We start from the raw sequence: 121,419 nt of genomic DNA, 5'->3' as shown, positions 1-121,419 counted from the left end.
TTTGATTTCTTTTGGTACTGAGGATTGAACACCCAGGGGCACTTTATCACTGAGCTACACACCAGCCCTTTAATTGTTTCAGGTAGGGTCTTGCTAGTTTGCCTAGGGCCTCATGAAGTTGCCAAGGCTGGATTTAAACATGACTTCCTCCTTCCTCAGCCTCCAAAATTGCTGGCCTTGGAGGCATGAGTCATGGCGACCCACTACAAAGTTTCTTTTAAAAGAAGCCTGCAGGGCTGGGGTTGTAGCTCAGCGGCAGAGCACTTGCCTAGTATATGTGAGGCACTGGGTTTGATCCTCAGCACCACATAAAATAAATAAATAAAATAAAGGTATGTGTCCAACTACAACTAAAAAAAAAAAGAATCTAAAAAATAAATAAATAAAAAAGGCATTTTGTCCATCTACAACAAATAAATAAATAAAGCAAGCCTGAAGATTGGTGTGGTGGCCCAGACCTGTCATCTTAGGAACTCAACAGGTTGAGGCAAGAGGATCACAAGGAAGGCCAGCCTCAGCTATTTAGCAAGACCCTAATTCAAAGAAAAACTAAAAATAACCGGGGTATATGTAGCTCCGTGGAAAATTGGGTTCCACCCCCAGTATCATAAAAAATACAAATAAAAAAATAAATTAAAAAAAAAAGGCTGAGACTCCAAAAGCAGTTCTTGGTCTCTAGCACCTGCACATCCTTTCCCCTTGAGTTTGCACCTGCTCTACAGTTTGTTTTCCTGAATAAAACTCCTTGCTTTCCTTAATAAGCCTCTGCTTGTACCTCTTCCCACGGGTCCTGAAATTCCTCTCTGTGGTGTAAGTCAGAATCTGGCAGAGCCCAGTGGAGGTCCGCTTTCGGAGGCTCTGTGGCCAGCGAGAAGCGCGATTTCAGACGCAAATGCGATCCGCAGGCTCAGCTCCCCTGCTTATTGAAACGCTTCCTGGGCTCCAACTGCCCCCAGTGCAAACTCTTAACTGAGACTTGAAGGGTCCTCTATGATTAGGCCTTGAAAGGTCTTCCTGTGTCGCTGCCTCCCGGGGAAGGCTCAGGGCTGGGGACCTGACCTCGCATCCCAGCTGCTGTGCGGTGGGGCTCCAGATCTCGCCCAGAGCTGCGCAGGCACGGAGCCCCTCCGACACCTTCCAAGTCCCAGCGTTCTTGCCAACGTACTCTTTTCCTCGGCACCTTGTTTATATATATATATATATGACATCGATGGACCTTTATTCTATTCTTTTACTTATATGCGGTGCTGAGAATCGAACCCAGGGCCTCACACATGCTAGGCGAGCGCTCCACCACTGAGCCGCCACCCCAGCCCCACCTTATTTATTTACTCCTTTGTTTTCATTTTGTCCCGAGTGAAATTTGGGGGCATTTTCCTCTCTTTTCTGTTTGCACAGCTTTGATGAGTTTTCCTCCAATCCTTGAGGTCAGGAATCAGTCGTCAATCACTCTGCCCAGGCCCCATGCCAAGAGCAAAATCCTAGAATGATCATTGGAGGGTTTGGGATTAGGGAGGGTTAGGGTAGGGGTCTGATTGGATGCAAATTTATAAGTAGATTCTCAAGTAGAGCAGACACACCAATTTAGGAGGTCTTGAGTGCGCAGAGGAGACATCGATCACCCTTCCAGAGGCTGCGATGGCAGGTAAGGGGGGGTGAAGTTGCCGTTGGTTATGGATAAACCAAGATGAGAGGTGTGGGGCTTCATGATGGCGCTTGGTTTTGGCAAAACCAGGTAGACAGTTGTGAGAGTCAGCGCATTGTACCTGGGCACGGTGGCGCATGCGTAATACCAGCCGGTGCAGGGACAGAGTTAGGAGGATTATGAACGAATCCAAAGCCAGACTCGGCCCAAGCGAGATGCTTAAGCAACTCGGTGAGACCCTGTCTCTAAAGACAATACAGAAAAGGGCTGGGGATGGAGCTCAGTGGTTGAGTTCAGTCCCTGGTACTATGTACCTATCTATTTATCTATATAGTAGGTACCACGTATATATGTGTATATGGTACCAAGCGTAATAATCCCAGCAACTCGGGAGGCTGAGGCAGGCAGATTGCAAGTTGGAGGCCAGCTTCAGCAATTTAGCAAGGCCCTAGACAATTTAGTGAGATCCTTTCTCAAAACGAAAAATAAAAAAGGGCCAAGCGCCCCTGGAGTGTTAAATAGCAGTGTAATATCTGATCCCGTCATGCATAGAGTTCTTCTTTCTTTTGTGGTGCTGGGGATAAACCCAGAACCACCAGTAGCTCTACCTCTGAGCTACTCCTCAGCCCTCTGTCATGCATTGAAATCTCTATAAAATGGGTATAAAATGGTACGTGATCTAATTTCCTTTTTAAAATTATTTATATATTTTTCTGTGATAGGGACTGAGTTCAGGACCTTTTGACTGCTAATCTTTGTGCCCCGGACTAACACCAAGGCCTTTCCTTATGTTTTCTGTGGGAGGTAGTAGCAGTACCCAGGGTTGCCCCTAGGGGCGCTTCACCACTGAGACACATCTCTAGTCCTTTATATTGATTTTTAATTTTGAGACTTGCCTAGGGCCTTGCTTAGTTGCCGAGGCTAGCTTCAAACCTGCAATCCTCCTGCCTCAGCCTCTAGAGCCACTGGGATGTCAGGCAGGCGTCTCTGAACAGTTCCATTTCTTTCTTAACCAAAGCATTTGAGCCTCTTATTTGATTTTTCATTCACTCTATTTTAAAGGTTATCATTTTAAAAGTTGTTTCCCCTTCCCCAGAGCATTAGTAGAATGTTTTTGTTTTTGTGGTGCTGGGGATTGAACCCAGGGCCTTGTGCATGGGAGGCAAGCACTCTACCAACTGAGCTATATCCCCAGCCCCCAATAGAATGTTTTTTTAAAAAATCTTTTTAGTTGTAGATGAACACAATACCAGTATTTCAGTTTTATGTGGTGCTGAGGATCCAACCCACTGCTTCACATGTGCTAGGCAAGAGCTCTACCACTGAGCTACAACCCCAGCCTCAGTAGAATGTTGGTTTTGTTTTGTTTTAATTAGTTACACATGACAGTACAATGATCTTGACATATCATGCATTTGAATCAGATGGGGTATAATTTCTCATTTTTCTGAGTGTACAGGTTGCAGAATCACATTGGTCATGCAGTCACGTATCTACCCACAGCAATAATAAAGTCTATGTTATTCTGCTGTTCTTCATTACCCCCTTCCCCTCCCCTCCCCTCCCATCACTTCTCTCTACCCAATCTAATGTGACCCACTTCTTTTTCTTTTTTCCTCACATCATCATACATGTATTCTGTATAACGATGAGGATCTCCGTGCAATTCCCATTCTCCCTCCTTTTCCCTCCCACCTCTTTCCTATTTAGGGATAATCTTCTTCTCATGCTCTTCCTCCCTACCCCATTTTGAGTCACTCTCTTTATATCAGAGAAGACATTCGGCCTTTGTTTTTTAGGGATTGGCTAACTTCACTTAGCATAATCTGCTCTAATGCCATCCATTTCCCTGCAAATGCCATGATCTTGTTATTTTTTAGTGCTGAGTAATATTCTATTGCGTATATATGCCACATTTTTTTCATCCATTCATCCATTGAAGGGCATCTAGGTTGGCTCCTCAGTCTAGCTATTGTGAATTGTGCTGCTATAAACATTGATGTGGGGCTGGGGATGTGGCTCAAACGGTAGTGCACTCGCCTGGCATGCGTGCGGCCCGGGTTCAATCCTTAGCACCACATACAAATCAAGATGTTGTGTCCGCCAAAAAAATAACAATAATAATAATAAAAAAAAACATTGATGTGGCTGTGTCCCTGTAGTATGCTGTTTTTAAATCCTTTGTGTATACACCGAGGAGAGGGATAGCTGGGTCAAATGGTGGTTCTATTCCCAGCTTTACAAGGAATCTCCATACTGCTTTCCAAATTGGCTGCAAGTAGAATGTTTTTGATGTCTTCTAGACACTAAAAATTTTTCTTTTACATTTGTTGAACTCTGTGGCTTATGTTTTTAAATTTACTTATGAGTTATATTTTAAATGTTGATGCTGTCATACTTATTAGTATTCTTTTATGACTGTATTTGTAAAACTGAATTTAGAACTGTATTTCTTGTCTGGAGAGATAAATATTTTACTTTTCTCTGAAAAATTTTAAAATGACTTTCATTGTAGAAAATTAGTGTATTATCATGCTCACATACAAAAAGAGGTATCTAGCTCTTCTGATACAAGTTTTATTTAAAAAGCGTTTTTTAATTGGTTTTATTTCTATCTAGAATTCGTCTATTCCTCCCGTGCTCCCTCTCTCTACCCAACTATGAGTCAGTCACCTTATATCAGAGAAAACATTCACCATGTTTTTGGGGGGCAGGGGATTGGCTAACTTCACTTAGCATTATCTTCTCCAACTGCATCCATTTACCTGCAAATGCCATGATTTTATTCTCTTTTATTGCTGAGTAATATTCCATTGTGTATAAATGCCACATTTAAAAAAAATCCATTCATTTACTGAAGGGCATCTAGGTTGGTTCCACAGTTTAGCTATTGTGAATTGTGCTGCTATGAACATTGATGGGACTGTGTCCTGTAATATGCTGATTTTAAGTCCTTTGTGTATAGACTGAGGAGAGGGATAGCTGGGTCAAATGGTGGTTCCATTCCTATAATGGCTGCACCAATTTGCAGTCCCACCAGCAATGTATGAGTGTGCCTTTTTTCCCACATCCTCACCAACACTTATTGTTGTTTGTCTTTATAATAGCTGCCATGCTGACTGGAGTGAGATGGTATCTTAGAGTAGTTTTGATTTGCATTTCTCTAATTACTAGAGATGATGAACCTTTTTTTTCCATATATTTGTTGATTGGTTGAATATCCTCTTCTGAGAAGTGTCTGTTCATGTCCTTGGCCCATTTATTGATTGGGTTATTTATTTTTTTGGTGTTTAGTTTTTTGAGTTCTTTATATACCCTAGAGATTAGTGCTCTATCTGATGTTTGAGGGGTAAAGATTGCCCCCAAGATGCAGGCTCTCTACTCACCTCACAAATTGTTTCTTTTGCTGAGAAGAAACTTTTTAGTTTGATTCCATCCCATGTATTGATTCTTGGTTTTAATTCTTGCACTGTAGGAGTCTTATTAAGAAAGTCGGGGCCTAATCCCACATGATGGAGATTAGGGCCTACTTTTTCTTCTATTGGATGCAGGGTCTCTGGTTGTATTCCTAAGTCCTTGATCCATTTTGAGTTCAGTTTTGTGCACAGTGAGAGATAGGGGTTTAATTTCATTTTATTGCATATGGATTTCCAGTTTTCCCAGCACCATTTGTTGAAGAGGCTATCTTTTCTCCAATGCATGTTTTTGGCGCCTTTGTCTAATATAAGATAATTGTAATTTTGTGGTTAGTCTCTGTGTCCTCTATTCTGTACCATTGGTCTACCAGTCTATTTTGGTGCCAATACCATGCTGTTTTGTTACTACTGCTCTGTAGTATACTTTAAGGTCTGGTATAGTGATGCCACTTGCTTCACTCTTCCTGCTAAGGACGGCTTTAGCTATTCTGCGTGTCTTATTTTTCCAGATGAATTTCATGATTGCTTTTTCTATGTCTATGAGGAATGCCATTGGGATTTTGATCAGAATTGCACTAAATCTGTATACTGCTTTTGGTAGAATAATATTAATGGATAATATTAATTCTGCCTATCCAAGAGCAAGGTCAATCTTTCCATCTTCCAAGGTCTTCTTTGATTTCTTTCTTTAGGGTTCTGTAGTTTTTATTGTGTAGATCCTTCACCTCTTTCATTAAGTTGATTCCCAAGTATTTTTTTTTTTTGAGGCTATTGTAAATGGGGTAGTTTTCCTAATTTCCATCTCAGAGGATTTGTCATTGATATACAGAAATGCCTTTGATTTTGAGATGGTCTCACTGTTTCCCAGGCTGGCCTCCAACCCCTGGACTCAAGCAATCCTCTAGCCTCAGCCTCCCCTAGTAGCTGGGACTACAAGGATGTGTCACCAGGCCATGCAACTTAGGAAAATGATTTTTTTTAAAAAGCCACTTGTGGCTTGAAAATACACCCTGCTCAGAAGACATTGGTACTGGTTTCCTGGGGGTGCAGAAGAGTTCCAGCAAGATGGTAAGGAGGGGGGGGTTCTGTGAGTTAAGGTTTGAGACCAAGCTCCCGATCCTCAGGGCAGCTTCAGGCAAGAAGATCACATGAGGATGGTTTTCAATGGAAGCCTTTTGATGTTCTCTGGCAGAGAACTTCCAGCACGTTCGCCGGCACCGCACGACCTTCACAGCAGAGCAACTGGAAGTACTGAAAAGTGTTTTCCAGAAGACCCAGATACCCAGCTTCGAAACCGTAGCAGAACTGGCTTCCACCCTCAATCTTGATGAGGCTGTAGTCAAGGTTTGTCCCTGAGTGTGTCTGTCTCTAGGTAGCACACCTGACCCAGGGCTCCCTTCACACCTTCAACCACCATGATAGAAACTCCTCTATTTGTAATTTTGTGGGTTAGTCTCTGTGTCCTCTCTTCTGTACCATTGGTCTACCAGTCTGTTTTGGTGCTAATACCATCCCAGGTATTGATTCTTGGTTTTAATTCTTGAGCTATAGGAGTATTGACCACTGACTCGTGCAAGCACAGAGGTGAAACATGTTATAGTTTAGTCTCAAGAACACCACAGCTCACCCAGAAGAATTGCCTTCCAGGGGCTGGGGTTGTGGCTCAGCGGTAGAGCGCTTGCCTCACACATGCAAGACCCTGGGTTCGATCCTCACACCACATAAAAAAATAAATAAGTGAAATAAAGGTATTGCACCGACTACAACTAAAAAATAAATATTAAAAAAAAAAAAAGAATTTCCATCCAAGGATTAGTAGCACAACAGCCTGATTGGGACCCAGGCCTTTCTGATTCCAGGCCCACAATGCTACATAGGCCCCTCTCGGGCTGGATCTCAGATACTACCATTTAAATGGGTTTGTCCCGTGTTGTCTTAGCCCATTGTGTGTTGCTAAAACAAAATACCTGATTTCAGGTGATTTAGAAAGAAAAGAGGTTCATCTTGGTTCATGGTTTTGGATACTGTCAAGCCCAGACGTGGGTGGCCATGTCTTGTGAGGGCCTTGTGCTACCTCACTGTGTGGCAGATGGCACTCATCCCTTGTGGTCAAAGTGTAGATGAGACAAGTGAGAAGGTAAACAGGTGACCCCTACTTTTCAACAGCCGGTTCCTGAGGGTCATCTTGTTGTAGGGACAGACGAGGCAGGGCACCGAAGACAGCAGGACACAGTTTTATTTGGCTGCAGCCAGGTTCAGGGGGCACAGCTTTTGCTGTCATCAATCAATCCCCTGAACCCCGAGTTCAGGGAGTTTCAGAGTTTTACACCCAGCATATAAGGGGAGGGGCTTAGAAGTTCCCAGTCTGCAGAAGTTCACATAAAAGCAGCTTTTTCTCTCACTGTTCTGGGCAAGTTAACCCTTCAAGGACAGCACCTGAGAACGGGGGAGCTTCTCCTCCCCTCTCCTTCCTCCCCTGCCAGCGGTTACCATGGAGCCCAGGTGGTAACTTCTCTCCTCTAAGGAATGTAGACATCTCTGTGAAGCCCAGCCCAAGGCCAGAGGCCTTGTCTGCACATTTCTACAAACTACTCTACTGGATACATGTTTGTGAAAAACTAGTGACAGGGTGTCCAGCACCTGGAGTGTCTTAGGTCACCAGGCATGGCCCTCAGAAGAGATGAAGGCCCTTTCTGTATCTGGTATCTTCCCGGCCAGTGGCCAAGTAAAACAGGGTGACACGAAAATAGGAAGTTTATCTACACTGAACTCTTTTGCAGAGACTCTTTTGCTGACAGTCCTAAAATCAGCCATGGTGGGGATGTCTGGAGAAACCCAGTTAAGGTTTTCTTTTGTGTGTGTGGAGAAGAGGGTGCCACTAAAATCCAGTGCTGGAAGTCCTGACCCCCTTCCTGAGAAAGGGCCTTCATCTCTTCCGAGGGCCATGCCCTGTGACCTAATTACCTCCCATCAGGCCCCCCTCATAGAGGGGTCTACACCTCTCAATGCCATGACACCGGGAACTAAGCTTCTGGCACTCAAATCTGTACCCAAGTGACAGCTTACAGATTTCTAGCTCTGCTGAGTTGGTCGTTCATAACTATGCCGTGCAACTAACTGCCTTGCCAATGAGTCCCTCCAGAGTGTTGAGGGCAGGACTCCCCCATGAGGGCATCCTGAGCTCCACCCCACCCCACACTCTTGGACTTCAAAACGCTTCCTCTGAGAAATAAAACCGGAGCCATCACTAACAGGACCCTCCTTTACTTAAGGCCTCCTCCCCTAGGGGTGAGTGCTGTAACTCAGCCACACTGAGTTACCACGCCCTCCAGCCCTGATGCGCTAGGAGATCTAAGGTCCCTGTAGTCTGGCATGGTAGTGACTCGGTCTTTTCCCACTCGGATAGCAAGGCCAGCCTTCTGAGTAGCCATACCCCTGGGGTTGAGCGACACTCACCTATTCTTTTGTAATCCTACCCCTTTGCCCTGTTTGGGATAGAATGTTCCATGGAAACGCCCTCTGTGTGTCCCCTTCTCCTGCTCTGACTTTGGGTGTGGCCTTCCTAGATGTCAGTCAACCTGCTGACAGCAGACGTCAGGAAGCTAGACTCAACCCCCGAAACCCGACCCCTTGCCTCATTTGAATGGCTTCTCCCCTATAAAAGGGTTCATCTCTCTTTCTACCCACCTCTAAGTTCAGAAGAGCCATCCCAGGACCCAAAGGAAAAGGTATCTCTGTCTCTGTGTGATGATTTCGTGCAGCCCAGTTCACCTGGAGTGACCCTGAGTACTCTAGCTGTGAAACGAGACACTGGGCCCTCTTCTTCCCATTGCTAGTGTAACCCCTCGGCACCCTCCGGGCCGCAGGACAGAGGACAGGTAGAAAGAACTTCCCTTTTCAGATAACCAGCAACAGAGGCAACGTGGGCAAAAATCTCACTGAGGAACATGAGGGCGCCCCTTTGCGCTCAACCACATTTTCTTTCTTTTTAAAAACTCATTCTTTTTAGTTATCCAGGACAGTAGAATGTATTTGGACATGTCCCACCTACATGGAGTCTAACTTCCCATTCTTGTGGGGTTGCACTGGTCGCGTATTCACATATGAACCCAGGAAAGCCATGTCCAACTCATTCCACTGCCTGTCCCACTCCAATCCCTCCTCCTTTCCCCCACTCCACCCTGTCCAGTCCAGCCAACCTCCACTACCTCTGTCCTGGGCCTGTTGTGAGTCACCACCCACACATCAGAGAACATTCGGCCATTTGTTTGGGGGGATTGGCTTATTTCACTTAGCACGATCGACTCCAGTGCCTGCCATCCATTGACCAGCATGTGCCACGATTTCATTCTTCTTTATGGCTGACTCAGATCTTTTTTCACCCTTTCCTCTCTGCTCTCAGACGTGGTTTAAAAACCAACGAGTAAAGTGGAAAAAGCAGCAGCAAGAAATGGAGCCAGGGGTGTTGCCAGGACCCTCTACCCAGAATACCGAAGAGGATGAGGTGGTGTCCCCCTCACCTGTCACCGCAGAGAACCGTGTCCCATGGAATTCTGCCACTACCCATCACCAGGACGACGATGTACCCAGGTCTTCTGGGCTTGGGCAGCCTGTGTTGGATTCAGGGAGGGACTGTCTGCCTCCTGACTTAAAGGATATATGTCTGAGGGTTTCCGATAGTCCTTGGGCCAACACGACCCTGGACATGGACCAATTCATCAAAATGTACCACATATCTGGGGAGGAGGATCCCAGAAGCCTGGACAGATATCTCTTGCCATTAGCTTGATGGACTGAAGAGATGTAGGTAGCTAATCTCTTGATAGTCACCGTGGACCAACATTCACAGCCCCCTGCACAGGTCTGTGACCCAAATGGAAAGATCCCGAAAAACAACCCCCAGAGGGAAAAGGAGAATCACGGTCCCAGGGACAGAAGGAAAACAATGGACGCTGAGCTTTTGAAGCTAGGGGACAAAAAGACAGTTGAGATAGATAATCAGTGATTGGGTCCCATCAGGTAGGTGGGGCGATGGGCAAGAAGATCAAGCCCTGCTTTTTCCCAAACCCTCCCCCCCTGCTCCTGCTCCAACCTGTTTCTCCCTGCAGGGGAGTCGTTACCTTGTTCATTAACACCTCCTGGCTTTACTTCACTGCCAGATCACTCCACCATCTGCCCCCCACTATTTGGCCCAGCTACTGGCCTCTGGTCACTTAATGCACTAGCGGGAGAGCTAAGGGGAGAAGAGGGCAGGAGAACAAAGGAAATCTAAGAGGTGTGAAAGGGGCAGGAAGCTCCCACTTCCTGGACACCAGCTCTGGGTCCCCTTCTCTGGGGAGAAGTGTGGGTTCCTATTCTTTTTAAAAAATTTTTATTTATTTTATTTTTTTTAGAGAATTTTTTAATTTTTTTTTTTTTTTTTTTTTTTTTTTTTAGTTTTGGGCATACACAACAACTTCATTTTATGTGGGGCTGAGGATTGAACCCAGCACCCCGCACTTGAGCCACATCCCCAGCCCCGTGGGTTCCTATGCTTGAAATAAAACTTGCTCTCTACTCTTGCCTCCGCCTCACTTTCTGGGGAAACGGAGCTCATCCTCACCCGTGACTGGCGGTATTATTTTCACAGCTGTTGCCCCTGATCGCCCCCCACCACCACCACCACCACCATGTTCTGCTATGGTTCAAGCAGAATCCCCTGAACCCTGTAAAACTCAGACCCTGACTCTGACCAATGGCCATTATCTTTCTGGGAAATGTGACACTCTGCTGCTTAATAAGGAAAGCCTCATAGATCCGATCCTGTGAGGGCTGCTTCGGTCTCCCTTTCTTTTACTTTCTATTTTTCACACGCTGAAAGGGACACAAGGCAGCCTCACCCACACGGGTGCCCTGGGCAGCTCCCCTCTCCAGGGCCAGTGGCGATTGACCTTCCTAACCACCTCCACTACTCCTGCCCACTTTAGAAACTGGTGACCCCGCAGTCCATTAATGGGGTTAGAAAAGATGCACCACGTAAGGGGAGCCACAGGGTGGTGACAAAGAATGACCGGGGCTGGGCAAGGTGGCTCGTGTCTGATTTCAGCAGCTACCAGGCTGAGGCAGGAGGATCCTCAGTGTGAGGCCAACCTTGGCAACTTAGTGAGACCCTCTCTCAAAGTAAAACATAAAAAGTGCTCAGTTATAAAATAGAGAAAAAATAAAAACACTAAGCCATCCTCCTGCCTCAGCCTCTCAAGGTGCTGGGATCACAGGTGCGCACCATGCACCCAGCTAGCTCCGGACCTTTTGGATCCATGGGGGAGAACATTCCTTCTCTCTGGATGGCCAGTGGAGCTGGTCTACCTCTTGTTTCTCTGACCAGGAGAGGCTAAGTTGATGTGAAGCAGAGAGGGGACTCTAAGCCACCTCTCTGTAGAATTCAAGAACCTTTGTTCCAGCACTTTGCAGTGACCCTAGCCCTGCACAAGAGGAAACCTGGTCACTCGCGCCCCCTGCTGGCAGCCACCGGAGTCTCCCATCAGCAGAGTCCACACTTGGCAGCTTCACACAGGAGACCTCCTGGGGAATGTACTTGAGGCTGCTCTCCTCAGGAACCCAAGGGCATCTTAACACTATGGAGTCCCGCAGCCCCATCCTGTGACCTGCTGGACCATTAAAGACCCGAGGGCCCCTGGAAGAGCCCCAGGAAGCTAACTGGTTGGTTCCTTAGTCACTCATGGACACAGGTGAATTCAAGGCCTGAACTACTCCTGTTTCTAATTCTCATTCATTCCCCAAATTGCTGCTTCATGAATATTTCTGTTATTTTGGCACATAATCATAACTACTATGCCCTTTCTATGAATTAGACCCTGTGATTTTATGAAGAGTACTTTCTCCCCTCACTTAATGCTTTTGAACCTGAACATCACTCTTTCTGATATGAAAAAGATACCATGATTTATTTTTATTTTCTTGTACCTGTGTATCATTTCCTATCTTTCTATTTTCAGCATTTACAATACACTTAACTTTGCTGTTTCTCTATGTAGCACGCAGTTGAGCAGATTTATTTTTTAATCCTATCTAGAAAATATTCTAATTGAGTAAATCTTTAATGGGGCATTACAACTGGGCCTCAGGGTGGAACCATCGGGCCACATTCTTACAAACCCACAATTTATCGGTCACTCCCCAGGGCTTGCCCTTTCCTTCCCTGGATCTAATTTCTGTATTTCATATAAATTTTCTTTGTAAAGAAAAGCAGGTTTTTTTTTGCCAGATACTTAACAAAATTGTATATTTTCAAGGTGTACAATGTGATATTTTAATATACAGAGATATTATGAAAATAATTGTATGCAAACCAATTAACATATCCACCCCTCATTATCATCCTTTTCTCCTTCCCTCCTTCTTTTTCATTCTGTTCATTTAGTATGTGTGGTGAGAACATTAGAAGTCTCCTGTGTGCACTCCTTACCTAAGTAGTCTGAATCCTTCGAATCGTTTATTTGCATTGGACTTTTCTGATGTTGTGTTCTCCTGGAAGCCTTCAGGATATTTTTTCATAATCCCTGTGACCTTTCATGACTACAGACAGTACCTGCTCATCTCTGTCCCTTGTGGTGATGATGAACCTGGCCTCTGATCCCTTCTTCTCTTCCCTCCTGGCCCAACATTCAACTCTGTGTGTGATCTCAATATTTATATTTGTATCATCCCTAAAGAAAAGGGGGACAGTAAAACCCCATATCCCTGAATGTCCTCTTTCTGTTCCTGAAAACCTGGCCAGGTTCAACAAACCGTGACAGTGAGCCTGGGCTGGGGTGTCCAGATGCACTTTATCCTGAAGGACACCGACTCTCGCTCATGCTCATGGGAACCAGGGCACATCAGTGCTCGCTGTGGAAAGCAACTTTCTTGCATGTTCATGGGGACAACTGGTCCTTGGGATGCTGGTCGGATCAGCAAACTTGGCAAGCGAGTGCTATGACGTCACTGCTTCTGCACCCTCACCTACAAAAGCCCTCTCTCAGTGGGGACTAGCACAGAACGGAGGGCACTGTGGAAAGGATACCTGTCACTTGTCCAGCTGGTGGCTATGAGGGGGAGGAAGCACACCTTGGCAGAGTCCTTTAGGGACAGAGGTGCTAGCTTTCAGCCTGTGGCTGCGGATCTCTTTTTGGAGCAGTCTCTCATGTCTCTGATCTCCTTCCTCAAGAAATTCAAGTCTCCTTCGCCGTCTCCACACACTTTCTTTGGCCTTCCCACAACCAGCCCCACTGCCCAGGCACAACTGGGCTCTGGAGAAGACACCTTTGTTCTCATCAATAAGCTTTTATTTGTTCTATTTCAGCACAAATAACCATAAGTGATACCGATGGCTCCCAATAGTTAATATAAGTAATTGACAAGTTTGTTCTACTGTCATTTTCTTTCCTCTCCACTCCCACCCAAATCACAAATGCACCATTGGATCCAGCTGTTGAAACTCCGCCCTTCTTTGGGCTTCAAATTAGTAGGTTCATTGCTCATGGCCCCTTCACCGTCCACTTCCTAGTTGCGAACTTTATCCTTTGGTAGTTCCCACCGCAAGAAACATAACATCTAGAGTATTCCAAAAGCCACTTCAAGGGCAAAACTATTGGCCCATGGCTTTTGCACTTGAAGTAAAACTCTGTTGGATGTAAAATCTTTGGTTTGCCCAAATCCTTTGTCTGATACATGCAGGATTCAAGAGGGTCCCTGACCACCTTTATTCCACCAAAGGTTGAGTGAAATATCCCTAGAAAACACAAGGAGCAAACTAGATGCAAGGAGTCATGGAATTCTGTCTCCATTTCTTCTGGAGTGAATGCCCTTAGGTTCTGTAAAGTTCTCAAATGTCTACAACAGAAGTATAAGTTTTCATTATGTTAATTATAGGGATGCTTTCACATGTGTCGTATGTAAGAATTCACCAAAGTTTACACTTTAGCTGTATGATGTATGATTTCATTTATATGAAATATGCTGAAGAGGCAAATCCACAGAGACTGATTAGTGGTTTCTAGAAGCTGACTGGAGGGGGTGCGGGGAGTGGCTGCTGGGTATGAGGTTTCTTTTGAAGAGCAGACAATGTTCTGGAATTTTTGCTGATGGTTGCACAACTCTGGGAATACATAAAAAGCTATGGAATCGGACATTTTATTTTTTCAAGTGGAAAACATTTATTAACATTAAAATTCCTTTCATACAAGGCCATATGAAACTTCTTAGCATTTTGATTATACTCAAGTCTATGTTTTCTGTATAGTTATGGTGATGCCTAATACGATTTACCTCTTCATGATACATTGTTTCAATACATCAGTTCTGTTAAGCAGAAGCATTTATTTTCAAATCTAATACTTGAAGAATTTCCTCTATATATAGTTTGGCAGGGCTAATTAGCTGAAGATGCTCTTTATTAAGAGGTACTGATCTGAGTATTAATCATTGCTGGAATTTGTTATTTTTATACAGCATTTTATTTTTGCTTTGATCACAACACAAAACCTTTAAGGACACTAAAATCCAGTAAGAAAAGCCCAGAGACATTCCTTTAACTGTCGATTCAAATTCCTACTTAACCCTGTAGTATTAAAACCTTTTAAAAAAACTTAAAATCAGCACTTGTTACAGACTTTTGTACACTTTTAAGGGTGAACTTTATGGTAGGTGAATTATATCTCAATAAGCAGCCTAAAATTTGATGCTCATTTGCTCTGTAGGAAATTCTCAGCTAAAAAGTATTATATTTTAAACATGTGCAGTTTACAGTGTGTTATTTATGTTGATAAATATATACAGATATTTTTATTACAGAAAAATAAGAATAATTAAAAATTCTTTTAGTTGTAGATGGACACAATACCTTTATTCTATTTATTTTTATGTGGTGCTGAGGATTAAACTCAGTGCCTCCCACATGCTAGGCAAGCGCTCTGCCACTGTGTCACAGCCCCAGCCCAAGGGGAATTTTTAAATGCCAAATAAATAGTTCTGAGAAAAATTCAGTAGTTCCAAACCTAATATGAAAGCCTAAAGTTTGTCAACTTTCGGGGACAAATTCTGATCAAAGTGCCCACAGGTAGTGAAGCAGGTCCATTTCTACGAAGATTCTATTCCTGGGATTTCCAGGAAGGGTGTTATCAGTCTCTGAGTGAGAAAGGAGTCTGTTTATTAATTTATTCATGTCTCTAGTGTAGAATTCAGTGGACCAGAACATTTGTCCTAGGTTAGCCTAAATTTTGATGCTCATCTGCTCCGTGGGAAATTCTCAGCACTCATTGGATGTTGCCAGGACTCCCGTCATAAAGGCAGTTTCCACAGAACCCAGGCCATCTCCTGGGAGACGGCTCAGGAACAGTGTCACCCCTGGGGCTGGGGAAATCCTTTCACTAATGAGAGCCTGAGTCTGGCTCTGAGGAACCTAGCTGACATGTGGAATTGGGCCCAGGGTCCATGAGAAAGTTGCCGGTTTTTATATTTTTCCTCGGGACACTGGATCATTTACTCTGACGTGGAAATATGGGGGGATGAGGAGACAGGGAAAGAAAGGCCCAAGAGGAGAATGAGGGCAACATCAAGTGCACTTGTTCCCAAGCCTTCTGAGGCTGGAGGCAATCCAGCACTTCCAAAGGTGCTCCATCCCTGGGGCAGGTGTGCCTGACCAAAGACCTGCCCCCGCCTGGTTTTTGGAAAGAAAAAAACCCTGAAGGATTCTTAAAAGCACTTTTTGAAATAGGGACACTACTGCCAGGCTGTTGCCCAGTTGCCCAACTCCAGGGTCACGATCCCCTTTTGGGCTCCAGGGGGCGCCACTCGCATACGACATGAGTGGGTTCTCGACTGCGGTCCTCGGAGCCCTCTCCTGCCGAGGGGCAGCACTCCTCCTCGGTGAGCACGGGGACCCCGCTTCCCAGGTCCCCAAACGGGTCGGTAGAAGACGAATCAACCGGCAGTCGCCCAGTAGCCCAGGCCCACTTTCCGAGAAGCTGTCGTGTCCAAATTCCCTGAAGTTTCCCGCAAGTCACTCAGAGCCCAAGACCCGCCCCTTACCCTTGATGTCCAATCAGGAGCGAGGCTGGATTCCTGGGCCACCAGCCGGGAACAAGATTTAAAAACGAAAACAACAAAAAAAGATTGTATACCAAAATAAATAAGTAAGTAAGTAAGTAAGTAAATAAATAAGGGAATTCTGCATGCAAGTATTAATATCAATAATGGACATATGAACAAGCAGGAAATTCGGCTAGACTAGTAAGCGAGGAAGAAATTGCAAAGGGAGTTAAAGATCTAAGAAAGGCACTCAATGATCCTAAGGGCCACTTCTTCCATACGTTCAGTTAAATTCGAATTGTGTGACTTTTGATTGTTATGTATCTTCTTAAATTTCCCGTAAGTCTAAACAATTCTAAAATTAAAAGTTTACTTTGGGAAAAAAAGTATCCCCCCAAAGAGCCTTAGAAATGTTACTAGCTGAAACAATTCCTCAATGCCTCTGTTTACCGTAGACATTTTTGTCCGTTTTAAGACAGAGTATTTATTGAAAAAAAAAAAAAAAAGAGTTTTCTTGCACTCTCCAAATGCAACGTGTCCCTGTTTTCCGGGCTGTTCCCTTTGTGTGTTCAGACGGGACTACACCATGGGCGGATTGTGCGTAACAACCTGGTCTCCTGCCTTTTCAGACTCCACTGTTGGCTTCAGGAACCGTGTTCCTTTTAAGTTGAGCACGTGCCTGATGGACGGGAAACCCGGGCGCTTTGCTGTCAGTGGACAGCGAAGTCCTAGGGTGGAGCCCTCCACCGGCCATCTGATTTTTTTTTTCTTTTTTTGTAGTTGTAGATGAACTGAATGCCTTTATTTTATTTGTCTTATTTTTATGTGGTGCTGAAGATCGAACCCAGTGCCTTACACCTGCGAGGCAAGTGCTCTGTCACTGAGCCCCAGCCCCAGCCGCATCTGACCTTTACAGTATGTGCCCTTTGACAGTTTTCAGCCCCAGGGTTAAAGGGGGAGGCAGATCTGGAGCCGGCAGTGCTTGGGGAAGGGAATGACAAGCTCTGGTGCTCTCTGCTCCAGGCCTCAGGGGAAGTGTCAGGAAGGGCTTCCCCCTGCTCCCTGGACGACTCCTCTCTTTCCTCTGTCACCATGGTGGCTGAGGGTGAGGGCCATGGCCCGTGAGCCTGGGTAACAGTCTTGTCTTGGCAACTAACTTCCTTTCCCTCCTCCTCTCTCTTCTTCCTTCCCTCCCCGTCTCTTTCTCTTCTCCTTCCTTCCTCTTCTTGTCTTTCCCTCCCTTCTTCCTTCCTTCCTTTTCATTCATTCTTCTTTCTGATTGAGATCCAGGGGTACACCTGTAAGCAGCTCAGGAGGCTGAGACAGGAGGATCTGAGTTCAAAGCCAGCCTCAGCAACTCAGCGAGACCCAGTCTCTAAATAAAATACAAAATAGGGCTGGGGATGTGGCTCAGTGGTTGAGTGCCCCTGAGTTCAATCCTCAGTTCGCAGCCCCCTAGCCCCCTGCAAAAACAGAAAAGAAATCTAGGGGTACTTTACCACTGAGCTATTGCCCCAGTCCCTTTTCATTTTATTTTGAGATGGGATTTCTCTAGGTCCCACGGGCTGACCTTGAATTTGCAATCCTCCTTTCTCAGCCTCCAGTAGCTGGGATTATAGGTGACCCAGCTCTTGCCTCTGCAACTTCTAACGAGCTGACCTCGAGCAACTGATTCACCCCTAAGGAAATGAGGACCTCAGTTTCTTCACCCATGAAATGGAAATAATGATACCTATTATCTACTGCAGAGAGATGTGAGAACTACAATGAATTAAAATATATGTTTACTGTGCTTTGAACAGTGCCTGGCAGATGTTAAGCGCTGTGTGTTTTTATTTATATTATTTTGAGGAATACATGATATTCTGTGCATATCATATCATGTTTTTTTTTTCTCATGTGAGGCAAACTGAGATGAGGTTAGAAAGTATTTTGTTTTTAATTTTATATTCCTCAGGACTTAAAACACTTTGCTATTTTAATGTTTCACTTTCTTGGGGATTTTTTCTTTTTAATCTTGGCTAGTTCTTTTCCTGGACATTAGAAATATCCAACCCTCTTAATCAGATTTCCTGTCTTTTGTAAAGCCACTGGAAAGACTCCTTAGTCACAGAAATGTGAAGCCAGTTTCCTTAGCAATCAGGAAAGGAAAATCTGCATGAGAATCTGAGGTTCCCCGAGGGAAGGTATTGATATCCAGACACCTTGAGATCAGAAGTTTTGGGACATTTCTGTTACAGTGGAATGACAAGATTACGGTCACCTGTCATGGGAGGATGGAGGGATTTTTATAGGAAAACTCATTGTAAATGACAGAGGCATGAACATTAGGTTTATTTTGGATTCTAGAATCAGGTCATAAAACTGAACAAATATTCACAATTGTATGTCTTTTAAAGAGCCCCAGGGAGGAAAGGAGAGCATGTGTACATTTATGACTTTCTCGCTATATTAACTTTCTTATCATTTCTGATTCTCTTCACTTGCTATTGTTCATTTCTAGTTACCATTTAGGGTCCTTTCCTTAGCCCAATTCAGCTTTGCTGGAGGGTATGTCTTTGTGTTATTATTGGCAATTATATATAGACCCAACAGTTACTATGAAGATCCAGCCACGGTACATGTATAGTTAGAGACCCAGCAATACCACAGGTAGACAATCACATGATGTTGTGTTAATGCTGCACTGCAGCTTGCTATCAATCCATCTATCTATCCATCCCTCATTGATCTACATTTTAGATGACTCGAGCCGAGCACAGTGGTGTATGACTGTAATCCCAGTGACTCGAGAGGCTGAGGCAGGAGGATCAGAAGTTCAAAGCCAGCCTCAGCAACTTAATGAGGCCATAGGTAACTTAGCAAGGCCTTTCTCTAAATAAAAATTTTAAAAAGTCTGGGGATGTGGCTCAGTGGTTAAGCACCCCTGGTTTCAATTCCTGGTACAAAAAAAAATGCATAATTATCTTTAGCAGTGCCCTTTGTTTTCTCAGGTGTATTCAAATTACCTTCTGGGGTCACTTGATTTCACTTGAGGAATTTCCTTTTGTAATTTCTGTAAGAGGGACCTGGAAGCAACAATTGTCTCGGTTTTTTATTATCTGAGAGAGTCTTTTTACAATTTTTATTCATTACTATTAATTAATTAATTAATTAATTGGTAATGGGGATCGAACCCGTAGATGCTTTACGACTGAGGCTACATCCCCAGACTTTTATTTTTTAATTTTTTTTAAGAAAAAAAATTTCTTTTAGACAGAGTCTCAGCTAAGTCGCTTTGCCCCTTGCTAGGTTGCTGAGGCTGGCTTCTAACTTACAATCCTCCTGCCTCAGCAAATCACTGGGTTTACGGGTGTGTACCACTACTCCCAACATATTATTTTATCTTATTTCTTTATTCATTTACTTATTGGTACCAGGGATTGAACCCAGGAGCACTTAACTACTGAGCCACACCCCCAGCCCTTTTTATATTTTACCTCGAGACAAGGTCTCACTAAGTTGCTTGGGGCCTAAATTGCTGAAGCTGGCTTTCAACTCACGATTCTCCTGCCTCAGACTTCTGAGTTTCTGGGATTATAGGTATGCACCCCTACACCTGGCATTATTTTGTCTTTATTTTTGAAAACTTTCCTGGATGGAGGCTTCTTGCTTGACTTTTTGAGTATTTTGAAGATATTATCCCATTGCCCAGTGACCTCCACTGTTTGAGCTCTGGTGTCAGCTGTGAGTCTTTATAGGGTCTCCGTTAAGTGATAATTTTTTTTCAAGTTTTTCTCCTTGATTCTGGTGTTCAACATTTTTACTATGTATCTGTTTGTGGGTCTTTTTTTAATCCTACATGGAGTATTGAACTCCCTGGATAGGCATTTGTTTTTCAGTAAGTTTGGGAAGTTTTCAGCCATTATTTCTCAAAACATTTTTTTTTTCTGCTTATTTTTCTCTCTCCTCTCCTTGTACTCCCTTTGCAGGTATTTATTTTGCATAATGGTTTCCTGCATTCCTGTTCGTTTTTCACCTCCTTTTACTCTTTGTTCTTTGGGTTGCATAATCACTTGAGTTTGCTCATTTTTTCTGTCATTTCAAATTTTACTCTTAAGCTCCTTCCGTGAATTTTTCATTCCATTGTAGTTTTCAGCTCCAGATCTCCATTCGGTTCTGTTTTGCAATGTTTGTTTCTTGATACTTTGGATTTGATTATACTTTTACTTTTTAAAGGTAAAACTGAGCGCCCTGTGGTTGCTTGAACATCGTCATAATGGCTACTTTGAAGTCTTTCTAATAAACTGACATTTGGTCCCAATTTTGATCACCTGCATTCTAGCCAGCTTGTGAGTCACAATTGAAGTTTTGAGAGGAAACTCCATTCTCTGAAGCTATTGGCAGGTGAAAGCAGAGTTTTTCTGATTTTGCTGGCGGATGGGGATGGGGTCTGCCTGAGGTCGTTGGCAGAAAAGTGTTGCAGCCCTTAACGGTGGGCTGTGCCCTCCAGTGCTGCAGTAGACCCCAACTACCAGCTCACCATCAATTCCTTTTTCTGAGTTCTTGTGAAGTTGAAGAATGGAATCCACAGACCACGATGAGCGAGTGCAAGAGCAGGACTTCCTGAAGAACAGGAACCAAGCTCTTGCAGTAAGAGATACCCCGTGTGCTAGCCTAGGGGTTTATATACCACTTGGTTCACTGCTATTGGTCCAAATTTATGCTAATTAAGGAAACACACTCATGCTATTGGTCAATTCTTGAGGTCTTTCAGGTCTGCTTCACTTTCATTTTCTGGTCGCAGGTGTGAAAGGCTGAGGTTTTGGGATGCAGTGCAGCCTTCTGCAGCAGGCATCCTTACTGTCCCCAAGCTCTGGTGGCCGACAGGTCATCCTGCCTTGGCTTGCCTGAGCTTGCTGCCCTTTGCAGCTGGTGCTCCAATTCACTGGGCCACGGCCTTTCCACTGTCCACTGCTCTGCTGCCGCTTCTCGGTAGGGACCAGTGGGCTGGCTGCATGGCTTGGTGGCCGGGGAGCCATGCCATTCTCTTTCCTAACCAGCATTGCCCGGCAGAACACAAAGCAGCAATAAAGATGTCCTTTGGGGCTGGGGCTCAGTGGCAGAGCACTTGCCTGGCATGTGTGAGGCCCTGGGTTCGATCCTCAGCACCACACATAATACAAAATAAAGGTACATCAATAACTAAAATACATTTTTTTAAAAAAAGATGTTCTTTATCTGCACTGTCTGTTTAGTCCCTAGCCAAATGTGGCTACTGAACACCCAAAATGTGGCTAAAGTAACTAGGAAGCTGAATTTTTCATTTTATTTCATTTTGGTTGATTTAAATAACCAGATGTGACTCACAGCTACCTTCTTGGACAGCACCCCACGACTTCATACGATGAGTACCCAATATCCTACCCAAATGTTCCCGGATGTGCTTTCAGCACCTGGGTGGGCCTCTTTCCAGTTCCCCTTCCTCTCAGCCTCCAGGGAAGGTCACACTGATGTGTTCACCCCTAGACCCAAGGAGTGGGCAAGAGGTGATCTGGGGAAGATGAACCAGGCTCCATTGTACAGATTGGGGTGTCCACGTACAGATGTAGATAACCCCTTAAGGGTGCAGGACAGACAGGGGAAAAGAAGGGTGTGAGCTGTAGATTGGGAGCCTCCATTTGTGCTCTTGCCCTGGGACCACAATATTAGAGATGGCTTTGAGTGGCAGTGTTCCCTCTCTTATTTCTGATGGTTGCATGTGTATGAACTGTATTTTTTTACTATATATATATATATATATATATATATATGAATTTGTATTTATAAACATATACACACATATCTATATCTCACAGTTTAAATTCTTCTTAATTTGACCACTATGAGGATAAGTAGAAGCTCTGCTCATGACAGAGACTTGTGCAGTCCTTCATCTCCCGGTCTCTCTGACCTGAGCTCCTGTCTCCTGGACTTACTGTCAGCTCCAGTCACACTGGCCCTCCTGCTCCAGCTGGCAGGGCCACCTTACAGAGGCCTTTGCTGGAAGAGGCTTAATTGGCCCTGCCGTGAAACCCATTTGTACCAGCAAATCAAAGAAATGAGTGGGACGGGGTCAAGTGAGGACGGCAGCCGAGGTGTGCCAGGCATAATGTTGGTTGGGAAGAAAGGTGTCTGCTTATGTAAGAAAGCTGGGGACAGTTCTGAAGGCGGCCAAAAAAGGAATGATTGCGGTTGAAGGAGCCGTCAATCAGGTGGCCTCAACAGGTGGGGACCCGGCCACTCTCAGCGGAAAGCTGGGCCGGGGCTCAGGTTACCAGCTACGGGGAATCCAAACGATCAGAGCTGATGCCAAAAGGGAGGGAGAGGAGGAGACGGAGCCCTGAGTCAGTGGAAAGAGCAAATTCAGAGCACCTGAGGTGACCGAGGAAGACCAGAGATGGAGCTGGAGAGCAGGGGCTACGCCACCCACTCAGCCGTTCTCCAAGCGGGGTCCCCGGACAAGAAGCATCACCTTGACCAGAGAAGGAATGCTCACTCCCAGGCTCCCCTTAGAGAACGTCAGCAGCTCTGAGGGAAATGGAGGGTCCACACATCAATGTTTGAAAAGCTCTACAGGGTGAATCTAATGTCCAGTAAAGTCTGAGAACCACGACTCTGCACCAGGCACTCAGGGATCCACATCCCAGCAGTATAAAATAGAAGGTGTCCCATTTTACAGATGAGAACAGGGAGGCAGGATAATTTACGTACCTTCTATCTGAGAGCCAGCTGGAGCTGGAGACACAACCTGACCCTGGAGAGCAGCTCAGACTTCATACAGCCCCCGGGGGACTTTGAAAGCTCGATTACTGAAACCTCATCTCAGCCCTTTTAACTCTTTATTTTATTTAGAGACAGGTCTCCCTAAATTGCTTAGGGCCTCGCTAAGTTGCTGAAGCTGGCTTTGAACTTGTGACCCTCCTGCCTCAGCCTCCTGAGCTGCTGGGTCACTCGGGGTCTTGTGAATGGTCATAGTCAGATGGCGGCAGGAGCTGGGGTCACCTTGGAGGCTCACATGCCCAGCAGCTACTGCTGCCTGTTGGCCAGAATATTCACATATTTCCTCTCCCTGTGGCCTGAGCTTCCTCACAGCCCGTCAGGGGTCTTCCAAGAAACGAAGCAGGCAGAAGCTGTGTTGTCCTCTGTGACCTGGCCTTAGAAATCACAGTGTCACTTCCCCCATATTTCTTGGTTGTCTCGGTCATAAGTGTCTCTCCGGGATCAAGAGGAGTCATGACAGCCACCTCTCAGTGCGGGAATGGTTCACTGTCAGAAGAGTGTGTCAACAGGGGACGTCGCTGTAGTCGTTTTTTGCAAAATATACAAATGCTCCTTAACCCCCTGTGGGGTCATGACCCCACATACCCATGGTAGGTTGAATCATGAGTCCAAAATCACATAACTCCCCCAACCTACCGATCGTACCTGAGCAACACAGCACGTCACAGAGTGTCCATTGTCCCTGCTTGTGATTTTGTGGTAGCTCCATTACAAGCTGCTGCTGCCCAGCGTGGAGACTAGTACCAAATATTGCTATTCCAGGATAAGATCAAACTCCCAAAATTCCAAATAGTTTCTACCGAGTGCGTGTCACTTTCACATCATCATAGACCTGAAAAATCCTAAGTCAAACCATCTTTTTAAAAATATATTTTTTTTAGTTGTAGTTGGACACAATACCTTTGTTTTATTTATTTATTTGTTTTTATGTGGTGCTGAGGATCGAACCCAGGGCCTTGCACATGTTAGGCGAGCGCTCTACCGCTGAGCCACAACCCCAGCCCCCCTCCCATTTAGAACACACCACCAGTGAGGTAACAATGGGGGATTCTGGGGGACGCGCTATTAAATTTAAAGCCAGTTACATAATTTTTGAACTCCACCATGATGTCATTTCCGGGGTCTTGGCACATGCAGTCCCCGACTGCTGCTTATCCCCCAACTGCTGGCTTCAGTGTCCTCTCCTCACGAGGGGGAAACGACAGTCCACACTCTGTCCCCAGCCCTAGCTCTCTCAGCCGCATGGGGCTGGTGAAACTTCTCTTATGGTGCACACCACCTTACCTTAAATTGTCCTCTTTGTGTGTCCCCACCACTCTGGACCAGAGCCCTCATAGACTTTTGTCCCCAGGAGATGCATCCCCAGTACCTGTGTGTGTATACGTATTTGTGTGATTTACAAGTGGCACTGTATTGACATGCACAACATAAAGCATGTATTAAAACAGGAATGTTTGAAGGATGAGATAAAAGTGGTTATAAATAGACTTTCTTATATTCTCCAACACTTAAAAGGCTTGTCTTGAGGAAAAACTCCTAGAGAACTAGAACCTTCTTCAGGGATGATTACTGTGACCATGAATCCACAAGGGCAGGTGTTAGCCTGTCTTGCTCCCTTCAGTATCCCAACCACTGAATAGGGTGTGAAACTTTATTCAACTGTCCACTAAGCTTGTGATTTGTGCATTTTACAGGATGCATTATTCTCCAGTAAAAGAGTTTACTTAACAATAAGTCAGGCTCTGTGGCACAAGCCTGTAATTCCAGCAACTTGGGAGGCTGAGGCAGGAGGATTGCAAGTTTGAGGCTAGCCTCAGCAACTTAGCAAGGACCTAAGGAACTCAGTGAGACCCTGTCTCAAAACAAAAAGGGCTGGGATGTGGCTCAGAGGTTAAGTTCCCCTGGGTTCAATCCCTGGTACCAAAGAATAAAATAATAATAATAAAAAAGGTTTAAAATTTTCAAGGCTGCATGACATTGAAGTCAGGATATAGAGAAGGTGCATAAAATCCAGGCCACCTCTGGCCCAACAGGCCTGATGCCAGATGAGAGTTCTAGCCAAGAGCCTATGAGAGAGAGGGAGAGAGGAGAGAGGAGAGAGGAGGGAGCAAGAAGTGAAGGGCTGGATGCTCAGTTGTTCTTGGTGATGAGTCATAACTGACTGCAGAAAGTTAATGTGCCGATACCTGGTGTGGCATTCGAATTCTATTTATTTACACACACACACACACACACACACACACACACAGGGTGACTGAACCCAGGGACACTTTACCACTGAGCTAGACCCCAGTCCTTTTTATTTTTTATTTTGAGACAGGGTCTTACTAAGTTGCCGAGGCTGGCCTTGAACTTGCGATCCTCCTGCCACAGCCTCTCAAGTTGCTGGGATTACAGGTGTGCGCCACTGTGCCTGGCTACATCCAAACGTTTAAAAAACTTCAGTTATACTTCAAAGAAAGCTTTATTAAAAAATATGTAGGGGCTGGGGTTGTGGCTCAGTGGTAGAGCACTCGCCCAGCATGCACGAGGCACTGGGTTCGATCCTCAGCACCACATAAATGTAAAAATAAAGATATTGTGTCCACCTAAAACTAAAAAATAAATATTAAAAAAAATGTGAGTTCCAAGGCTGTGGGTTTAGCTCAGTGGTAGAACACTGGCCCAGCATGCCCAAGGCCCCAGGATCTATCTTTATATAGCACAAAAATGAATAAATGAACTTTATACATATCCAACTATGTGCCAGTTAATGAGCTGGAGAGACAGCAGAGAAGAAAACAAGATCCTTCCGGTGGCTTCATGAGTCATCAAGGACCCGGATCTTTCTTTTCTGCCCTGCCACCCTCAGCATGACAGATGCATCACTTAATTGCGATTTCTGCCCGAGACTCGCCTCCTTACATGGCACATACAGGGACAGCACAGGGAATTCATTCTCTTTCTCTTTCTAACTCACCTTCATTGAGGTATTACTTATATGCAATCAAATATACACTGTTAAGTGCAGTAGGAACCCCAATGCTATTCATCTCTTGCTATTTTTGTTTTATCACCTATTTTTGTCTAAACAATATTTGCTTTTGCTTGCTTCGAGCTTTATAATAGTAACATCCTCTATAGTCTTCTGAATTTTGCTTTATTCACAGTATGCTTCTGAGACTCATCTTTTTCTTGTGCATCTTCATTTTCACTAGCATATAATATTCCATCATATGGATATACCACAGTGTATTTATCCATACCCCTTTTAATGGGAAGCAAGTTTGTTTCCAACTTTTTGTATCAGTGATGATACTATGAAGTCCATTTCTCACTAGGTGCACAAGGTCAAGTGCTGCTTCTTAGCTAAGAACCTAGGAATGGAGATGCTGGACATAAAGGACTTCAGTTCGGTTAGATTTTTCGAAATAACATCACATCATTTTCCAAAGGGTTGGATTAATTTGCAGTCTCACCAGCAACCTAGATGTCCAGCTCATCCCAGTCATTACCTACAGTCATCTTAAATTTTTATCAGCTTGAAGGTGGGAAGGCGTAAGTTTTGGTGTGGCCTTTTCCTTTAGATGTTCATATAATTAAGGGCTGGCTTTAGTCAGATGGTTGGGACCAAAAGTTTGAGGAAAAGGATTTGGAGAATGATGGTGATGATGGCTGTGAATGGGTGGGAATGGTGGGCAGGGAGCGATGGAAAAAGAGGTCAGGGGAAGCACGCAGCGTGGCCTAGGGGGGCGCTGCAGGCAGGCGACTGCAGAGGGTCACTGCACAGCAGGAATGAGGGAGCCGAAGACAGTTTCCTCAGCTGAAGTGGGAGCACCTTTCCATATCAAATTAACTATTGAAATAACATGAATCTCAAAGGAAAAGACCAACAGACTGGTTTTTAATGACGATTTAAAGCAATGCTTCTATGCAATTAAGAAGGGAAATTTCTGAGTGTGTGGGGGGGAACAAAAACAAAAAAACTCTTATCAAAATCCAAGTTGTGGGGCTGGAGATATGGCTCAGTTGGTAGAGGGCTGGCCTCGCATGCACAAGGCCCTGGGTTCAGTCCCCAGCACCACACCAAAAAAAAAATAATAATAAAATATATATAAAATATAATTTATTTATTTAGCCAGAAGCTGATATAACCACACAAAAAAATCACGTCCCCATTTGGAAATGTGCCATTGGCAGAGGACAAGTCCTGAGGGAGGTGCTACTGGAAGGCCATGACAGCTCTATGAGGCAGATGGGTGGCGTGGCACCTGTGTCCCCCAGCAGAGTGGAGAGCAGGTGAAGACGCCGTCTGGTGACAGAATGTCAAGAGGAGACACCTGAGGCTGCTTCAGTCCAGGAGTGAAGTGTGCGTGACCCGCGGCTTCCTAGTCACTTATTAATTCAGTGAAACACTTGCATTCTCTGCTGGGTTCTGGTGCTAATGTGACCAGGATGGACTTTGTTCCCATCCTCACAGCTTTATCAGTCTAAAGTGGGACCAGACCCCTGGATGCTGACGTCACAGGCGGGCAGGGCTGGGATCCCAAGGAGCTGTGGAAGCCCATGGGGGACCGAGGGGGACTTTTTGGAGGACAGTAATCTTAACTGAGACCTGAGAGGCACCTGGAATTCGCTGTGGGAAGGGGAAAGAGGGATGTCCCCCAAACAGGGAAAAGCACATACAAATGTGTGGAGGCAACAGGGCGTCTGGAGTGTTCAGAGCTGCACAATCCAATAAAAACTTAATGTGTGAGCTGCAAATGTAATATCTACTTTTCTTTCTCTTTTTCGGGGAGGGGGTGTACCGGGGACTGACCTCAGGGGCACTCGGCCACTGAGCCACACACATCCCAGGCCCTGTTTTGTATTTTATTTAGAGACAGGGCCTCCTGAATTGCTTAGCACCTTGCTTTTGCTGAGGCTGGCTTTGAACTCACAATCCTCCTGCCTCAGCCTCTAGAGCCATGGGGATCACAGACGTGTGCCACTGTACCTGGTGTAATGTTTAATATTCTAGTAGTCACATTAAAAAAAGAGAGAGAGAGAAACAGGTGAACTTTAATAATATATTTTATTTAACCTGAGATATCCAAAATACTACCATATCAACATGTGATCAATATAAAATTTTTTTGTACCAAATCTGTCCTATCTGGTGGGTATTTTACACTTAAAACACATCTCCATTTGCACTGGCCACATTTCACATGCTTAGTAGCCCGGGTCGCCGGCTGCCATACTGGACGGCACCCTTGCTGTCTGAAGCACTGGCATCACTCGAGAGCTTGTTTGAAATGCAGAACCTCAGGCCCCTTCTCAGACTCATAACCCTTTCAACAAGATCCCAGGGGATTTATACGAGGATTCAATACTGAGAAAACCAGGTCTAGTTCTGCCTAAAATGCTTCTGTGGCCTCCGACTACCCTCGTGGCAAATGCTCAGCTATGGAGCGTCGCAATCACTCACTCCTTCATCCGCTCATTCACTCATTCAGCGTATGGTTTACCTGAGCGCCTACTGCATGCCAGGCCCTGTGCTGGGTCATGCTGGGGACATAGCAGGAGCAGACAGACCTGATTCCTGCCCTCGTGAAGCTCCCGGCAGGCAAGTGTAATGAGGACCCAAATCAGCGTTCCGTCTCGGCCACCATGAACACTGTGCTTAACGAAGTTGCATGTGCGAGGCGTGTCAAGGGGCCTGACCTGGCTTGAGTGGAGACGGATCCAGAAAATAATCCAAATAAGGAAAGAGACTGCAACCATGGCAAAGAGCCACCAGCAGATTAAATGTCCTACTGCAGGGGACAGACTGCCAAGCAACCCCAGGCTGTCTACAGTCACTAAGAGGGATCGCTTTCAGGCCTCCGAGCAGCGAGGAGAAGCGCCTGGAATATAAGGTTACAGGACGCGAGCCAGGGGACCGCGCACCATGAACAGACTTGCCTGTATTTGGAAAACTAGGAGAAAGGGGATGGAGAACCAGGAAGGCCAACCGGCCAGGAGGGGCATGGCTGGGTCAGGGAACTGGAGGTTCTGGAGGTTATCTCTTCTTAAAAAAAAAAAAAAAATCCTTTAAAAAATATAGATCTGAATTTGCTTTAAACTAACTGAGCAGGGGAGAAGAGAGGGCAGGATATGGATGAACCAAGAACAGCCACGTGCTGACAACTGTTGAAGCCACATGATGACGGGGACCTGGGGGTTCATGAGATTTTCTTTCTGGTTTCATGTGTAGTTGAAATTTGCCCTAAAATGAAGTTAAAAGTGTTAACCCAAAATATCCAAAACATAACCATACCAATATGGAATCTCTCTATATATATATTTGTATCAAATTTTTCATATCTAGTGAGAAGAAACCCCCAAATCAGAAATAAGGCCTTCCCCTTTAAGAATGGAGTCAAGAACGTGGCTTCAGACTCACGGGATGGGACCAGGACTCCTGGGGCTGAGTCCTGCGATGGCCACTTACTAGCTGTGAGCCTGAAGCAATTGATATAAACTCTAAATGTCTCACTGAAAACAGAAAATAACAGCAGCTCCCTCTTAGAGGGTGTGTCAAGGTGCTGAGTTAGGGCTGGGGTCGCTCAGTGGCAAAGCATGTACTTACCACCCACCAGGCCCCAGGTTCAATCCCAGCACCCACCACCAATGAGATAGAGAGATCAGGGAGTTCACGCACACAAGGACCTTGGCACAGTGCCGGGCACAAAGAAGGCACCAGGCAGCAATGGCAGTCATTTTTAAAGCACGTGCCCCCCAGCTTAAGACAGCGGTGTCCTGAAGCAGATGCATCGCAAGTTCCTTAACAGACGTCACTGTCCTGACAGCCACTGGCACCGAGTAGACGAGAAGACCCCGCTAACCTTTAACCTTCTTTCAAGCAACTTGGTTGTTCCAAATGCTTGTGAGACACTGTGGAGACTCCTTACATAGGTCAGGTTGACAATGACTATAAAAATTAACGGCAGAAAATTCCTTCAGTCTATATGGCGACTGAGGGTACCTGCTATTTTATTTATTTTTTGTGGCACTGGGGTTGGAACCTGGGCCTTGCCCGTGCAGGACAAGTGCTCTGCGCTGACCACACCTCCGCCTGCCAAGGACACGCACAGTGCTCCTCTGCTCCTGTTCTGTTACGGAGCACAGAGAAACAGGCTTCCGTTCTCTTCCTGCAGTTGTGCAATTCTTTAAGTAATAAAAGTGATTCCTGAAAAGTATTTCTTCCTCTTAAGCTAAAACACAATGCAATTAATTTTCTTATTTAGTTAACTAGTGCCCACCCACAACGGGGTTAACTGGGAAGAAAAGTGACTGGGAGCCAGGAGCACGCGGAGGAGGCCAGAGGCAGGCAGGAGAGGATGGGGCTGGGTCAAGGCCAAGAAGTCGATGGGAGGAGGGAGGGAGAGTGTCCAGGAATCCTAGCGGACAGGCCACAGAGGCTGATGGGCCAGGATGGGGCTGGGGCTGGGGACTGGGAGGGAGGTGTCCAGGATGAGGCCCAGGCTTCTTCTGGGAGCCTGGAGAATGGAGGGGCCACCCTGAGACAGGGCTGAGAAGAGCAGCAGGTGAGAACTTAGGACGCGGTGCGCGTGGGGGTCCAAGGACCTCCAGGTTGCAGCGAGGTGGGCATCCACAAGGCCTCAAGATCCCCCAGTGTGGGGCTCAGAGAAGGTCAGGGCTAAGGACAGAGAGTGGGCGACATCACCACAGAGACAGGGAACAGAGCACAGAGGGAAAATGGCACAAAGGGGAGAGAGAACAGAGTCCCCACATACAAGAAATGGGCGAAAACGAAGAACTTTCAAAGATGCATAACACAGAAGCATCAGGCGACGAGAGTCACAGCCCACGGGGACAAGCCTTCAGAAGGCGGGCAGCGCCAACACTGCCAAGTTTTGCCAAGCTGACCAATAAGATGAGCACTCACAAGGGCCCAGCGAGCCAGGGCCAGGTTTCTCCTGTCGGGGGAAGTTACAGAGAAAGCGGGGTGGGGAGGGGTGGGGTGGAGCCCACGGCTGGACTGGAGCAGGATGAAGGCGACACCCCAGGGGCAACAAGCACACCCCACCTAGACCTCAGCTCCTGACGTCATTGTCCAAAAATGGAACCAGCGCCCCCCGGGCAAGGAGCTGAGTCTAGGGCTGGGACAGGGAAATCCAGCATGAGCCTGGGACACCTTGGAGGGCCAGAAAGTGAGGTGCTCAAGGGGGGGCTGGAGGAGGAGCAAAGAACACAGAAGCCAGCCTGAGAGGGCCCCGGTGACCAAAGTTAGAACAACTCAAATCAAAAAAAGCAATTGTAACAGTGCTGGGTTTTATCCAAGGAATAAAGGAAATATCCGTGAGTCCACACTATAAGTAAAACAGAGAAGGGCAGGTCTTCCACACAGGATTCCGAATGATCACTGGAAAAGAAAGAGGGAAATCCGAAACTGTTGTTAAGATGCCACCATAATACCGGCAGCTGGCAAGCTCCACCATGAGAGGCCAGAGGTGAAGGAGAAACAGGACACTGCACGGCTTCAAAGCATCTTCCCTGGATTTATCGGTTACTCTGTGCTGGGGTTTAGACAAGGTTTGAAGGTTCCTCTCAAAGGTTCACGTGCTGGAAGCTTGGTGACGTGGTGACGCGAGAGGCAGGGGAACACTGGCGAGGTGGAGCCTAGTGGGAGCTGGTTAGGTCACTGGGGCAACACCCTCAAAGTGATTAATGCAGTTCCCATGGGACCCTAGTTAGTTCCCATGGGACTGAGCCGGGCTTGGTGGTGCCTGCCTGTAATCCCAGCGGCTTGGGTGGCTGAGACTGGAGGATGGCGAGTTCAAAGCCAGGCTCAGCAAGGGTGAGATGCTAAGCCACTCAGTGAGACCCTGTCTCTAAATAAAATACAAAATAGGGCTGGGGATGTGGCTCAGTGGTTGAGGGACCCCAAGTTCAATCCCTGTATACCCCTGCCCCCGGCAAAAAAAAAAAAAAACCAAGACTGGCCCCTCCCCACTCTTTAGCTTCTTGTCTCACCATGTGATTTCCCTCATATAGGCTCCTGCCATGATGTCATTTACCATGAGGACCTTCCTAGAGGCTGAACAAATGGGGCCACACAAACCTGAACTTTCAGTCTCCAAAACTTGAACTAAACAAACCTGTTTTCTTCATACATTATCCAGCCTCAGGTATTTTGTTATAGCAGAGAAAAACAGACTAATATGTCATAGTAGTTTCAACATATGAAGACAAATTCTTTTGGTATTTTTCTCTCCAGGATAGGGGGCTTAATATTCCTTCCTTTGAGTGAGGCCTAGATTTAGTGACTTGCTTCTAACCAACAGAGGAAGCAAAAAAGAAAATAATAACGCTACAAATGAAAAACCTACAGATGCCATCTTAATGAAAGGATCAAGGTTAATGTCACCCTGGTGAGGAGTCATTCCAAAGCCTATAATCCCAACCTAAGGAATATATCACACAAACCCAGACGGAGGGATACTCAACAAAATACCTGACCAGTATTCCTCAAAACTGTCAAGATCATGAAAAACAAGGGAAGTCTGAGACACTGTCACAGACTGGAGGAGACCCAGGAGACACGACGAACAAATACAACCTGGCATTCTGATTGGATCCTGGAACAGAAAAAGAGCATTAGTGGAAAAGGGGGGACACGTGGATAAAGTCTGGAGTGTAAGAGAACACCGATCAAAGTCGACTTTTTAGCTTTGACAAATGGTACCACGATTATGTGAGCTGCTAACATTTGGAGAAGCTGCACGGGAAGTCTCTGCATTGGTTCTGCAACTTCTGTACAAATCTAAAATTATTAAATAAAAAAAAAGTTCAAAAAGTTTTAAGTCCACTAACTTGGCTACGAGTACATGTTAGTAGTGATGAGCAGAGTTCTAACTACCCTCTGAGTCCTGCAGACCCCACCTCGTGTGCACCCTGTTCCAGGAAGTCCTTCCTGACCTCAGGCTGGGTCAGGTGCTGCCTCTGGTCAGATGCACGCCCATCCTGGCCATGACCATCAGCTGGTGGGCTCATTTCTCCCACTGGACTGTGCTCGGTGAGGGCAGAGGCTGGCTCAGTCATCGCTGTGTCTTGCTCAAGTTCAAAGTTAAGGCGTGTCTCCTTGGCTACACTGGGAACCTCACAAATAGGCAGAGGCTATGCCTGGATTCTTCCAACCTGACACTTAACCCTTCTCAGCCCAGAGCCTGCCAGAGCCCACCTTTCCAGTATCCCCTCCATTTACTTAATCCAGACACACCTGAGGCCACACAAACGGCCCTTCCTGCCCACCTACCAAAACAGAGTCAAACCATGCCCCCTCTGCCACATACACTCAGGTGTCCATCAAAACGACATCTGTCAGAAACACACTGTAAGCAAACATCTGGGTGGCCTGCGCAGCCCAAAGCCCTCTAAGGCAGACAGCGCTGCAGCAGCCCTCCAACCAGGATGAACACCCTGACCCCCAGCAGCCAGCAGTCCAGTTCTGTCTGGGGACAGAAGAGGGAAGTAAGGGGCGCTGAGAAGGAAGGGTGCACAGAGTCAGGGCAAAAGCTCCCCCAGTCCAAGCCGCCTGCAATGGAGGAAGGCGCAGGAAGCAGCAGAGCAAGGAAAAGCAGAGGGCGCAGCGAGCAGCGGGCCTTCTGCACCCACTCGGGTCTTGAGGGCCTTGTCTGTCTGTCTGTCTGTTCGTCTGTCGTCGTCCACGACCCACCCACTGTGCACCCAACGTTCAAAACACACCCGGCCTCTGATGATGACTTGATGGGCCTGGGCCTGTCCACACCACTGTCCCCTCTCACTGAGATGCTGCAGCCACCTCCCCCGAAGCCTCCCAGCTCTCACACCTCATTTCCATCCGTGCCCCCGCCCTTAGTGATCCTGGCCTGGGCTTTCAGGCCACCAATATGGCAGCATTCCCAAATTTACATCCCCACCCTGACCTCACTCCTGAAGGCCAGCCTCTCGCCCCCTGCCTGTGCGCCATCTGTCTTCCTCAGACAGCTCACAGCACACCTCCTTCCTCTGCGCAGGCTGCTCCGACTCCCCCTTTTTAGCCCTACACCCACACCCCACATCTTGTTGATTTTCCCTACAAATTATACAAAAAAATCTGACCACCTCTTTTGCTCTCACCCTTGCCAAGTCCCCAGCATCTCTGGGCTGGATCCAGTGGCCTTCCCTGTGGAGTCTGGTGCCCACAGGACTAGATTCCAGACCTCAGGAATCCTTGCAGAACTTTAGACTGGATCATTTTAGCTGGAAGGGCTCCGACGGCCACTCAGCACCGAGGTGACGTCCTTACTGCCGCCATCAGGGCCTGGATGACCTCCACCCACCTTGCTCCTTCTGCTTCAACAACAACCACAACCACCACCACACCCGTGCCTTGGGGCCTTTGACCTGGACTGTCCCTTTTCCTCCTTGGTCAGGACCTGCACTCACATTTTACTCACAGACACCTTCAACACGGCCACCTATAACCCCCACACACACCCCCCGTCCCTCTCCCTCCAATCCTCGGCTTCCACAGCTCTTAGCAGCAGGATTTACTCATCACTCATCTTTCCAACAGGGTACAGGCTCAGAGGAGGCAGCCTTGCTACGAACACCAACGCGCAGAACAGCGCATGCGCCCGAGAGCTGGGGCGTGATCATGGGAGTGTGGCCCTGGGGGTCAGGCAGGACAGGTGGGCTCCACTTCAAACAGGCCTGATGATTAACCATCTACTGCATCCCTAAGGAGAAAGACCAGGAGGAGCCTCATGCCAACTGAGGTCGGATCTGGTACTCCGAGGAGATCAGCAAGTACTTCTGCCATTCTGCCTCTCTACCAGTCCTTCAAAAAACAAAACAAGACCCCCAGCCCAACAAGCTTGTCTTTATCTAACTGAATACCACTTTTATTTGGGGGAGAGGAGTACTGAGTATTTAATCCAGGGGTATTTTACCACATCCCCAGTCCTCTGTTTGAGATTTTGAGTCAGGGTCTTGTTAAGTTGCTTATACTAAGTTGCTGAGTCTGGTCTCAAATTTGAGATCCTCCTGTCTCAGCCTCCCGAGTCCCTGGGATTACAGGCATGTGCCACCATGCCTGGCTTGAATATCATTTATTTTTAATAACTGTGAAAATTTTAGTGCTGATGAACATGATGCTGATATTAGCTATCACATATGCAGGGCTTACTGTGGGAGAGATACTATGCTACTGCTTTATTAACTTTTCTATGTCTTCACTATTTCATCTATACAATGGGAATAATAATTAGCACCACTTAAGGTGACTGCAAGGATTCAGTCATAATAGTAAGATCTTGAAAAATATTAGTTTGTTTTAGTTAGCTACTGCTGTGTAACAAAGCCTCCTAAAACACAGTCATAAAATACCAACCATTTATTTGCTCATAATTCTGCAATTTAGGCAAGGGTCAGAGGGTGAGAGGACTCAGGATGGTTTGTCTCTAATGCAGATGGGGTCAGCTGGCAGCAGTTAAAAATCCAAGGCAGCATCACTCTCATTAGCTAAAATAGCCAGAGCAGCTAGAGGCTGCTGGACCTCTATAAAGATACAATCAGAGATATGGGAAAATGTGCTCTATATGTGTAAAGCGAATTGTAATGCATTCTGCTGTCATATATAACAAATCAGAATTAAAAAACAAAACAAAAAAAAGGCAGACAGCGCTGCAGGAGACCTCCAACCAGGGCTCTGAGAGTAAAAGCAGAAGGTACCAGGCCTCTTAAGGTTCAGGCCCCACATTTGGTAAGTGCCACTTTTCACTGCATTCTATTGATTCAAACAAATCATAAACCTGTCCAGATTCAAGGGAAGGAAGGAGACTCTGCTACTTCACAGGAGAAACAGCAAAGAATATGTGGTTGCATGCCAGGTACAGTGGCACATGCTGGGCACGGTGTCATACGCCTGTAATCTCAGCAGCTTGGGAGGCTAAGGCAGGAGGATCACAGTTCAAAGCCAGCCTCAGCAATGGTGAGGCACTAAGCAACTCTGTCTCTAAATAAAACACAAAATAGGGCTGGGGATGTGGCTCAGTGGAGTGCCCCTGACTTCAATCCCCAGTACCAAAAACAAAAACAAAAACAACCCAAACATAGCCTCTAGGTCCAAACATCACACACACTGTCCATGGAGTTAGTCAAACTCCTGCATAGCCTCAAACCTCTTCCTAGGATCCAGACCAGATTTTCTATCAGGGGCTCACAGCATTTCCTCTCCCTTTCTTTGTGAGATTACCATTTGAATCCTCATCCCTGAGACTGGGTTCTTTGGGGAAACTACTTTGTCCTCTGCTGTGTTCCCAATACTGAGCATAAAGCAGAGGCAAGATAAATGTCTGCTAAAAGTGTTGAGTCCTCAGAAAAGTTTAAGGCGAACCCTTTGAGTTGTGCAGGGATGGCCTCCAGATATTCTGATCCAGATCTACGCTCTGAAAATGGCTCAATCTGAGAAGTAGTTAGTGAGTCCTGCTGTGCCAAGTCACTCCTCTTGGGTTTGGAGATAAAGCATGAAAGAGATAATCAAAGCCTTGCCCTCATGAAGCTGATGGTATGGGGGGGGGTGTCAGTAAACAAGATAAATTGTACAGTGTGATAAACAGTGATATGATTAACATAAGGAAAAATGGATGTCAGTGGTATAATTTTTGAAGGATGGTCATGGAAGATCTCAAGAAGAAAGTATTATCTGAGTAAAAAACGAAAGGAGGTGAAGGAATGAGTATGGGAAATCTGGGACATGAGTCTTCCAGGCAAAGGGAACAGCAAGTGCAAAGATCCTGAGGCCAGTGTGGCTGGAGCAGAGTGAGTGATGATAGTCCACCATGTCAGAGAGATGATGAAGGTAGACTGTGCAGGGCCTTACAGGCCATGGAGAGGACTCTGGCTTTTACCATGGGTGAGATGGAGCCATGGAAGGGTTCTGAGTAGGGGAGGGACAGGACCAATGCAGATGTTCAGAGTCCCTTTGGACGTGTAAAAAACAGACTGAATAGGAGCAGGAAGACCATCAAGGTGCTACCACAGGAGTTCAATTTGATAAAGATGACTTTGGAGATACCTCCAGAAAAACAAGGAGGTATGAGGTAGGCAGTTGGTCAAGAGCTCAGGGGAGTGGTTCTGGGCTGGAAACAGAAATGTGAGACATACATTTCTGTGCCTGTCTCAAATTCTTCATGGATCTACATGATCTGGCCCCCTCTGATATCCCTAGGTTCATCTGGCACCTTAAAGTCAAGGGTTCTCTCTCTCACTCTCTCTCTCTCACACACACACACACACACACACACACACACTCACACACAACCTGACTCACTTCCTAGCTCTGTGATCTTGGACAAATTACTTAACTACCTCTATTTTCTGCACCTTTATTTGCAAAGGGGAGATGACAATAGCACCTGTCTCCAAATACTGTTAATTCCAAATATTTTTACTAAGTGAGTTGAGTATAGTTCAGTGGTAAAGCATTCCATTCCCAGTACTGGAGAGAGGAAAAATTAAGGAAAAATTTCATTGGGAATCTACAATCTGTTTCACGTGCTGGAGATACCCCTTCCCCAGCCCCTCTACCTCTTCCACAAACCTGCCAACTCAACCTTCTGGATTTCTCTCTACCTTTCTCCATCCTTCCCTCCCTATCATTGCCCCTGCTCTGATCCATCCAGGATCTCTCTTGCCTAGGAACCTGTTACAGAGACTGCCAGACCCCAGCCTCTTTCCTATCAATCTATTCCCAGATCGCAACAAAACTGAAGCATAATCCCTGCCCTCTAAAAATCCTGTAGTGACTTCTCCTTGTTCTCAGGACAAAGGCCAGCTCTCTAGATGGTCAAGAAAATGTCCCACGAGTTAATTCATTCAGAACTTTCAAAACGATCTCCACCAAAAACAGGTTCTTTCCAGGACTACCTTTGCGCATGCCATTCCAGGGGACTGCCCCCCAACACATCCTTCTGTCTGCAGGTCTTAGCTCCTACTCTCCCTGGAAGCGCCCCCTACCCTGCCTCCTCCCGGTTCTCACCGCGTTCCAGGCTGACTCCGTTACTGAACAGGCACAGGTCCGCAAGGATGTCCTGGCCTGTCTTCCGACAGGAGCATCCCGCAAGCCGCCTAGTCACAATAACCAGTGATGGCTCTCGTGACAGGGCCGCTTTAGGCCTCAGCGCCTACCTACTGTTCCAGAACCGCGAGCACATAACCTGCACGATGCGAAAAGGGACCCACCTTCCGCATGCCCGCCAGCCGCACACCTACGCAGTGAACTGCCCAAACGCCCCAATCACGGCTTCCTCCACCTCTACTGCCTGCCTCTACCAGGCGCCCGAACAACCCCGACTGCTGATTGGCTGCTTCAAGACCCGCCCCCACGCGGGAGCGGAGAATTCTGGTCTTCGTAGTTTCCCAACGAAAAATGGATAAAGAAACTACGTCCTAGAACTTCATTTCCCAGGAAACGCCACGCCCCAGTTGTACGAGAACGTACCCTTTGTGAACCAGGAAGTTCCTGATTGGCCAGTTGAGACAGTTTCCAAATTGCCAGGGAACAAGACCACTTACCTGGAACCCAGGGAATATCTTTTTGCCTGAGACTCTCAAAAATGCTTTGTTCGCAATGATTCCAAAGGGGGAAACCAGACATGGACGGGATGAAGTCTGTACCTATTGCCTGCCTGTACCTCAGGTGGCACTAACAGGGCCTGCTAAGTGCACCCAGCATGTACCGATGGCTGCCCAGCATAAGGAGACCCGCCTGTATATTCTGTGGCTTATGAGAGCATAACATGGTATTTTCCAGACAGAAGAGAAGGGGGCCTTTACCTTTCAGGGCCTTAGTTTGCCCTGGAAAAGGCAAATGTGGGATAGGATCCTATCCAGATTTGTCTAGGATTCCAAAGCCCCAGAACTTCTGCAGCCCCAAGACTGAACCAACATCCCTAATGTCTCCAGAAGGGATGTATCCACACCACAAAGCTCTTCTGGCACCCCCCCTCCCAAAACTCCCTTCCCCACCATGCCTCTAAGGGCCAGATGAGGGGAACCAAGGCCCTGCAAACGCTCAGGCAGGCATGTGAGAAAGCTCTTTACTGGGGGGTACAGCAAGGAGGAGCAAGGCCATCTCCCCCTACCTGCCCCCACCCCCTCCTAGGGCCCTGGGATGAGGGGGGGGTCTCCCCTCCACCGGACCACCACTGTCTTTGGTACAATAAATAGAAAACAAGGGGGGATAGGGGGTCAAGGGTCCAGTCCTCAGTGGGGAGAGTGTGGCCAACCCCCTCTCCTTGACCCCCTGCCCCAGGCCCCAATCAGTGCAGGCCTCACCCACCCCAGCTGGGTAGCAGCAATTCCAGTCAAGGGGAGAGATGAGGATGGGAGCCCAGGGCCCCCAGATGGGGGGAGGGTATGGCTTCAGGAGGGGCCCCAGGGAGAGGGCAGGGTCATGAGCTGGCTGCTGTACTCTGGGGTACACCACGAAGGCCTAGGCGAGGCCCCAGAGTGGCAGGGTCATCAGGGGGTGGGAGAGGTGGACGACCTCCTGTCATCCGAGTCCGGAGGGCTGAGGCAGCCGGGTGCTGGGGGGCAGGCGCTGGGTGAGGTGGGGAGCAGTCTGGAGGGCCGCCCACCAGGCTCACATCCATCAGCTCCGGGGGTGGTGGCGAAGTTGGTGATGGGGGACGGCCAAGGCATCGGGGTTGAGGGGGTAACTGGGCCCCTGTCCCCGGCAGTGACGAGGCAGAGGTAGGGGCTTGATGTGTCTTGTGGGGCACATCACCCCCCGCCCAAGGGCGCAGCGGCTGGGAGGGTGGGACCTAAAAAACCAAAGCATCAGTTGGTGAGACAGACCTGGGTCTGAAAGTCTAGGCGTCCCATCACCCACCTTCAAAGCCCTCAAAGCCCCAGTACCTGGGGGCTGTTCATCTCACAGTCAGTGATGGGGGGCCCAGGGCCCCCACAGTATCTGTTGCTGTAGCGATAGGTCCGGTTGTCACTGGAGGAGCCACTGGAGCCTCCTAGAAGTGCCAGGGAGGAGAGGCCACAGGTGAGGAGAGAGGTAGCTGGTTTGGGGGTTGCTAAGTCTGTTTCACGGCCTAGGCCCAGATTTGTACTCATCTGCCAGAACTCATCTGAAGGATCCAGTTTTGCGATTTGGGGTCAGAATTTTGTTTTGGGCATTAAGAGTCCAAACAGTTTTAGGGATGTGAGCCCAGGCCCAGCTTCAGGAGTCATGTCAGGGCCACATGGGGCTTGCTTACCCCATCTTATTTTGGAAAATCAGGCTGTTTCAAAGGCCCACTGACAGGGTCACCCAGGCCAGGGCAAACCAGAGCTGACCCCACCCTGCTGTTCCCTTCTGGGCACTGGGCACCCACCAGAGCTGGAGATGGAGCTGGCGGTGCTAGAGGAGGGGCACGTGTCGAGAGGTGCGGGCGAGGTGGAGGCACTGCTGCCTGCCGGGCCCGTGTTGGTGGCCTCGTCGGCCGTACGGCGGAAGAAACCATGCTGCAGAGCCCCCAACGGGCTGATGCGGGCGGCGGGCTCATACTCCAGCATGCGCAGCACCAGGTCCTGGAAGCGGAGGTAGTCGGCGGGGCTGTGGCCCGGCTCCCCCGCCCGCCGGCCCCCGGGCCCGCCCGTCTGCACGCCCAGCACCTCCTGCAGCCGCCGCGTCCCGGGGCCCTGGTAATCCTGGCAGGGAGGGGGTGGGAGGGGGGGCAAGAGAGTGGCCGTCAGTGGGCAGGAGGGGCAGGGAGACACACACGGGGAAACAGAGGCACAAGAGAGAAAGTGGAAAGAGAGAAGCTAGAGTTGCGGGGTAGGAAGGAGAGACGGGGTGGGCAGGGGAGGAAGGAAAGGGTAAACAAGGCGGAAAGGAAGAAAGGGGGAGACACTGGGAGGGAAAACAAGGAGGGAGAGAGGGAGCCCCAAGTGTGAGAGAGTGAGGGGCCACCGGGGTGGGAGGAGTGGCGCGGGGCAGGAGCCGCACCTTCCTGAGTTCCTTTGTCCTTCGCAGAGTCCAGCCACCCCCAGGCAGCCGCTCAAAGTATTTGCGAGCCTTGGGCGCCTGCTCCAGCATGGGGGCCGGTGGGATGCCCAGCACCTCCACAATGCGGCTCATCTGGTCCACCTGTGGGCGGGCGGTGGTCAGGGGTACCAGGCCAGCCAGGCTCCACCCTTCCACCTCCAGTACAGCCCTTCCTGGGGGGCGGGGGCGCACCTCATTGGAGCCGCTGAAGAGGGGTTCTCCCGTGTGCATCTCCACAAGGATGCAGCCCAGGGACCACATGTCAATGGCCAGGTCGTAGGGCGTGCCCAGGAGTACCTCTGGTGAGCGATAGAAGCGGCTCTGGATATACTGGTAGATCTGGGGGAGGGAAATAGTCAGGAGTCCCAGCCTCCCTTACTGATGCCACTGGCACCCACAAAGCTAAGAGGACCCAACTGGGAACGGAGGCTTCAAATCCTGACATTCTTGGCAACCACTTTCCAGAAACCACAATCTCTGCTCACCTGATTTAACCCTATTCTCTGTCCCAAGTCCTTGCCCCTTCTTCGTGACCAGAGGCTGGCAGTATCCAAAGCCCTAAGTTAGGGTACTGGAGCCACATCCCCAGCCCTTTCTATTTTTTGAGACAGGGTCTCGCTAAGTTGTTTAGAGCCTCACTAAACTGCTGTAGCTGGCCCTGAACTTGTTATCCTCCTGCCTCAGTCTACTGTGTTACTAGGATTACAGGGGTATGACATGGTGCTCGATTCTTAAGTAACCTTAGTGAAGGGCCCTTCCATCCCAATTGAGTAAACGACTTGGCAAAGCAACACCCCAGGCTCCAAACCAACCAACTTCACCGGCTGCCTCTGGCTACATGAGAAATGACCCTTTCCCTTCCTAGTGGACAGTGTATCTGTGGACCTCTCTTCTACTTCCAGCCAGCAGGGGCCCTCTAGGACAGCACCAGCTGAAATCCCCACCTCCAGCGCAATCCCTCAGGTGTAGTCTCTGCAGTCCTGGGCTAGCCCCGCCTCACCGGCCCCACCCACCCTGCTAGCCCCGCCCCTGGACAGTTTGAGCCGCACCCGCTGGCCAAGCTGGCAGGAGCTGCCGAAATCCACAATCTTGATAGCACTGCGCTTGGGGTTGCAGAGTAGGATGTTCTCTGGCTTGAGGTCGCAGTGAATGATGCTAAGCTCCGGCGTAGCCAGGAAGAGCAGCGCCGTGCAGAGCTGCTGCGCTAGTTTCCGGGTCAGATTCAGTGAGACGCCTCGGAAGTGTGTGTTGCGCAGGAGGTCGTACAGGTTGTAGGACAGCAGCTCGAACACCAGGCACAGGTGGTTGCGGAACATGAAGTGCCGCTTCAGGTGGACTGTGAGGGAGGTGAAAGAGGCAGTAACAGAGAAGACACAGGTTCAGAGAGGGCCAAAGGTAGACCAGGGTCACACAGCAATGAGTACCTCAGCTTCCTAAGCACTGGCTAAATTGTTGGGTGCCCATGGATACCTCCCATCAGTCAAGATGTTTCTATATGGTGTGTAACTTGAGTCACACAGGAAGTTCTCTTTTCAAGTTTCTGTCAAACCTTCTGATTAAACCAAATAAAAGGTTTCTGTTAGTTCCTAATATAATTCTACACTTCCTCATTTGATTTTATAGATAGCATTGTTTTCATTGTAGTTATATCTATTTTTGTGGCAAGAAACACTGGTTTTCCTTTTGTAGGAAGACTGTAAATTTTCCTTTCAAGAAAAACAGTCAATCCCCTTGCTAATTCTAAGAGGAATCAGTGGCAGAAAAGAAAGAAAAAAAAGAAAAAACAAAGACTGGCATAGATGTTGATAGTCAAGGCTCTGGAGCCTTATCAAAATATAGCTCTGCTGAATACAAGCTGTCACCTCATGCAAGTGACAACATGGAATGCCTGGGTTCCTTATCTCCAACATGTGGCAACAGTGCCCTGTCCTTCATGGGGCTGTGGTGAGGTCATTTATGTAAAGTGCTTATCACAAAGCCTGGCGCTTAATGAGTACTCGATAAACCCTGACCACGGTTATCAAGTGAAGGGGCAAAAGTTATAAAAGCAACAGGAGACTCCATAAAGCTGAGAGGTACAGACCAGGTGCTGCCCTAAAAACAGCAGGTAACCTCCTGTGTGTGTGTGGGGGGGGCAGGTAACCCCTCCCTATCCCAGGGTGCACCCTCTGCCAGGTACCCATGGCCCAGTCAGTCCCAGGCCTCACCTATGTAGTACTTCATCTCTGTGTCATGCTGGTTCATCAGCTCCAACAGTCGAAGCTCAATCTGGGCCTGGTTCAGGAAGGCCTTTTTGTTCTTGATGATCTTGATGGCCACCAGCTCCTGAGTCTGATGATCATAAGCTTTCACCACCTGTCAGGCAGGGCATGTGACCAAGTGAGGCGGGGGTGGGACAGAGCCAGGCATTGCTCTTCCCTTCCAGCCAGAAGACCCAGCAATCACAGGATTACTACTACTACTTCAAAACTGAGTGCTCACCATCAGCTGAGCAGTGATATGAACATGGACATAAACTGTCTTCTGTGGAGTCTTATTATTTGTATTTTTACAAATAAGTAAACGGGGAACATTGAAACCTAGTGACTGGACAGGAGTGAGTGACCCAGCACAGGACTTGAAGTACTGGATGTCTGGGTCAATGTCAGTGGGTGCCTGTGCCCCCCAATCCCTGGACAGCATGGAACTTGTCTTGTACCTGGCCAAAGGAGCCTTTGCCAATGAGAGAGTCAATCTCATAGCGTTCCAGCCAGCGCTCGCCACTGCGCACAATATAGTCATGGTTGTCGTCGTCATAACCATGGTTCAAGACCTTCTTCTCCTTCTTGGTGCTCGAGTCCTGGGGTGGCGCCTGCTGGGCCCGCCGCTTCTTCTTGGCATAGTACACCTGCCCAGCCAGCCAGAAAAAGAGAACTGTGAGCCTGAAACAGCCGAGACCCCCCAGCACTCAGCCCAGGAACGTCCAGCACCTGCCCACCTCATTAATGTGCTTGTAGGTCTTGATGAGGTCCACAGAGAGCTTGCGCAGCGGGGCTGAGGTTGCGTCCCGGAAGGCCAGGGGCAGCCTCCGAGGCAGTAGCCGCACATCAGGCAATACCTGTGGGGCAGCGTGAGGAGAGGACAGTGAGGACAGGCCTTTGCCTTAGAACTCCTGGAGAGAAGAACTAAATGGGCGGCTGGCTCATCATGGTCACACACACATATTTAACTGGTCCTTGTCTAGCTCCCCCACTAGAATATAAACTTGTCTTGTCCTTGCTGACTCTCCAGTGCCTTGAGCAGGGACCAGCACATGATGAATGCTGGCTAGAAATCTGTCCTGTGAATAAAGGAGTGAATGGTTTACCCCTGACCTTTCCCCCAGACCCTGGGTCAGTTCTTTCACTCTTTTCTGAACCTCAGTGGGAGGGCTCATACAGAATACCTGGGCTCTGCCCCTCAAACATTCCACCTGAGATCACCTCTTCAAGGATTCCTGCCTCTGAAGTCCTCCCAAATCCATTCACTGTCAACCCCTGGGGCCTTCCCAACCCTCACCCCACGTGCTTGCTTTGGCAGCACATATGCCAACCCTCATTCCCAGGGAGCATCTCTGCCTGCTTCCTTCACTGCAAGGTTCTTGGATCGGGACCTGGCCCCCTGCTCCACCCTTGCTTCTAGTTCTACATTTCAGAGCCTTACCTACTGCCTCTGGAAATCTGCACACCACTCTGGCCCTGTATATAGCCCAAGACCCTTCAGGCTCAGCCCCTTTCCCCACTGACCCCTCCAGGTCTTTTACTCTGGACTTTCTTTTCTCACTTTCTGTCTGCTGTGTGCCTGGCACTGTCCTTAGCACTTTCCCTGTGTGTTGTGTCAGCTTGTTTAACCCTAGCAATAACCCTGCAAGGGAGGCATTGTCATTGGCTCAATTTTACTCAACAGAAAGCTGATGTGTGGGGGACCTAATGCAGCCAACATGTCAGGATTTGAACTCAAGCTCCCCAAAGTAATTGCCTGAAACTATTCTACTTCCATGGGTCTCACAATGTCCCCTGGAGACTATCCTGCACAACGGCATCATCTTTTGACCCTCAGACCCTTCTATTCCCAGCTTCCCTCTACCTCCTGGCAGATGAGGAGCCAGCTGAATGCCTACCTGTGTGTGCTCCTGGGGCCCCGGGAAGCCAGAGAAGGGACCATGGCCTGGTGGGACGGCCATGGTGGGCTCAGAGGGCCACAGGGGTGCGAGGCCTGGAGCGGGAGCCCGGCCGGGGGGCGCCTTCTCGCATCCTGCACCTCGGCTGCCACCGCCGCTGAGACCTGAGAGCAGGCGGAGGTGGGAAAACAACATGGAACGTGGGGATATGTGGGACAGTGCCAGGCAGGGAAGAGGTGGGCACGAGAGAGAAGGCAGGGCACGAGGGAGGGAGAAAAAGAGTGCAATAGAGCAACAGGTAGCAGTACAGAGGGGACAGAGAGCACGTGAGTGGGAGAGGGTGGCACAGCAGAGTCCCACAGCAAATGATAATAAAATAAGTAAATGAGGCAGCACAAAGAATACATAAAAGGGATGATTGGGAGCCGGACAATGTGGGAGGAGGTGGATATGGACAGTGACAGGAAAGGAGGACAGAAAGACACCAGTAATTGGGGGAGGAAAAGAGAAGACAGAAACCAGGGGCACTCTGGGGAGAACTCTTTCTTTCTTCCCTTTTCTACTCATGGCTCTCCCCAGGGCCCCACATACAAGACTTCACCCTCAAATAGACTTTCCTGAACACCAGGATGCTCCAGTGCCACAGTAAGGACCCTCCACTTTAAGTAGACCCTTCCCAGTAGGATCCCCCCAAGCCACAGCAAGAGTCCTCTGCAGGCCCCTAAAACCATATCAGGATCCTCAGGGACCTCCAGGCCACAAGGAGGTCTGAGAAACCCTATGACAGAGTCTTCAACTACCAGGGTATTCCTTTCCCAGGGCACCCTCTCCATATCATGCCAAGACCTTTTGCCTATATTAGGTCCTCCCAAACCAGGAACCATCCCTCCAGGGAGTCTCCCTATGCCATATTTTAGTTTCTCTGGGCCCCACGAGAGATCTACCCCATATTACTTTAAGACCCCCTCCCAGGCAAGGCCAACTCCTCCACCTCACGGGCTTATGGGGGAGGCGTGTTTTCCTGCAGTTTGAAACTATTATCCTTTTCTCCCCTATACTGGATCTTTGCCCCCACTCAATTACCCAATATGCCTACCAGAGCTCTTTCTCCAGTCACCCCTCTACACCAGGTCATTCTACAACGGTGTCTATTCCTAGAAGGGCCCTATAGCCAAATCCCCAAATATCACCTAGGATTCTCTCTTCCCAGTGTCTGCCACGACAAAATCCTCTTCCTACGGAACTCTCTCCACACCAAATCCTATCTGTCCCATGCCTTGCCACTCCAGGACCCCTTCCTCTCTTGGAGCTTGCACCACAAACAACCTCTTCCCAGGGCCCCCCCCCCCACATTAGGACCAAATCTCCCAGCCCCCACCCCCTACCCGGGTCAGGGCTGGCGCGGGGCCCACGGGGGGCTGGGGCGCGCTGGGGCCCCCAGTGGGGTGGGCGAGCGGCCAGCATGGCGGTGGTGATAGCAGCGGTGAGAAGGTGGCCGCCTGTCCCCGGCCCGGCCGGCCCTGCAAGCCCCGCGGCGGTGAGGGCAAGCGGGACAGGCTGCCCCGTGGGTGACAACAGCAGCCGCCGCCGCGGGCGGGGAGAGGGGGGGACGAGGGTCAGCCCGGGGCACGCGGGGGAAGGGGAGAGCAGGTGGACGGGGGAGGGGAGGGTTAACCCTCGCCCCACCGGCCCCGCCCCGCCCCGCGGCCACCTGCCCCCGGGGACCCTGGTGTCCCGCCCTCCACCCAGGAGGCCCGCCCCGGCCCGCTGAGACCCGGCGGGCGGGGCCAGAGTTTGGCAATCCGCACCTCCCATGGCAACAACCGTGCCATTGGTCGTCGCTGCCAAGAGCTGAGCCAATCACAGACCAGGGCAGCTGTTGCTAGGCGACGACGAAGCGGCCGGCGGAGCCGAGCCCAAACAAAGGGCGGGAGTGGGGCCCGGCAGCCCCCTCCCAGCCTCCCTCTCAAGAAGGCTCCCTCGGGCTCGGCCCCTTCCAGGAATCCGACTATGAATAGCTAGGCACGGCTCGCACCTGCCCGATGCCCCCCTCCTCTCCTCCCTAGGCCTCGTGCTAAGTCTCGCGGCGACGCAGGCAGGGCGGATCCCGCCCTGCCCTCCTTCCCGCAAGCGCGTGCCGCCCCGCCCGTTGCCGCGTCGTCGTTACCTGAGGGCGCGGGTAAGGGGACTCAAACTGCTCGGGGAGCCCGAGCTCAGACCTGCCCACTGGCTGAGGGTATCCGGCGGACGCAGCAAGCCAGGGCCCCGATTACCCAGTAATGCAACCAGCAAAATGGCGACCACAACAAACCGACCCCCCCCCCGCCTCAGGCTCCGCCCCATCTCATCCACTCCCCTCACGTGACATAGGGTAACACTCTACGCCTGCGCTCTGCGGCGCTTACTGGCACACATGCGCAGTGAGCTGCCAATAACCGAAATCTGGGTTAGGATGGCTGCGCAAGAATCTGCTACAAGAGGAGCAAGGGCTGTGACAGGATGCGATTCCAACCCCCACCAAGAAAAGTTGACTGAGGGCACATGGATCCTGTTGTCTACAGACAACAGCAATTACAGAACAATCAGCTGCAGGGAGCGACTGGATCAGTCTTTTAATAGAAAAAATCAACATTCAACAGTAGCAACACACATCTCTTGGAATCCAGACAGCTTTGAGCTTCAGTTCTTCACCTTGGGAGGTGGCCTGTGTGCAGAAGATAGGAGATTGGGGATGGGGAGATGGTGTCACAGCTTGTCATCATTTTGGGGGTCCCCAGAACCATGGCACTGCTGGTGCCTGGAAGGGAGGTCTCTGTCCCGGTGGATTACTGGGCCCCTGCTCACCTGTACACACCCACAACCACAGCATGGTCTCTTTCATAGGGCTCTAGGGTCAACTGTTCCTGGGGCTTCATGTTCTCCTGCTGCATCTTCTTCACTTCAGAGGCAAACACGGCCTCAGCTGAGGCTGTGGAGTCAATGCAGTTGGCCTACAGAGGAGGAAGGATTTGTGGTCTGCAGCAAGGCAGTGGGCTTTTTCCCTTTTTTCATGCTTTTTAAACCAGAAGTATGTCTTCATCAAGTGAAACCCAGGCTTGCAAATGTGGTCAAAGACTTAATTAAAATAAGTTTTAAATATGGTTCTCTGAAGCAGGATGTCCTATTTATCTAAAAGTCAGTGTTTAAATTTTAAACCCAGCTTTTTTTTTTTTCTCACCTACTTCATCTTAGTAATATTAGTACGAAGCTGGGAACAGTAAAACCAAGGTCACAAAAGGCTAACAAATGGTGAGTCTGGTAAAAGGCACATGGCGGAGTTTTTATCTCAAAACATTCTGAGAAATGCACTCACTACTAATCCATTTCCCAATCCATGTCAGGATCTGTTTAAACACTTCACATACATCGATTAATTTAATCCTTACACCAACTCTTAAGAAGACAGGGATTTCTATGTTGCAAGAAAAGAAACTGACAAAGATTAAATAACTTACTCAATTGGAATTCAAACTAAGATGGTCATCATGCACATGACCGCCACTCTCTTGCCTCTTTTACCCAAAAGATACCCCCCAGGATGTTGCCACTCTGTTTTAGATTTCAAGCCCCGCACCTTAATGGAAATTACAAAGTGTCCTCCATTGCGCAGGAAGGTGTGGGCATTTAGGGCCACAATCCGGGTCTGGTCTGGCTGGGCCACGTCCGCAAAGATCACATCCACCATTGCTAAGGAGAAAGGACGATACTGTTAAAGAAGTTGGATACATGCTAGATTGTTCCAGATCCTCCCGTGGGGCCTGTGCTCCATTACCAGTAGTTTCCTGGAAGAGTCTCCCTACTTCCAGTCTCACTCTCTCCAAATGATCCCCCTTCCCTCCACAGTACCCTGAGATGGGTCCAAAACTGACAGTCACACCACTTATCCAATCCTCTTAATTGGATGCCATCTACCCAATTGGCCAACTGGGCTGGGTATGGGGGACACAGGAGTCCGACCTGGACCCTGTCCTTGAGGTGCTCTGAGGTCTTGAGGAAGAAAACAGACACATCACGAGAAAGACAAGTAAAGCTGAGTAGTTTAAAGGCAAGAGTGGGAACAGGCCTGTGAAAAAAACTACAGGACAAGGGGAAGGAAATGACTGTGTGTGGGGAAAAAATGCACAGAACGAAAAATGAATGGAATGAAAATATTTTTAAGGCAATGTAACTTTAAAAAAATGAAAAGGTAGTTTAGTGAAAACCGATTCTTTAAAAACTGGGAAAAGCAGATAGCAAATGTTTTTATCAGTTACCTCTGGGGAGAGATTTAAAAGACTTTCCATTTTTATACTATATTTTTAAAAAATAGTTATTAATATTCAATAGGCCCATGTGGGGAGAGGAAAGACAGTAGAATGAAACGGACATTATTACTGTATGTATATATTTGTATGACCAATGATTATGCAACATGTACATTCAGAAAAATGAGAAATTATATCCTATCTATGTATATCAAAGTGCATAAAAGCATTCTACTGTCATTATAACTAATTAAAACAAAAAAGAAATTAAAAAAAAAATTCAATAGGCCCCTCTGGTCCAGGCCACACACAGCTTGTGCTTTCTGGGCTAGGATCTCACCAGACAATAAGGACCCCTGAAAGTGGCTTCTTTTGTTTAGGAACACTGTAAAGATTAAGAAGAAGGGAGGAGACAAGACTGCTTCTCCTATGGCACCAGATATCTGAACCCCTGAAGCAGGGTCATGACTTTCACCACCTCTCCTGGTTCCCCCCCCCCCATTTTTCCATTCCCATCCATTGCTTATCCAATCTGACCCCATCTGAATCTTCCAGGAAACCTGGTTTGGCATGCCTTGCCTGCCTTGGGCCACCCCATGGACCCACTCTCACCAATGAGCATGCGGTATTTGTGTGGATGCCGAGCATCTTCGATCACAGGAATAATGTTGGTCCTCTTCTTGGCCAAGTTAATGAGGTCACGGCCAGATCGGTGAGAGAACTCAACTGCATAGACCAGTCCATCCTAAGATAAATCCAATAATAATCAGCAACAACACTGGTCCTCATCCAGGGAATGACTACTTTGGGCTCATCCACTGCACATCACTTCAGACTCCCAACAAAATCCAACTATTTAAATACTATTATTATCATACTCATATTACAGGTGAATAAACTGAGGTTTGAAGTCACTGGCCAAGAGTCACTCAGTTATCAGCAAAGCTACACAATCCTAGTTTGCCTGATCTGAGAGCCCAGGCTCCCCAAAAATAGGCAACCAAAGCACAGAGATGAAATAACCAGAGCTAAGAGTATTTGAAATGGATCAGGCCCTTATAGGAATTAACTTATTTAACTGTCACAACAACCTCATTCTCCAGAGTATTAAACTGAGGGTCAGAGAGGTTAGGTAACTTGCTGAAAGCCACTTCATCATTAAATACCCAAGAGTCTAGGGTTTTTAACATGCCTATAATCATAAGTGAACAAGAAGTCATGAAATGAGATACACACATGCCAGGTGCCCTCTGTGGAAACCAGTACACACAAGAAATGCAGACTGGAAACTATGAGAACTACTGGTTCTTTCAAGAGAAACTAGATGATCAGATTTTGGGTACATAAATCCCCATTCCCCACTCCTTTACGGGGATTAATCCCAAAGGAATTTTACTACTGAGCTATTATCTCCAGCCCTTTTCATTTTTTTATTTTGAAACAGGGTCTTGCTGAGATGCCCAGGCTGTCCTCAAACTTGAAAAGGTTGGCCTTGGACTTGCAATCCTCCTACCTCAGCCTTCCGAGTGACGGGATTATAGGTTCGAGCCATCACACCTGGCAGAGGACATGAATTTTTAAAGAAGGCAACAAATCCAAATAGTTTGGTATCTATACTCTCAGCTCTGGATCCCACAAATGCAGGTCTTTCCATGCCCATACCACCTTCCTCAAGGCCAAGAACCCAGGAGTGCAGCTGAATGAGCATCTACTTCAGGCTGCTCTGCTGACTCACAGGTACTGTGTCAGAAGGAGATGGCCCAACATCACATATGGTGGGGAAACAGCTAGGACCACTTCAGAGTGACAGAGGAGGTGGCTTTTCCCTCCATCCACCTCTACCTGTCTACTCACCTGGCCTACGATGTCTGACACATGAGAGACGGTGGTGCCCGAAGCTGCTCCGAGGTAGAGCACTTTCGCCCCTGGCTTTATGTGGATCTGGTCCACACCACCCAGGATTGCTGCTGCCAGCTTGGAGCGGAAGGGGTTCCAGGCTCGGTACTCAATTTTGTCATCTCCCTCCTGGGTCAAGAAATATGAAGATGGACGTCAGTGTTGGACTCTTCTATAGGACCCCATTTCCCTTGGTCCTAAGAACCCTCAAAAGAAATGAAGTTCAGTTGTTACACAGGAACTGAACATGGACTCCCAGCAGTGAGCACGACAGGTGTACCCCTGTCCTCGCGTGGATGTTGCTGACTTGATGAGAAGAGGCAGCAGGAGACGGTAAATACAAGGAATAATAGTCAGACCTGTGCACTTATCATTTCCTGTCCTAGCACCTATTTATGCTACTCCTGGTCCCAGGTGCTGGGGACACAGTAGTGAAGAAGACTCCAATCCTGCCCTTAAAGGATTAAGAATACACTGAGGTAACTAACTAAACACAAACTTGCATGTTAGATGGTGAACATGCTAGGAGAGAACACTGAGCCAGGAAAGATGTGAAGTTTGGGAAACACGGCAAAGAACGTGCGAAAATCAGGAAGGGCAGCCAGGAAGGGCTGGGCAGGAGACTGCTGAATCAGTCCTGGAGGGCAGGGGGGGCCATTCCAGCTACGTGGGAAGAACACTCCAGGCAGAGGGACAGCAAACAGGAAGGCCCCAAGCAGGCCCATGGCTGGACACAGAGAAAATGACACAGGAGTAGAAGGCAGGGACTGACGGTAAGGGCTGCTTTTAACAGGCAGGGTGATATGAGCCTACCCTGTCCGAAAGACCAGGTGACACCTAACCAGAGATGCAGATGAGAAGGAAGCAGCTTTGCATGGACCTGGGAGAGGGGAGAGTGGTAGGCCAGTGTGGCTGGGGGTACCTGCGGGGAGAGTGGAGGAGACAGGCTCATGAGCCGGGAGGGGAAGTTAGAATGTGCAGGGCCACAGGAAGGACTCAGGAGGGCCACAGTCCGACTAAGTGTTAAGATGGTCCCCTGGCTGTCATATGGAGGAAACACAGCAGGGGCAGGGAGACAAGACCACTGGTGAACCATCAGCTGGGGCCTGGTGGCTTGGAGAGGGGCCCAGGTCTCACCGAAATGGAGACTCTCTTCTCTCCATACACAGATTCTCCAGGAACCAGATTCTTGGTGACGAGTGCGTCTTCTTTTCCGCGACAAATGAAGACCCCTGGTGAGGGCAGAGAGCGGGGCTGAGACTCCGGCCCTGCCCTGCCCTGTCCCACAACAGCTGCCGTCCCGTCCCCACTCACCCTCATGTCGATGAGGTTCCACCATCACATTCTTTCCTGACTGGTTTCCTCTTTTTCCGCCCCGGCCACGGCCCCGGTTGCCACCAGGCTGGAAGCCTCCACCTACGAGAAAGAGCTGCAGTAGGAGGGGGACCCGCGGTCTCCCTCCCCCCTGAGGCTCGGGAGGGCCCCTGCGCCCCACTCCCCGATGTCACTTACCCCTTCCTCCTCCTCCGCCACCTCCTCCTCGGCCTCGGCCTCTAAAGCCACCTCGACCTCGGCCTCCACCAAAGCCCCCTCGGCCTCCGCCACGACCACCTCGACCACCTCGGTCACCAAAGCCCCCTCGGCCACCGAAGCCGCCCCCACGGGGACTGAAACCTGTAGTGGGAACAAAAACAGGAATCAGGGCCATGAAGCTTAAAAGACTAAATAGCTCTTACCTGGCAGCACCACTCAGGTGGGACACCGAGGAGCAGTGCTGGTGTGTGGCAGGACAGGCATCCAAGAACGTCCAAGCGCAGGAAGTGCTGAAGGAGCCCAAATGCGCGTTGGCAGAATGGACAGACACGACGGAGGAATGTTCATAATCGACAATGGAAATGACCTTCAGTCACACACCACAGACAGGTCAAACTTAGAATTACAATGTTAAGTGAAAAAACAAGTTTGAGAAAGCCACACTAAACACAATATTCTTTTTGTGATGGTCAGTAACAACTAAAGTTAAAGCCGCACTGTGCTGACACATGTGGTAACTGCCCCTGCCCTGGAGGTGAGGGGATCATAAAGGTGAAGTCATGATTTGGGCTACTGACAAGGAAAGAGTTATTATGGTGCAGAGACAGAGGCGGAAAATGGATATAGACGCAACCCCTGCGTGTGTGTGCACTGTGGCCACAGAGTCCCCTAGATCTACCTGACATTGCATCTGGAAGGAAAGTACCAACCCCCAAACAGAGGGCAGTTTAGTGCGATGCTTGCCCAGCTAACTCTTTTGCCTGTTTCCAACATTCTTCCCAGCTCAGGAAGAAAGTGGGGAAAAAAGCAGGGCGTGGTGGTGCATGCCTATAATCTATGCAGTTTGGAAGGCTGAGGCAGGAGGATGGAGAGTTCAAGGCCAGCCTCAGCAAAGGCAAGGCATTAAGCAACTCAGTGAGACCCTGTCTCACACAAAATAGGGCTGGGGGCGTGACTCAGTGGTTGCGTGTCCCTGAGTTCAATCCCTGTTACCAATAAAAAAAAGGATAACAATCCACAAGTGGTTTAGGGATTGTCAATAATATCAGAAATTTAGGGCTGGTGATATAGCTGAGTTGGTAGAGTGCTTACCTTGCATGCACAAGGCCCTGGGTTCAATCCCTCTAGCACCACACCAAAAAAAAAACCAAAACAAACAAACAAAAAAAAAAAACACAAAAGCTTAATAAAAATACATTTGGAGAGACCTTGTTTTTGATATTTCAGGAAACATTGTTCTCAAAGTACAAAACAATGCATAAAGCAGACTGAATTCTTCTGGTGCTAACCAATTCCACATTTGACTTTTCTGTGATGTTTTAAAAGATCTGAAGTACTATTCTGAAACACCCCAAGTTATTTTTTCTTTTCTTTTCTTGGTGGTGCTGGGGATGGAACCCAGGGCCTCACACATGCTAAGCAAGCTCTCTACCACTGAGTTATATACCCAGCCCTTTTTTTTTTTTAAGTCTTATTTTGTGACAGGGTATGGCTAAATTGCCCAGGCTGGACTCAAACTTGTGATCCCCCTGCCCGACTCCAGAATAACTGGATTACAGGTGTGCAGAACTGTGCCAGCCTTCAAAAACCACAAGACTTCTTAAAGCATGGTCAGTTTGAAAATTAGTGATGGTTTAATATTATCTCATAATGTAAATTATTCAATAATAAACTCACTAAAGTTTTTGTAAAGGTACACTATAACCACAGCCTGCCATAGTTTCATGTATCTAAATGGTATTAAAAATGAAAACATAATTTTATTTTTTGTTTTTGCTTTCTTTGAAAGTGTAACAATAGCTATTCCTATTTTTTTTTTAAATTAATAGCTGAATGTTCAAAATTCCCAAACATCACCTAGCGTTACCTCCTGTCTTGTGCTCCTCTGCAGTCTACTTTCCACATAGCAGCTAATGGTTGATCTTTTCAAGACAGCAAAATCAGGTCTCATCATTCCCCTACCCAAATCCCTCCGAGGATTTTCCATCACAAAATGAAATCAAAATTTCTTTCCCTGGCTTACAAAGCCCCAAATCAATGAGTCCAACCTGTGGCTAAATCCCTGAAACTTAAGAGATGCTGATTTAATTGTGCTGGGCATGAGGACTTTTTAGAGCTCCCCAGATGATTCTAACCCCAATTGAGATCCAATAGACCAAGACTCTGACCCCTGCTGATTTCTCTCGCCTCACTGGGTCCCACACTTTTCCAACCAAAGAATAGTCCAGCTTCTAAAATCTCCATCATGTGCTGTTCCCACTGCCCGCTTCCTGAAGAAAGCAGAATAGCTCCCAACTCCCATGCATTCAGGTCTCTGATCAAATGTTCCCGATCCAGGAGGGCATTCCTGGCTGCACTACCCTTACCCTGCTTTATTTCTCTTCATACAGCATACCTACAATTTTATTATTATCATGGCTACTCCTCCACAAGAACCAAGCTCGAAATGCATAAGGATTTGTTTTAGTTACTGTGGCATCCCCAGCACCATATACAACATCTGGCACAAAGTAGTGGCTCAATAAACATCAATTGAGCAACTGTCTAATGACTGTTAAGTTCCTGGGAATTGCTCCAAGGAGAAAGCATCCTCTCCTTTTGTTCAGAGATGAGGTAATCAGGTAGTGACTGGAAGAGCGCTGGTCTCTCCCCAAAGTATCCTATATAGGGAGGGAGATGGCCATGCCACTTCCACTCATGACACTAGAGAGTAGGGGAAGGATCATGATTATCATTTCCTACATCATAAAGTTGTAAAGATTAAATTACTTAATATCCAAAAGCACTTCACATAATACACAGCCCGCACACAGTTCAAACTGAGGGGAGGAGTCCCTCTTCCTACTCTTTAGCAGAGAAATCCATGAGTCTCAACCTAGGCCCCCAAAACAGACATGGCAAGGGGTGCAGCAGGTGCAAGTGTAAGCTTTCAGTCCCAGACACAACGTATCCATATCCTTCAGGTGCTGGGGCTGTCAGAGAAATATACTGAAAGGACTCATTCCTCAGGAAAAAAATACTATACACTTTCCCAGAAAGTCCTGAATTGGGGGCAGGGGGTCTACAGACCCTCTGGTTTAGCATCTGGACTCGTGTCACAGCTTTCCCCAACTGAAATATGGCAATTCCAGCCAGGCCTAGTGGCACACACCTGTAATCCCAGTGGCTAAGGAGGCTAAGGCAGGGGGACCGCGAGTTCAAAGCCAGCCTCAGCAAAAGTGAGGCTCTAAACAACTCAGTGAGACCTTGTCTTTAATAGGGCTGGGGATGTGACTCAATGGTGAAGCACCCCTGGGTTCAATCCCTGGTACCCCCCACCCCCGCCCCAAATGGCAACTCCATCCTTCAGTTATATACTCCAAACTTTAATTAGCCTTCACTCCTTTCAGACTCTGCACACAATCTGTCGGCTCTCTCTTCAAATTATATTCCCAAATCAAAATGCTTTGTCAGCAAGTCCATTGCTTCCATCCTGGTCCGAGCCACATCTCCTAGATTTGGGGTATAAATGCCACTGATGTGCCTGATTTTACCGTAAAGTCGTTTCCACACAGATGCAAAAGAAAGATCCCTTTAAAAACATCAATCTCACTGCATCAAAATCTCCCGAAGGCTTCCTCTCTCACTCAGGCTAAAAAGCTGACCCCAGACAATTTCTACAACTGCACATTTTACCCTGCAATAGAGAAAAGCCGGGTGGCACGTCCTCCATTCCTTGGGAAAATCACACAATCACAGTCCACAGGACATATGCAGGCTTGCTGGGGTCTCAGGATACACAGCCTAGCAACTACTTCCCCCTCAGTAAAAAGAAAGGGAGTTCATGTGGGGTATGGATCCACAATGCCCTTGTAGATGCCTCATCTCTCCATATATGCACACACACACAAGAAGAAAACAAAACCTGAACTAGAGAAACAGACCCTCTTGGCAATGGTGAAAAACTCCCCAAACTTAGTGGACCCAGTTCTCACACTGAAGAAAAGTAGGTAGTGGGCAGGCATGATTTAGGAAGCTCTTAGACACTAGGGAGAGAAACACTAACTTTGTTCCCCTTGAGAAAGTTAAGGATGACAATTAAAGCCAATATCATGATTTGTCAAGCTGTACTACTACCCCGTTGGGTGTGGTAGTCCACGCCTATAATCCCAGCAGCTCAAGAGGCTGAGACAGGAGGATCCTGAGTTCAAAGCCAGCCTCAGCAACAGGCAGGCATTAAGCAACTCACTGAGACCCTGTCTCTAAATAAAATAGGGCTGGGGATGTGGCTCAGAGGTCGAGTGCCCCCGAGTTCAATCACCAGTACCAAAAAAACAAAAACAAAAACAAAAACTTGCTTAATCCTAACAGGGTGCCACTTTCTTGATGAGAAAGCTGAGGCTCAGAGAGGAAAAGCTACTTGTCCAAGGTCACACAGTAGGCTAAGAAAGTGAACCAGAAACAAATAAGGAACTGAGGTCCTTCTGTCCAAGCCATAACTCTCATTCCACCGTAAGAGGGGTGGTGAGGTGGATCCATCAGAGTAACAAGGGAAACAGAATAAATAAAGACCACTAGTGTTCTGTGCCTACCCTCCCTCCACCCGCTAATGCTGGGCTTAAGTTTCTCTAACTGCAGAGTTGCGAATCCTAGGCCCCTAAATCTCCATCTCCGGGATCCGCCCCCCGGCCCCGTTAAAGCGTGGAGAGCGGGAAAATGACAAGAGAGGGCCGCACACTAGCAAGCGGTGGTTCTCATCCACTCCGGTTCTCTCTGAGGAGCAAGTTTGGGAGGCAAGAGGATGGTGGTGACGACAGCGACAGGGGAGGAGACGGAGGAGTGAGCTTTCCAGACCCAGTTCCTTGTCCCAAGATCAGAACTCTCCATCTCCAACCCAAGCCAGATTCCCAAACCCATGCACAGATGCCTGCATGCAGACTCCGGTTTAAGATCCTCAAGTGTCTCTCCCGGCCCAATACCCAATTACCTCTAATGGCCGCATCTACTAGACATCAAACCCCAATCCCAGGACCAAGACCCTCGACTCACGACCGAAGCCAGTCACAAACCTTCAGACCTCCAGGGATCAGGATCGATCGCAGGGCAGAACCAGCATCACCTCCCCACACGAGACCGGACCCCAGGCTCAGAGCCCAGGCCCAGGCCCCATCCCTCCGATTCCGGCCTGGCACCCGGATTCCCGTTGTCCCCAGTCCTTGAGCCCGGACCCCACTGCCAGCCCGCACCTGGCTTCATGGCTAGCGCTGGAGTTGCGCGGATCGGGGAGTCGGCTGCGTCCCTAACTCCACGAGTCTGGAGCTTTCGCACGTGGAAAGGAGCGCAGGCGCGCGGCGGCGTATGGCCCGTGACGCAACCACGTATCCCCGCCCCCTGGCTCACCGGCCCCGCCTGGAACTCGGCTCGCGTAGTAGGCGGGGATTCCCGGGCTTCTAAGCGCCCCTTCGAGGCCCCGCCCCCTCTACTCGCTTCCTGCGCTCTGGGCTGCGCTTCCGGTATCCAGCTTCCCTAGAATGCACACTCGGCTAACCCAGGCTGTTACTTTTTTTTTGTACCGGAAGATGAGCCCAGTGGGTGCTTAGCCATTAAGCTGCACCCCCAGTCCTTTTTAATATTTTATTTAGAGACAAGGTCTCACTAATTTGCTCAGGTTCTTGATGAGTTGCTGAGGCTGACTTTGAACTCGCTATCCTCCTGCCTCAGCCTCCCAGGGAGCTGGGATTACAGGCGTGCGCCCCCTGCCTGGCATCAGAGCTCTTACTGAGGCCTCAATGCGGGCTCTGCTCTCTCCCTCTCTTCTTTATTCCTAGCTCCCTAAGGCTCCCTCTGTACTCAATATGCCTACAACCCCAAGAATAAGCAAGCACCTTTTCTGAGTTCCCATTCATACCTTCGGAAAACATTCACTGTGGACCTTGTATGTTCCAGACACTATGAAAGAGGCGCGGTGGCGCATGCCTTTCATCCCAGCGACTCAGGAGGCAGGAAGATAGCAAGCTCAAGGCCAGCCTCAGCAATTTAAAATCAGCAAAAAATAAAAAGGGCTGGGGAAGTGGCTCAGCGGTTAAGTGCCCCTGGGTTCAATCCCTTGTTTAAAAAAACTTTTTTTTTTCTTCAAAACTGTGGGATGAAATAGTTGAGTCTATTCTGGATTTCTAGGAACTGCAATAATTTAAATGGGTCCAATTCAAGATAGTGTTACCTATTTCTTACAGAATTTACTGTTGGCCTTCTAGTTATTTATTTTTTTTCTGAAGGACAAAATTACTCAGAGTACAGTGCAGATTTGGGCTGCCAACCTTGTTTCTTGGAGTCCTGGCACTATCTCCTGGTTCCAATGTATTTCACCTGCCAACTTACTCTGTCGACTTGAAATTGGCATTTTCAGCAAGTAATTAGTGAGTGCCTCCTGTCCCTTCTTGTGCTAGGGACACAGTGTCGACTGAAACAGCCCCAGGCTCTGTCCTCCTGGAGCTGACAGTCCAGTCAGGAAACAGACTGGTCTCTGCACAGTGTAAGCCCAGAGCCAGGCCAATAAAGGAAGCACAGGCAGACAGGGTAGGACTGAGGTGAGAGAGCCACTTGGGGCTGTTTCTGATGCTCCCCATCATCTCATCTTCCTCTGAAGCTTTCTTTTACTTTCTACCTCTAAGTACCACTTGCTTTCCCCTGATGGAGCTTTCCATGCAGAGGACTTATTTCCCTTCCACCCTCATACCCATTTGATCTGTAGATGGGATAAGACCCCCTAGCTCCTCAGTGTCATTTTTCTTTTCTTTTTTTCTTTTTTGGTTCCAGGGATTGAACCCAGGGTCACTTAACCACTGAGCCACATCCATGGCCCTTTTTAACATTTTTTATAGAGACAGGGTCTCACTGAGTTGCTTGGGGCCTTGCTGAGTTGCGGAGGCTAGCTTGGAACTCATGATCCTCCTGCCTCAGCCTCCCCAACCACTGTTGATTACAGACGTGAGCCATGGTACCCAGCTCCTGGCTGTCATTTCTAAACCCCCCTCTGTCTCCTCCCTAAGGAAACTTTGAAGTTTTCCTAGCCACATTGTAGCAACTGCTTTATTACTGCCAACTCTATCAACTCCCAAGCCACTTCTGCTCTTTGCAATTTTAGCTCCCATGGGACTTACTGCTACCTATGCTGCTCCCATCATTATTTTTCATGATTTCCAAATCCAGATAGATGATCTTTCAACCATTCTGGCCTCTCAGTGCCTTGACCTTCACCCCCACTCCCCACCCCTGCCCAGTGATCCTGTATTCCACCTAGCCCTTCTCCCCTATGGTCACACTTAGACCTCCTGCAGGGGTCAGGCATGGTAGTGCACACCTGAAATCCCAGCAACCAGGGAGCCTGAGGCAGGAGGTTCACAAGTTGGAGATCTGCCTGGGAAACTTTGTGAAAGTCCGTCTCAAAATTTAAAAATGACAAAGGGCTGGCGATGTAACTCAGTGGTAGGGCAGCCCTGGTTTCACCAGTATCAAAAACAAAACCAAAAACCTTGTGCTGAGGACACAGTGGTGACTGTGATAGCCCTAGAGATTCCAGATGCTGAGGAAGAAAGAACCTGTGTCTAAACAGTGCCAGCCCTAAAACTATAGCCCCTACGGGAGTTTAGTTGGGGCCTCTTGCTTTCCGTCCATCACCTCCTATGTCTCCACCTCACTCCCTCTGAGGCGAATGCTCCCATTGATCCTTCCTCCCCAGCACTCCATTGAGCTGCCTGCCTGTTCATTGTCCTCACCCCACTGTGACCACATTACCCTTTACCATCCAGATTCCCCACCATCACTATTGCCACACCTTCCCATTGCCAAACTGGATTGATAGCACCCCCCTAGTTACAGCCCCAGCACCCTGGCTGTTGAGCGAAAACCACCCGGCCATGTTGCCTGGTTCATAATAAATCTTGAAGCTGTTTTCTACACTTGTCTTCATTTCTTCTCATCTTTTCTCTTGGACCCATTTTAATCCAATTTTTCCCGCCATCATCCCACCAAAATATTTTTCTTTAGATCACTAAGGACCTCCCTGTTGCTAATGCCAATGGTAAATCTTCTTCCCTAATTTTATTTATCATCAGTAACATTTGACACTCCCTCTTGCTTAATATGCTTTTTTTTCCATTTGGCTTTTGGAACCTCCCCTGTATTTTCTCAGTGCCCTCATCTTCCATTTTTGACTTATTGGTTGAATTTACACGTTAAATCCGCACTCCAGCTTTTTAAGTGTGGTCAATCATTCTGCTTTAAAGAAGAGGAAACGAGTCAGAGAGAAATTTAGGACATGGCTAGGATTATAAATGATGAAGTCAGAATCTAGCGATCTCTCCTTCATCTGTTTCTTTCCTCCCTCCAATCGTTTGTCCTTTCACCCATCCATTCCTCTAATCATCCATTTCCACATCTTCCTGTTTCCCCATTCACCCTTTTCCCATCCCAGCCACCAGTAGATTCATCTACTCATGCATCTAAGCATGCATGCACCGCTCCTCTCACCCCCAATGTTCACTTCCCAGATTCCCCTCCTGTGCTGGAAGGAAACTCAGGATGAGAAAGCATGAAAAAGAAACATCAGCGTGCAGCTTGGCTTGAGATATTTATTCAGTGCTCTCACGTTGGGCCTCAATGGCTCAGCAAAGGGGTAGAGCAGGGTAAGGGCACACAGTACATCCTTTCACCTCCAGAAGGGTCAAGTCTTGAAGTCTTCATTCCCAGTGGATGATTCATCAGTCATAACTGCAAGAGACAAACACTCAGCACCTCCTCTAACGGACTAGGCAACCCACCCAACCTGCCTGCTTCCCAAGAGGATCCAGATCCTCCTGCCCTCAAGAATCCTGGCTCCAACATGACAGCCCTCACACCAGCCCTCACCATTGGGAGAAGTCCTTTGCTTTCCATTTCTCCATTCCTGTCTCCGTGGGCACATCATTGGTATGGACCCCGTCAAAGTTTCCGCAGGCCCCACACAGCTTGCCAGAATGCTCATCACCAACCATCACAGCCAGCTGCCCATTGGTCTCAAGTTGGATTTGGACCCCTCCCTTCTGGTTGACTAGCATGGAGCCATCGGGTGTCTGCCTCACAGACACAGATGAGAACACTTCTGCTGGAAGATCCACTGGGAGACCATTCACCTGGTAGTGGGAAAAGATGGAGGTGAAGCCAGAGCCACAGAAGAGCTGGGGTGTTATGAAGATGGAGAGTCCAAGCTAGAGAACAAAGCTCAAGGTGCTAAAGCAAAGATGCAGGTGCACTTGATGCAGGAATGACTACATCAGAAGACAGCTGGAGATCTGAGCGGATGGGTAAAAAGGGTGGAGAGTAGATGGACGAGAAATGGACTGAGGGACCCACATAACATCCCCAGGTCACAGGGGAAAAGCACTTTGACCCAGATAGATAAACAAACAAACCTCAAGGTCATCCTGCTTGATCCTAGTCTTCAAAAGAAAAGAAACTTTGAGTCTATCACTGGTTTCCTAACAAGAGCAACATTATCCTTTATTTTTGTAATGGTGACATCTGAAGGTAAGTAATGATCTTAACAAGTATGAGAGGAAATTTTGTTTCTTTGTCATCAGCTGCAGACTCAGTAACCTTGTGAATTTCTTCTTTAAAAAATGGTTGTCAATTTAGTGGATGAATGAATCCTTCTAATGTGAACTTGCCATAGCAAGTTCTTTGAAAGAGATGTTCTCTTTTCCCCAGATGCTCTTGTTTCTGGGTTTTCCTGTCAGATAACTGGAGAGACAGGTAGATAGATAGGTAAAAGTAGATACAGATCTGATGGACTGATGCATGGAGGTGTGGGTGGAAGGAAGGAAGGAAGGAAGGAAGGAAGGAAGGAAGGAGATAGGAAAAAATGGAGGATGGAAAATAGATGCTGGAAGGAAGGAGAGGCAGTGAGATAGACGGAGACTTGGTAGATGGACAGTCTCACCAGCTGCAACCTGGATCAGAGTCGTTTCTCTTACCAAGCACAGTGTGGCACAGAGGAAGGAAGGCTGAGTTTTTTCACAAAATCAAACTTTTCCTTCTAGATGCCCTGAGCTGGGTACTGGAAAAAAAAATGGTCATCAAGATGGCCAGGATCCCTGCTCACATAAGACTTATAATCTAGTAAGGCTGAACACTTGGGAGTTTCCTTCCAGGGAGTCTGAAATTTTGGTATGCACTATGCAGAGTGTGCCTAGGTGACCAGACCCCTGTGCAAACCCTAGGAGACGCTAATGAACTTCCCTGGTAGACAGCATTTCATTTTACATGTTTTGTCACAGAGTATCGCTGGAGGATTATGCACACCCCGCATGATTCCAGGAGGGGAGAACTGTGGGAAGCTTGGGCTAGGTTCCTCTGGATTTTGCTTGGTACATCTTTCCTCTTTGTAGATTTTCCTTTGTATTCTTTCATTGTAATAATTCTCAGAAATACAACCATATGCTGAGTTCTCCTAGTATATCTGTGAAACTGGAGATGGTCTGGGGCCATCTCCAGGGGAACCCTGATGGTCATGTGACCCCAGACTGACCATTCTCAGCATTCCATCCCTAAGGCTGCAGTGATTGATTCCAGGCATAGGCATGAGTCCAAACGGGCCCAGAGAGACAAAATCTTGGGTCTTTTGTTGAATCAATTTCTGCTGAGGTAGCTAAGCTGATGGGGCATAGCTTGGGGAAGTTGGAGGGTTATCTTCCTATGAAAGGAATGAAGCTGATTTGGTGAACAATAAGTCTAAAAAATAGAGGTATAAATTCCTGATAATATTGCCAGGGCACCTGGATCCAGCCACTCCTGAGGCTCTTTCTCTGGATTTTCTAGCTATGTGGGCCAATCAATTAATTTTTTGCTTAAAGCAATTTGAGTCTTGATTGATACTAAAACTATTAAGTTACTTGAGTGTGTTTTTGCTTCCCAAGAACTCAACCCTATGAAGGCACTAAATCTGAAGTGTTGAGACAAATACAAATTTAGAGACCATACTGCAGAGATCTTGATAAGGAAAACAGCAGGGCAGCCAAGGAGCCAGGAATGTAGAAGAACATTGCAACAGGAAGAAGGAAAATCCAGGGGAGACATCCCACCTTCCATGCCCTGACTTACCCACACGCCCTTGCCTGGGGTCACAGTGACAATACCCTCTTGGAAGAAGATGTGGAACTGGCTCACGGTTTCAGGCTTTTCATGGCAGGGCTGGACATTAGCAACCACACGGTACCAGGGGATGGTCGGCCGTAGTGTTGGGCAGCGGGAAGATATCTCATAGACACCAGGGGAGCTGAAGGTACTGTTGGCCCCATCGAAGGTGGTGATTTGGGCACCCAAGGAGAGGGTACAGAGACCTTGGGCAGCCTGGCATTTCCGGGATCCTTCCTGGATACCGCAGACATGGCCTGCTGGACAGCCAGCTGCCTCACATGTCAGACCCTTGCTTGAGGAACAGGAACAGCGCTCACTGCAGTCTGAGGTCAACAGGGAGGAGTTCACCTGTGCACAGAATGGGGCCAGGTTAGGGTGAGACAGAGACTGCAGCAATGGCCACAAGCCCCCCCCATCCTCTACTCAGGCAGGGTGATTTTGCAAAAGACTCTAATTAAGAAATGAAGTGTGTTTCTCCTATCCATGAATCTAGGTAGGCCTTAAGACTATGCTTGGTCAATCAAATACAGCAGAAGCCATGTTGTGCCAGGTTTGTGTCTAGACCTCAAGAGGCCTGACCGCCCCCACACCCCGCCCCCACACTCTCTCTGTCTCAGGAGGCTGAAGCAGGAGGATCACAAGTTCAAAGCCAGCCTCAGCAAAAGTGAGGCTCTAAGCAACTCAGTGGTTGAGTGCCCATGAGTTCAATCCCCGGTACCCTAAATAAGTAAATAAATAAAAATACTGGGACAACAGATGAAATTTGAATAAAATCTACAGATTAGTACTGAATCAATGTTAACTTCCTGTTTTTTAATCTTTTTTTTTTTTAGTTGTAGTTGGACACAATCCCTTTATTTTATTTATTTATTTTTATGTGGTGCTGAGGATTGAACCCAGCTCCTCACATGTGCTAGGCGAGTGTCTACTGCTGAGCCACAATCCCAGCCCCAGCTTCATGGTCTTGATAATTATGTGTCATATAAATGAATTTCCTTCATCTGAGGAAACACATGGTAAAGTACTTATGAGTAAAAGAGAATTACATTTGCAACATTTTCTCAACTGAGAATTGAGAGAAAATAATAGATATATATTTATATTCAGAGGATGATAAAGCAAATGTGGCATAATATCAACAAATGAAAAACCTCACTGAAGGGTATACAGGAGGGCTTTGTACTATTCTTCCAATTTTTCTTTGGCTTTTTTTTTTTTTTTTTTTTGTACTATGAATTTAATCCAGGGGCCCTTTACCACTGAGCTACATCCCAAGTCCTTTATTTTTTTTTTTAAATTTTATTGTGAGACAGAGTCTCACTCAATTTCTGGGGGACTCACTAATTTGCCAAGGCTGCCCTTGAACTTGCAGTCCTTCTGTCTCAGCCCGGCAAGTTGCTGGAATTACAGGTGTGTGACACCACACCCGGCTTCTTATATTTTTTCTTAAGTTTGAATTCATCAAAAATAAAAGTTTGCCGGCATGGTGGCACACACCTGTAATCCCAGCGGCTTGGGAGGCTGAGGCAGGAGGACTGTGAGTTCAAACCCAGTTTCAGCAAAAATGAGGCACTAAGCAACTCAGTGAGATTTTGTCTCTAAATAAAATTCAAAATAGGGCTGGGGATGTGGTTCAGTAGTTGAGTGCCCTTGAATTCAATTCCTGATACTGATAAATAAATAAATTGATAAATAAATATTTGAAAACCTTGAAAGAAAAAGGTCAGTGTAATGAATAAAATAAACACAGTCATCCCTCAGTTCCAGGATCCAGAGGCGCACCTGTAGCTGCTCAAGTTCCTTATATAAAATGGCATAGCCCTGGCATATAACCTGCGCACATCCTCCTGTGCACATTAAGTCTTCTCTAGGTTACTTCTCGTGCCTGGCACAATGTAAATGCTACGTAAATAGCAGTTGTACTGCATATATTGTTTAGGGAATAATGGCAAGAAAAAGTCGGCACATGTTGTCAGAACAGATGCAACTTCGTTTTGAAATATTTTCCATCTGTGGTCAGTTGAATCCATGATGTGGACACTGCACACAGAAGGACTAATGGCACTGTGCATATTGATGACTCCCACATTTCTATCTGTGGGCCATGCGTCTCCCCCTGAATGCCAGATTCACAAACCTAATAAAACTTCCATCGCAGACAGAAGGCACAGGTCTTGAATAGGGGAGCAAGGGCAGAGGGGTCAGGGCTATGGGGAGGTGCAGGCAGAGGGTTGGAGTGAGATGAGGAGGCACGGGGGCGGGGGTGGGAGTCCAGATGACCTAGCTGAGGGGTTTTCTGGATGGCTTCTAGCAGGTGGTGAGACCTGAAGGAAGAGTAGGAATTTGGATCCACTTGGAAGTGGTGCAAGTTAGAGCCACTTGCTTTCTCTACATCACAACTTCTTTATTTGTAAAATGGGGGAAATAGCAAGAAGAGAGAGGCAGAGGGAGATTTTTGTGGCCCACGCACAGGAGAGGAGGAAGAGATCAGAGTGCTGTGGCCACAAACCAAGAAATGCCTGTAGTAGGAGAAGCAAGGATCAGATATTCTGCCCTGGAGCCTCCAGAGACCTCACCACCCTACCAACACTGTGATTTCAGCTCAGTGATTCTGCTTTCTGACCTCGGACCTCCAAACTGTGGAAGAATTATTTTCTCTTGTTTTAAACTACTGGGTCTGGGATAATTTGTTACAGCAGCTTTAGGAAACTCATACAGGTTCTCCATATCAAGTCACTCAGCCAGGAAATGGTGCTTGTGCCTCTGTCCCTATCCATGAGAAGATCACCACAGAAGCTCTGAGTCTCCCTCAAGCTCCTCCAATCACCCCTGCCCACCTCAAGTCCCTGCTCACCGGCAAGTATCGGTCTTGATAGGTACAGCCGCAGTCTTGAGTAGGGATGCAGACACCCTGGGAGAGCAGGAATCGGTCATCACATTCGCAGCCCTCAAAGCAGTGGATGGTGCAGCCCGTGAGGCCGGAGAGAGCCGCACAGGAGCTTTGGCAGTGGTGAGTGCACATGGAGTAGTGGCTGTGGGCTGGGCACTTGAGAGCTGCAGAGACAGGGGCAGGATGGGGTGACACCTTCAGGAGGGCATGGAATACCTAATGGGACATTCTGCCCACCCAGCCCTGGGTGGGGTGATGCTGAAGACAATTGATGAAGCCAACCCTGAACTCTGTCCTACAGAGCTCACATCTAGCTGCAGACAGCAAGTGCCCCAAGTGACCATGCTGCATTGGGAAGAATAGATGGAGGGATCAGGCCTGGGATGGGGAAGTACAGGCAGAGGGGAGTGGGGATGGGCAGACATAGGAGAAAAACAGGGGCCATGAGGACCCAGGGACACACTCAGGAGAAGGCCTGGGTTCCGGCTAAGCAACTGGAGGCTGGTGCAGCTGCCCTGAGTTGGCCACCAGGGCAGGAGAGAGAAGAATCAGGTTTAGGGTAAAATTCTGAGTTCCACTGGGAACATAGCAGGTGTGAGGGACTCTAAGGACACCCAGGGGAAGGTTTCTACCAGGCCTTGGGGCTGGCAGTCAGGGGAGAGTTCAGGGTTGGAGACAGACTGAGTCCATGGTCACCACTGAGGACAGATCCAAGGCTGTGGGATGGGTGATGGCCCCAGTTATAGGTCCTTCCCTGAGAAGACTGAAGGTGACAGCTCTCCCTTGGGACATGAATGGTCATCAACTTATCTCAGAGAGTCTTAAGGGAACACGTCCCTTCCTTGGGGATTTGAAGGAGAGGTCAAATCCTGTTTGGAATCTAATGGCGGTGGCATTGCTTGGGGGTTTGGGATGCGCCACAGACTCAGGCTTGTATGGACTGCTGACCTGCCCAACCCTTCCTCGGAGGTTACCCCAGAAAGCTGGATGGAATGCCAGGGAAGAAGTGAAGGTCAAGTTGGAGGAGAGTGCATCCCTGAAAGGAGTCTGAGGAGGCACAGTCAGGGGGTAGGAGAGAAGCCTCAGAGGCTGCTGTGGAGGGAGCTGGGGGGAGCACTGTCATAGGGAGGGACTTCCCGAGCCACAGTCAGAGAAGGAACAGGCCAGGCATCCTCTGAAGGGCCCATGGACACTCACAGCAGAAGCTGTCTGACCTCCAGGGCTTCACGGACGAGCCGGCTGCCTGACAGTCTGCTGTATATGCCGCCAGGTGCTGGCAGAGGAAGGCTTCGTCACCCTTGTGGGCGCACATGTCATACACACATTGGCGGAAGTATTCAGAGGGCTTCAGCACCTTATGGCAGGTTGCGAAGGGGCCCTGGGGGTCTTGGAGCATGCCACAGACCTTGTTGTCCTCATAGGGTTTTGTCTCCTCTGCCAAGCACACAGGGCAGCCCTGAGGCCCACAACCCTCAAAACAACCCTCCTGGGAGGAGTCCATGTCTTTCCACGAAGCTCCAAAGGCCTCCACGCTGGTAGTTATTTTGCCAGTAGGAAGGGCAAAGTCGTCGCTCCAGTTGCCATTGAAGTTCCCACAGAGGCCACAGACCCGTCCATGGAAGGAGCTAGGGATGGATATGAGGATGTGGAAGTTGCCGTCGTAGAGGATCCGCAGCCCCTTGGTCGTCTGCAGAATCAGGTGTCGGCCTTCGGAAGTCACCCGCACAGGGCCCACAGACACGGGCAGGGCCACAGCCTCGCCGTCCACAGTGACCTGGATGGAAGGGTCAGGTGGGTTGAGGATCACAGTGGGTGAGGCTGCCCCTCATGTTCCCAGTGGGGAGCTGTATACCTGTCAGGCCCTCATGGTGGTAGGTGTGTCTCCCCCTACTCTATCAGGGTGGGGTCCTATTTCTTTCAAAACCCCTGGGTTGGCTTAACATCTCCCTCGGAACCTACAGGGTGAGGTAATGACTCCCTTGGAATTCCCTGAGCGGAGCTGTGTGCCCTCAGAACCCCAGGTCAGGGTCATGTTCACTTACCGTTGGCCCTTGATCCAGACTCACAACCTGCTCATCCACAGTAACGCGCAGGCGTTGGGATTGTTCGGATGATGTGTTCTTCTTCTCAAGTACGATGCTAAATTTCTCATCACCAGACTTCGGGAGGCAGACTTCGGCCAAGACATAAGAACAGGTGCCATGCAGGTCATAGACACGCCCATCAAAGGTGACATAGTGGATGCCTCCGTTGGCCATGCAGCGACCACAGCCCGTGGGATAACAAGCCTGGACGCCATCCTCTCTTCGACACTCCTCATAGGGTCCACAGGCTTCGCCATCCAGGCAGTTGACCTGGCCATGTGGCCCACACTCACAGCGCCGCTCACACTCAGGGCCCGGGTAGAAGGTCGCGCCCAGTGGGTAGTAGCGGCCATCATGGAGGCAGCCGCACTGGCTCACAGGCACACAGGTGTCACCACTAAGCACGAAGTCAGCATCACAGACACAGCCCTCACGGCAGGTGGACTCACAGCCCTCGGGTGCTGTGAAGCTTGGGCAGCTCACCGGGCAGGAGTCCCCACAGAGCTCATAGTGGCTATTTGCAGGGCACTGGAAAGCTGGGGGGACACAAAAGGCGTGAGCCAGGCAGGTGCAAAGGTGGGCAAGAGGAGGTCCCTGGTGGGAGGACCTGCTTGGACCAATCTGGTGTGTATGGTTGGGTGTAGAGATCTGATCCAGTACACCCTACAGCAGGACTCAGTGTGGGATTTCAGGTGTGTGTGGGAGGAGCAGCTCAGACCAAGGTGTGTGATAACCTGACCAAGGACTTCTAAAGATCAGTGGCTGCCTGGTGAATTTGATCACATCCATCTCAAAGTGTAAATACACCTGGGGTGTGGGCCAGATGGGCCTCAGGGTATCAACCTGTCTGAGTGGAGCTGATTGTGCTGGCTGACATGATCAGGAGCATCTACAGTCTCTGACACAGTGTGTTTCAGGGCATGTGTATCTGATTGTATGAAGCGAACCGGGTAAACTTGACCCAGATCTGCTTGAAGGGGATGGCCCAGGACTATCTGACTATGAATCTGAATGAATCTCCCTGAAACTGTCAGACTCCTGATTCCATCTGGGTTTAAGTGACTTCAGTGTCTCAGTGTATAATCTAGCTCGATACCATTGAAGGTATGTGGCCAATTCTGTGTGACTGGGTGTATTCCATTGTATAAGACAGCTCAGGGGCATCTGACCAGGTATGTAGCTCACTAGGTCTCTCTGATCAGGGGTTCCTTGCTGGGTGACTTTCGGTCAACCAACTAGTTCATCTGACTAGGATATCTGAGTGCATGAGTTCCCCAGAGCATATTGGACTCTTGAGTTTCTGACCAGGTGTGTCTAGCTGATCTTGTGTATTTCAAGGCCATACCTGATCTGGTGTATTTCAGTGTGTGAATTCCAAGGAGTCTCTGAGGGGATATCTGACTCAGGGACAGGAGAATGGCCCCGAGCCCAATGGAGGCAGGAGGGCTCTGGGAAGTGACAGGGGGGACTCTCACTATGTGCACTATGTATGGATCAGTACTTACGACAAAAATCAGGCTTCCTCCACTCTTCGATAATTGCCCCAGCGGCCTGGCAGGCTGCCACGTAGGCGGCCAAAGCAGGGCAGAGGCCTCCCTGATGGCCCTGGGTCTGGCAGGCGTCCAGCAAGCAGGCTTTGAAGTACTGGTCAGGTGGCACCAGGCTGTGGCAGGGTGCTAGTGGGCCGTCGGGGGCCGAGATCATACCACAGGCGTTGGGGCCGCCGAAGGACTCCTGCTCTGCGGGCGTGCAGGGTGCCGGGCACGGCCCTGGCACGCACTCCCCACAGCCAGGTTCGCCGCCCACCTGCCAACCTTCTGGCTTCCCGCCCACCGCGTTCAGGTCGTCGGCCGGATTCTTGTTGTAGTTACCACACAGGCCACAGAGGGCGCCCGCGTACGCCGCTGGCACGCGCAGGCGCACAAAGCTATCCCCGTCGAAAGTCAGCGAGAGCCCAAAGGCCGTGGTCACCACCACGTCGGCGCCGCTCAGGTACGCGTGCAGGAGTGGGTCCTTCTGGAAGGGTAGCGCCACGAGCTCGCCGTCCACCTGCGGCCGTGGGAAGGGGGACGGCAGTGAGTGGCGTGGATCCCGGGGTCTAATCCTATCTCCACCTCATATTAGCCGTGGAACCTCCGCACGGAACCGCCCTTAAGCATCTGTAGACAATGTGTCATGGGCCCCTTTGGCTACTCTGAAGCAGGTACTTTCTGCAGATTCATTTTACAAAGGAATCTACTAAGGCTCAGAGAGTCCGAGGCAGCTGATCCAAACTGTCAGGCTCCTAGGGCTATACTCTGAACCCCTTCATCATGTGGGTGCTAAGTTGTGAAAGGTGCTGTGGGGATCAGCTGACCCCCCACTGTCTGGCTCCCATGTCTGCTCACCTGTAGCTTCCTGGGCCAGCGGGCACTGAGTGTCAGGCTGTGGCCGTAGACATGCAGAGTGACACTGCGGGTGTAGCTGACAGCCTGACTGCCCCGGTGCTCATTGACCACAGTGACGGTGAAGTTCTCAGTCCCCTTGGGTGGTTCAGGGCAGGGCCCACTCAGGAGGTATTCGCAGGTGCCTTGGAAGTCGAATCGGTGGCCATCCAGGGTGGTGTAGTGGGGGTCACCCCAGGCCTGGCACTCAGCTGTGCTGACAGGTTGGCAGCCGTGCTGGCCAGAGGGTAGCAAGGTACACTGTTCGCCCAGCCCACAGCTGCTGGGTGTGCAGGACAATGGGCCACCCTTAGGCCCACAGTGGCATCGCTGGGAGCAGGTGGCATCAGCCCAAAACTCACTGCCTGCCTCGTAGTAGGTGCCATTGGCCCAGCAGCCACAGCCGCCGTCCAGGGGAACACAGCGGTGGCCACTCAACACGAAGCCTTCATTACACTGGCAGCCCTCAGCGCAGGGGCCCTCACACACAGCTGGTTTCGTGGTAGGCTCAGGGGGCGGGCAGCTGGCTGGGCAGGGTGGGCCACAGAGCTCGTAGTGGCTGTTTTCAGGGCAGGAGATCTCTGTGGGTAGAAGTGGGAGAGAGAAGAGCATTTGGAGGGGGGTCCTGGGACAGGGTGGAAAGAGACGGAAACAGAAAAAGGGGGGCAGAGAGAGAGAGAGAGAGAGAGAGAGAGGGAGGACAGAGAGAAAGAATGGAGAAACAGAAACAATCAAGGAACCACACAGAAATACTAAGAGTCAGAGAGACAGAGAAACAAACAGAAGGACCCAGAAGGACTGCAGTGAAATCTCTCGGCCCCAGCTGCCTCCCCAACACTCACCACAGCCGGCCTGTGTCCTCCAGTCCTTGATGGTGATTCCAGCAGCCTGGCAGGCAGCAGCATAGGCAGCCAGCGCCTGGCAGAGTATGTCTTGGGTTCCTCCACCCAGGCAGACATCCAGAACACAGCCCTTGAAGTAATTTTCAGGTGGCAGGTGGGCATGGCAGGAGGTGAAGGGGCCATTTGCGTTAGGGGCCAGAGGTCCACAGAAGCTGGGACCCTTATACTCTTCCAGCCGCTCCTCAGGGCATGTTGGGCAGGACCCTTTGCATTCATCCCAGCAAAATGGGTCCCAGTCTGGAACTCGCCAGCTGCCACCCCAGGTGGGTATTGAAGGAGCCACTGTACCGTTAGGGAAGACTTGATCGTTACTGACGTTTTTGTCCATGTTCCCACAGAGCCCGCATACTGCTTTCCTGTAGCTGCTGGGCAGCTTCACCTCTACCTGCCAATTCCAGTCATAGGTGACCTGAAGCCCAAAGTCAGTCACCAACACAGCCTTTGACGCTCCATGGGTCACTGAAATCCGCCCACCAGCCACAGAGACAGGCAGGGTTGTCCGCACACCATTCACCTGGGGGTGGGGAGGGAGGCAAACAGGGGTCACATGGGGTAGGGAGGTCCCAGCTCTGGTCCCTACCTACCTCCCTTCCTCTCTCATCCTGCCAGTAGGTGGGAGCTGTCAAGGTCTTTATCCATATATGATTATGTAGTCATTTTATAAACATGGATGTCTGTTCTCATCCAGGCGCTGCGGAATGAGACCTCACATCTGCTTTTTCTGGCTCTCTCTCTTGATCTCTCTCTGCCTCTGCCTTCACTTGGGTTTTCTCTCTTGTCTTGGAGATCTCTCTCTATCTCTGCATTTACTCTCTTGGTCTTTCTTTGTGTCTCTGCCCCCCCCCCCCAACCCCCGCTCCGTTTGCTCTTCTCATTCTCTGCCTGGTTGTCTCTACTCGCTCATGGTCACATACCGAGCGCCTGTCCTGTTCCATGCCTTCCTTTCTCCCTGTGAGCTGCTACTCATCTGCATCTTCTTTTTCCTGGGCAGAAAGGGTAGCCTATCTCTGTCTTTACCATCTCTGACTTTCTCTTCATGTCTGAGTCTCTGGGCCTCTTGTCTGTTCCTTGATACTCACAGGAGCTTCATTAGGCCTGGCTCTGAGCTCAGCACTTTAACAGTACCACTTTGTTGTGGGCTTGGGCCTGCTATGATGCTCCTTCAACAGATGAGGACCTTGAAGTCCACCAAGTTATTGCTTGGTCAAAATCATGGAGCTCATAAGGAGGAGGGAGAACTGGGGTTCAGATCCAGGTCTTTCACAAAGACAAATGCTAACCTGCTATGTTAAAGCCCATAGCAAAGGGTTAGGCTTAATTCCCAGAGAAAGGATGATTGTTTGCTGTAACTGTTATCATTCCTGTTGCCAATTTGATTTAGGCCTAAGTGAAGATAGAATTTTGTGTTTTTTTGGTACTTGGGATTGAACCCAGGAGTGCTTAACCACGGAGCCATATCCACAGCTCTTTTAATATTTTTTTCAGAGACAGGATCTCACTGAGTTGCTTAGGACCTTGCTGAGTTGCTTAGGGCCTCGCTAAATTGCTGAGGCTGGCTTGGAATTAGAAATCCTCTTGCCTCAGCTTCCCAAGCCACTGGGATTACAAGTATGCACCTTCACACCTGGTAAAGATGGAGAATTTTGAGCTACTAACTGTGGCTGTTAGGACACTACTGGGGGGCTCAGATGACCATCCTGCTGAACATACCCGGACTTTGCCGATCTCATTCTTGTGGATGGAGATGTTGGTATTGAGAGTATTCACAGTGACAAGCTTCACATAGGACACAGAGGGATTACCCCGGTTTTCATTCTTGGTGGTGACGGTGAAGGGAGTCAGGTTTTGAGAACTGACCCCTGGGCAGTCAGTTGTTGCCAACACATAGTTGCAGGTGCCCTGGAAGTCAAATGCCCAGCCATCGAAGGAGTGGTAGTGTGGGTCACCCCACAGCCAGCACATGACCTCAGAGATGGGCACACAAATGCCCTCGCCATTCTGAACTTCACATATCTCCTGTGGCTTGCATATCACATTGTGGCACGGTTCTGGGGACAGAGAAGAGAAGGCCTTGAGGGGGGTTGCTCACCATCAGGTGGCCGCTTTCCAGTATTTGCCCCAGACTGTGCCAGGGATGTTGACTCTGAAGGTTACTGCAGGTGAGACCAAATTCCAGGATCCTCACACCCAAGACCCAGGCCCTAGAGTTTGCTGTGTCTAAGACCAAGCCCTGGAATTCCCCCTGGCCTGACATGCAGGCCCTGTGATGGACTGTGTCCACAGCCTAAGGGTCAAGGGTCCCCATTTTAGGCCCTAGAGTCATTTTCTCTGAGACCTATTTCCCTATCTGTTTGAGACCCAGGTCCCAGGGTCCCTGCATTTAAGATCCAGGCTCTGGGTTCTCTTGTTTGAGATCTCAGCCCCAGGGGACTCACACTGAGACCTTCCCTCCAGGGGTCCCTATGTCTGAGGTACCAGCCCCGAAGGCATCCATGTCTGTGATCCCAGTCCCAGGTTTCCCCATGCCTAAAATCTCAGCCCCCTGGTCTCATGCCCAAGATGAGGGTCCTGGGGGACCTTTTGTATGTAGTCACAACATTTCATACTCTGGCTCTGGGATCCCCATATCTAAGTCTCATGATCTGGGGGTCTTGCACCACAAAATTTCATTCCTAGGGGTTGTTTCATCTAGACTTGGTCTCACTTCTAAGTTCTTGTTCTGGAGGGCTTCTGGATCTAAGAACTCATCCTTAATGTCACTATCTCTGCTATGCCCACTTTTGGAATCCTCTGTGTGTAAATTCAAACTTCCTCCTCTCTCCTGCTGAGCCAGTTACCAATATATTGCCTCCTGCTCCAAATCCACCTGCATAGTTAAACTTTGTCTCTAGAGGGCGCAAGAGAGTCTCTGCAGGAGGCCAGTCCCTCCTTGGTTACAACCGGCTCAGCACTTCCTGCTCCTGGGTGTGCAGGGCCAGTGACATTTGGGACACCTGCTCAGTGGGTCTCACTGGCCCCAGCTGGCTTCCCAGCAAATCACCCAGGCATTCCAGCTGGCAGGTTCCCACCGAATTCTGCTAGCACCTCGGCGGGGGTGTCTTTCCTGTCGGTTGCAGCCTGTGCAAATCTCTCTGCCACCCAGTGAGTTACAGTAGTGTCTCTTCAGTGAGATCTCAGGCTCCCTGTATCTGCTGTGCTCCTATTCCTCAGCATTCTCTTTTCCTTTTTTAAATAACTAATTTGTTTTGAGATAGGGTTTCACTAAGTTGCCCAGGCTGGCCACTCTGAGGAGCTGGAATCACTGGTGTGCACCACCACACCCAGCTCCCTTTACCCTTTAGTAGTTATTCTGCTTACTAGTAAATCATTCTGTCGTCTTCTTTTTTCTTTTCTTTTTCTTTCTTTCTTTTTTTTTTGGTACCAGGGATGATTGAACCCGGGGCACTCAACCACTGAGTCATATCCCCAGCCCTTTTTTCTATTTTTATTTAGAGATCCGGATCGGGTCTTGCTAAGTTGCTGAGGCTGGCTTTGAACTCACGATCCTCCTGCCTCGGCCTCCAGAGTCACTGGGATTACAGGTGTGCGCCACTGCAGCTGGCCCTCTTTCTTTCTTTCTTTTTGAGGTGCTGGGGGTACACCCCAGGGCTTTGCACACATTGAAAAGCACTCCACCACTGAGCGACATTTCCAACTCTATAAATCATTCTTTACATAAACTTTCCATATTCAAATGACCGTATGGCATCTGTCTCCCGACTGGACCCTGACTGATGTACCTCCATCTCTGGCACCTGTTATCCTGCCCTCAGCCCTGAGGGACTCGGCCCCTGCCTCTCAGTTCTGGAGGTCCCATTCTTTAAACCTTCAGGGGGTTCTCGCCTTTCACCTAAGAAACCAGCCCCAGGGTGGCTTTGAGTCCCAGATTTAGTCTAGGGATCCCATCTATGTCTGACACTGTACGTAGAAAACCCGATCCTCTGATTGGGGGGCCCCTGTAGCCAAAGTCCTGCCTTTGTGGGAGCTTTGCTTCAGTCTTGGGACTGGGACTCTTCCTAAGACCTCAGAACTCTGCTTTCTACACCTGTCCCCTGGCTCAGTCTTCCCTGCCCCATGGTGCTGACATCTGAAGTCCAGATGCCAATCCACAAACCAGTGGTCAGCAAACTAGGGCACCACTGGTTGCCTGTTTTTGTAAATAAAGTTTGATTAAAGCCACACCACCTCACTTGCTTAGTCTATGGCTGCTTTCATGAACAATGGCAGAGCTGAGCTGTCATGATCAGGACTGTGGGGCCTGCAAGCTTAAATATCTCCCCTTTGGCCCTTGACAGAAAAAGTCTGCCTGTCTCTGCTCTATACTTAGTGCCTCTGACATCATCTGTCCTGAGAACTCTAGTCCTGAAGGTCCCCCTCGACCTGGAATCCTCCCAAGGGTCCTTGCCTCCCACAATGTTGGTCTCTGCTGTTGACATTGAAAAACCCAGCCCAGAGTCCTAGCCCTCTGCGCCTCCCACAAGAAAGCCACCATGAAGTCATGCTACTCTCAGCTCCCAGGTCCCTGTCCTCTTCCCCCAGCCCCCACCCCCCACAGCGCAGCACCTTCAGGGGCAGGGTTGGAGCCCGGGACGCAGCTCAGGACTCCTTCGTGGGGCTTGCAAACCTCCTCTGGCTTGCAGGTGTGATTCTGGCACGCCATGGTTCCATTCGCATGGCACACACACTCCTGCTGGCAGTCATCAATGAGGACCTTCTGCTCCAGCTGTGGGGACAGAGGGCATGGTGATCAGGGATCCATCCCATGGGTGGGAGCCAACTCTGGCATCTCCAGTGTTCCTGGCGCAGAAGGGTCCAGAGAACATGAAAATGGCATCTTTCAGCGAGGTGGCACCTTGGCACTGGGGCCCAAGTCAGGCATTCATTCATTCATTCATTCATTCATTCCCTTTCATGCATTTCCTGGCTCTTTCATCCAAAATAGCCACAGATGTCTGCTGTAGAGGAGAAGCCCTGTGAATAGTAATTAAGAGCAAATCCTCCAGAGCAGACTAATGGCTTTGAGCCTGCTTCTGCTATTTCCAGAATCATCCAACGCTGGATGACGTTACTTAACCTCCTTATGCCTCGGTTTCCTCATCTGTATGCTGCAGGCATCTGTAAACTGCCTATGATAATCACATTCGCCAGAGAAAGTATATCTGAGTTAATACACGTGCAACATACAGATGAAACGAAAAGGGACCTCCTTCAACAATCCAGACTGGAGAGGAAAGCGGGCGGGTAGAGATGAAATGAGATTGGGATGAGCAGGACGTAGAGACTCATTGCACTGTTCTGTTAACATTTGCAGGTTTGAAATTCTTCGTAATAAAAGCGTCTATGTAAAATAAAAGCAGGCTGGTGGTAAGCACCACCCACACATTTATTATTATTTCTAGTATTGCTAGTGTAAGGAGAACAACAGAGGGTCCCTGACCACAGCAAGCTCTCAGTCTTGTGAGGGCGACAGATTTTAGACAACCACACTCTCAGGTCAAAGGAAAAGGACTAACTGAGGGAGAGGGAAACAGAGGGGGTTGGCAGCTGGTCTAAGAGAAGCAAAAATGTCATTTTTGTGGCCATGGAGGCCACCTTTGCCCAGATCTGGGATACAAAGCTGAATCTTGACCTGGGGAGCCAGGGAAGGGTTTAAAGCTTCCGGACCCATGGTCATATTTATAAAGGTATTTCCAACTACCATGTGGAGGGTGGATCAGAGGAAGCAAAAGCAGGGGGCTGGGAGAGGACTAGCTGGACCAAGTTGGGATCAGGGAGGGGAGGGTAGGAGAGAGAGGCAGGAGGCCAAATGGACAGGCTGCGAGGCCCTGGGTTCTGCCCTAGATGTCTGTGCTCCTACCTCATAGTAGATACCCTTGTAGTAGCAGCCACACTCCTGGATGGGCACGCAGGCTTGGCCGTTGTAGAGGTAGTCAGGGTCGCATTCACAACCCTCAGCACACACTTCGGGGCACTTCAGGGGCGCACTGAGAGCCGAGCAGCTGAGAGAGCAGGTGTTTGCACACGGCTTATAGTGGCTGTGGGGTGGGCACTCCATGGCTGCAAAAAAGGGATGTCAATCAGAGTGTCTGGTAGGGGGGTGCTGCAGGGTGCAGGGTCTACCCCTTCTGTGCCCCAGCCTCCCGGCTCCTGACCCCTCCGTGTCCCCTCACTCACGACAGAAAGATTCCGTCCTCCAGGGTTCCACGTGGCCTCCAGCCGCCTGGCAGGCGCTCACGTAGGCATGGATGTTGCTGCAGAGGATGGTCAGGTTCCCCTCTCCCAGGCACAGGTCGAAGACGCACTCTTCCAAGGGTCCCTCGGGGGCCACCAGCTTGTGGCAGTTGGCCAGCGGCCCTGTGGTGCTGGCGAGGAGGCCACAGAACTGCTCCTTCTTGTACTTCTCCTCCAGCTCAGGGCTGCAGTGACAGTCCTCGCAGGGGGGCGGCGGCGCGCACGGGGAGTCGGGCACCGCCTCCTCCCAGGAGTTGCCGAAGTCATTGGGGTCGGCGGCCTGCGAGCCGTCGGGCTTCTGGAAGTCGTCCTTGGGGTCGCCGTTGTAGTCTCCGCACAGGCCACACATCTGCTTGTAGTAGTTGCCCGGGACGGTGACGCGCACGTAGTACATGAGGTCGTAGGCCACCCGCAGGCCGAAGTCGGTCTCCACCACCACGTCGGAGCCGTGCTGGAAGGCGCGCACCGCGCCCTCGGCCAGCTCCACCGGCAGCTTCTGGTCCACGCCGTCCACCTGGGCGCCAGGGGATGCCACACCTCAGAGGCTACACTTGGAGGACAGGGTCAGTGCCTCAAGTGTCCCTGCTTATGTGCCCTCCCCTATCTGGGCCTCCGTTTCCATATTTGTAAAAATTTTTTTCCAGTACCAGTGATTGAACCCAGAGGTGCTTAACCACTGAGCCACATCCCCAGCCCTATTTAATATTATCTAGGGTCTTCCTAAGTTGTTTAGGGCCTCACTAGGTTGCTGAGGCTGGCTTTGAACTTGTGATCCTCCCACTTCAGCCTCCCAGGCTGCTGGGATTAGAGGTGTGCACCACCTCATCCAGCTCAGTTTCCAAATTTGTAAAATGAATCTAAAAACTGGGTCTTGTAGTGGACTGAATGGTGTGCCTGAAGGTATGTCCCCCTAGAACTTCAGAATGTGATCTTATTTGGAAAAGGGGTCTTTGTGGATGTAATTAGGGTGATTATCTCAAGATGAGACCATCCTGGAGTAGAGTGGGTCCTAAATCCAACAAGAGGTGTCCTTTATATGGCCAGAAGAAGATACAGACATACAGAGAAGGCCACAGGAAGACAAAGGCAGGGATTGGAGTGCTGCCACATAAGCCCAGAAACACCTGGAGCCACCAAAAGCTGGAAAGGACAAGGAAGGAAGCTCTTCTACAGACTTTGGAGGGGTCTGGCCCTGCCATAGCATCTAGAATTGTGAGAAAATAAATGTTAGTTTAAGCTCCCAATTGTAACAATTTGTTACAGCAGCCACCTGCAAACTAATACAGGTTTCAAGGGAATAAGAACCTCACCAGTGGGTCTTAGTATCAACCCCATAGGGTTATTTTCAGGATTAGATCAATTAATGTCTGTAAGGTGGGCAGGGGTTGTGGCTCAGCGGTAGAGCTCTCACCTAGCCTGTGTTAGGCCCTGGGTTCGATCCTCAGCACCACATAAAAATAAATAGACAAAATAAAGGTATTGTATCTAACTACAACTAAAAAATAAATAAATATTCTTTAAAAAAAAAAAAAACCCTGTAAAGAGCTGAGAAAGGGGCTGGTATAGAAAGCATGCTCTTGGAGCATTTGCTGTGATAAGTAGCTACTACTGGAAGTTTCTATTCTGAAGAGTGAATGAGGACTAAGGGTTTCTGCTTTAAGCATCAGTGGGTGGAAACTCAGGCTAAATTTCTGGAGAAATGAACTCCATGAGTTGAGGAACAGTGGAACACTCTGGGCTCCAGCAGAGCCTTCTTTATTTTATTTTCATGTGGTGCTGAGGATCGAACCCAGTGCCTCACATGTGCAAGGCAAGCGCTCGGCCACTGAGCCCCAGCCCCAGCCCACCAGCAGAGCCTTCTAAATCCTTATCACAGATGTAGTGCACATTGGATTCTTCCAGAAGTGTGAGGAATCAGGGGAGAAGGCAGGAGAGAGGAATGCTCTTGGCTGAGTATTGTAAAACCGTAGTCAACCTCTGTATTTTCCAAGCAGGGATGGGTAGTGACTAAGGGCAAGAGTTAATCTCTGGGCCTCAGTTTCCTCTTCTGCAAAGTGGGCATAATGGTGGTTTCCAACTCATAGGGATGCTGGGGATTCAGGGAGATGCAAACAAGAACACCAACAACTCCCATGTGTTTGGAGCTAACCATATGCCAGGCGCTCTTCTGGGAGCTTGGGATATTGTTAGGGAAGACATTGAATTGTGCAATGCATGTCCAGCATGCAGGGAACCCCTGATGAAGCCAGCTATTTATCAGCATCCTCACCATTACTGCTACGAAGAAGGCTGTGTGCCTGTATTTTTGTGGGCTCTCTGGGGAGATCCCTTCAGTATAGCTGAAATGCCAGTTTCTATGTGAGGCCAAAAATCCTTCTCAGTCAGCAAAGCCCCTCAGAGTGGCACAGGGACCAGTCCACTGTCTCCTGGCGCACAAACCTGGGTTCAAATCCTGCCTCTGCTGGGGGACTTGGGCCAGTGATGGGCCCTCTCCCTCTAAAAACGTGAAGCAAATCATGGTCCTTCCAGCTACGGTTGCAAGAATAAAATGACAGCGTGCACGCCAAGTGCTTAGCAGCCATCAAGGTCTGGGGCAGCGTGCGGAAGCTGGAGCTGCTTTGCTGCTGTCGTAATGGTTATTATGGGGTGGCAGGGGATTGTCCTCTCTGCTTGAACCTTCGCCACCCCTGAGTGCCAACACTCCCACCCCACGCAGGCCAACTTCTGGATGCACCACATACCAGCGAGGTGGCTGGGGCAGGGACAGAGTGGAGCTCAGGGGGAGGAAGGGGACAGAGATGTTCAGAATGGGTAGTCAACAGACTGCAGGGAAGAGAGACTGAGCCACCCGGAACGGGTCCCAGGTCCCCAAGGGCTCTTCTGATCGGCTCTCTCCTCGGGGACCTCTATGCCTCCCACATCCTTCCCTGGCCCTGTGCATCCTGGGCTGAGCCCCACCCCCCTCCGTCACCCCCATCCAGGGTCCCTCCGCTGTCCCCTCCCCTGCCCTTACCTTGACCGTCCATCGCATCTGCTCCAGCCGCAGGGTGTGGTTGGCCACCAGCACGGTGATCACCTTGGTCGCACTGACTTTCCCATTGCCCCAAGGCGCGTTCTCCTGCAGGACGGTAAACTGGGGCAGGCCAGGCCGGGTCTTGCAGGTCTGAGCCAGCACGTACACACAGGTGCCCATGAAGTCAAAGCGGCGGCCGTCGAAGCTGGTATAATGGGGGTCTCCCGACGCCTGGCAGGTGACAGAGCCCACGGCCACACAGCCCAGGACTCCATTAGATGGCTGGCACGCCTCCTGCGGGCCACAGGAGGAGGGCTCACAGGACAGCAGGCCACCCTCCTGGCAGTGGCAAAAGGTCTCGCACCCGGGTCCGGGGTAGAAGCTCTGGCCCGGCTGGTAGTAGGTGCCCTGGTGAACGCAGCCGCAGGAGGCCAGGGGCACGCAGGAGTCCCCACTGAGGGCGAAGCCGTCGTCACACACGCAGCCCTCGTAGCACTCTGTGCCACAGCCCCCGGGCACTGGGAGGTCTCCACAGGACAGTGGGCAGCCACGGGAACATGCCTCATAGTGGCTGTGAGGTGGGCAGGTCAGGGCTGCAGGGAGAGGAGCCAATGGCATCAGGAATTCTCCTTCTCAGGGTGACACAGTTCACCCCCCCGCAACACACACTCACAAATGACCACCTACAAGAAGCCCTTATGTCCAGCAGTGCCTGGGAACACCCTGTATCTCAATCTGATCCTGCTAAATTTTATATTTTTTTGGTCCTGGGATGGAGCCCTAGACTTCGAACATGCTAGGCATGCACTCTCCCACCGACCTCCACCTCAGCTCTGATCCCTAAGAGGAAGATCCTAGTCCAGTGTGACCATGGCTCAGGATTGTCTGAAATGTCTTTAATGACTTTATTTAAGTTGGGTATAAATTGCAGATCCGTGGTACATATGTTAAGCATGCAGATGTGTGCGTGTGTGTGTATACTCTATGCAATATATTTGTGAACGCAGTATTTCTAGCTCCTTCCTTTTATGTAGTAATTAAAAAGTTTGTTGTTTTTAGTGAATTTTAAGTATTTAGTAATATTTCATGATTTCAAAATAATGATTAATACCAAATTTTAGTATTTAAAGTACTTAGTGTTGTCATGATCAAAAACCAACCAAACCCAAAACACTTCCCTTTACTCCCTTTACTCTGGTGGATAAGACAGGCAGCTTCCTCAAAAACAAAAAACAAAAAAAGGAAAGACTAAAAACTGAACCAAATCAAATCTCCTCCTGTGGCCATTTAAATGTAAGTTAACTAAAATTAAATAGAAGTGAAGATTTAGTTCTTTGGTCACATCACTAACATGTCAAGTGCTCCAGAGCCGCCTAGGACAGTGCCTGGAATATAGTAGGTATTCAACAAAACAGTCACGTTTTGCTAAATGACAGGAATGTGTTCTGAGAAATGCACCATTAAGAGGTTTTGTTATTGCGTGAACATCACAGAGTGTACTTACACAAACTAAGGCAGCTATGATGTCACTAGGTGACAGTCTTACAGGACCACCGTCATATGTGCAGTCCATCATTGACCAAAACACCATTATGCAGCACCCAACTGGATTTGTTAATGAACAAATGAATCAATGAATGTTAAAGGAGATAAAGGAATGACATTCATGGATTTCTCATGTCTCTTTCCAACAGCGATATGTGCCAGTTCGTGCTATGTTAAAAGAGGAATGTAAGTCGAGTAGCGGTTTTGTTTGAAGATGTCAATATGTGTCAGTCATTGTGGAGACTAGATGAGGAGTCAATGAAAGTGCGTATCCTAGCTCACTTTTGAGGATGTCCAAAGAGTTCCATAATGAAAAGGTTTTTAAAAGTCAAAAGTTAGCTGGGCATGGTGGCGCACACCTGTAATCCCAACAGCTCAGGAGGTTGAGGCAAGAGGATCGCAAGTTCAAAGCCAGCCTCAGCAACTTAGCAAGGCTCTGAGCAACTCAGCAAGACACTGTCTCTAAATAAAATATAAAAAAGGGCTGGAGTTGGGGTTGTAACTCAGTGGTAGAGCACTTGCCTCACACATGTGAGGTACTGGGTTCAATCCTCAGCACCACATAAAAGTAAACAAATAAAATGAAGGCATTTTGTCCATCTACAATTACAGAAACATTACAAAATATATATATATATATGGGCTGGGGATGTGGCTCAGTGGTAGCACACTCGCCTAGCATCCATGAGGCACTGGGTTCGATTCTCAGCACCACATTAAAAATAAAATAAAGATATTGTGTCCACCTAAAACTAAAAAATAAATATTAAAAAATATATATATGTATGAATGAGCAAGCTGGGGATGTGGCTCAGTGGTTAAAGTGCCCCTGGGTTCAATCCTCAGTACCAAAAAAAAAAAATGGCAAAAGTTACCATTTGTTGGAAATTTTATCTTTTGCCATTATTTATACTCAGGATGAAAATATGGGTTCCATTTATATAAAAAAAAAACTTTAAGAGTCAGAATAGTGGTTATCTTGTGAGGCAGGGGACCTGAAATTATTATTTTTTTCTTGAACTTGCAACTATTTGCACAGATTTGTTCTACTGAAAAAGGAGCAAGCTATTTGTTATGATATGTACATATTCTTCATATGTGTATTATATTTGAACAATAAATAAAAAATTCAAAACTCAGGTGAGGAAATGCCTGCCTTTCCAAATTTCTTTTTTTTAATATCTTTATTTTATTTATTTATTTTTATGTGGTGCTAAGGATAGAACCCAGTGCCTCACACGTGCTAGGTGGATGGTCTACCGCTGAGCCCAAGCCCCAGCCCCTCCAAATTTCTTTAATAGGCAAGAAAAAAATGTTTGCCAACTGATCCTGCACTCACGGCTGAAGCAAGGCCCTCAGGGGCCAGGTAGATGTTGTAAATAGGTAAAGTGGGCCAGATGGTGACCAAGAACTGGAGAGGGAACCAAGCTCCTTGGAAAGGCAGCACCTCTGGATTATCTCTGAATGACACCTGTCACGTGAGACTCTGACCCAGGGCCACCAGATGGACTCAGTCATTTTACAAATACTGGCTGCATCTGTACTGTCTGTGACTTCCTGGCTGTCTGCGTAACTTTCTTAACCTCGGTTTCCTGCTCTGCTAAACGGGTCTGTACAACCCTAATCCCCACCTCACTAAGCAGTTGTAAGGATTCAGTGAATGAATGACACTTGTGCATGAATGAAAATACCTAAGGCCGAGACCCCCAGGTGCCACTCTTGGTACTCACGGCAGAATTCCTCGGTCCTCCAGGGTTGCACGGTGGCCCCAGCGGCCTGGCAAGCCTCGGCGTAGGCAGCCAAGGCCTCACACAGCAGCTCAGACTGGCCGGGCAGCAGGCAGAGGTCATAGACACAGTCGCGCACTGCACCCTGGGGATCCACCTTGCCGTGACACTCCCGGAAGGGCCCCGAAGAGTCAGCAAGGATTCCACATTCCTTCTTGCTCTGCACCTGCTCCGTCACCAGGGAGTCCAGCTTGGGACAGTTGCCAGGTTCGCCCGCTCCACAGGTGTCAGGGCTGGGCTCCTCCTGCCAGCTGTTTCCAAAGTCCAGAGCATTGGCAGCCTGGCCTCCGCCCCGCAGAGCCAGGTCATCAGACGGGTCCCCATTGAAGTTCCCACAGAGCCCACACAGGGCCTTCGCATAGCTGCTGGGCACCTTGACGGTCACGAGGGCGTCCCAGTTGTAGGTGACGGTCAGGCCAAAGTCGGTGCGCACGACGGCATCCCTGCCCTGGCGGAACACTTGCACGCGCCCGTCCGCGGCTTGGAAGGGCAGGTATTGGAGGATGCCATTCAACTGGGCAGAGAGGCAGGAGGGGGAACTGGTCAGGGCACTGGTGGCTCTGTGGCCCACCCCTCCACCTGGCCCCAGTGACTCTGACCTCTTTGTTACTCTCTTCAAACATCACGTTTCGTCCTCCTTCAGGCCCTCTGTGCTGGCCCTTCCCACTTTCTGGAATACCACCCATCACTCTCCGTCTGGTAACCTCTGCCTCATCTTTTAGGTGTCAGCTTTGATCCAAATCCTTTAAGATGGCCTTGAAGTCCCCATTATTCTCCAATTTAATCTCCCAGGACAGCACTACAACCCACCCTCTGCAACTCCAGTCATGCAGGCATTCCAGACGCACCAAGCTCCTCCCAGCCTCAGGACCTTTGCACCCGCTGTACCCCTTGCTTGTGGCACTCCCACCTTCTTCCACATCCCTATTCTTTGCCTGGCTACTGACATCTTATACTTCACAATCAGTTTAAAATTGAACCCGTCTACCCACAAGTCCCTGGGTATCCCCACCTTTTTGACCTCTTCTCCTAACAACTGCTCTACCCCGCCTCCCAACTTCACTCCTGATGTACATCCCCGCTGGCCTCCGTGCTGTTCTCCTGTGCTCTTCAAGTTCAGTCCAACTCTGTCTTTGTTCCTGCTGTTCCCTCTGCCTAGAGGCCACCACTCTTCATCTGGTGGCCTTCTCCTCATCTTTCAGGCTTAGCTGAGAGCACAAGCCTGATTGTAGCCAGCTCTGCCTCAACTCCTACCCCAACCTTCACTCTGGCCCCACGGGCCTCCTTGCTGTCCCTCAACTCTTCCAACTTATCACCGTCCCAGGACCTTTGCACTTGCTGTTCTTCTTTCTGGAACACCCTTCTGTCTACTTTTCTCCCTGCCAGTCCATCTCTTTCTTCAGAACAGGCAAGACAGTGTCATGGGTAAGAGGACAGACTCTGGTCTTACACATACATAATGGAGTGTTACTCAGCCATAAAGAAGAATGAAATTAAGGCATTTGCCGGTAAATGGATGGAACTGGAGGCTATCATTCTGAGTGAAATAAGCCAGTCCCCCAAACCAAAGGCTGAATGTTCTCTCTGATATGTGGGGGGAGTGGAGGTTCACTGGATTGGACTGGGGGAATTGGGGAAGGGAGGGGAGATGGGAACAGGAAAGAGTGGAATGAATTGGGCATAACTTTTCTATGTTCATATGTGAATACACAACCAGTGTAACTCTACATCATCTACAACCACAAGAATGGGAAGTTATACTCCATGTGTGTAGGATATGCCAAAATACATTCTACTGTCATGTATAACTAAAAAGAACAAATAAAAAATTTAAAAAATAAGAGTACAGACTCTGAAGCCAGTTTGTCTTCAAACTCTTAACTCTGCCACTCACTAGCTGTGCGACCTTGAGCAGGTGACTTAACTTCTCTGTGCCTCAGTTTCCTCACCTAAGACTCTACTTTATAGGGTTACTGTGAAGATGAAATGAACTAACACATGTTGAGCATTTAGTACGTTGAAGTAACTGAATATTTGTTGGCTATTATTATTCAAGACTCAGGCAAAATGTCATTTCAGAGAGGTGGGAACGTAAGTATATAATAATAATTATGCCCTCTGTTTACCTGCAGCCTTTTCTGTGCCAGACACTGGGATTTATGGGTGAGGTTTCCTTTGGCCCAAGGCTGCTGTGAGGATCAGGGGTTAAGGTACCTGAAGGGTTGAGCCCAGCACCTGGCACGTGGAACGTGCTCTTGATCTCCCATTTCTGGTTCAATCATCTACCTCCCCAGGGCCTGGGCCAAAACTGCTCAATGACACTGATTAGCTATTGTGTGAATGTCCCCAAAACCCCACTTCTCCACTTCTTTTTAAAAGAACATCATTGGTTTTTACTTTCACTCTGTGGTAGGTCCTTTGAGAACCCTTTGCCCAGAAACCTGGGGCCTCTGTGAGTCCTGCCCCATCATGATCTGAGACGTTGGGAGAGGAACTCTGCTGCCCTCCAACACACAACCCTGCTAGTGACCCACGTGGTACATACACCCTCTAGCTCTCTGAATATCCACCCTCCTCCAGCAAATGTGCAAATCTACCATTCTGAAGGCTCCCAACAACAAAAACCCCAGCAGCCAACATCTACTGAACACTTGGTGGCGGCAAGTCCTCTCTTGTATACACTTCGGAAGTTCATTCATGACATCCGCACAATCACCCCGAGAATGGTGGCTCCTTATTCCCTTTGACATAGGACAAAACTGAGGCGGTGAGAGACAGTCACACACCCAAGGAGGGACAGTACGTCCTGGATTAGGGACCTGGGCCTTAACCATTGGCCAGAGATCTTCGAGCCGTCCCCCAACCCCAACCTGAACCCACAATCACCAATCCTAGGACGCACTTCCTGCGCTCCGCCCAGCCTGGGCTCGGGGTCACTCACCAGGGCTTGGCTCGGGTTCTCGCGGCGCACGGCCACCTCCACGCCGTAGGCCTCCACTCGCACGGCGCGCGTGTAGCTCACGGTCTTGCTGCCCCGATGCTCGTTTTCCACCAGCACCCGGAAGGTGGGCAGCGCCGGGTCCTGGCCGCACGAGCCCACCAGCAGGTACATGCAGGTGCCCATGAAATCAAAGCGCCGGCCGTCGAAGCTCACGTAGTGCGGGTCCCCAGACGCCTGGCAGCTCCCGAAGCTGGTGGGGTAGCACCCCAGGAGGCCGTTCTGGACTTCGCACAGCTCGCCCGCCGGGCAGCCCTTCACGCTCTGGCAACTCACCGTGTGGGTGGCGCCGTCGCAGGTACAGCGCTGGCTACACTGATCATCGGCCCAGATCGCCTGGCCCGGCGCAAGGAGTTGGCCCTCGTAGGTGCATCCGCACGACGAGGCTGGCACACAGGCACCGCCGCTCATCACGAAGCCCTCCAGGCACACGCAGCCCTCCACGCACGAGCGCCCGGAGCAGTTGGCGGGTGAGGCTTCCGAGTTGCAGGTGGCGGGGCAGGGGGGCGCGCAGGGCTCGTAGGTGCTGTTGGCCGGGCAGGACATGGCTGCGGGAGGATGGGGAGTGGGTCAGCAGGGCCCTCGGGATGCCCCGCACACCCTGCTACTCTGTTGGAACCTGCCATCTCAGTTAATGTCACTTTAATCCTTTCCAGGGCTCAGGGGCCAACCCTCAGAGGTCTGTGACCCTTCTGCATCCTGTTGGCTGGACAACCAACCAATCTATGGGTAAATCGTGTGAGCTCCAGGTTCAAAACGCACCCAGAATCTGATCTTCCTCCTTGTCCCATCTGGGGCAGCAGCCTCCTCCTGCCTGGTCTTCTTGCTGCTGCCCCACCTCTGTCCTCAGCCAGAGAGGACGCAGGTCAGGTCTCCTCTCTCCCCATTTCAGAGTCTTCCTATAGCTCCATCTTTCTCAGGCCTTTCTCCCAAAGCCCACAAGACCCACACCAACTGCCCTCACCTCTTTCACTCCCTCTCTGTCCCAGTCATGAGGATTTCTCCCTGGTCCTCAAATTCCCACATGGGGGCCTTTGCATGGCCAATCCCTCTGCCTGTGTCACCCTTGCCTCGAAAAGACAATGTGGTGCAAGGTCAAGTGCGAGTCTACTGGAGTCCAGGCGGCCTGAGTGCAAGTCCCAGATCTCTTAGCTGTGGAATTATGAGTAAATCACTCTGATCTCCCTGTGCCTCAGTTTCCCCATCAGGAACGTGAAATGATTCCGTGCTGACCTCACAGGGTTGGTGTGAGAATTAAGTGAGTTAGTCTTCGCAGAGGTGCTCGGTGAATATCACCATCATTACCTAGCTGACTCCATTACCAGGCCCTGTTCTTGGCTCTAGTGTTACCTGTTAAAAAGACCTCCCTGGACCCTCCACTTTGCGAGTCTCTCATATACTTGTTTCATGAACTCGCTTTCTTTTGTGTTCTGAAGATATTTCCTGTCTCCTAAACACACCTCTGGGAGTCTTACAGGGACAGGGGTGGGTCTCTGTGTATCCTCACTGTGTCTTCAACATTGGCATGGCACAGGGCCGGGGAGATCACAGGGTATTTGTTGACTGAATGACTGATTAAGCGGGTGAACATCTGGTTACAGAGCTTGGGCTGGGGGGGTATGCAAGGAGCATAAGCAGAGGAAGACAATTGTATTTCTGCGTTGGAATTCTGCAGACTGTTTCTCCTGCCAAGCTTCAGGCCATGGTGTTCCCCAAGCCTAGAACCAACTTCTTCCTCCTTTTTTCCTAGCTATTTCCAACTCTCCTCTGGGTTTTGGATCAAATATTACTTTTTCCAGGAAACCCTCCCCCAAACTCTCCCCAGGATGAATCAAGAACCTTCTCTAGTGTCCCATAGTCTCCTTGAACTTCCCCCATCCCAGCCCTGACCACTCTGTCCATGCCTCCCCCATCACAGCCCAGACCATTCCAGACTGTCACTGACTGGTGATATGTCCACCCCAACCCTGGGTTCAATGTGAACACAGCCTGGCTGTGTCGGCCACTACTGTGTCCCAGGCATTGTCCAGCACCAGGCTGACTGTTGCTCAGATACTGAGCATCTGCAAGAGGTCCCCTGCCCCTCACCATGTGCTCCCAGCCCCCCACCCACAGCACCACTTACAGCAGTTGACTGGTGACCTCCAATCTCCAACAGAGATGCCCAGCTCCGTGCAGGCCTGGGCATAGGCGCCGAGGGCACGGCATAGGCTGATCCGTTCCCCACCAGTCACGCACAGGTCATATATACAGTTCTCCAGGAACAGGTGGGGATCCAGGGATTCATGGCAGGCTGCGAAGGGGCCTTCGGGCACGGTCAGCACGCCACAGACACGGTTGTCTCCGTACTGCTGGGTCTGGTCTGGGGTGCAGGAGGGACAGTTGTTCTGGCAGCCATCATCACACAGGTCGTCACCATCGTCTAGCTTCCAGCTACTGGCAAACTCCACAATGTCGGAGACCAGAGTCCCGTCCGGAGTGAGCAGGTCGTCACCAGGGTTGTTGTTGTAGTTGCCGCACAGACCACACACCTGGTTTTGGAAGCGCTCCGGCAGGCTTATGGCCAGCTGGGAGTCCCAGTCATAGGTGACCACCAGCCCGAAGTCCAGCTCCACCACGGCCTTTGTCCCACTCTGGTACACTCGCAGGCGACCCTCGCTCAGGGAGGCCGGCAGGCGTGAGCGCTGGTTGTCGATCTGCAGAGGAGATTGGGGTGGTGGTGAGATAGAGATCTCCTCCCCTCCTCATTCCCCCTGTTCTACCACATTCCCCTTCCTTCCTTCTGGTATCCCATCAAAGCTTCACAAATTTTGCCCTTGCAATTCCCAGGCTCCCAAATGTTTTCCCCCAGAGAGAGAGGGGGGTGGGGAACACTCATACATCCTCACCTCCTATGAAATATTTGCTCAATGTCACTGATCTAGTGAGGCACTCCCAGGTTACCTTATTTTAAGTAGCAACTCTTCCCTAATCCCTATTCTTTCTCCCTGTTTTCCTTTTTTTCGCATAGCTTCTAATTTTCTAAAATATAACTTGTGCTGGGTGAGTGTATGGCCTGTAATCCCAGGAACTTGAGAGGCTGAGGCAGGAGGATCCCAAGTTTGAGGTTAACCTCAACAATTTAGCTAGCAAGGTCCTAAGCAACTTAGTGAGACCCTGTCTCATAAATAAATAAATAAATAAATAATAGATAGATAGATAAATAAAAATGGGCTGGGAATGTAACTCAATGGTAAAGTGCCCCTGAGTTTAATCCCCAGTACCAATGTATATGATTTGCAAATCTCTAATTTCTAATTTATCATCTAATTTCACTAGAATGTTAGCTCCACTAAGATGGGTTTTTGTCAGTTTCCATCACTATTTTATCTCCGCTGCCTACAACAGAGCCTGGTAGAATAACAGGTGCTCAATAAATTTATGAAATCAGTGCTACAATTAAATAAACACCCCTCAGACACTCACTCTGCAACTGGCCCTGAGATGGGAGATACTGGGGTACAACAGGGACCGAGACTGCCCCATGCCCTTACCCTCATGGATTCCAAATCCACTGGGAGAGACAGATCCATTACTGACTAAATAGTGACAGCTCAGAGTGGTCAGGACCAGGACTAGGGAAGCACAGGCAAAAGAGTTTGGGTTGGTTTGGGAGCCTAGAAAAAGGACCACACCAATCCTGCCAGTCAAGAAAGATTTCCCAGAGGAAGGGATAGCTGAACCGAACCTTAAAGGATCAACAGGACAGAGTCAGGAAATCAGAGAGGAGAGGGTTTTCCTGTGATGAGCAGTCAGGAAATCAATACAAGTGGTTATCTGTGGGGAATAGGAGGAAGGTAGATAAAGACAGGAGTAGAAATGAGACTTTTTATAATATACCCTTCTAATTTTTAAATTTATTTTTATTTTTCTAATTTTGGTACTGAGGCTTGAATTCAGGGGTACTTGACCACTGAGCCACATCCCCAGCCCTATTTTTGTATTTTATTTAGAGACAGGGTCTCACTGAGTTGCTAAGTGCCCCGCAGTTGCTGAGGCTGGCTTTGAATTTGAGATTCTCCTGTCTCAGCCTCCCGAGCTGCTGGATTTCAGGAGTGTGCCACGGCACCTGCCCATTTTACTTTATTGAGACAGGGTCTCCCTAAGTTGCTGAAGGTCTCATCCCTTTTCTGAAGCTAGCCTAGAATTTGTGATCTTCCTGCTTCAGCCTCCTAGAGGCTGTGATCCCATGTGTGTGTCATGTCACCCGGCTAATGTGACATTGTCAACCAGGCAAAACTAACCTGTGGGGGGTAAATGGAAACCGTTTCTGTGCTGTTATTTGTTCAGGCTGAGTAGGAAGGCATTTACCAGAGGCCGAACAGAGACTCAGGAGCCAGTCGGGCCCTGTTCCTAGAGCCACCTCTTCCTAGCTTCTTGGCAGCTGTTGGCCTTTGGGAAGCGGCTCAGCTTTTCAGCCTCAGTTTCCTCAACCATCCTTGTTCATAATTCCTATCCCACCGAGTTGCTGTAAGCACCAAATTTGGATCAATGCAGGGAAAGTGCTAAGACATAAATCGGGTACATAGTAGGTGCTCATTTACTTTAGCGATGGGGTCACTTCAGAAATCCCCCATTGTTGGAGACCTTTCTTTCCTGTTTTTCTTTTGTCATTACAGTCCACGTGGCATATGCTTTTTATCTAATCATCTCTCTAGGCATTACTTAAAATTTCTAGAAGTTTCTAGAACATTTTCTAGAGGAAAGGGTTTTAAGGTCCTGCTACTGATTTTCAACTCCTCCCTTCCCACCTCCCCTCCCTCCCTCCTGGGACCACTCCACATCCTCCACCCCAATAGGTTTTGGGGTTGGGGTCTAACACCAGGGCTTAAGGCTTTGCCTTCAGACTGGGAGCTCGTGGGTGTTAAACCCGAAGCCTCCCAACACTCACCCTGGTGAAGCCAACTTCCCCGCGGGCCAGCGACACGGAGTGGCTGTAGGCAAGCACGGTGACGTAGCCCACGTAGGAGACGAGACGGCTGTTCCTGTGCTCGTTCTTGGCATTGACACTGAAGGCAGGCAGGGTGTCGTCCTGCCCGCACAGCTCGGCCATCGTGTAGGAACAAGTGCCCATCATGTCGTAGGGACGCCCGTCGAAGGTGGTGTAATGAGGGTCACCCTGGGCGCGGCAGACGGCTGTGGGATCCCGCACGCACGAGGTCTTCCCGCCCTCGGCCTGGCAGTGATGCCCCACCGGACACTGCACACCTTCGCAGGGGTCCGCAGAGGACCGTCCAGCTGGGGAGGGGGCAGGGTGGAAATCAAGAGTTAGAATCGTCCCCAGGGGCAGATCCTGGGGTCCTCCCACCCTGGGGAACTTGGACGGTTTTCTTACAGCAGCACACTTTGGAGTCCAGGAGAGCTCCTCTGGTCCCCCCAGAAAACCCCAGGCTTTCCGATTCCCCATTTAAACACAGCTTAGCCCAGAAGAATGGAAGGTAGCAAAGCAGGACCCGGAACAGTCCCTGAAATGTTCCTTTGTGTTTTCTCTTCTTCTTTCCCTCTCTGCCCTGCCTTCCCACCAGGCTGGAAAGGCTAAGGGATGCTTTAAAGGACAGACCATGCAATACAGAGACTATTCAGCAAAATGGAAATGACCGTGGAATAGGCTTCCTGGGTAGAAATCCTGGCCTCACCAGCTCTGTAACATAGGCTTAGTTATTTGAAATGCTCGGGCCCCTCTTTCCTCAGTTGTAATAGGAGAACCACGATGACCCCTCTCCATCAGGATCTGAGCAGGGGGGTGTTGTCAGGTTTAAGTAAGCTTCACTTTTGAGTTTGGAACTGAACCCGTGTGTTAGATGTACCTGTTATAATTAGCCACCCACCCAGTCCCCCATTCTACTACTCAAGCCAAAAGTGGCCCCTTGAAGTCAGATGGCATCCACGCCCTGGAGGGCAGGGAGAAGGGACATTTTTGCCAGGATAGGGAGCCCTAGTGTCAAGGGTCCTATCTTAGAGAAGACCACCAAGGAAGAAACAGCCCCTCCCTGTCTGCCTCCCCCTCCTCAAACACCCCTGCCTCCCTACCCTTCCTAACAAAGCTCCCCCTGACTAGCTTTCTACTACTTCCTACCACTGCCCAGAAATGCTTTACACTTAACCATCGTCACCCCAACTAAAATCCGGTGACCAGGGTGCAGCTCTTATCCCAGTTTTACTGATGTTGAAACTGAAGTCCCGAAAGGTGAAGTCACATGCCCAAGGTCTCCCAAGCAAAGGTGGCATTTAAACCTCAGGCAAATTTGCCTCTAACCTCTGTGTCCTCACATGCCACCTTCACTGCCTGGTGGCAGCTCCTCAATTGGAGGCCCCCAGGTCCTATTCATTAATCATGTCAAAAGGTGAAGTACATAGAAAGATCTTGGATTCCTTGAGAGATACCTACCCCCCTCATCATTATTATTCTGTTTTTTTTTGGGGGGGGGATACTGAGGACTAAACTCAGGGACACTCGGCCACTAAGCCGTATCCTCAGCCCTATTTTGTAGACAGTGTCTCACTGAGTTGCTTAAAGCCTCACCATTGCTGAGGCTGGATTTGAACTCAAGATTCTCCTGTCTCAGCCTCCCGAACCACTGGGATTACAGGTGAGCACCACTGCACCTGGCTATCCTCTTAGATCTTCTGAGTTTAGTTATCAACAATTTTATATGAGACATGAGAGTAGCATTAGTAGAGCTGTATTAGTTGCTAACATGTCAAAATATTTCCAAATTGGTTGGTAAGAAGCTGCTGACCTGACCCCTCCCCAATGATCCTTCTACCTTGGCACCTGGACTCTCCCCTAGTAACCCATCCCTGAGATGTACCTGTTATATGTACCTCCTCACCAACCAACAGGCAAGGGGTGATGCTGGTATAATGGAGGCTTCCTGCTACAGTGTTGTGGCTGGGGCAGCTTCTGACTGGTTGTGCCCTGGATTGCTCGGGTTGCTAAATATTTAGAATATCATATCGTTCCTGGGTGTATGTGTGGGTGGGGAGAGGGGACTGAAAAAACTCAAGGATGTTAGGGAAGATGGACCTGAGAGGTGGACAGCTCAGCTGAGCCAGGGAGCCACAGAGGAACAGGTAAGTAGGAAAGGGGTGGCCAGGTGGTCAGGGCCCGGGGTGATTGCCCGTCACTCACTGCAGGTAGCTGTTGTCCCGAGGCCCACAGCCTGGGCCAGCCCGAAGATGAGCATTCCAAAGTTGGTTGTTGCCTCAGCCTTGTGGATGGCTTCAGCAGTGCTGAGGTCCACTTCAGCGTATGAGAACTGACTGCCCTGCACAGGCACCCAGGTGAGTGTGGGTCCCAGTTTGTGCCCATCCATGGTCAGCCCGCTGGTGTCATTTGTCTGTACCACCAGTATGACCACGTCCTCAGAGTCTGGAATACTCCTGATCACATAGGAAGGGCAGTAGGCTTCCACATCTGGGATCAGGATCAGGTAGGGGTCATAGGTCACATCATTCCTTTCGGCACCTGTGCCAAACAGCACGACCTGGATGCCTACATCTGCAGACAGGGTGAGTGGCTGTTTTGGCTTGACCTGCAACTCAAACACGTCACCCATCTGGAGCACACGGGAGCCAGGGGTACCCCCCTGGTTGTAGGTGAGGTTTGTGGTCTGGCTTGCCACAATGTAGACCAGATCGTAGTTAGACTGGGCGGCTAGAGGGGGGACCACATATTGTTTGCCCCAGGCAGATATGGGTAACAGCTGTTCCATCACGAAGTCGCACTTCGTGTGCTTCTGGGCACAGCTGTGGCCAGAGAAAACAGCTACAGGGTTGTTGGCTGTGACCTTTGACCCCGAGAGATCAACTTTGCTCTGTAACTGGACCGATTCATAAGAGTTCAGAGTCACCTTTAGGACACTGCCGGCTGAGTAGGATTTGCCCTTGAACGTCACTGCCCCCTTCAGGTGGATGCTGACCTCAGCACCTTCGGAGCCAGCCAACACTGCAAACTCCCTGACATTTCGGGTTGAGATGTCAGCAGGTGTGACCACAAAGTACTCTGTGCCCAGGGCACTGACAGGTTGCAACAGCGTCAGGTCCACTGAGCTGGGCTTAGCATTTAACGCCTGCACGGAGATGTTTTGGTCAGAGTGAACCTCTACGGCACCCATGAAGGTATTGGTGCCGGACATCTCAGCCTCAGCAGTGATGTTGACTGTGACTGTTTGCCCAGGTTTCACTTTGACCGTCTGCGAGGTTTTATCTGCGTGGCTGATGATGGAGACCGTGGCGATGTTTTCTGACAAACTGGAGATGAAGAGCTGGAGACTGGCCTTGCTGTACCCGGCCTGGTAATTCTGCAGGAAGGTCGCCAGGAAATCCATCCCGCCGGCATTCTTGGGGGTCGCTGTGACCTCCTGGGTCAACCCTTAAGAAAACGCAGTTGTGGGTCCATTTATCTAATCCTTCCATCCGAGAGCCAAGCCCTTGCCCTCTGTCTGAAAACATGCTGAAATAATTGCACCCCACACCTCTTTATTTTCTTATTACTCATGCAACATTCATCTGTAAACCCTTCTGGTTTTTTTTTCCCCCAAAAGCCAAACACTTTAAATCTGGCTCTCAAGCTTAAGTGCTACCAGGGCTAGGCCAGTAGTACAAACTGGAAAACCAGAGCACATACACACCACCTAAAGCAGGTTGTTGCTACTAGATTTAGCCAGTTATTAGGAGGGATTGTGGCCATTTCTTTTTTAATACTTTACTTCCCTTCCTTTTTTCTCTAGTACTGGAGATTGAGTCAAGGGCCCTCTACCACTAAGCTACATTTCTTTTTATGTTTTTGATGCAGGGCCTCACTAAGTTGCCGAGGCAGGCCTCGAAGTTGCAATCCTCCTCCCTCAGCCTCCTGAGTAGCTGGAATTAAGGCATCACTGCACCCAACCATGTTCCTATTTTTTAAGAAAAACGATCTGAATTTTTCTTGGAAAGTGCCAACCCAAAATTATTTTGTGCACCAAAGGGCACACACTGACTGAAGTCAGCTGCCAGTGTATAAATTCTGTCTTAATAGGACTTAGGGGGTTTGTGAAGAGGATAAAAGGAAGAAGGGTATTACAAAAGAGAGGACAATGTATCTTCTAAAAGTAGAGGCAAGTAGGGCTTCCCAACATCCCTGAACAGGGGAAGAAAGAAAGACAGAGACAGAGAGAGAAAAAAAAATGGGTGAATTCCACATTTCTCTGCAGAACCTAAAGGTCTCTCTCTCATGTCAATAGCCAGGAAGATATTGAGAGGTAGGTTTGTGGAGGGGACCCAAATGACTGGTACTAACCCAGGCAGGCAGAGTTTCCCAGATTGGAACAAGGACATGGATGAGGGATGGATCTGACTTACCCCACAGGAGGGCTGCTCCGGCCCAGAGTGTCCACCAGCTCCTCAGGGAACCCATGTCTGCGGTAGGGAGAGAGAGGGGGTCATAGGAAGTTTGCCTGCTGGTCCTGCCAGAGACTATCCTGGAGAGGACAGAAGGAGCCAGTCTCAGGACAAGGTTTACTTGGGCACTAGCAAGACTGAGGCGGGAAGAGAACTTGGGTAGTTGGGGCAAGGTGGGCCCAATACAAGGGTGTGTGTGTGTGTGTGTGTGTGTGTGTGTGTGTAGGGAAGGCTGAATGTCCAATAGGTGGTGGGATGAAGTGGAAGAGGCAGGAACCAGGGACGAGGATGAGGACTTGGCTGTTCAGAGGGTCCAGGGAGGAGAAGGGTCTGGAGTCAGAGGCAAGAGTAGGGGACTTGCTGTTCCTTGCTGTTCCACTTCTGTGGGGGACCCCAGCCCTTCTCACCTGCAGGTCCCCGGAGCGTTAGGGTGCACCTGCAGGCTGGGTTATATAGTGGAGTTTCTTAGCCCCTCAGGCCACGCCCGGGGCCACCTGCCAGGCAAATGATGCCAACTTCCTGAAGGAGGCTGCTGATCTCAGGGCCAGGTGGAATGGGGAGCCCCGAAGGCCTGGGCAGGGTGGAGTCGGGAGCCTGGGTGCTGAGCGGGTGTGAGAACAGCTGGTGGCTGTGTCCTTGGAGTCGACAAGAAATTCCGTACAAATTACTGGAGGGGTGGCATTCCCGAGGGAGACAGCTGGGGAGCAGGGTGCCACGAGCCTGCATCTAGGCAGGGGTTGGGCAGAGTGGGGGTGGGGAGCAGGGAGGCAGCATTCTTGATGTTTGCTGGCTCACTGGCCAGATTTCTTCCTTTGGCCCCTGCCAGGAACAATAGCAAAAAGCCCATATCCGGGTCTGGACTCCTCCCCAGTCCCCCTGGGCTGATCGCTGGTCCCAAGCCACCCACATCCTGTTTCTAGGCACCAATCTGGGGCCAGTGTCTGGAGATGGGCATGGCTCTGAGGCCTAAACCACAGTGAGGGACACGATGCCTCCATCCCTAGTCCAGTTGAGGCTGTGTGTAAGGCCAGAGGCCTGTGTTTCCTGGTTTCAGACAGACATGTGGGTTTTGCTTCCTGTAGAATTATTTAGTTTGGGATTTGTTTTATTTTGTCCTGTGGGGATTTTTTTTTTCCATTAGAAGGGACTGGCTGAACAGGTTTTGGGTCATTGTATCCTCTGCACACCCCAGAATTTGCCTGAGAAGAGACATGGGGGTCATAGGGGGCACACACCAAGCAGAAGACATAGCCCAGAGGTCCCGTGGACTTGCTGAGACGGAGTCAGTGCTTCCTGGAGGGCTGCCTGACCCATGCTCTGCTCCCCTCCTCCTGACCTCTGGAATCCCTGTTTGCTGAGGAGTCTCCCCTAGAAACAGCAGCTGCAAAGCCTAGCTGTCCTCTCGGTCAACACCCCAGCAGCTGCTGGCCCCAGGACTCCTCCTTCCTTATCACTGAGGCCTGGACCTCTGGGCAGCCATGGTGGGTGGAGGCTTTTCCCTCCCTGGGGCTCTGGCCACCTCTGCACCCACCCAGGGCAGGTTCTCGGAGTAGAAGATAAAGGCTCAAAGTTGACTGGGACCTAAAGTCAACCAGGAAAGTGACGTGGATAAATAAGAGTCTGGAGAAAAGCCAGAGGGGCGAGAAACAGGCAGGGGTGGGGACCCTTGAAAAGTGGGAGCTTGGGAGGAGGGCTGTCTTGGTGCCTGAGGAGTTTGAGGGTTGGGAGAGAGGACCACTGGGTCCCTGAGGGAAATAAGGACTGGGAGGTGAGGCCATTGGGATTCCTGAAGAGGGAACAGCGATTGCCAACCAAGATGTTGGATTCTTCCATGTGGATAACCTTCTTGTCATCTAAGACAGATACATTAGGATGAGCTTTCAGGGGATGACTGTGGCCCTCAAGCCCCTCTAGACTTTGGGGTCTCCCCTGATTAACATCAGAGAGAAGTCTCCCCCTTCAAAGTCCATCCATGCTTTCTGCAGCCAGAGTCCCTCCCCGGCGGGGTGGCAGGCAATCTCACAAATACTCTGTATTTGACAATCCTCTGGGACTTTTTCTATTTCTCCTTTCAGGTGTGTTATGACACACCCCTGGGCCCTACCCCATATTATACCTATTCTCAGGAATCCCACTGCTGACCCCGGAAATAACCTCTGGGGACACTTCCTTATGGTCAGAGAAACCACATTTATTCTGCTGCAGGCTCCTTGCTCTGAGCCCAAACAAGGGCGTTTGCACCTCTGCGCCTTTCAGCCTCTCTCTGTGTACAGGGGGTTATTAATTATACACCATTCCAGACCCCTGGAACCCTTTGGCTTGTGTGGTCTTTATAGACCAAGGCACAGCTGGAGAACACTTACTCTCTCCAACTAAATTTATATTTGGCAGAGATTTCTAACTTCCTTCTGACTTCATTCTGACATGATCTGGATCCCAGCATCTGACTTCCATTTGCCAGGGAACTGTTTTTGCTAAACTCTCCAAAGACCTGTTATTTACCATGTGGTTCTAGTTCCTTCTCTGGAACATTTGACATTCACATATCCTCTGTGAAACTGTCTAGTGCCCTGTTTCACTTTCTTCAGGATCTTGTGTTACTTTGGTCTGTTTTCTACTATCACTTCTTTAACATTGGGGATTCTCAGATTCTCTCTCTCTCTTTTTCACCTCTTTTTCTAATTTCTCCTCCCTCCTGCTAGGAAAGCCCCCTTAAGCAGTTCGATATAACTTTTTGCAATGATAGGAACTTTATATTTTGTGTTGTCCAACATGGTAGGCCATTGAGCTGTGGGACTTGTGTGGCTATTGAGCCCTTGAAATGACACTGATGTGGCAGGGGAACTGAATTTTTAACTTAGTTACATTTAAATGGCTAATTGTGTGTAGCTCCCATATTAGCACAAAATTCTAGGGCTGTTGGTAGCACAGGCCCCATTTCATCTACTTATCTAGCTGCCTGTGTATCCACCCAACCACATATCTCATTGCTTATTCTTTTTTATACTCCTTTGCCATCCTTGTTGTCTTTTTATAGGCAATCATTCTGATGTGATTCATGGGTCTGTTTTAAAAACATTTTATTGAAATAAAATATACATATTAATATGTACACAAATCATAAATGTATACAGCTCTTTAAATTATCACAAAATGAACACGCCCTATAACCTTCACCCAGGTTTGAAGATTCCCGCATCCCAGAAGCCCTCTAAATACTCTCATTCCACTACTATGCACTCCATACCTCCCACAGGTAGCCGGAATTTTGACTTCTAACACCACGGATTATTTTGCTTGTTTTTGAATTCTATGTGAATAGAATCATACGTTTGCATCATTTTGGGATTGGCTTGTTGTAATCCATGGTATCCTTGTACATGTAAATTACAGTTTATTTTCTATGCTACTCGGTTGTATAAAAAAAACCACCACATTTTTACCCATTCTGCTATCGAGCATCCCGATTATTTCCACTTTGGGCTAAATGGATTTGGTCTTTTGGTGCACACATATACAATTTCTTTTGGGATATAGCATGAAGTTTCTAATTATAAATTTGCCAGGTTATTGGGCTCAGCTTTAGATGCTACCCAAAGTTTCAAAGTTAATGTACAAATTTAAACTTCCATAATCACCATATAACCACTCTGGTTGGTTGACACGTGCACCAATATATTCCAGAAGCATAGAGGTATTGGGTTGTGATTTTAATTTGCATTTCCTTGATTATCTGAGGTTGAGCACATTTCGTATATTTATTGGCCACTTGAATCTCTTCGTAAATTTAGCAATGTGCTTATTCAAATCTCTTGCCCATTTTTCTGTTAGGTTGTCTTTTTTCTTATTGATCAGTATGAATTCTTTATATCTTCTGGATTCAAATCTGTTTGATGGTTTCCTGTTTTGCAAATATTTTCCTCCATTCTGTGACTGCAAATATTTTCATCCATTCTGTGATTTTTTTGTGTGTGTGTGTTTTTATTTCTTGACTGTGTTTTATTTTTTAACTTTTTAAATTGATTTTTTAAAAAAATTACAGCAGAATGCATTACAATTTTATTAGATGTATACAGCACAATTTTTCATATCTCTGGTTGTATATAAATTATGTTGACACCAATTCGTGTCTTCATACATGTACTTTGGATGATGATGTCCATCACATTCCACCATCCTTGCTAATTGTGTTCTTGATAATAAATTATTTGATTTTAACAGTCTTTCTATCAACCTGAATTGTTTTTGTGACTAGCTGCTCCTTGCCACTATGAGTCTCCTAATCCACGAATATTGTATGTTTTTCTATTTATTTGGATCTTCTTGGATTTATTTCACCAAAATTTTGAAAAATTTCCACATATAGATCCTGTACATGTTTTGTTAGGTTTGTACTTAAATATTTCACTTTCTTTGATGCAATTAGAAACGGTAGTGTCCTTTTAATTTTAGATTCCACATTTTCATTGTTAGTGTATAGAAATGCATTTGATTTTTTCATGTTGATCTTATATCCTGTAAACTTACAGGACCGACTTACTAGTTCTGGGAGTTTCTATAAGATTTTCAAATGTAGAAAATCATGTCATCTAAAAACAAGGAGAGTTTTATTCCTTTCCAGTTGAGATGTGTGTGTGTGTGTGTGTGTGTGTGTGTGTGTTGGCTTTGCCCTATTGAACTGGCTTGAATTTCTACTATCGTATTGAATGAATGTGAAAGTCAACAAACACCCTTGCCTTTTTCCTAATCAGGAAATCATTCAGCCTTTACTATGAACTATGATATTAGCTGTAGTTTTTTTGTTAGATGCTGTTTTATCAGGTTGAGACAGTTTCCTTCTGTTTCTAGTTTGCTGAGTTTTATCAAAAGAGAGTGTTGGATATCGCCAAAGACTTTTCCTGTATCATACAAATTTTCTTCATTAGCTTAACATGGTCGACCACATTAATTAATTATTTATTTTAGAGACAGGGTCTCACTGAGTTGCTTAGCACCTCCATTTTGCTGAGGCTGGCTTTGAACTAACTGGCTATCCTCCTGTCTCAGCCTCCTGAGCTGCTAGGATTATAGGTGTGCACCACTGTGGCACAATAATTTATGTTTGAATATTAAGGAAGTCTTGCAAACCTGGGAAAAATCCTACTTGGTTATGGAACATAATATTTTTTTACACATTGCTGGATTCGGTTTTCTAATATTTTTGAGGATTTTTTTAATCCAAGTTTATGAGCGAGAGAGTCTAATTTTCTCTCTCTGCTCTCCTGCATCTCTTTCTTGTTTTTTTAACGTCTTTGTTCAGTTCGAACATCAAGGTAACATTAGATTAGCCTCATAGAAGGAGTTGGAAATGCTCTCTTCTGTTTTCTGGAACAGACTGCATAAAATTGGTTCTAATTGTTTTAAGTGTTTAGAAGAATTTTCTGGTGAAACTATTTGTGCCTGGAGATTTCTTTTCCTCTAGCACTTTTTAAGTTCAACTTCTTTAAGCTATTCAGATTTTCTGTTTTAAATTGGTTGAGTTTTTAGGGTTTATGGGTTTTGAGGAATTGATCTATTTCATCCAAGCTGTTAAATTTGTGAGCATAGGGTCTCTATTGATATACCAGCTTTCATTCTTCATATTGGTAACTTGTGCTTTCTCTCTTTTCATCTTCGTCACCAGTCTTTCTAGATGTTTATTAATTTTGTTGATCTTTTCAAAGAACCAGCTTTGTTTCATTGATTTTATTTCTATTATGTTTTTCTTGTTCGATGTTATTAATTTCTAATCTTTTAAAATTTTCTTTCTTCTGATTCCTTTGTTTATTTTGGTCTTCTTTTACTACTTTCTTGGGTAGGAGCTTCGATTATTGGTTTGAGATCTTTCTTCTTTTCTAATGTAAACATTTAGTGCAATAAAGTTCCCTTCCTCATCTGCATCTCACATATTTGCTATGTTCAATATTAATTTTCACTAATTCTGTTTTTTTTCCCCTTGAGATTTCCTCACTGGTCCATGGATTATTTAGATGTGAGTTGTCTAATATCCATGTGATTGGATGTTTCCTAGCTTATTCTGTAATGTTCAGAGAACATACCATAATTATTCCAATTCTTTCAATTTTGTTGTTTGACTTATTTCCCAGTATGTGGCCCATCATGCGGTGTTGGTCTTTCTGTTCCTGGATTATCTCACTTAACATAATGGCCTCCAGTTCCACCTATGTTGTTGCAAATAACAGGATTTCATTCTTTTGTAGTTGAAAAATATTCCATCAGGCACACTTGTTTTCTTTAACCATATATCAGTTAATAAACACTTGGATTGTTTCCATGAATATAGGGTGTCTCCAACTTTTTGTGTCTTCTTCAATTTCTGTATTTGGAGTTTAAAAATTTTTATTATTTATGATGAAATGAAAGATCTTTAGATCTTTCACATCTTTAGTTAAATTTTTTGCTAGATTTTTTAGCTTTATTTATTTATTTATATTTGGTACTTGGGATTGAACCCAGCAGTGCTTAACCACTTAGCCACATCCCCAATCCTTTGTTGTTGTTGTTGTTTTTGAGACAGGGTCTAGCTAAGTTGCCCAGGCTGTCTTCAAACTTATGATCCTCCTGCCTCAGCCTCCCAAGCTGCTGGGTTTAAAAGATGTGTACCACCACACCTGGCTTATTTTTGTAGCTATTTTAAATGGGTTTGCGTTCTTCTTTTCTATTTCAGATAATTTGCTATTGGTATATAGCCATGTTACTTATTTTTGTTAATTTTATATCCTGCAACTTTACTAAATCCATTTTATTAGTTTTAACAATTTTTGGTGGAGTCTGGGATTTTCTATATATAAGATCATGTCGTCTGCAAACAGAAACAATTTGACTTCCTCCTTTCCAACTAGGATGCTGTTTCTCTTTGCTTCATTGTTCTAGCTAAGATTTCCAGTACTATATTGAATAAAAATGATGAAAGTGAACATCCTTCTCTTAATCCAGACTTTAGAGAGAAAGTTTTTAGATTTTTCCCATACTCAGAATAAGGTTAGCTGTTGGTGTAGTATAAATGGCCTTTATTCTGTTGAGATGTGTTCCTTTCATACCTAATTTGTTCAACACTTTTATCATGAAAGTATGTTGAATTTTGTCAAATGCCTTCTCTGCATCTATTGAGATGATCATGTGGTTTTTGCTCTTCATTCTGTTTGAATGGTTTTTCTTTTCTTTTCTTTTTTTTTTTTTTTGGTCCTGGGGATTAAACTCAGGGTGCTTAACCACTGAGCCACCTCCCCAGCCCTATTTTGTATTTTCTTTAGAGACAGAGTCTCACTGAGTTGCTTAAGGCCTTGCTAAATTGCTGAGGCTGGCTTTGAACTCTCAATTCTCCTGCTTCAGCCTCCCAAGCCACTGGGATTACAGGCATGTGCCACCGCACCCTACATGTTTAAGTGTTTTTTTTTTTAATAATTGTTTTTTATTTACTTTTATTTTTATGTGGTGCTAAGGATCAAGCCCAGTGCCTCACGCAGGCTAGACAAGTGCTCTGCCACCGAGCCCCAGCCCCAGCTCCTGTTTGAGTGTTTTATTATATTTATTTTGGTATGTACATGTTGAACCATTCTTGCATTCCTGGGATGAATCTTACCTCCACCTTGATCAAAGTGAATAATCTAATACTCACTAAATACGCTGTTGGATTTGAGTTGCTAGTGTTTTGTTGAGGGATTTTGTATCTATGTTCATCAAGGAATTGGCCTGCCTGCAGGGTTTTTTTCTTGCTTTTTTTTCGTTGTTGTTATTATGTCCTTTTCTGATTTTTGTATCAGGAAAATACTGGATTCATAAAATGTGTTAGGAAGAATCCCTTCCTCTTCAATTTTTGAGACAAATGTAAGCAATAGGTGTTAATTCAGCTTTAAATATTTGGTAGAACTCAGTAATGAAGCAGTCTGGTCCTAGGAGACTCTTTTCCCAGGAACACTCTGTCACTGAGCAACATCCCCAGTCCTTTTTATTTTTTATTCAGAGACATGATCTCACTAAATTTCCCAGGCTGGTCTTGAACTTGTGATCCTCCTGTCTTAACCTCCCAAGTCACTGAGATTACAGGTGTACATACTGCACCCAGCCTGGGAGATGTTTTATCACCAATTCAATCTTGTTATTTGTTCTTGGTCTGTTCAGACTATTTCTTCATGGTTCCGTCTTGGTAAGGTGAAGTATCCAGGAATTTTTCAATTCCTTCTAGATGATCAAATCTAATCTCTAAAGACTCTTTGTGTCTCTGTAAATTTCCATTGTAACATTTCTGTTTTCATCTCTGATTTTATTTGAGTTTTCTTTCTTTGTATTAGTCTACCTAAGAGTTTGTCTACTTTGATTATTTACAGTTCTTGAAGACTGAAAGAGAAATGGGATTATGAATCCATTTGTAGTACTTGCTGAAACTAATACAATTACCCGGTTTATCAAGTATTGACCAAAGCCCAAACAAATAAATAGCAGTTGTACTTGAATTGCCAAAGACTGTCAGTCAATACAATGGACTATTACTTGGCAAAAAAAAAAAAAAGGAATGAACTGTTGATACACACAACAACACGGATAAATCTCAGAATAATTATGCTGAATGAAAGAGTACATGCTGTATGATTCTATTTGCATAAATTTCTAAAATAAAATCAATTTCTAGGATAGAGAGGTAAGGAGTGTCAGGAAGAAGGTGAACATAAAAGGATATAAAGGAATATTTGAGGGTGGTAGATGCATTCATTATCTTGATTCTGGTGATGATTTTATATGTATGTACCTGTGCCAAAGCTTATCCAATAGTGTGCTATTTATTGTACATTAGTTATACCTGTTTTTTTAAAGCTGTTGTTTTCAATAGCTTGAAAAAATAGATATAAATATACCAAAAGTAATGCAGAATATTTATATTGAAAGGGATGACACACTAAAAACTGATATCAAAGAAGACCTAAAGAGACAGAGACACATCATATTCGTGGTTGGAAGAGTTCATATTCCTGATTCCCCCCAAATTGATCTATAGATTCAACACCATTCAAAAAGAAATTCCAGCAGGGTGTGTGTGGTGAGTGTGTGGAGAGAGAGAGAGAGAGAGAGAGAGAGAGAGAGAGAGAGAGAGAGAGAGAGAAAGTTATAGATCAAACATATTACATGTTAATACTTGGAGAAACTGGACAAAGAGTATGTATGGTTCTTAGAAATTTGCTGTGACTCTGAAATTTTAAAATAAGAAAAATTTGAAAAGGATTTATACTCCATTGCTTTATCATCTATTTTTCTTTTACCCACATGACATATTTCATGAACATATCACTACATGTTCTACAACTTTTGTAAAAACTGGATTGTAGTCTGCAGTAGATGGATGTCTCCAAGGCTACTTTTCCAGATATTTTTAATGTGTTTATTTTATTTTATTTATTTTTATGTGGTGCTGAGGATTGAACCCAGTGCCTCACCCTGTGGTTTACCACTGAGCTACAGCCCCAACCCCTATTTTTTCAGTTATAGTTAAACATTGACAATGGATTTTCCCTGAGTTTAAACCTCACCCATCTTTGGCTCATATTATTACCACCTTCTGAATGGTTCAGAATCCCCTTCCACCTCCACCCTTGAATTGGTAAATCTCTTCATTCCTAGGATTTTGATAGCCATTGTGAGGACAGGGTGAGCCCAGACCAGAGTCCACCAACCCTCAGATTGTGTCTTCTTTTGAATCATCAGATCTAGTAGCAGTGACCCCACATTCTGGCAGCTGCCATGTAGTGGGAGCTGAGTTTCTGCGGCCCCCCTGGAGACAGAGACAAGGTTCTCTGTCAGTCTGCTCTTGTTTACTTGCTTGTCTGCTGACTCCTATATACACTCAGCCTCACCCAGGGCCCCTGGGTGAGGAATATCTTCACTCAGAACATCGTGAGGACAGGGTGAGCCCAGACCAGAGTCCACCGACCCTCTGAAGCCCACGGATGAGTTTCATTTGGCCACAGTATATTTTAAAATGCTTGAATTAATGAGCAACATTTAAAATTTTTGTTGTTCAGGACTTCTTTTAGAAGGCAGTTTGGTGGGGAGAAAGACCCAGAAGGGCTGTTCCTGTTTCTACGTTCCCATCTGTTAAAGGGCCTCTGTGTGCTGTTCTGAACTGGGTGGGGGGTGGGGAGAAAGATCATCATAATAGGGTGCAGGTAAAACAATAATGCTTACTTCAAATCCCACTTTAATTTGAAGATTAAATTAAGAATTTGAAGATTAAATTCTTAAGCACTTAAGAATCCCTGACACAAGGTAAAAGGCAAGGACTCTATATCATCATTGATTACTTTTACTGCCTAATTCCCAAGATCACGAAGTAAAGTACTGATCAAAGAACCAGAAACACAGTCAGCAAATAGCTAGTTTCCTACTTGTAATTTAGGAAGTGGCTACTTAGAATAATTATCCATAAAAATTCCAAAAGGATGCATTGATTTTCATTGCTGGAGCGGGCAGAGAGAACTTGGTGATAATTTGACTGGAGAGCAAAGCTTTCAGATGGGGTTGAGGCTGAAGCCTAGAAATTGAGAGGGTGGGAGGTTAAGATGATGGATTTCATTTTAAGTGATGCATTCTAAGTCCCAAGTAGAAACCCAGGATACAGAACCAAGAGTTGTCCAGTCAGAAGGGAAAGAGGAAGGATTTATTCCTGTCATTGTTTGAGCCTTGTTTCTTCATATGTAAAATGAGGAAAAGCAAACTTACTTTTGAGAAACCAGCCTCTACCTCAGAGCAAAGCCTGTCCAAGGAAGGGGGTGTGACCCTTGTCCTTGGAAAGATCCACAGAGCACTCCTAGGCACACACTCACCCTGCTGAGTTGTTTATCTACAAATAACAGGAGAGATCTGTGGGGCCAGGTGTCCCTGACTCAATCAGGCTAGATGAGGACCCATAGCAACCCCCTAGCAACCACCAATCAGCAGGAGACAGGGAAAATACCTGGGATGCCAGATGACCCCCCAGTAGTTTATGGTGGTTGATAACATGTTGGGAAACCATGTAGTTCAGCACATACTCCCCTCGTGGCCTAAACCAATCAGTTCAAAGGAACCCCCCTCTTGTACTACCAATCACCCTTACCCAACATGTTCCCACCAGTGAATGTGCTAATCATGTTTTAGAGTTGTTTTATGATTTTCCCACTGTGTGTGATGATTTGCTAAGAGATGCTACAATGTATGTGAAGTCCCTGCCTTCCCCAAAGAGTGTACAAAACTGCTGCAAACTCTGGGCTCGGGGGCCTCTCAGAATCACCAATTGCTGTGTGCACACAGATAACTGAGCTAGCTCGCAATAAACACCTCTTTGCTGCTTACATCAATCTTGATCTCTGGTGGTCTTTTTGGGGTCCCGAATTCGAGCATAACACTTTTAAAGATTGTTTGGGATGATCATGGTTTGGAATTTGCCTGGCCAAAAGTAACTGCACAAATAGTATCCTGTGTAACAATCCACAACATGCCCACTAGATAGAAAAAAAAAAAACATATCAAAGACTGCCAATATCAAGTTATGCACAACTAGTGTGAGTTAAGTTAAAACAGCTCAGTAGTGTCTACTAAAGGTAAACACATACTTGTTCCCAAACCAGATATTTCACTCTTGAATATATTCTCCAAAGAATTAATACAGGCATACCCTCCACAACTCAAAATGGACTTGAATATTATAGCACCAAGACAGCCCCCAAATGGAAAACATCCATTCTGAGATATATTCATATATAGAATCTATCCAGAGTGAAAAATGAAAAAAAAATACTATTTCTACCCACATTATGAATGAATCTTACAAACAAAATATTAAGAAAAAAAGCCAAATACATGGTAGATATGTTAACAAAGTCTCAGTCCTTGTCCCCAATGCCAATTCAATGAGGACACAGATTTGAGAAAAAGAAAAGAGAAGTTTTATTATATTGCTAGCAAAGGAGAAAAACAGGAGATTCCATTCCCAGAGGCCGTGATTCTGCCCATCCGGCGGATCCAGGAGTTTTTAAAAGGGTGATTCAAAGGCTACATTTCACAGGTTCTCTGTTGGAGTTGTATTTCACTTGTTAATGTGGGAGAGAGTCATTTATGAGTTCTTCTGGTGCCATCCACAAAATATGGTTTACTCCTGGGGAAGATATGGGCTCAAGGACAAATAACTCTACCTAGGATGGGGAGATAAGGTAATCCTATTTCCCCTGAGATTAGGGAGGGGGAGAAACTAGGAGCAGGGAGAGAGGAAGACAAAGAAACATGTCCTTTTAAGAACAAGTCAGAGTGGCAGAGCAGCAAGGATTGTATTAAAACCATAAAGTGGACCACTGTGGCACTTCCCCACTGTCTACTTTCCATTTCTATGGAAGATGGGCAACAATATCTCCAAGCTGCTTCTCACCCTGACAGAGGGTGAAGTTGGGGAAGTAACCCAAAGTCCATGTTCTCTATCAAGTGGGGTGTGGATAGTTCAGGGTATTCAACATCAGGGCAGTCCAGAGGTCCATGGTGGCTGTTGGGGAGTAACTGGACAAGGCACACATAGGGCAGGAATCTTGCTAAAACAATAATAAACAAGTCAGCACAACATTACTTTGTTTGTAAACAATGAGCACAAACACAGTTAATATTTCAGCCAGTCTCTGAAAACCATGAAGACAGTAATTTATACTCATGTCAGTGAAACACAGATGGAATTTATCCATGCAGGAGGTTAGGACAATTTGTAGGTCAATGAGATCAGGCTCAAATTGACTCAGGACAAACTTGTGACTCTAGAGTCCTTTGTGATGGTTATTATTAGGCACTCCCACATAAAAAACCCTTTCTTTATAGCCTCCAGTTTTATTTACTTTTGGTAGGACTGAAACCAGTGTACATCTCAAGTCACACTGAAAGAGCCATTGTCTCTCCTAAATGTCTGTGTAGGATTGGGCTTTGGTCATACTCTCCTGCCAGCTGTTTGAGAACACATTGGTCAAAACTGACCCTCTTCCTATCTTCCACTTACTAAGAGGTAGCTGAGATTCTTCAGAGATCACTCTTGGGAACGTGTGAGAAGCCTTTTGGCTTCTTTAGACTTCCTATACCAGTGGAATTATCTGCCAGGATGGGTCAGGGTCTTGCTGACCATATGTGATTTGTCTTGAAAGCATCTCCAATGACCCTCCTCTTTGCAGAATGTGCACTGGTTGGCTTTCTGTTCTCTAGTGTCCTCTTGATCCCCCTGACACACTAGAGTTGCAAGGCCCAGTGAGGGCTTCCCTTGTTCTCTGGATCCTGACTAATCTTTGAGGGCAAGGTCCAAAATATTGACTGGCTTTTTGCTTGATCCTTTTATTTCCTTGACTTTGGTTTCTCATTTTTTGGTTTTAAAGATCCATCAGACCAGTTTCACCAATCTTGAAGTGGGAGTAATAGGTTTGTACCTTCCATATCTATAATTTTATAGTTACTCCTTCCATTTAATTAAGGTCAGTATTGTTACTGGAAGCCAGACTTAAATCCTGTCTGTCCTGTAGGTGATGGCTTGTTATCTCAATTTAACTCAGGTTCATTTATTACAAGTAGTACCTCTGCAAAAACACTAACAGAAATAGTTGAAAAATTTACAAGAATACACAAAATGAAATTAACAGAGCAAAACATTCAGTTCTTGTAATAGCTATGAACCAAGAAATGTGATTTCTTTAACTTTTATTTATTTATGTATTATATCCCCATTTTTATTTTGAGATCACAGTAGTGGTTAGAACAAAAATCTATGTTTTGAACACAACTTGAAATGAGCTTAAGTTTAGCCTATTTTGGAGCCACCCTAACATGGAGTAAGGTGAAAGGCAGAGCCTCATTTCAGGTAAGGCGGAGCTCTTGACAAATAACACAATACACCATTACATCTGAAACATGAATCAAACAAAGGCTAAGAGAGCTTTTAACTTTCCTTTCGTGGAAAAAAGTGACAAAATGTTTTCATGATTTACAATGTCAACCTTTAAACAGATCAGGCTTTCCTTATTACCTTCCAAAAATACATTTAAATTCTCCTCCCTATGTAAAGAGTAACACAAAATTCTATATATAACTTATTGACAGCAGGTTACCTTTATCCAGTTATAAAATATTAAATGACATGTCAACTTTGGAAAAGTATCCCAGTTTACCGTGTTGAGTTGGCATTGTACAGAAATTAACAGCCATATTGATCTAGAAACGTTAAACTTAATTTTTTTTCCATTTGTACAGGGGTAACGCACTGTATTAAATATGTAAGGTCTTATCTACGTGGGTTTGATTACAGAAACTAATAAAGTATTCTCTAAATAATGAAAAAAAATTAAATTACATAAGTGAATACCAACAAAGTATGTAATTTCTACATAAATCTGAAGGAGACTATTGCTACAGACAATTTTAGTTTGGAGAACACCAACTTGGTAAAATGTTCTCACAAGTTTTACATTTTAAAAAGATTTGTATACTTTTAAAAAATTTTAAAAACTTTTGGTTGTAAATGGGCATAATATCTTTTATTTTATTTATTTATTTTTATATGGTGTTGAGGATTGAACCCAGTGCCTCACACATGTGAGGTTAGTGCTCCACCACTGAGCTACAACCCCAGCCCAAGGTTTGTATGCATTAAGAACATGAATGCATCTAATATACAAAGAACCCAGTAATGGTTAGCATCATAATTACGCAGAACTCCTTGTATTAACTTGGTTTCACTTTAAAAGTAGAATTTAGAATCCATATTATATGGTAATAATAATCACAGGTCTGCATAGGTTAGCAGTACTAGCAAAAATCAGAGGATAGCCTTAGATCTCTTATACATTTAGGAAACAGTGTTAATGATCAGAAATAGACTTAGTCAAAGGAAACAAATACAAAACAGGTCTTCGAATGACAGTGTGACCCTTCTATGTCAGATACAATGTATAAAAGAGAGCACTTATTGGTAATCTTGTGGGTAAACACATAAACTTTCATTTTATACACTTTTACATAACACTTAGACAAGACTCATACAAAACATAGTTCATAGATGTGTCCATATATCTAATCATAAATATTTAGGATGTCAACTATATTGTTACAAGGTAAAATAATTGTTGTTTATTTAACCAGTTGTGAAGTAAGTAATCATTTAAAAGACTTTAAAGCAGGTACAAACGCTAATTTCTTTAAGACATAGTTTCCCAAAGTAATAAAACCTAATAGATACAAGGAAATTTTCTGGACATATTAGAACAGATCAATGTTTCAGACTTTGCTTTATATCAGTACATTAAAATCTGAACAGTTTTGACTGACTGTGCTAAGTATGGTCAATTTAATCAGATACACAAACTTTTGAGATTTACCTTCCACAAACCTTCTGCAACTTACATAGACATTCTACAACTTATTTACAAAACCTTAGTTTTGTTCTCTCTTTCATCTTGGACTTTAGCACAAGAATACTACTTTAACAAACAAAATACGTTCTCATCCCTAAACTTTTCTTTTACCTTCTAATTTTCTGTATTAAAATACATTTCCATACCTTTAGCTTTTCTGTATATCTTTTCTGGTTTCAGTCCCTTTTGAAAAATTATATTCTGAAACAGTCCTGGTGAATGTTATCTGTGTATTTAATTTCACAACAAATTTCATCCCAGGAGAGGGCTGGACAATGTGGCATACACAAAAACTGTGCCTTAATCTTTTCTTAATCCCAAGTGGCATTCCAAGAGGTTGGAGCACAGTATATTTTTGAGCCTGACCTGCCTCCCTTATCGTTACCATGATGCCACCAACTTCAAGGGAGTTCCCCACTGTCAGTTGTACCTCTAGATACAATTGACAAAAAGCCCAAAGAGTCTCCTTTGGGGCTTTTTTCCTACACTAGGCATATTGATATTCAATGGAGGAAGCCCTTTCCATACTTTTCTTCAGGCTTCCTTGATGATCTCTTTGCAGAGGCTTCCAACAAAACATGGGTTGGCCTTAGTTTGTTTTTTCTTTCCTGGGTGCAGTTGTTTATCCTGCCAGTCTCCCCAGCCATTTAATTTGATGGGATACTGTCATGGCAAGAATTGCTCTGCCCCAGTGATGGATATCACGTGGCCAAATGAGGTGCCCTGACAAATCTCAAAATGGGAGACCACTCCTGTCCCCAGGGCATAACTAACAATGCTACAACCTACTGCCACATCCTTTGTGGCCAGCAGCCTCAAGGGCAAAGGGGACTGGAAGAAAGGGCAGAGGCCAGGTTGTCTTTGCTCATTTTTCTGGAATGTTTTCCCTCCCCAGCCCGGGAATGGTGTTCCTGACCCACAGTGAGATGACCTGTAGCTGCCCGGGGCCAGGCTGAGGAACAGTGGTGGAACTTCCAGCACTGGGTTGAAAGGATTTAAAACTTATTTTTAACTATTTCTTCTGGTGCCCTGCTAACCTTCACACCAGCTGCAGTGCCTTTTTGCATCCTCAGCTCAGTTTCTGACTATTCAGACTCCTTATCATGCAACTGCATAAATACCTATATATACAGAATCTCCTCCATATGCTTTACCTCTGACAGACCAACTCCAACTGCAAGAGGGCATAATAATCCAGAAAAGTCACTCAAAGGCCAGATTGTGTTCCAGTAAATCATTTTTCTCTAAGACAGGCTTATACCTACAGGTGACCCATTCAGCTAAGATCTCTCTTCTCAAGAGACTACCAGTAAGAGAAACACAGCATGGTCCATGTTTTAAAAGGCCAGTAACAGATAATAATAATAATAATAATAATAATAATAATAATAATAATAATAATAAGAAGAAGAAGAAGAAGAAAGACAGACAGACAAACAGAGAGAATCCCTAAATCATGATTAAACAGGGGAATCTTTAAAAACAGACAGACCTGCACATACAGAACTTCTGCCACTAACTTTCCATCTGAAAGACCAACTCCAACTGCAAGGCTGTATAATTCAGAAGGCCATTCAAAGGAAAGATTACAGTAGAACACCATCTTTTTCTTAGGCTTATACCTTCCCAAGAAAGCCAGAGTGGGGGCTTCTCTCAGATCCCACCAGGAGTGCCAAATTTGTTATCAAAAGCTCAGTCCTTGTCTCCAAACCCCATTCAATAATAAGGACATAATTTTGAGAAAAAAGAAAAAGAAACACAGAAACTCCTGTCTCAGAGGCTGTGATTCTGCCCATCAAGGGGAACAGGGTTTTTTTTTTTTTTTGTTGTTGTTGTTTGTTTGTTCTTTTGGTGGTGCTGGGGATTGAACCCAGGGCCTTGTGCATATGAGGCAAGCTCTCTACCAACTGAGCTATATTCCCAGCCCCCTGGGGTTTTTAAAGAGGTGATTCAAAGGCTATATTCCAAGTGTTCTCTGTTGGAGTGTAATTCACTTGTTAATGTGGGAGAGAGTCAATTATGAGCTCTTCTGGTGCCATCCACAAAGTCTGAATTATTTCATTCCTGTGTGGATGTGTGCTCAGGGATACATAATTGTGTCTGGAATGGGGAAGAAAGGTAATCCTGTTTCCCCTGAGATTAGGGAGGAGGAAGGTATTAGGGAAGAACTGGGAGAGAAGAAGAGAAAGAAACATGACCTTTAAAAAGTAAGTCACACTAGCAGAGCAGCAAGGGCAATATTCAAAGCATAAAATGGTTCCCTATTACAACTGGTGTAGGAGTCTTGGTTAAGTGAGACTCAAAAATCTAGGGATATTTACTCTCTCCTGGTCTCTTCTAGGTTTTCATCTGGTTTTTGGCCTTGGGTTGGGGAATTCCCTCTTGTTGTCTGTTTTTTTTTTATTTTGTTATTCAAAACGAAATATTTTATTGTACATGTTAATTCTCAAATATTTAAAATTAGAATTCAAGGAGCTTAACAACTGCTATTCAGAACATCTACGAAAGTACATTACTATCTTGTTTTTTTATAGTTGCTGAAAATAAGGGAGAAAAATCTATTCTGGTTTTCAGTAGGAAAGTTCAAAAAGATTCTAGAAGTGAGATTAAATTTATCAAGTTATCCCTAAAAACTAAAGAGAATAATTTACCAGTTTCTTTATCTTTCATCATCCACTGAATAGATTTTAAGAAATTTTAAGGTTCAGAATCTGTTCCAACATAGAAATAAGGCCACATGGTTTTGGTAAAAGAATCCCTGAAACTCACAGGAGAGACTTTCATCCACATTATTAAAAAAAAAGCCTCATTCAATTCAAAATAAAAAAAAATGCCAATCCTACTGGGTTTTGGTACTGACGGACGTTGGTTTTCTTAGGACCAAACCCAACATAACCACTCTTAATATATTACCCAGTTGCCTAGAAGCCACTTAGGGCTGACTGATGGTCAATTCCTCTAGTTCCTAGGAAGATAGTTTTGACACACACCCAATGTCCACTAAGATTTTTTTCCCCCATGTCTACCTCCCAGTAATGTCTACTGTAGGTTTGAGAATTCCCTCTGGTTGCTGTCTGTGTTTTTGTTTGTATATGTTACTGTCCCTTTTAAGACATGGTCAATGCTGCATTGATCCTCTAGGTAGTCTCTTTGGGAAAATCCTGGCTGGTTTGTTCCCATCTGTTGGCAGTGGTTTTGGGGAATCCTCTCTTGTTGTCTGTCTCTGTTTCCTTTTTGTACAATCTTTGAGTTGGAGTTAGTCTGTCAAAAGTAGTTGAAAGAAAGGGCTACCTACAAGTATAAGCCTATGGGTAATTCTGCATTGATCCAATTAGTAGTCTCTTGGGAAAGATCTTGGCTGGTTTGTTAAAGATTCCCATATCTTGGCCATGATTTTGGGTTGTCTGTTTTTCTTTTTTGTACGGTCTTGCAGTTGGGCTGGGCATGGTGGCACATGCCTGTAATCCCAGCAGCTCAGGAGATTGAGGCAGGAGGATCATAAGTTCAAAGCCCCTCAGTAAAAGCAAGGTGCTAAGCAACTCAGTGAGACCCTGTCTCTACATAAAATACAAAATAGGGCTGGGGATGTGGCTCAGTGGTTGAGTGCCCCTGAGTTCAATTCCAGTTACCACTCCCCCAAAACTCTTGCAATTGGAATTTGTCTTTCAGAGGTAAAATAAGAGAAATAAAGGGCCACCTATAGGTATACACCTGTCTTAAAAATGTTTTAATGGCCTTTGAATAGTTTTCTGAACTATTATACAATCTTTCAATTGGTCTGTCAGAAGTAAAGTAAGTGGAAGAAATTTGTGTTTGCAGGTCTGTCTGTTTTAAAGTTTCCTGTCAGCCATGGTTTCAGGGATCCTCTCTGGTTGTCTGGCTCTCTGTGTTTCCATTTTTGTATCTGTTACTGGCCCTCTAACACATGGGCCATGCTGTTTCTCTTACCAATAGAAGACATCTTGGCGAGTAAACCATCTGTTGGTGTAAGCCTAAGAGAAAGATATTTTTCTAGAACACAATCTGGCCTTTGAGTGGTTTTTCTGGATTATTATGCCCTCTTGCAGTTGGAGTTGGTCTGTCAGAGGTCAAGTATACGGAAGAGATTCTGTTTTTACAGGCATATTTATGCAGGTGCATGATAAGGAGTTCAGTCACATGGATATTAAACTATTCACATCTAAGTAATCTATGGACCAATGAGAAAATCTCAAGAAAAAAAACATAGAATTAAGTGAAAATGAATATCAACATATTAAAATGTGAGACGCAGATAAGCAAGGAAAATTTTAGCACTAGCCCTTCTTGGACTTTTCCCTGAAGACCTTAAAAGAGCGTACTACAGGGATACTGCTACATCGATGTTCATAGCAGCACAATTCACAATTGCTAGACTGTGGAACCAACCCAGATGCCCTTCAATAGATGAATGGATAAAAAAAATGTGGCATTTATACACCATGGAGTATTACGCAGCACTAAAAAATGACAAAATCATAGAATTTGCAGGGAAATGGATGGCACTAGAGCAGATTATGCTTAGTGAAGCTAGCCAATCCCTAAAAAACAAATACCAAATGTCTTCTTTGATATAATGAGAGCAACTAAGAACAGAGCAGGGAGGAAGAGCAGGAAGAAAAGATTAACATTAAACAGATACATGAGGTGGGATGGAAAGGGAGAGAAAAGGGAAATTGCATGGTAATGGAGGGAGACCCTCATTGTTATACAAAATTACATATAAGAGGTTGTGAGGGGAATGGGAAAATAAACAAGGAGAGATATGAATTACAGTGGATGGGGTAGAGAGAGAAGATGGGAGGGGAGGGAGGGGGGATGGTAGAGGATAGGAAAGGTAGCAGAATACAACAGTTACTAATAGGGCATTATGTAAAAATGTGGATGTGTAACCGATGTGATTCTGCAATCTGTATTTGGGGTAAAATTGGGAGTTCATAACCAACTTGAATCTAATGTATGAAATATGATATGTCAAGAGCTTTATAATGTTTTGAACAACCAATAAAAAAAAAAGAAAAGAAAAAACCTTTATAACTGTTTCCTGTTAGTGTTTCACAGAACTACTAAGAACTACCAAGATGAATTAATTTGAAGTGATAAGTAATCACCTACAGGACAGACAGGATTTAAGGCTGGCTTCCAGTATCAATACCGACACCAATTAAATGGAAGGAGTAACTATAAAATTATAGATATGAAAGGTAAAACCCATCACTCTCACTTCAAGATTTGTGAAACTGGTCTGATGGATCTTTAAACCCCAAAAATGTGAAAGCAAAGTCAAGGAAATAGAAGGATCAAGCAAAAAGCCAGTCAATATTTTGGACCTTGCCCTCAGAGATCAGCTAGGATCCAGAGAACAAGGGGACCCCTCACTGGGCCCTGCAACTCCAGTGAGTCACCTGATCTGCCGGTCAGGGGGATCAAGAGGACCCTAGAGAACAGAAAGCCAACCAGTGCACATTCTGCAAAGAGGAGGGTCATTGGAGAGGGACCTGTCCCTGATGCTTTCAAGACAAATCACATATGGTCAGCAAGACCCTGACCCATCCTGGCAGAAAACTCCACTGATAGAGGAAGCCTAAAGGAGCCAAGAGGCTTCTCACACGTTCCCAGGAGTGATCTCTGAAGAATCTCAGCTACCTCTTAGTAAGTGGAAGATAGGAAGAGGGTCAGTTTTGACCAATGTGTTCTCAAACAGCTGGCAGGAGAGTATGACCAAAGCCCAATCCTACACAGACATTTAGGAGAGACAATGGCTCTTTCAGTGTGACTTGAGATGTACACTGGTTTCAGTCCTACCAAAAGTAAATAAAACTGGAGGCTATAAAGAAAGGGTTTTTACGTGGGAGTGCCTAATATTAACCATCACAAAGGACTCTAGAGTCACAAGTTTGTCCTGAGTCAATTTGAGCCTGATCTCATTGACCTACAAATTGTCCTAACCTCCTGCATGGATAAATTCCATCTGTGTTTCACTGACATGAGTATAAGTTACTGTCTTCATGGTTTTCAGAGACTGGCTGAAATATTAACTGTGTTTGTGCTCATTGTTTACAAACAAAGTAATGTTGTGCTGACTTGTTTATTATTGTTTTAGCAAGATCCCTGACCTATGTGTGCCTTGTCCAGTTACTCCCCAACAGCCACCATGGACCTCTGGACTGCCCTGATGTTGAATACCCTGAACTATCCACTCCTCACCTGATAGAGAACATGGACTTTGGGTTACTTCCCCAACTTCACCCTCTGTCAGGGTGAGAAGCAGCTTGGAGATATTGTTGCCCATCTTCCATAGAAATGGAAAGTAGACAGTGGGGAAGTGCCACAGTGGTCCACTTTATGGTTTTAATACAATCCTTGCTGCTCTGCCACTCTGACTTGTTCTTAAAAGGACATGTTTCTTTGTCTTCCTCTCTCCCTGCTCCTAGTTTCTCCCCCTCCCTAATCTCAGAGGAAACAGGATTACCTTGCCTCCCCATCATAGGTAGATTTATATGTCTTTGAGCCCATACCCTCCCCTGGAGTGAAGTAAATCAGACTTTGGGGATGGGACCAGAAGAGCTCATAAATGACTCTCTCCCACATTAACAAGTGAAGTACAACTCCAATGGAGAACATGTGGAATGTAGCCTTTGAAATAACCTCTTTAAAAACCCCCGTTCAGCGGGGTGCAGTGGTGTGTGTCTATAACCCCAAGAGCTCAGGAGCATCATGAGTTCAAAGCCAGCCTCAGCAATTTAGTAAGGCACTTAGCAACTCAGCAAGACCCTGTCTCTAAATAAAATATTAAAAAAGGGCTTGGGATGTGGCTCTGTGTTTTTTTTTTTTGGTACCAGAGAGGTTCAATCCCTGGTACCAAAAGACAAAAAACAAAAACAAAACAGAACACCCCACCAAAAACGAAAAACCAAACCCTGTTCACCCTGATGAGCAGAATTATAGTCTCTAGGACAGAAGTCTCCTGTGCTTTTCCTTTGTTAGCAAAGTAATAAAACTTCTTTTTCCTTTTTCTCAAAACCAAGTCCTCATATTGGAATGACATCAAGGGGGCAAGGACTGGGCTTTTGATAACACAGTGGTGCCACAGATATCCCCCACAGAAAGGGACGGGATGTCCCCATGAAAAGGAACCAGATGCGTGGAATCAAGCATCTTGGCATGCACACCAGGGACTTGCCAAATGGCCAAGGCTGTCTGGACTTTACTGAGTTCAGTTTTCTTTTTATCAACGTGGATCAAGATGGAGCAAACTGTACCATCCAGAAAGAAAAGCAGGGAGTTTCCCAAAGCAAAAGGAATTTAGCAGCTGCTGGGACAGTCCCTCAGTCCCTCCCTGTACTCACAGGAATACCTCCTCTGATTTGACCTGAGGCACACTCACCTGTCTCCTCACTTCCTGCAGTTGGCTCTCAACAAATTTGAATCCTCAGCACGGAAGTGGGTTTGCTTGGAGTGGTAGGCCTGCCCAAGAAAGCCAGAGCAGAGGATTCTCTCAGGTCTCACCTGGAGTGCCAAATTTGTTACCGAAAGCTCAGTCTTGTCCCCAAACCCCATTCACTAATAAGGACATAATTTTGAGAAAAAGGAAAAAGAAGTTTTATTACTTGTCCAGCAAAGGAGAAAACAGGAACTCCTGTCTCAGAGGCTATGATTCTGCCCATCAAGGGGAACAGGGGTTTTTAAAGAGGTGATTCAAAGGCTACATTCCAAGTGCTCTCTGCTGGAGTGTAATTCACTTGTTAATGTGGGAGAGAGTCATTTATGAGTTCTTCTGGTTCCATCCACAAAATATGATTTACTTCACTCCTGGGGAGGGTATGGGCTCAAGGACTGATAACTCTGCCTAGGATGGGGAGGCAAGGTAATCCTGTTTCCTCTGAGATTGGGGTGGGGGGATATGAATGAGCAGGGAGAGAAGAAGAGAAAGAAACATGTCCTTTTAAAAATAAGTCACACTAGCAAAGCAGCAAGGACTATCTATATTCAAAGCATAAAGTGGACCATTGTTACAGACACTGTACAGATCTGGATAAAGTGATCTTTGCTGTTATTGGCAAATGATATTAATTATATGGGATGGGGAAAGGAAATGCTTAGACTTTTGGAGGTTGTCTTTGTTGGGTTGCTTGATCTAGATGGCTGCTCAAGTTTTGCATTTCCTTGATTTGTAAGCAACAATAAGAATTTGTGCACCTGAATATGCTCATACTTCAACAGAAATTTATTTAGTAAAAATTTGTAGCTGGTATGAAGGATGGCAGTGTACTAGGAGCAGAGGTTTTTGGGGACACACAGATCTGGGTCCCCATTCTGTTCGGCCACTTAAGCCCTGTGACTGTGGCAAGTGGTTTCATGGCTGCAAAGCCTGTTTCTCTCTCTCTGTAAAGAAAACACAACATGAGCTAGGATTTGGGCTTGGGAAGGTGTACCTTAGTGGCACAGTGCTTGTTTAGCATGCCTAAGGCCCGGGGTTCCATATCCAGCTTTAGCTGAAAAGCAATTCCAAGGGATGATGCATGCAAGGCTTAAGCATGGAATGTGGCATGGGTCTGCTGGTCTCTGGTATAACACAACTACAGGGCACCCTTATTTTCTTATTTCTCCAGCCTTATTTTCTTATATAGCCTTATTTTCTCCAGCCCAGAGTCTATTCAATTCGTTCCTCATTGAA

At 47.4% G+C, this 121,419-nt stretch overlaps 4 protein-coding genes and 1 long non-coding RNA gene across 8 annotated transcripts; 2 read left to right on the top strand and 3 right to left on the bottom strand.

Moving 5' to 3' along the window:
* Window positions 1–1,638: 1,638 nt before the first annotated feature.
* Window positions 1,639–9,850, top strand: Leutx (leucine twenty homeobox). The gene is made up of 3 exons (XM_046440086.1): window positions 1,639–1,645; window positions 6,254–6,405; window positions 9,464–9,850. The coding sequence occupies exons 1-3, from the start codon at window positions 1,639–1,641 to the stop codon at window positions 9,848–9,850; spliced, it is 546 nt and encodes a 181-aa protein (XP_046296042.1).
* A 6,129-nt stretch (window positions 9,851–15,979) lies between these two features.
* Window positions 15,980–18,653, top strand: LOC131424002 (uncharacterized). Its single transcript, XR_009226342.1, has 3 exons — window positions 15,980–16,232; window positions 16,966–17,043; window positions 17,726–18,653. It is a non-coding gene; the product is annotated as an uncharacterized LOC131424002 (long non-coding RNA).
* Window positions 18,654–39,003: 20,350 nt separating this feature from the next.
* Dyrk1b (dual specificity tyrosine phosphorylation regulated kinase 1B) lies at window positions 39,004–47,421 on the bottom strand. Of its 4 annotated transcripts, XM_046440162.2 has the most exons (12): window positions 46,481–46,770; window positions 45,096–45,259; window positions 43,935–44,054; window positions 43,656–43,844; window positions 43,165–43,312; window positions 42,007–42,293; window positions 41,150–41,296; window positions 40,919–41,059; window positions 40,585–40,620; window positions 40,305–40,500; window positions 39,838–39,944; window positions 39,004–39,743 (listed from the first exon to the last, which is right to left on the bottom strand). In XM_046440162.2, the coding sequence occupies exons 1-12, from the start codon at window positions 46,557–46,559 to the stop codon at window positions 39,372–39,374; spliced, it is 1,986 nt and encodes a 661-aa protein (XP_046296118.1). In that variant the 5' UTR covers window positions 46,560–46,770; the 3' UTR covers window positions 39,004–39,371. The 4 variants fall into 4 exon arrangements, with proteins under 4 accessions (XP_046296118.1, XP_046296120.1, XP_046296117.1 ...); XM_046440164.2 differs by lacking the exon at window positions 46,481–46,770 and adding an exon at window positions 47,263–47,421 and having other exon boundaries at window positions 40,305–40,620; XM_046440161.2 differs by having other exon boundaries at window positions 40,305–40,620; window positions 46,481–46,771.
* Window positions 47,422–47,682: 261 nt separating this feature from the next.
* Window positions 47,683–58,159, bottom strand: Fbl (fibrillarin). The gene is made up of 9 exons (XM_046440272.1): window positions 58,033–58,159; window positions 52,787–52,948; window positions 52,589–52,690; window positions 52,412–52,506; window positions 51,233–51,403; window positions 49,991–50,123; window positions 48,709–48,821; window positions 47,940–48,085; window positions 47,683–47,799 (listed from the first exon to the last, which is right to left on the bottom strand). The coding sequence occupies exons 1-9, from the start codon at window positions 58,040–58,042 to the stop codon at window positions 47,775–47,777; spliced, it is 957 nt and encodes a 318-aa protein (XP_046296228.1). The 5' UTR covers window positions 58,043–58,159; the 3' UTR covers window positions 47,683–47,774.
* A 3,237-nt stretch (window positions 58,160–61,396) lies between these two features.
* Window positions 61,397–97,740, bottom strand: Fcgbp (Fc gamma binding protein). The gene is made up of 21 exons (XM_046440264.2): window positions 97,698–97,740; window positions 97,252–97,308; window positions 95,042–96,283; window positions 92,801–93,147; window positions 89,996–90,566; window positions 87,814–88,418; window positions 84,816–85,386; window positions 81,541–82,133; window positions 78,471–79,041; window positions 78,154–78,353; window positions 76,860–77,019; window positions 73,968–74,305; window positions 72,198–72,771; window positions 71,320–71,936; window positions 70,438–70,981; window positions 68,891–69,468; window positions 68,046–68,622; window positions 66,813–67,012; window positions 63,923–64,306; window positions 61,694–61,956; window positions 61,397–61,555 (listed from the first exon to the last, which is right to left on the bottom strand). Exons 2-21 carry the CDS (start codon window positions 97,304–97,306, stop codon window positions 61,546–61,548), a joined length of 9,000 nt encoding a protein of 2,999 aa, XP_046296220.1. The 5' UTR covers window positions 97,307–97,308; window positions 97,698–97,740; the 3' UTR covers window positions 61,397–61,545.
* Between the last annotated feature and the right edge of the window lie 23,679 nt (window positions 97,741–121,419).

Source organism: Marmota monax, unplaced genomic scaffold, assembly GCF_021218885.2.
Source record: "Marmota monax isolate L192 unplaced genomic scaffold, Marmota_monax_Labrador192_F-V1.1 WCK01_AAM20220418_F8-fsc00228, whole genome shotgun sequence".
Taxonomy (NCBI): domain Eukaryota; kingdom Metazoa; phylum Chordata; class Mammalia; order Rodentia; family Sciuridae; genus Marmota; species Marmota monax.
This window is presented reverse-complemented; position numbering and strand designations above follow the sequence as displayed.

Coding starts and splice junctions, on each gene's coding strand:
- Leutx (XM_046440086.1), top strand. Junction 6,406..9,463: donor TTGATGAGGCTGTAGTCAAG/GTTTGTCCCTGA, acceptor CTCTGCTCTCAG/ACGTGGTTTAAAAACCAACG.
- Dyrk1b (XM_046440161.2), bottom strand. CDS start 46,559: ATGCTGGCCGCTCGCCCACCCCACTGGGGGCCCCAGCGCGCCCCAGCC. Junction 45,260..46,480: donor CCGCGCCAGCCCTGACCCGG/GTAGGGGGTGGG, acceptor GCCTGCTCTCAG/GTCTCAGCGGCGGTGGCAGC. Junction 39,945..40,304: donor CAGCTCCATCTCCAGCTCTG/GTGGGTGCCCAG, acceptor TGGCACTTCTAG/GAGGCTCCAGTGGCTCCTCC.
- Fbl (XM_046440272.1), bottom strand. Junction 51,404..52,411: donor AGAAGAGAGTCTCCATTTCG/GTGAGACCTGGG, acceptor TTCTTGACCCAG/GAGGGAGATGACAAAATTGA. Junction 47,800..47,939: donor GTGGTTGTGGGTGTGTACAG/GTGAGCAGGGGC, acceptor TTCTGCACACAG/GCCACCTCCCAAGGTGAAGA.
- Fcgbp (XM_046440264.2), bottom strand. CDS start 97,306: ATGGGTTCCCTGAGGAGCTGGTGGACACTCTGGGCCGGAGCAGCCCTC. Junction 88,419..89,995: donor GAGGTCACCAGTCAACTGCT/GTAAGTGGTGCT, acceptor ATCCTCCCGCAG/CCATGTCCTGCCCGGCCAAC. Junction 74,306..76,859: donor CTCCAACCCTGCCCCTGAAG/GTGCTGCGCTGT, acceptor CTCTGTCCCCAG/AACCGTGCCACAATGTGATA.